General features: G+C 39.8%; 2 protein-coding genes across 3 annotated transcripts; one reads left to right on the top strand and one right to left on the bottom strand.

The window, feature by feature from the left end:
* Positions 1-8,064: 8,064 nt before the first annotated feature.
* On the bottom strand, positions 8,065-11,650 carry lrrtm4l2 (leucine rich repeat transmembrane neuronal 4 like 2). Its single transcript, XM_063490536.1, has 2 exons — positions 11,373-11,650; positions 8,065-10,869 (listed from the first exon to the last, which is right to left on the bottom strand). The coding sequence occupies exons 1-2, from the start codon at positions 11,374-11,376 to the stop codon at positions 9,266-9,268; spliced, it is 1,608 nt and encodes a 535-aa protein (XP_063346606.1). The 5' UTR covers positions 11,377-11,650; the 3' UTR covers positions 8,065-9,265.
* Positions 11,651-19,795: 8,145 nt separating this feature from the next.
* On the top strand, positions 19,796-76,429 carry LOC134639379 (leucine-rich repeat transmembrane neuronal protein 4). Of its 2 annotated transcripts, none has more exons than XM_063490541.1 (3): positions 19,796-20,340; positions 20,869-22,409; positions 72,842-76,429. In XM_063490541.1, the coding sequence occupies exons 1-3, from the start codon at positions 20,289-20,291 to the stop codon at positions 73,058-73,060; spliced, it is 1,812 nt and encodes a 603-aa protein (XP_063346611.1). In that variant the 5' UTR covers positions 19,796-20,288; the 3' UTR covers positions 73,061-76,429. The 2 variants fall into 2 exon arrangements, with proteins under 2 accessions (XP_063346611.1, XP_063346612.1); XM_063490542.1 differs by having other exon boundaries at positions 20,869-22,458; positions 72,842-72,951.
* The last annotated feature ends 43,011 nt before the right edge of the window (positions 76,430-119,440 follow it).

Here is a 119,440-nt window from a genome sequence, read left to right as displayed (position 1 = left end):
ACATTTTGTTCACTTTCCAGCGCTCACGAGGATTTTCACCACAAAACACTTGAATTGTTTGCCCTTGTTTGCCTAGCAAATTAGCTCACTTTGAGGTCTTCAAATGGAATACACAATAAAGAAATAAAGAAATAAAAATCACCTTAGAAAAAAACAGACCCACATAGACAGCAAATAGGAAATATTCAAACCTCATAGAAGATAATACGGAAGAAACCATCCAGAGTCTTAAGAGCTGGGCTGTGCACATATTTCAAGGTACTGCATATAGCTTGTCAGCTTTGATCAATGACACAGATATCAAATATGAAATGGTTAAACTAGATCAAAAGTAAACGCTGTAATTTGAAAGTCATTTTGGATGACTGTAGCTTATGTATGTATTTATGTATCTCCTTCATAAGAAGTGGACCAATCCCAGTGCAACTTTCCATGAACATCCTGACACATACAGCAGTTATTAACATCTCTATATTTAAAAACAACAACAACAAAAAAAACCCCCATTTATTATACATCCCAGTTCTTTTGATTTTAGTATATTATATTACTGGTCTATAATTGCGAAGGAATTTTGTTCGACTCACCACTAAATATGGAATGAAGAATCAGAAATACAGTCCTTAAATATCAGAGACATTGTAGCTTAACAATTAATTCTGCTTAAGACGCTTTTTATCGACTGTTAGGACGGCCAAAACTTTTATATAAAACTTTATAAAACTTTTTCCAAATTAAATTATTTTTTGAGTGTTGTTCATCATTTCTATATTATATACAGTGTATACAGATATATAGATCGAGCGATTAATTGAATTTATAGATATATTACTATTAAAGCTGTAATTTGAGGTTAAATGATCAGCCTGTAGGTAAATTTAGGCAACGAAGATGAGAATCCAGTAGGGTACAATCTGTATTACAATTAAGATCTTAAATTAATGACCTTAGAAATCAGCGCATGTACTATGTCCCATTAATGTCTCTCTTAAAATAACAAGTTAAAGACATATATAAGTGTATATATTTAAGAGTTTATAAACAAGGATGTTTTTTTTCATCTGGCTACACACAGTGGCAAAAAAAATCTTAAGAATAACAAGATAAATTAACCTTATATGTCTGTGCTACACATGAGTGAAGTGCAAAAGTGCTGCTGTTTTATAATAATAACCTTTCATAACATTTTATTAAGAGTGACCTGACCAGAAGAACTAGTTATCTCTGGGTTTGGTTTTCAGGCTTTAGCTCCTTTAAAACCTAATTAGTTGAGTGTATAAAGTAGTAAGGAAAGCACGAAACTCCACATAGGTTAGTGGTTTAATAAGGGGACTGTATAGAAGCCTCAGCAGGTCTGGTGGGAGGGGCCTAGTACAAAAGGGGGAGGTGGGGGGAGTTATTTCTGCCTACTGCAGCTTTAAAGTTCAAGTTGTTAAAGGCAGTCAAACTTCATAAGGACAATCCGCTGCCCATTCATTTCTATGTAACTTGTTTCTTTCCTCCCTTTAACAGCCTTCACTGTGAAGCCTCTGTGGAGATAAAGATGGGCTCGGTAGCTACTTTTTTATCTTTATTAGGATGTTTTAAAGTGTCATGGCACTGTAGTATGCCTCTGCTGCACTAATGCTGCCATCATTCATGCAGTAGCAGAGAAGCCCACGGCACTGAGCTTGAGGGTAAGAGCTAAATACGAACCTTTCCATCAAACACAGAGACTAATTTAGTCGACAGGTGTATAGGTGTAGGCCGAAGGTCAGGCCTCACTTTTCCGTATCCCTGCGTCTGTATTAAGCATTCTGTGCTCTAGATTATCCTCATGAGACAATGTTCCCCACACTAAATTGCACTGTACTACAGCGCTGGGGTACAGCTTACACCGTACATATGCAGGAGGCCATAAAGCTCAGCCTAGTTCTGTCTGTAACATGCACAAACATGACTCTGATTATGTTTTTCCCCTAAAAGAGAAGACTGATGATACTGAGGTTGTGCCAACAATAAGGCAGTACTGTATGACTCTATACTATGAGGACTTTATCATCCATCCATCCATCTATTGTCTTGTGCTTATCCACTTCAGGGTCTTGGAGGGCCTGGAGCCTATCTCAGCTACCATAGGGCGAAGGGCAGGGTACACCCTGGACAGGACTTTATCATTTAAAAAAAATAAAATAAATAATGAGTTAGGCGCTGGCCTTTTTACATAGACCTGTCAGCTTAACTAGTCACAGCATTTGCTGAAAATGTGCATTTGGTGTTTGGAATTCTTCAGGGACTTTGGCCAAAATTACTTCCTGCACAGAAAAAAAAAATTTATTAGAAGCAAAATTTTACAGCCGCTAGGCATTGTTTGCAGCTCTGCTGTCATACTCAGTATGCTGGATTCAGTGAACTTGGAAATTTGAATATGACCTGTTTTCGCACAGTTTAATACCTAACCTGCTTCCACATAACCAGTCAGACTGCATTTACTTTCAGCTCATCTCCTTTCCAGTAACAGTAGCAATGACAGTGAAGGGAAGATGGACAGGATGTGTATGTATGTCACATATTTTATTTATGATTGTCATTTTTTGTTTTTGTTTGAGTTTTGTTAAGTCAGCTTGTCTGTCAGTCACACAAGCAGCTGCCGTATCACCACTGACTTGAAAAGGAGGGTTTGAATCATGGGTACGGTGTGTGTGTGTGTGTGTGTGTGTGTGTGCGCTCCCATGCAAGGCTACCTGAAAGTGAAAATTTCTTTCACAATTCTAAATGACATTTTTTTTAGCCCCAAAATGAATCCTCTGTGGCCACGGCTTCTTTATTAGAGTTTCCATGGTGATGTTGTATTTCTCAGGAAACAATAATATGACTAGGCCCAGCGCTTATAAATCTTATACATTTAATTGTTGTTGGCTTTTGGTTGATTTCCCCCGGTGTGGGAGGAAGAACTGGTGGAGAATCAGGGGAAATAAATCAGTGAAACAATGAGGTGACACCTCAAAAGAATGCACTATATTACTGTTATATCATACAGTCTGTATGTACAGCATGTTAGATACAAAATAATTGAATCTGAGTTCTAAGTATGCGGCTACAAGATGTATAAATACTGCTTCAGACTCTAAATGAAGCAGACGTGTTGTCAAAGGGAAGTGGAAATGCAGCTATAAAGGTCAGGCTGTTAATTGGGTTTCTGCCTGAAATGATTTCCTAATGTTATGTAAACTAAAGCTCCTCTGGGATCACTTTCCATGGATAAGAAAGTAACTCGTAAAACGTAATATACTATACTCCGTGCCTGGAACAACATTTTCACTTCAAGCGTCTCTAATATCAAAACTCACTGCTGGAAAGATTTTACTGTACTGACAAACTGTTTCATTGCGAACCACAATGTATGAGTATACATGGGAATGATTAGGAGCACAGATCAGTACTCATATACAAGTACACTTACCAGTCACTTTATTAGGTACCCTTTGCTAGAACTGGGTTAATTCTTTATACTCCGGTAGGCTGCAATGTTTAAACAATGAGGCTTCCAGGAAAAAATTCCCGCAGCAGCCCGAGCTGTTGTTATGAGGCAGGATGGAACTATTTTTTCAGGTCGTTTACACCAAATTGTTAACCCACAATCTGAATGTAACATCAGAAATCAAGACACCACCATCGCATCAGGGAACATTTTTCCAGTCTTCTTTCATCTGATTTTGTTGAGCTGCTTGCAGCGTGGTCTTCTGCTACTGCTTCTTCAGACCCTGGTTGTAACAAATAGCGGTCTGAGTTACTATTGCCTTCCTATCAGCTTAAAGCAGTCTGACCATTCTTCTCTGAACTCTAACATCAACAAGGTATTTTCCTCCAGAGAACTGCCACTGACTGGATATTTGCTCTTTTTTAGACCATGCTAGAGATGGTTGTGTGAGGAATTCCTGTTAGATCAGCAGTTTGTGAATTACTCAGACCAGCCCATCTACCAACAAGAACCATCCCACATTTAATGTCACTTAAATCACCTTCCTTCCCCATTCAGATGCTCGGTTTGAACTTCAGCAGGTTGTACTGACCATGTCTACATGCCTAAATGAGTTGAGTTGCTATTTATATTTATAATTCTGAACAAAATTATAATCTGTACTTAATAAAGAGGCCGTAAGTCTACATACACTGTCCAGAGAAGATCACACAATGAATATATCTGTGTCTATATCTGCGAAGAAAGTTTCCACGTCCTACTGCTTCAGGACAAACGGCAGAGAAAATCAAAGTTTTGTGATTTTTTTTCATTAAACTTCCAGTATATGTTTAAGTTTCCACTGAGTGATGAAGCGGAAAGATGAAAGTCAGGGAATAAATTATGGCAAAAAGTAATTTTCTCTGAAGTTATCTTAAAATTCTTTGCAGCAATTCGCTCAGTAATGTCGTCTTGTTTGAACGAAAAACAGCGTGCTTTTACTGAACGCTGAAAGGTCTCTCTGACTATCACCACTTTCACATGATCACATAAAAAATAAAAAGCAGCAGCGAGAGAAATTTTTTATTTTTTTTTTGGCTCAAAGGGCCTACTGGGACATGTGACAAAAGCTGTCAGGCATTAGTATTGAAATGAATTTTACAGGTGACATACAGTGCACAAAAGGTGAAGTAAAAAAGAAATCCAGTTGTGGCACACTAGAGACAGGGCAATTCTGTCTCCCCAGAGTGTGACAACTGCCTTTGAAGCCTTTCATACTTCAGTGACTCTATTTTTGACTGATTGTAATCATTGAATATATTAGTGTAAAAGTCTCGACATGCTAGCTTAAAGGTCCTGAGCGTTGGTCCTAAATTGCGTGTAGGAGTGGATGTGATGCTCGCTGTTTTAAAGGAGAAAGAAAGAAAGGAAATTCCCTGTCTGCTGAGCACATTTGTCCAATAAAAGACTTGGATGACTCAATCATCCTTGAAGAAATCCTTTCCACTGGATGGAAGCCTGGCACAAATGCAATAGAAAACACAATATTGAATGAAAGACCCTTTTGCAATGGGACCCTACAGCTGTGGCACCCATTGACATGTTAATATTCTAAACTGCGTGCACTCAGCAGTCATTACTGCATTATTATATGAGTAGCCAAGAGTTTCACTGCACTCATCTTTGGACTTGACCTTGATTTTGAAGTCAAATACACACATTTGAAGCCTCACGACCGCATTTAGCTGACAAAATATGTCTGCAGAAATCCAAAATGCATTTGTGGTTGTTCCCATTAGAAAATCACCACGACACACACAAACACACAAGGTGAAAGCAGAACCAGCCATGCTATTAAAGCTGGTAAATATGCTTAAGGAAAAGAGAAAGAATTTATCAGTCATTTGCATATATAAATAGCTTGTAGTCGTTTTTTCATGTCTTTGATTTAATTGAGAAATTCACTTGGTTGCCGAGAGCTGGATTAAAAGATGTCACTTTTTTTCTGTCTGTACCCTCAATATCAAGATCATGCCTGTTTTTAAATACTGGAATCTCCCACCCCCATCCATTTTTATGGTAGTGCTACTGCAATACCGTGGGCCCAACGTAAAAACCTCCCACTGCTTTGTCAAAAGGAAAACAAAGTCGACAAACCAGCAAATATTACTATCAGTACTTTCAGACACTCCTTTACTTCCTATAAGAGGTCACCACAGCAGATGATTCCACACCTTTGGTTTAGTCACAGATTTTCAATTTCAGTTCATTTCAGTTTATATAGCACAACATAATCATGACCACAGCCATCATATGGTGCTTTGTATTGTAAGGTAAAGACCCTGCAGTAATACAGAGACGACCCCCTGTGAGCAAGCACTTGGCAACAGTGGGAAGGAAAAAAATCCCTTTAACAAGAACAAACCTCTGGCAGAACCCGGCTCAGGAGGGCTGCACTGTAATTTTACACTGGATTCCCTTCCTGACACAACAACACCATTTATCTAGGCTTTGGACCAGCACTGGGAGTACACTAGCTTGTGACTTCTCTTAGACTGGGTTGGTATTTCCTCCTGGTCTTGAACCAGGGAGTTTTTATATGTTCGGCAACCTCTACACCATGTAGCTAACGGTAAACAGGTTGATAATGTAGCCACTATCAGTAAAAACACACATCATGTATCTTAGATATGCACAAAACAACAACAATTAAAAACAATGAGATGAAGCCTTAACTATACGAGGTGTCGGCTAACCCCCTGATCCTTCAGGAAGTTACATCAGCGATATAACCCACTACATATGACAGTCTTAATCCTTTGGCTTGTTTAAGGATTAAACAAATGGGATGTTAACTACCGAGCTTTAGAGACGACGTTGGGTGGCGATTGTTACCTTTGGACAAACCAAGGCTAGTTTCCTCATTTTCATTCTTCATGCAACGTTGAGGTAACTGGCTGCTGGCTGTTGCCTTATATTTACCAGACAAACACAGGAGTGTTATCAATTTTCTCATCAAACTCTTGGCACGAATGCTAATATGCTATTCCCCAAATTTTGAGTGATTACTTTAAATTACCTCCCTCGAAAATAGAAATCAGGCAGCCAGATAAAAAGAAAATTATGTGTTTGAAGGGATAAAATACCATCACTGCTGTGTTAGGATTAGCGTGCTTACCTTTCAAATAACCAGCAAACACCTTGTGCAAAGAGTTACATGCGTTACCTTGGAAAAATCCCTAGTGACTGCTGTAAATCAAAACTTCATGACCACCAGGGAGGGGCGAGCAAGTGAGCATTTCTGGCCTTGCTGAGCTGAACTTCACAGAGGTATTAGATACTTTAGTATGTAAAGGTTTAACTTTTTACAGAGTTCGCCAGCGAAATGTGATTCTACTTATGCATTGTTGCTTGAAGCCGATGCAGCGCATTCCTAGCATCTTTCATCCGCACAGATATCCTTCAATAGCGATCTGAAGGATGGAGCCTCTCTAATCAGTATTCCTTTCTTAGCCGCACAACACCAAAACATTTCAAAACACAAAGAATTGCTTTTCATCAATCACAACACGACAAATCAAACACTAATTACAATAGCTGCCAAAATTAGATCAACAAATCGTTTGTCCTGTTCATATTATGTTTTTTTTCTTTGTACGGCCTTGCAGATTTTCCCACAGGCCCACAAGAAGAAATTCATCATATATGCAAGCTAGAAACCGGATTTATGGATATAAATTCTGCTGGCAGCGTGCCTCGACGCCTGCCTGGAGGATAAGGAAAGTGGATTTTGAGCGATCATAAATCCCCATCTAAACAACCTTTGACCTGTCAGAAAGTTTCCACGTATAGCACACGAGACGTGCGAACGGGCTAATAGCAGATAATAAGAGGGATTCAAGCGTGCATTTACTTCAAAACACAACAGGTGGAGAGAAAAAAAGCAGACAGCAAAAAAAACGTGACAGCTGCGAGGGAGAGACTGTAGGATGCCGTTTTTCAGCAAAATCTCTCGCGTTGGGACGAATACCCCTTTTTATTGCTCTTATAAGCTAACACTAGTGCTGCCTGTGTGTCTTGCTCAACGTGTGAACATTTGCATGTCTCCTGGCACGGGTTCATTTTTCTGTCATCACAGTAAACAAACCACACACACACACACACACACACACACACACACACACACAAAGAGAATGCGTAAGGGAGGAGATGGGAAAAAAAACCAGACCAGTGCAGCTGATAGCTTCATAATAGCATAACTGCCTTGACCTGTAACACCCACTGTCCCTCAGTGGCCTGCCTCTATTCTGTCCTTCCTTTCACTGCACCAGAGCTGTATTTTCAAACTGACAGTGAATACATGGTTATATAAAGCAGAGATTCTTAATCTCTTTCTGGTTTCAGGGACCAAAAATGTCTCTTTGTCTCAAAGAATGGCATCGCCTTCTTGGGCTCCACTTAAAGCAAACCAGTAAAACTGAGAGTATAATACTCCTCTCCTCTTTTTTTTTTTTTTAAACAAGATCAGCTATGTCCCAGGGACTGACACCGTCCCCCTACCCTCTGTTTGAGGTGTGTAACCCAGATACAATCAATACTGTAGTGCCGGGAGAGGGTGTAAGAGAAGACAGCAGGAAAACGAGACACGTGGAAATATGTCAGCTCCCCCTCGCGTGCAGCTGCAAATCCAATGAGATGTGAAACATCCACATCACGATGCATGGATTTCAAGAGATATTTTTTCACCATGCGCCGCGTCAGATGTCAGCGTTCTCATCACACACACATTTTCTTCTCTCTTTTTTTCATCAGTTGTCAGTGTTTCTTTTAATTATACAGTCACATAGAATTCCTAGTATCCACATTATTACGTCTTTACACAAACAGTCCATACAATGACAGCGGTAATCAATACAAAATATGTTGAAAGTCAACATTGTTACTTCTTAACACACACACAAGGCCTTCTGTTGGACCTGACAGATTTGTACAGCTTGAAAAACGTCAGTCCTGAGATTCAGACTCATGGGTATTTAAATACTGTTCATCTGTGTGGCTTTTCTCACAGCAAATCAAATTGCACACATATTTTTTCTCTTTTTTTCTGTAGTCAGGACGGATCCTTTTACAGGAGAAAGAAGCATCTAAAGTAAAGAGAATGGCCTCATGCATATGATCTCAGGACAAGATTGTTCTCTGTGATTGCCCCCCTCCCTCGTCCATTTTTATGGTAGTGCTACTGCTATACTGTGGGGTCCAATGCAAAAATAATTTAACTGGACAAAAACTATCTGTGAGAATAAGGTGCAGTCCTATTAGTTCATCCCCACAGCACACTCATATACACACATACACTCAAAGGTACTGACATTTATCCAAAATGCTTTACAAGCTATATAATAGTAATAAATAAAAAAAAACCAAAACAGTTGCAAGTAAAAAGTGGCTTTGTTGGCTCATATGTTCTATGGCAATATACTCTGACTAAGAATAAGGTCAGTCTCTCTGTGGAGCTGAGTTTCGTGTTAGCAAAGATCCAGTCTTTTTGTAAGGTCAGACACAGCTAACCCGACTGACCCTGCCACTGTTCTTGTGTCAGTCAGGGCGATAATTAGCTCTCCAAATATATCTCTCCATTCCAATCTTCTTTTCTCTGCATATAATTATATTGTACTATGCCCCCCAGTATTTTATTCACTGCTGCAGAATCTATCATCTCATATTAGAGATAAAAACCACTTAATCTTTTTTTTTTTGGAGGGGAAACAAACCCTATCTACCTCTGCTTAGCAATTGCACTTTATATCTCATGTTTTAGTGGGCAGCTCAGACCTCGCATTCTATTGATCCTGATATAGTGCACGTGCACGGCCTTGGCTCGTTCACCAAGGAGTCCATTGTCTCAGAGTTTGAGTGGTAGCTCAGATAGTACTCTTGCAACTGAGAGTTAAGGTCCTGTTCCTGCTTGCGGGCCTTTTTTCTGCGCTTATGGTTGACTGAGTGCTGCTGCAGCTGCCTCATGGTGTTGGGGTAGCGCCTCCACGAGACATAAATAACCAGCAGAATCAATGACACTGACAAGAACAGGGCTACGCTGCCTGCAATGATTTTATGGAAAGCCATATGTTCAAACTGTAGCTCAGGGATAAATGATGTAGGGGTTTCGGGGGAGTTGTGGGCTGTAGAGCTCATAGTTGTGGACTCTGTTGTCTCTCTGTCTGTCCTGCCAGGCTGGTCAGGCGAAGCGGTGGACGTCTGTGCAGCCAGGTCTGTAACATCAGAGGGAGACGGGGGAGCTGTGATGTTCACAATTTCAGCTGAACCCCTAATGATGAAAGTGGTCGAGAACACATTTAACATGTCTATGCATACTGAGTGGTTTCTCACTACGTCCACCACTCTTTCGCCCTGCACAGACTTGGGACTGCTGCATATCATGCTGATGTCTTTGGAGTCTTTGAAGGTTCTCAGCCACGTCATGAGGGGGCAGATGCTGGGGCTGCAGTCCCAGGCGTTACCTGCCAGGCTGATGGTGGTCAGCGAAGTCCATGCTGCCACAGCCTCCACAGGCACGCTACTCAGCTTGTTTGATTCGAGGTTCAGTATCTGTAAGTTTGGCATGCACTGGAAAACAGCGGGATCCAAGATTTGGATTTCATTCCCCGAGAGGTCCAGTTTCTGAAGTTTCTGCCAAGTCCACGGCACACCTTGATTGATGAATCGTATGCGGTTCCACTGCAAATAAAGAGCCTGGAGGTTGCTGAGGCGTGGGAAAATAAAGAAATTAATCCTGGTAAATTGATTGTGCTCTAAATGAAGCTCCCTCAACTTGAACAGCCCCAAAAACGCGGTGCGGGTGAGGCTCCGCAAGCGGTTATAACCCAGGTCGAGGAACTCCAGGCTGCGGCATTCCAAAAAAGTACGAACGAGGATCTGTTTCAGTCCATTGGACCTGAAGTGGAGATTCTGTAGCTTGCGCAGCCCGTAGAAATGTCCAGGATGGAGAGACTGCAGCTGATTATAGGATAAGTCCAGATTCCTCAGGTTTGGTATGGCACTGAATGTGTTGTTGTGCAGATGGGATATTTTGTTTGAGCTCAGGATCAGTTCTTTCAGCCTGCGCACCCCGTGGAAAGCTAAAGCATCTATGGCATTGATTGAGTTGTGGTCCAAGTAAAGCCACACAAGCTGACCGAGATGAGCGAAGTGGTACGGCAGCAGAACCTGCAGGTTGTTGTAACGCAGAGACAGACCTTGGCATCCCGTGGTGATGTTTTCTGGAACGTCGTGGAAGATGCCCGACTCACAATAAACAATCTTTCCTTCGCAGCGACAACTCACGGGGCACATCCTCTCCCCCTTGCTGAGCAGCAGCAAAACAGCTGCCTGCAGAAGAAGACATGATAACCGCCAGTCCAACATCACAGAACCTGTTGGGGGTAGAGTGGAGCACAAACAATCAAAGAGATGACATGGTTTAAGAAAATGCGTGCTCAAGGACGCTCAAATAAGTAAAGGTAATGAATTCATCCTTCAAACAGGAGATCATGGAGAGAGGAGCAGCTTGAGGTCTGATGTCTCAGACTCCAGACCTGCTTCATGAAGAATTGATAACAGTCTGACGTCAGCTATTTTTAAGGTATGCATATGTGATCATATTCACATAAAGAGAAAAGCAAATAACAGTAATTATTATTAGCTTTTCAAAGACCAGACACGTAAAATGAAAATCCTCCTTGCTTATCCTTAGGTAAAAAATAAATAAATAAATAAATAAATAAATAAAAGCAAAATTCAGTTTAGGAACTAAACAGAAATAATAATAATAATAATGATCTGCCATTAAAAACTGATCACTGCTGTCGTCTTGGCTACGAGGAGCCTCAGGAGGGAGAAACTGTGTCACTAAATTGTGAGGAACATAATGACTTACCCATGGTTACCGAGGGAAGGAGTAATCCTCTAGGGGGGGTTAAAAAAAAAAGAACGATAAGAGACGCGTTAAACTGCTCTCAGTCGCAGTTTATGCGGCTTCAGAGTTGCACATTGAGCATGACTTGAGCAGCAGAAGCAAGTTTTCCGCAGCGGTCCAAACCCCCTGATCCCTGCATGCCGCTCAGAAATAGGACGCCTTCACACCTGGGTCGTACTTGGAGTCGCCACTATAGTCCAGTCGGCTGTGTGCGCAATTACCCATTTGAGCGCCAACAGACTGATGCACAATCCTCCACTCTGTGCTCTCTCTCTCTCCCTCTCTCTCTCTCCCCTCAGAGGCGTAGGCGTCTCCAAACACACATACAGTATATAAGCTCACCTCCAGCCACGCATGCCTAAACCAGCTATTAATGAATGAATTAATTAAAGCAAAGTATTAGTATTTTTATCTATTAATTGCTCGTATTTTTTTTTTTAAAACCTGGGATGAATTAAAAGCTACCTAAAATTAATTCTAAAAATTAGCTTTGAAACCAAGCTTTGCATTTATTTTATTTTATGTATTTTATTTGTATTTATTTATAGTAAGATTTCACCTCGTTTACTTGCACCGGTGTCCCGATGAGTGCCGAACATGATGATGACAGAGACGACAAACGGGGGCGGGGGTGCGGGTAATCAAAACAACAAACTGTGGGCTGGTGGTGGAGGTGGGGGGCTGTGATCCACATCCACCATTCATTCAGCACTTGCAATCATTCATTCAGGAAAACAGAAAAAAACCCAAGTAGTGACAGAAAACGGGTGATCAGTAGCTTGTCAAAAATGCTAATTATTCTAACAGCTTAAGTGTGATGTTGACACTTTAACGCAGATAAACAGTCAGCACCTCTTGCTGGCTAGAAATGTTCCAGACAGCGGGATTATGAATGGCCTTTATGAAGTGAGCACTCAACAGACGGCAGAGGAACAAAAGGGGAAACAAAACATACTGGAAGTGGGAGGAGATGAGGGTACCTCTAATTTTGTGGTTGTTTCACGCTCATCTTTCATACTCTGCTAAATCTGCTTAGAGCACGCACTCACCTCATTGGACACAACGGCGTGGAAAATGCACAGCCGTCGGAGAGTCTTGAGTTGTAAGGTGTGGTAACAGCAACCCCTTGTGCACGCGGAGGGAAGCGTCTGGCTTGCAGAGACCTGGAAATTCACCAGTTCAGCGAAGACTGGAGAGAGATCGGTAACCAACCAGATCACTTGTGGGTAACGAGAGCAAGCTGATGAATTCATATTCATATTTGTAATATTACTGGGAAAGCAATATTTCCTGCCATCCCTGTGGAGCGCATTAAAGGGAAATGTATTTCTGCTCTTTAAAGAGAGGGTTGATTATGTCTATAGTGGCACACTTTGTAATTAAATGTCATTTAAATGCATTTATTCAACTCATAGATTACTTTTCGTTTAGGGGGATTGCTTGACAATTTGTAACATTAAGGTGGAAGAAGTGCCAGTTTCTACATAAATACTATAGAGAAAATGAAACCTGCTCTCAGCTAAGGGTGTGAGTTGTGCTGTTTGTCAGTGATGGTGTCAGCTTCCACAAACAGGTTATCAGCTGGATCTCACTTTGTATATGGCAAATGACTCCGTATGCACGCCGACTCCATCTTCTGTATTGACAGTATAATTGTGAATGTCATCAGATGTGACAACCGTGATCTCTTAACTGCCAGTGACAGCAGACGTATCCTCCTCTGGGCCATTTTCAAACCCGTTCTCAAAGATCAAAAATGCGAGCCCGCCATTTCAAAAAGATGCTAATAAACAGGATGTTACAGCGTGGAAGATGAAGAAAAGTTGGGCTTTACAGGCATACGTTTGTGTCTAAACTGACTTGTTAAGAGCCTGCACTGTGCCACATGTGGACTGCACAGCGAGTTGCATGCAGTCACATATTGTTGTCAATATAACGCACATCTGGTGCTCACAGGTGGATGGATTTAATCACCCACTCAGTCAACTTTCTCTGACATTTTACTCTTCTCACTAGGCCACAAATTATCAACCATGTTTATATTCTCAAAATTGCCTCTCATGGTAATTTTGTGCCCTTCTGCAGATTGGCGACCTGTCCAGGGTGCGCCCCTCATAACTCGTCCTATGACAGATGGGAGGAATTCCACCCCCCCTCCAAGACCTGGAACTGGATAAGCAGAAGATGGGTAAATGTTTGAATGTAGTTGCCTTCTGTTACAGCGTCACATGCATCACAGAGATAACTTGATGGCTAATTTGCCTTTACGTGACTGCTGCTGCACATATTGAAAACCACAGGAGGGAAACTCTGCAGAAAGAAACTGAGTTTCTGTTGCACTTTGCAGGCCTTCTTTTAGTATTTGACAGCTTTTTACTGCTATATCTCAAACTGCATTGAAATTAATTTGATGCCCAGGTATTCAGCAGTTGCGCAAGGAGGTTGGCCAGAACGTCTCATTGCTCATGCAAACAAATGACTCTCAGTCACTCTAAAGCAGCAGGTTCATTAAAATTTTATTTGCACATAAGGTTTAAACAACTGTATAGCACTTTTATCGCAATTGGGAACAAAATGAAAAAGGTACACAGTACACAGTGGAAAAACAAACATCTAAGTGACTGGGATCCTCAACTGCTCATTATTTACAGACATTTTCTCATTTTATCTTTTTTATTTGTTTAGAGAATACATACTCGAAATAGAATCTGGTCCTGCCAACCCTGACAAATACAGATATTGAGCATATTGTCATTTGAGGCATGCCTGAAAGTAAAGCTCAGCCGCAATCCCGCCAGATCGGCCTGGCCACATCTGGTGATGGCTTAGCTGATGCCCTTCAGCACATCCAGCCGGAAAATTGGAATAGCTTTTAAACTGCTTTAGCCTGTCCACGTATGCAAGCTGCTTTGCAACCCGTCTCCACCATTCATACCAGTCATATTGCCAAATATAGACCATATATTGAAATATAAAGCTTCTTCTACTGAAATATCTTGTTTTAAAATGGTCACCCTGGTTTTACTCTATTATTAAGTATATGAGGAAGAATTGCTGTTGTAGGGAGATCAGCTGTTCAGCTGGTCTCTACAGGTCCCTGATAAGATGATAAACAGGAACAGAGTCACTGTTTCTCCTCACTGACTGGATTTGCTTTGTCGCATCACCTACAATAACACAAATCATTTGTGAGCTAGAGCACAGCCCTTTGTTTTCTTTTATATTTATATCAATACTTTATAAAACAGCGAAGCCTGTTGCCTACTCAAGTTGTCTTTTCAGTCCCCAGTTGGAAGTAGGACCGTTACATTGTCAGCTTTTTTTGTTGTGGTTGTTGATGATAGGGAATCCTTGTTGCCCAGCTGTCTCGTGTGTGCAGAGCTTTTCTATGTACGCTGCATTATGTATGAGGAAATACACAAATGAAAGCAACATAAACCATTTTTAAAAGCAGCACCTTGATATTTGCGGTGCAAGGAAAGGCTCATTTGGAACATTATGGTTGTTTTAACTCAGGATTCGAATGCACAAGCCCATTACCATCATCTCTATAATGCATTACCAACCGATCCTCACAGGCCTCCTCGCAGAAGGAGAAGTTTATCTTATGCATGAGAGCAGAGTTTGAAAAGGTAGACTTAGAATATAGAGAGATGCTTTAATGATCTTTTGCTGGAGAAAAGAAGCCGAAGAGTTTTGTTTTAAGCATTTTAACGGCTGTTTAACCAGCTTCCCCCCCCTCGTTAAATGCATCAGTGTTGCAGCTGCTGACGTTTCGGCTTGAGAAAGATGTAAAAGTGAGTATAAACCCAGGTGAGACGAATGACTTTGCAACTTCAAATCAGCACGTAACTTCAAAACTGTTAATGAAAAGTGGCTGCACGATGGTGCGACCAGTGAGCTGTGTTAGGATGAGGATCGGTTTTGGAGGAATCAGCTTTCGTATACAGCAATCAGTCGGCACACGCTCTCTCTGGTGTATTAAATGGCAGAAACAAGCGTGCTGTTTGAGTCACAGGAGCAGCAGGGGGTAGAGTGGCAGATGTTTTGGGACCAGGCTTCTTTCTCAGAAATATTTGCTTGCTGCTAGGATGTTTTTTTAATGTTCGGGAGGTAATTAAAACTTCAAATTTAGAAGTCAGGGTCAGCGCAAATTAAATCTGTTTGAATCTGCTTTGTGCTAATTATTTTACTATACATTTCTAAATCCCGTTTCAGTGGGATTCATTATGCTGCAAAAAAGCAGTTCCGCCCTTGCTCTATTATTCAGGGTTCAGTCAGTCACAGACAGTCATTAAAGTTTCATAGTAAGCAGTTTGGTGGCTGAGGTATTTGCAAAGTGAGGTGAGTGCATATACCTTTTTGTTGTTTATGCCCCAGCTCTCTGTGCTTTTTAAAGTCAAAAGAAAGCCATTCTTCTGGTCTCTTATGGCGTTAACTTGTTCCCGATGACTCTTGAGGTGCCATTATCAAGCAGCAGAGAAACCCACGTGATTGTCTCAGTTTGGCAAGCAGATAGATTTCAGCTTGAAAGCAAGAATAAGCACAAAGCAAACATGCAAGTGAGAAAGGCTTAAAGGAGTTGAGGTAGACACGTTCCTTTCAGTGTAAAAGTTGCCTATAAATGTACTGTGAAACTCAATTATTGCTTGCATATGCCAGTTCTCGCAGATTCCAGAAAAAGCTGAATGAAATGTGAAAGTGGGTCATGTTAGATTTGTTCAACAACATAAATAAGAAGTGATGCACAGACCACAGGGGATTTAAAGGAACCCGGCTTGGGATGATTGTACAGCAGGGACGTGCTGTGATTTAAAAAAAAAAAATTAGGGATAGGAATACAGGATATAACAGCTTTTTCCACCATAAACATCAAAATTTCTTCCTATTCCATACATCCATATGTGGAAAAAACTTTTGAGATGTTTTTGCACGAGGACAAAAGAGACCCCAAGGGGATCGACCTCACAGACCGACTAGAACGGTGCACTACGTTTCACCTCAGACACGTGCAGTTTTACTCTGGATTTAAATTACTCGACACAGAAGTGGGCCACCAACAATGGGGAGAGATCTTGTGATATTATATTGCTAATATTACTCTTCTCCATTTTATTTCCATCCACCATAAAATAGATATTAAAAATCAATGTGTCTTTTAATTTTGTCCTTATAATGTATAGAAGTGAATAAATGGATGACAGGGAATCACTCTTTTCATGTCCTTACTGCTTCTTTTAGCAGACTTTCATGGCCAATCTCAAGGGATAGACGTAGTTCCACATTCTTATTCATGCACTGCAGTCTGCTAACAAAACAACGTTCCTAATCTTAAAGTTACTGTACACTCATTGGCCACTTTTTTAGCTAACAACTGCTTGTTAATACAAATATCTAATAAACCAATTGCATGGCAACAACACGATGCATTTAGGCATGCAGACATGGGGAAGATGACCTGCTAACTGCAAACTGAGTGGGGATGATGATGGTTGTTGGTGCCTGGCTGTTGGCTGGTTGGAGTTTTCCAGAAAGTGCTGATATGCTGGGATTTTCCCTCACAACCATCCCTAGAGTTTACAGAGGATGGTCTGAGAAGAGAAGATATCCAGTGAGCGGCAGTTCTCTGGGAAAAAATGTCTTATTGATGACTGAGGTCAGAGGAGAATGACTGCTTCGAGCTGATAGGAAGGCAACAGTAACTCAAATAACCACTTGTTACAACCAACAGATGCAGAAGAGAATCTCTGAACACACAAAATGTCTCAATTTCTGCTGTGACATTTGGATGGTAGGGTCAGAATTAGGCATAAACAACATAAAAACATGCATCCGTCCTGCCTTATATCAACTTTTCTGGCTGCTAGTGGTGGTGTAATACTGTTTGGGGTATTTTTCTGGCATACTTTGGTGCCAAATATGCATTGTTAAAACATACAACCTATCTGAGTATTGTTGCCGACCGTGTCCATCCCTTTATGACCACAGTCATCTTCTGATGGTTGCTTCCAGCAGAACAACATGTCACAAAGCTCAGATCATCTCAAACTGGTATTTTGAACACTGTACTCAAATGGCCTCCAGATCTCAATCCAATAGAGAACAGTTGAGATGCGGTGCAACGGGAGATTCACATCATGTATGTGCAGCTGGCAAATCTGCAGCAACTGTGTGATGCTGTCATGGCAATATGGACTAAAATCTCAGAAGCAGCACCTTATTGAATCTATGCCATGAAGACTTAAAGCAGTTCTGAAGGTAAAAAATTGCAACTGTAAAAAAGATGTAACAAATACAGTGACCAGTTAGAGTACGTCTAAAGCCTCCAAGAAGCAGACTTCATATAAGCTGAAAGGATATATTTGCTCTTAATATTCACAATATATATTCAAGATGAATACATTTAAGTAAATCCAAGAGCATAAAAAGTAGATAACAGAAAAAGTTGGTAACCCATAAAAAAAGCCCCAAGTCTGAACATTACTGGTGTGTAAAAAATGCATACACACAAACGTTTTTGATTTAAGTTTATTTCCATCCTTTTAAATTCAAATTACTGCAAAACTGGGTCAGTGCTGCTGCACTAATCAAATAAATAGAACCACTGCTGTCACAAATCATTCCCCAGATAACAAACCCCACGTATAACCCTGCTTTACACGTGTACACGTTTGAGAGCCGTCTGCTCATATTACTGTTTTGCACCACACGGTGTCACACGTCTGCTTAAGAACACATAAACATTTCAGAAATGAAAGTTTGGAAGCACCATCAGATGGTTCTAAACACACAGATGATTGTGAGGTGACTGCACAGCACACTGAAGGATAAAAGCTGTGCTACCGTCACTGCCACTTCTTCAGTTACATATGTGCCCATGCCAGAGAAAGTGATTATGTATGTGAGTGTGTGTGTGTGTCTGTAGATTAATGCCCTGCCCTTCACCTCCAGTTAGCTTATCGATCTAACACTGGAAATTAAATCAGTGACTGATGGCGAAGTGCTACATGCATCCGTTTTATTTTAGTTTAAGCAATTTCTTTGTCACAAACTATTTGTGATTTGAGCTCAAATATTCATTAATGTCCATTACTGGTAATTACGCTGCTCATTAAGTGCAGGGGCAGAGGGACCCATTAGAAATGATGACTTTGACCCGGACTCAAAGTCCCATTATGAAGCCTTGAGAGCATCCTTTGTTTACGCATGATGTATTTCAGTATCACTACCAATAAAGAGTTCCTACTGAGCTCCTACTTAATTTTTACACTTTTTCTTGCTCATAAATGTATTATAAGACCAAAAGAGAGCATTTGGAATGCTAATGTAGCAGTCTGACTAAAAATGTCAACAAAACCTTCATTGCAAAATACATTAATTCAGAAAATAAATAACAAAAGCGATATGGAGATTGAGAAATGTTTAACAGATATGATCTAAAACCTGCATCCTACCTGTATAAGCCAGACTGCAGGCTGCATGTGTGATTTATTTTACCACCAACTCCTTAACAACTTCTTAACAAGCTGACCTTTTTGTTACAGGCCCACCTGCCGAAGTCCTAATTAAAAACCCACATTAACAGATTTTGCCAATAGACCCTTCGATGCAGGCTCAGATAGAGTAAAACTCACTGCATAATTCCACTTAATTACCGGTGAGGGAAACAATCTGTGCGTGGACTTCGCCAAAATAATGAAGTTTACGTTTGAGGTCCTCGCATTTTCCTTGGATATTTATCCCAGAACCCCTCCTGCTCCTCCGTCCTCTGTTTCTTAATCATCTTCTTGAAAGAAACACACGTGGTGAACCTCAAAATATGTGCAGACTTACAAAGAAAACTAAGTAGTATAAAGGCGCAAATTAACTACCTCCAGCGGCCAAATGGTTCTTAAATAGCAATAATATTCAAGCAAAAGATAATGGAATATTAAACAGGACTGTGCTGTATAATGACTGCCTCTGCCTGTGACTCTTAAGATTCATATGTGCCCGAAAAAAAGAGAAAGAAAATCAGGGCATTAAAGTTACATAACATTTCTTCGCTCATTAATCTTAAATTTGGTGGGGTTTAATTCTAATGAGCGCACATCTTGCGGCACATCTTCACAAATATCCACACAAAAAGCTAACAGGCTTCCCATTCCCTCGCCTATAATTGATATGCAGGCTGCGTTTGTGATAACAATGAAGTCTACTTTAGGTTTTTCCGGTTGCGGAGTGCCACTCTGCGACCAGAAGAGGGCATATCAAGTCCTGAAACCGAGCACCGGCGAGCTCCGTAATAATCTAACACCAACATCATTCCTGTTGCTGTACAATTGATTTATTTTTAATGCCACGGTTAACGGCTCTAATCCACAGCAGCCTGCTCCTTTCCCCCCTCTCTCTCCACTGTCCACGCCTGAAGCGGGATATAACCAACTTATCGGCTTTGGACCACAGTTTATCCCTCTCAGATTTCTTCACTTGGTCGTTTTCCAGTGTTTTTTCTCCCTGTCTCTCTCGCTCTGCCACTTAACCTAGATTCAACAATTGGCGACTCGGTGTTTAGACTGTTTTTTTAATAGCCTCCCACGACAGGCGCTAAACTGTCACTCTCATGAGGATACGAGCTTGAGCGCATCCATCGGAGGGCTTTCGGGAGAAAAAAAAATACGCGTTATCGAGCTGATGTTGTGCGGTAATGTAGGAAACTACAGACAGGGAGGCTGATGCACACCTTTTGGAGCTGCTCTCATCTCCGACAGGTGTGCGATTGCGAGCAGAGCTTCGGCGCAAAGTGCCCGTTTTATCCGCGCAGACGGGCGTCCTGGTTAAGTGTCCAACTATTTGGGCAAAACGCCGAGTGCGTCTAAACATGTGCACCGGAGACGCATGCAACAGAGATCCCTGAGCAAGAGGAAGAGCCGACACCGAGCAAATATGGGTATGTATAGCCAAAATCTGTTCCGCAGGGTGCTTAAAGGGTTCATTCCTGCGCAGTCTTTTTTGTATTTTGCCTAACTACAATTCACTTAGAGCTGGTATCGCTGGCGTCTGTGCCCCCCTGCGGTTTATGACTGATGACTGCAGGCAGGGGAATCCGAAAGGAGGCTTTTCTCTCAGCAACTGTTTGTCACATTGTGCATCATGCGTGTGGTTTATCAATCACCTTTCCAAGAGCATGACTTTGGCTGAACATAAGTGTGTGTGTGTGTGTGTGTGTGTGTGTGTGTGTGTAGGTGTGCCATGAATGCTCCAGTGCAAATTAAGTAGGCAGGAAATTCCCCCCCCCCCCCCCCCCCCCCCCAGCAAATGTCTCAGAACATAGTGATAATATTTAGTTGCTCGACTCAAAGATTTTGCACATTCTATTTTCACCTCTTTTATTCCCTTCTAGTCCGTGTAGTCTACATGGTTCTGTGTGATACATGTTCTGTGCTCATAAACCTCTCACTTTCCTGTGTGTCTGCAGGACTTTTTGTGCTTTTCAGATGGCTTGTGTTCACAGTGGTGGTGCCCTCCTGGCTGCTTGCTGTTCCAAGCGGCATCCGTGAGCGTCCCTGCCCCCAGAGCTGTCGATGTGATGGGAAAATAATATACTGCGAGTCCAATGCCTTCCGTGACGTGCCAAACAACGTGTCTGTCGGCACACAGGGCCTGTCTCTGCGTTATAACAGCCTGGTGAGCCTTAGAGCCCACCAGTTTGCGGGTCTCAGTCAACTAGTTTGGCTCTATCTCGACCACAACTACATCAATGCCGTGGACGGCCAGGCTTTCCACGGGATAAGGAGGCTCAAAGAACTGATTCTCAGCTCCAATAAGATCACGCAGCTGAAAAACAACACTTTCCACGACGTCCCGAATTTGCGTAACCTCGACCTTTCCTACAACAAACTGCAGGTCCTCCAGCCTAATCAGTTCTGGGGTTTACGGAAGCTACTCAGTTTACACTTGAGGTCAAACTCCCTAAAAACAGTCCCGATGCGCGTTTTCCTCGACTGCCGTAACCTGGAGTTCCTTGATATTGGCTACAACAGGTTGAGAAGCCTCACACGTAATGCCTTTGCAGGACTCCTGAAGCTCATCGAGCTCCATTTGGAGCACAACCAGTTTTCTAAGATAAATTTCGCTCATTTCCCTCGCCTGACTAACCTGCGGGCTCTCTATCTGCAGTGGAACCGCATCAAACTGCTAACGCAGGGCCTGCCATGGATGTGGACTTCCTTGCAAAAGTTGGACCTCTCAGGAAATGAGCTCCAAGTGTTGGATCCGAGCACATTTCAATGCCTGCCTAACCTTCAGACTCTCAACCTGGACTCCAACAAGCTCACTAATGTCTCTCAGCAGACAGTGGATGCTTGGATCTCCCTCACAACCATCAGTTTGGCCGGTAATTTGTGGTACTGTAACCCCAACGTTTGCCCTCTGGTGTCCTGGCTCAAAGCCTTCAAGGGTAACAAGGAGTTTACAATGATATGTACCAGCCCTAAGGAGGCACAAGGAGAGAAAGTTACAGATGTGGTGGAGACCTACAACATCTGTACCGCAACTCCGACCCCTATCCCCTCAACGACATTGCCCCTTACAACGGCGTTTCAGCCTGAGCTGAAACCTCTCCCCACGCAGTCTGCGGTGGATAAAAAGCTAACCTGGAACAGGACAGCCTCTCCAACTCCTTCCGAGGCCTCCCCCACCATCCCATTACCAGACACCGAGTACGTGTCCTTCCACAAGATCATAGCCGGTAGCGTGGCCCTCTTCTTATCTGTGGCTATAATTCTGCTGGTTATCTACGTGTCGTGGAAGCGCTATCCCAGCAGCATCAAACAGCTTCAGCAGCGCTCGGCGGTTAAGAAGCGCCAGAAAAAGGCACGGGAGACCGAGCGCTCCTTTAATTCACCACTGCAAGAGTACTATGTGGACTACAAGCCTTCACACTCAGAGACTATGGATGTGCTGGTTAATGGGACAGGACCTTACACATACACCATCTCAGGCTCCAGGGAATGTGAGGTATGACCGTTGCCCTCCAAAAATCCATTTCCACTGCGAGGCATAAGAGGTAAATTTTCTAATGATCTGCAGGGTGAAAAAAAATTGTTTTCTCCTCTGCTTCTGTCTGTAATAGGATAAGGACGCAAAGGGCAGTGCATGGTGACTTGTTTTGCATTATGCTGGGTTTGTTCGGTTCCATTCGATTACCCAGCTGTTGTTTTGAGTCATGCAATATTATTGCTAAAATATGATACCCATTAGCCGCGAGTGCAGCGGCAGCTCCTCCTCATGGGTAACTTACAGTAAGATGCATTACACGCAAAGTGGCTCCATCTTTCACTCCTGACACAAAACATCTCATTGATGAATCTGTGTATTCTCAGACTTTTTATTTATCCAAAACGGCTCGCCGTCCTGAACGAACTGGTGTAAACCGATTGGATCAAGTCACTGTGCAGATGGTCCTCTCCTATCCTGTGTGCTTGCTGCCACAGCTGTAGCGGCAAACGTGCAAATCGTGTGAGTCTTGATGTTTGTTTGCGACTGTCTGAAGTGTGCCAATATTTACAATCACACCAGCTGATTGTAAATCTCATTTTCTTTGCTTTTTTCCCCCCCTAGCCTTTAGCAATTGTGTGCTTAGGTTTTTTTTTCCTCATTAGTTTAACTTACAAAGTTCAAACAGTTGCCACAGGCTGGGGAACACTATGAAGGCCTGCAGCCAAATAAAAGATAAATTATGCATTTGGGCTTACATTTTCCCCCGGTTTTTGTGCAACACTGCAGGAGGGGACTGCATTATGCTACTTTTGTTTAATCTCAGCACTATAAAGAAACTGTTTACTCCTGTGAAACTTTTACTCATGGAATTGGCTTTAAAATCCTTGCACTAAAACCAGACTTCCTCCACGTGACAGATTGTGAGCCCCCTGCGTGGCACTAAGGGATCGAGACAGAAAGGCTAATCAATTTGCTCGTGTTTAATTAGGCACTTTTTTGCCCATGTATTCTTTGTTTTCTCTCCGAATGCTCTGTATCTGTCTTCTTTTGTCCAGCAGCTTTTCTTTTTTCTTTTTTCTTCTTTTTCATTTGGCAGTGTGGTTAAGTGTGATTAACAGAACATGTTGTGCTGGGAAAGATGTGGAGTCGCTGGAATCTTTGCAAGCACCTTTTTGTCAGAATAACCAGACATGCTGTTTAGTACGGGAGACATCTTTCTTCTCCGTTGTCTGTGTCAGTGCAGCTCAGAGACAAAGTTTTATCTCGCTGCAGCACAGCTCATTTTCTATACTCTACATGCACCATGTAAAGCATTTTATAAGATGTTTCACGTCAGTGGATTGTGCTGTAGCACCAGTTAGGTTCTTGCTGTGCCCTTTACTCAAGTCACTGTAAAAAGGCCTGCACAAATATGTTTCATTGTTTTCAGAAATGTCACTTGGTACAAGGTGCGCGGGTAGCTAAATCAGCTCTTTGTCAGATTATCTGTGGCAGAGCATTTCTCAAGCGCAAGGGAAGCTGGAGGTGAGATGGTCGGCTTATCAATCTTGTAGCTTTCATGTGCGAATGTGGCGTGGGAGCATTAAATGGCAGACCTAATGGGGCTTCTGCTAGCTGGAATAACTAATAGCCCATCAGAGGTAAGGAGCCGAGACTTCCCTCAGCTTTGTTATTCCTTGCCCTCTACAGCTCAAGGGAGCAGCATGAGTTGTTAAAAATGTAATGGGATTTTTTTTCTTTTCCATTTTTTTTGTTTCCTCTGTGCGTGTTACATTTCATGCCAAACACTGCAATGCAATGTAAGCACACATGCTAGAGCCGGACACCTGTGAATCCACCTGCAGGTTTGTCGTGCTTTTTTAAGTTGCTGTAAAAATGTGCCCACTAGATCGTCGTGTGTGTTAGCTATGAACGTTGCTGCCATCGTGCTCATCAATAGTGTCTTGGGCTATTTGCATCACAATTCAGGCAAAGTCTCTTCTGACACACGAGAATTCATTTTTCAGTTTATATTGAGAGCCACAGAGTGCAAAGTGGCAAGCGAGATGAAGGTGGGAGAGATGCTGTAAAAGGCTGCCCGAGGGCTCAAACCTTCTTCTCAGGAGCGTATTGTAAACGCCAGAATCCGCTGCACTCCCTGCACATTATTTTAGCTATTCCAGATAGCAAGCACTTAAGCTATTAGCTGCATTTTCAATTAGGAGAAAGAGCTTTGTAATTGAAGCCTGTTATCTTCTGCACATGCCCAGACCAACAGACGTGGAGTTAATTTGTTTCTATAGATTTACTCCAGCACAGCTCAGCAGGTTGGCTTCGACACTGCGAACTGAACTCGCAGGCTGTGAATTTTGATGAACACTTTGAACCGTGCGATTCTGTGGTCTTCCTGTGGCACATTATTTAAAATTAAAAAAATAAAAACCTTCTCTCTTCCTTGTATGCTATCCACTTCTGAGCTCATAGAGCAGCTGCAGTGGTAGCTGTCCACCCACAGATAATCCCCTGCAAAGTTATTTCAGAAAATATTATGGTGAGAATCCCACCGTCTCAGCCAAAGGCAATTCTTGTACTAGGGTGGAATCTGCAAGCATTAATAAGGTAAGGAGATCCTGCTCAGAGATAATTAAGGTGGCCTGTGAAAAAGGCGAGTGAAGTGAGGAGAAAGAACTTGCCCGTGCGACGGACTGACACCGCTGTTGTCCAAAAGACAAGCCTAAATAATTACTTTTAAAAATCAACTCATTTTCCAGCTGGCAGGGTTTGTCAACATTCTGATGCATTCGAGGCCAGCTCAAGCTTCATTCATGCATGAAGTTGTTCTTTTTTCCTTTCCTCGCATTTGCAGTTAGAGTGTCCCCCTCCTGGTTATATTAAAAACTAATGGCTCCTGTGGACCTAATCAGTGTTTTCCTGGGACGAACTCTGTATCTGGGGGCGCATTTTGTTCAGCAAACATTTGTTTAATTTGTGGGCGCCATAATACGAGCCCGGCCTTCGAAATGTCAGAAATAAGTATCAAGCATGATGGATGATAAACATACACTGTCTCTACTTGCCAAGATGGCAGCTTGCACTTCATCTCTGCGTAAATGCACAGAAGGCTGGCTGCCGTCAAGTGAAGAGAGTTTTGACAGTCTTTGGTATTTGTTTCCAAATAAAGGCTAGAGACATCAGTAAAATGGACCAGTAAAAAAAAAAGTGTGTGTCATTTTTTTAACACATCACTTAGCAAACTACAGGTGCAAGAAATCCTTTGGATCCCTGCATTGATTAGTCATGAAATATGGTGTTCACTTCATCTAAGTCACAGTTACAGACAAACAAAATTTGACTACTTAACTAATATGACTGGAATGCTTTTCCTGTCTTTATTGAACACACTGAAAAATCCTCTACAGTGTTGGGTGAAAAAGTGAGCGTGCAGAGGTTTATTTAGCAATAACAACAAGCTGCATCAGACCTTTGCGACTGATGCTGATGAGAGTTGCTCCACAGTGAGGACAACGTTGGGTGGTTCCACCTGTTTTAAAAACTGTTTCAGTTCATCTGATTACACGGCCCTATTCAAGTCATGCGTACTTGGGGACACAGCGTCTTAATTTTACAGAGTCTTCTTTAAAAATCCTTAATTTTGTTGATCCTTTAATGATTTAATAGCCCCAAACCATGATGCTCCCTCCACCGTGCTTCACAGTTCATACAATCACACATGCAGCCAAATTATTTGTCCAGACAACAAAAAGTGTGTAACAAACTACAGCTTTGTAGATCAGTGGTTTCATTCTGTGGTGTGTTTCATTCTTATTCGGTGTTTTTCCTATCGTGGACACATGAATAAAGACCTTGCCACTTGTAAACAATTCTGCAGGTGCTTTGCTTTTAACCTTAGATCCCTTTTCACATCTTTCAGGATTGCATGTTGTGCTCTTGCTGTGATCTTTGCAGGACCCTTAGCGAGAGCCGAAAAAGTCCTGACTTTCCTCCATTATCTAGACAATTTGTCTGTCTGTGGATTGATGACCACCCAGGTCTTTAGAATTGGTTTTGTAACCTTTTAACGGCTTCATGCATCTTTATAATTCTTCTTCTAAGATCCGCTGAAAGTTGTTGTGATCGAGGAACGGCTCACACCAACCAGTTTGTCTTCAGTGCAGACTTTGTCAGTAAGCATTCTTAGTATGGCCATATTTTTAGAGATAGGAACCTCCACAACCCACACTTCAAATCCAGTCTCCTTAATAGAAGTGGAGGAGTCATTAATACCGAGGTTACTTATTGTTTCCAGCGAATTATTCCCGAATGTGTTCCTTAAAGACTTTGATTTTGTGCGTTATTAGTTTAGTCAAATTGTGTTTGTTTATAATTGTGATTTAGATGAAGATCAGGCCATATTTAATGAGTAATCAATGCATACATTATTATAATCCTAAAGGATAAAGAACTTTGAGGGTTTACATCAGTGAGTGCACACCCGACTGTGCACACTGATCTAAACCTCTCACACGATAGACAACACAACACAACACAACGCTATGAAAAATAAGGCACGTGCAGTATAGCAAATGAACTGTCTTTGGGGTTTTTTTCTTTTCCTTAAAAAAAAAGGCTCTTTATGCCATTAATTTTTATTTTGCTCAGTTGTCTTCTTGTTTGGTAGAATTGAAAATTACTGTACCTGCAAGACTGGGTGGCAATGATCCATGGACACACAGAAGTACACTACTTCGCTTTTATCATACCTGATGATTTTGTGAAAAATGGACTCCAGTCAACTCCATTAAAACTCAACTGCAGCAAAATGCAGGAAGAAACAGACTATTAAGTGAATTGGCTGTAATGGCTATTATACAACATCATTTTTCAGTGGCCTGTGGTGATGTTAAAAAAAGAAAGAAAGAAAGACTTCTGTGTATGATCAAGAATATTAAGCAGATTTGAGGTGTTACATTTTAATACTGTATACATATACACATTGCATGTTTATCTCCTGTGCATATAAGGAATATAATTACATATAATTCTATAGAAATACATAGGGTTTTTAAAAATTTTTTAAAAATATTTTTATTGCTAAGATAAGGCAAATTAATTGCATTGAAACACAACAGAATACAAATATTTTCATGTTTAAAGGATGCTTGACATCAGGGAGCTTCATAATATGGATGGTACCACTGCATACACTTTCATTTTCATATTTCAGAATGATCTCCGAACATTGTTTCTGTCATAGTCTGAGTCACTTGTAGTTTCGCTGTGCTTAAAGCAATAAGGTTAGCAAGCAGATGCAGACTTTCTCTATCATGCTTCTACCCTTTCAGGCTGCGTACAGGCAGCCCTACTTTATTATTGAAGGCTGTTAGGACTGTGCAGCGTGAGCTCAGGATGAAAAAGGGTACAGTGGCTTTTAATCTTTGTTACATTTAATAGTCTCCTAAAATCAAGCTGGAACTGAACACCAGTGTTTTTTCTTAAAAAGTAATGCTTTACCTTACTTAATTACTCCCCGGCGAAAGTAATGTGTTACACTTCTCATTACTTTACTTTCATGTTACTCCATAAGATGGTCTGAAATACACTGTCACATAATCACTAGTTAACAATATAACCCTTAGGCTACAGTCCCACACACTGACACAAATCTCTTTCCTAATGAGGACATACATACGACCTTTCTTTTAATGTTTCAGCGTTTGAGCACAAAGCCGACAACACAAAGAAAAGTTGAAAACCAGCTCAAAGAGAGACTTTAAAGAAAGCTCCACTGACATTCTGCTATAGGAACATGCACAGGTAGAAACGGAGGCTCCAATCCTACAAGCTCGACTGCCCCTCACTGCCTTTGTTACCTGCTGAAGGTCAAGCTCTGGCTGCTGTGCAATGCATGACATTACTGTGTTACGAAAAATATAATGTGATTACAGTAACAGTAATCAGTAAACAATAAAAGTTACAGTAATATAAAGTACTAGTCAGAGCTATTCCAGATCAACCAAACCTTCTCATTTAATGTTTTTTCTTTATTTTCGTGACTATTTACATTGTAGATTCTAACTGAAGGCATCACAACTATGAATGAGCACATATGGAATTATATTGGAAACAAAAAAGTGTGAACTAACTGAAAACATGTTTTATATTTTTATTCTTCAAAATAGCCACCCTTTGCTTTGATTACGGTTTGCTCACTCTTGCCATTCTCTCGATGAGCTTCATGAGGTAGTGACTTGAAATGGTTTTCCAACAGTGTTGAAGGAGTTCCCAGAGATGCTGAGCACTTGTTGGCCCTTTTGCCTTCCCTCTGCCGTCCATCTCATCCCAAACCATCTCGATTGGGTGTTTCTTGGCCCAAACAAATCTCTTCTGCTTTTTGCTTTTCCTTAGTTGTGGTTTCTTAGCAGCTATTTGACCATTAAGGCCTGATTCGCGCAGTCTCCTCTGAACAGTTGATGTAGAGATGTGTCTGCTACTGGAACTCTGTGTGGCATTTATCTGGGCTTTAATCTGAGGTGCTGTTAACTTGTGATTTCTGAGGCTGGTGACTCTGATGAATTTATCCTCGGCAGCAGAGGTGACTCTTGGGCTTCCTTTCCTGGGGCGGTTCTCATGTGAGACAGTTTCGTCGTAGTGCTTGATGGTTTTTGCAACTGCACTTGGGAACACATTCAAAGTTTTAGACTGACTGACCTTCAGTCCTTAAAGTAATGATGGACTCTCGTTTCTCTTTACTTAGCTGATTGGTTCTTGCCATAATAGGAAATCTAACAGTTGTCAAATAGGGCTGTCAGCTGTGTACCAACCTGACTTCTGCACAACACAACTGATGGTCCCAACCATTAAGAAGGTAAGAAAGTCCACAAATGAACCCTGACAAGGCACAGCTGTGAATCTACAATATAAAAAATATTTAGAGTTATTTATCAATTTTTTCTTTGTGACATAATTCCATATATCTCGCTTCATGTATTTGATGTTTTCTGTGTGTTTCTACAATGTAGATATCTAAAAAAAACAACAAGAATTTATAATATAGATGAAAATGTAGATGTTAATAGTGGTAAATAATCTATGTATATGTTTGTGCAAACTTTTTTTCAGATTGGCCCACCTGTTAAGGAGAGAGTACATACAGACTTATATAGATACACTACAATCATTATAGCAAAGAAGATAAGGTGTCAAATATCTATAAATGAAACAGAGTAAATACAGATTATTTTTAATTTTTCTTTTGCTAAAAAGACTATACCAGACTACATATTTACATATATATATTTCCAAACTCTGGTTGCTTGACAAACGTAGAGTCCCAACAAATAATACTCAGTGTTTATGCTAAACCAAGCCATTATCAAAACAAACGTCTGCCTAAAACGTTAAAAGCATTTCTCAAATGAACCCGTTCTTACTTCACTGTTAGCTGCAAACATACCTCATTCTGCATTTACTTAGAGACTTCATACCAGCCTCAAATATGCAGCGTATCCCACCTCGTTCCAGTCAAGGTTGTGATTTCAAGCCGAGTTAAAATGTTGCAGTGGGATTCATTAGCAAAAATGCACATAATCAGACCTCAGACTTATCTTTAGTAAAGCACCTCTCAGGCTGCTGTGTGTGGGGGGTGAGATCTCCTCCAAATAAACATACTCTGCGATATGTATGATTCAGACTTTTGACAGATGTTCTTCTTGGAGGTGTGATGTCTGCTCGGGTGAGGAGGTGGAATACATTACAAAAAAAAAGAAAGAAGAATACTTAGCAGCAAGCCGAGGCAACGTGAGATCTGTGTAATAATAGCTTGTAGTCTAACATGGACTGTTAAAATGAATACGGCAGTTGTGTTGTTTCATAATTAATCTTAGCATCTCTTCTTTCATCCGATTGATGTTTTCGTGATTTTATTACTCTCATTATGATGTGCTAATAGCACATGTCTCAGCCAGCTAATAGCTTAATCTGGCACAAGCGGAAAATATGATGTTCCTCCTCCACGCTCCAACACAGACAATATTGAATTTCACTCTGGGTTAGATGTACTTATTTACAGAACACATGCGACGAACTGCTGTTTGTGTCTCTGGCTAATCATTAAAGATTCCTGCAAAAGCTTTAAAGCCAGAGAAGTGGGAGTCTCCTCTGAGCCCGCATCGTTCTACCGAGGAAAACTAAATGAAAGCCATCGTTTTGTTGACCTTCACACCTTCATTTTTAATTGAGGCCAGCGCTGATTGACAACATCATTAATTGTGATATGCACTTGATATTACACGATAACCTAGTCCTTCATTTAACCCCAAGATCAAATGTCTGTTGTGAGCAAATGAGTTGATTCGGTACTACTTTGGCATGACTGAGCTGTATGTGGTAATGAAACAAAGAACGGGAAGTTTTGAAATGGAATTAGAAGCCCCCTTTTTTGCACAAACTAATTTGGGAGTAAATGAAAAGACCACAGAGATAAGTCAGACTAATTCATCCCTCCCCATCACACAATCTCCAGTGGTCCTCCCCTCCTGGAGCCACACACAAACCACGATGAATATTTAATGCGATATTAAACTTCTCCGCTGTTTTTTTTTTTTTTTTTCTTCAAGGCCATTTTTTTCATTCAGTAGTGATTAATTAGAAGTATGTTTTGATCAGAGAAGTCTCTTTCCATGGAGGCAGAGGATCTTGCGCCTCCTCCCCTGCTTTTGAGATTCAAGGGGGAGCCCAAAATATAAACGAGTAATTGGTTGGAAAAAGAATACTACTAAATCTTAACATCATTTCTAACATATTTCCCCTCTCTTCTCTGGAAAGAAAAAATCCATTATTGCAACTCTGATTAAAATTCTTCAACAGCAAAACCTGCAGGGCAGGAAAAAGGTGAAAGATCAGTCTATGTGAAGAGTTGGTGGGTGGCGGAGGAGGAAACAGGCTCCTGTTGATGCTCCCTAAGGCCGCGCCTCTTATATCAATTTAATGTACTTTGTCTTTTTTTAACGCTCACACTGTTGTTGACCAAATGAATGTTTCAAATAAACAATTTCACATTCTTTTTTTTAATTATTCATGATTTTTGTGTTAAATTCATGCTGTTGCATATTGGATGCTGCCATACATGTTCTAATATACAGCCTACTGTGTGTTTTTGTGTGTGTTTCTCTAAGATACAGTATCTTGTACGCCACTGTGTTGCTACCTTACCCACACAAAATAACAAATCCCTGTAATAAAATAACAGCAGAGTCAATTTCTTGGGAGCAAAGCTCTTTCTCAGCTAAAGTCTTACTGACAGAATAACATAATTTGTCATTTCCTTTGTTTTTTGTGTTGCTTTTTTTGTACTTCACTTGTGCCCCACGCATAAAGCCCGAGCTGTGTCCTTCTGTCGTTGAGTGTTGTGTGCTGGGTTATTCTTTACGCTTCCTTGCTGGCTACAGCTGAGGCATTGCATTTGTGGCTCATCCGTCTGTGTCATTCTCTTGAACACCTTGAGGGTTTCTTTGAATTTGGAACAAACGTCCTGTTGGACTCGAGGGTGATCTGTTTAGAATTGGGTGGTGAAAGGTCACTGTGACCCAACAAAGCAATGTTTTTGTCTACAAAATATGCTAATTGTGAAATCATTTTTCATCAAATATCAAACAGGATTAAAAAAAAAAAGGCATTTTCTGTCCACAAGATCAAAGGTCACCTTTGCTGTGACAACATGATGTTGATTAAAATGGCGAAGCTCTGGATTAGACGGCTTGCCTCACTGTACAGCCATTCCAGACTTTCATCCTGGGGAGGCTGTGGCTCAGGAGGTAGAGCGGGTCAAGTTGCTCTCTCCAATGGTTTGAATGTTACATAGAAAGCACTTACATAGAAAAAAAAAGTGCTAGTATGAACGGGTGAATGAGGCAAGTTGTATAAAAGCGCTTTGAGTGCTCAGTTGGAGTAAAAAAAGCACTTTATAACAACCAGTCCATTTACAGATACCAAGAAGGATTCACACTGTGCATTTCTGTCATTGTAAGAGTGCTAACTGGCTGCTGTCTGTTGATTCGTATTCAGTACAGGTGTAGCAGATAAATCCTCCTCAAAAACATCTTTGTGTCTGAAAAATTACTTAATCAGGTGCTCCGTCCGAGTGTTTTTGTTCTGACACAGTCAATTTCATCTGCATGTGGTCAACATAGTTCAGCTAGCTGGGTTTATTATGAGGTGTAGCATTAGCTGATTTAGTTAAAATTGATTTCTTAGTCAATTTGAGTCTAACTGTGCGTTAAAGTGTTTACTATGCTCGTCATCTTAGCTTAGCTTGTTAGCTGTCAGCTTTTGCTAGCAAAACGAAGCTAAAGCATTTCTGTAATTTACTAGTATTTGTTTCTTCCAGTGTTATCAGTCCCATCCACTAGCTGCTTACATGCTTCATGATCCAGCAAACCTCTTTGCACACCATTTGCACATTTGCTCTCAGCGTAAACCAGTCGTAATCCTGTATTTATTAACAGCACCGATCACTAGCGCAATGTTGTTTTGGTGCCTCGACTGTAGTCATGCTCCGGTGTTTCATCAGAGGACAATCATTTTTCTTGCAAGGCCAGCCTAATAAACCGAAGGCTGTGTCTCTTTTCAGCCTTATCTGAGCAATTAATACAAACGCCTTGAAGGATTTACTTCCTAAAGTAGGTGTAATACTCTGGTATTGAGGAATGTACTTTTCTTTTCAGGACTCATTTTGTTTGAACTCTTTCATGTGCTTCAACGTTTCCACATTGCTATAACTCCAGGGGGGTACATCTAGTTTTGGTGTCAGACACTGTGAAAGATTGGCCCACAATTTTACACAGGCATTCAACAATCCATCATAAAAGAGAAATTCATTTTAGAAGAAGCAGAGAAACCAATTTCTCCAGTTGACAGCCGCCTCAATAGACCACAATGCAATGCAGCCTCATGACAAGTCATGTCTTGTTTTTTTATTATTTTATTTTTACTCTCCACCTACCTACTGCAGCTGAATCAAGCAACCTGACCCTCAACTCCCTGGCGCTCGTCAAAAGGCATACAGGGAAATGCAGGAGATCACTAGCTGATGTCAAAGCAGATGTGGCAATTTGAGGGAAGTTCAGTACCCGAAAGACAATTTACATCAGATCTGCGCTTCTGGCATCCACAAAACATTACAGATTGATGATACATATCAGTGTAAGTCTGTCCAAGGGTGGATTTTTCCATTAAGTCTTCAGTCTGAGTCAGAGTTGAGGAACAAAAGAACTACTTGAATTCCCAAGGAGTCCAGATCAATGTCTCTTTTCAAAGGAAAAAAAAAGTATTTGCACATATCAGTAAACTTCTAATAACTTCTCAAAAAATCTGAATCCCATATCGAGTGTCCTATTATCATGGCGTATCTATCAATCAGCAATCACACACCCTGGATTCCCTCAGTTTAAGCTTCTCCTCACTCAGCCAGCGACACTTCTGCTTTAATAGGATTTGACAGCTTATCTAGCACTTTATGAAAAGTCGGGCACCGCAGACAGAATGAATAATATAACATGAAAATATTAGACATAACATTTTATGCCGTTTTATGGTCACAGCAGCCACGTTAATTTTTCATCGCAGCTTGAAGCAGTTACTGCGTGTTTAGCCCTTCATTTTATTATGATTCATTTAATTAGAGCTATTAAGACAGTTTGACGGAGACGCTGTAGTTCTGCCTACTGTGTCACTTTGATTCCCTTGAAAAGAATTTGAAAGTGATATTTAAAAGAGAATGAAATGATGAAATGTTGACTAGGCACATTAGTGCTTGCCCTTGTAAGTTGTTGGACTGCAATTTGTATCTCCACGCTTCTCTGTAGAGTGACACTACAGTTTCTTTTATCATTTTCTGCTCAGAAGAAATTTGATGTAACGTTCACGTCTACCTCAAAAATAGTGTTTTCCCAGAAACTAAAACCTCTTCATCGTGTAGCTACAGCATACCAGTATGTTCTCACTCTGTCTGATGGGACACGGTGTGTCAGTCAGCACAAACTGAAAATGATGCAACACTTTTGCCATCTTCCTCACTTATAGTGAAATATAAATATCAGAACACTCACAGTGGCTGCGCTGATGTTCAGCAGGTAGGTTTGTCGTGTTTACCGCCTGAGTTACTGATGCGTTTAATGCATATATGTACGCAGTTTTTAGCCAAAGCTAGTTAGTGAAAACAAAAAAAAAAGATCCAGATCCAAGAGTCATTAAAATTAATTAGCAGGGTTAAGGTATGAAGACACGCTCCCTAGCAAGCAAGTCAAACTTTATTTATACAACACATTTCAGTGTGCTGTGCAAAGCATGAGTTGCCACACACTACATACTAAGTAATATCTAAGTACAAATAAGTAAGATAGATTCTATTAGATAGAAATTGTTAAATAATTAGGACTACAATAAGATCATACAACCTGTAGGTCCAAAAGATAAACAAAATAATTAAAATAAATTTCTCCTGAAGCGCCAAATCACAACAGCAGTTGCCTCAAGGTGCTTTATATTGTAAATTAAAGAACCCAGTTTGAGCAAGCACTTGGTAACAGTGGGAAGGAAAAATGTCCTTTTTACAGGAAGAAACCTCCAGCAGAACCAGGCTGTCTGCTGCCACTGGCTGTGGATGAGGGAAGGACAGCAGGGTAAAAGACACACTGTGGAGGTGAACCAGAGATTAATAATAAGTATTGATTAAATGCAGAGTGGTGTTCAAGCATAAGGAAAAGTTACCGTATCTGGACTTAATGCAAGTCATCATGAGGAGGGATATCTGCATTTTATTTACATTTTAATTGCAACCCAACATAAAAGTTTCTCTAAAAAAACAGGAATGTCATTTGACCTATTAGGGGCCGTTCTAAAGCTGGAAATTAAGCACTTTTAACCATTGGTTGTTTTGGTTCTTTGAAACGTGACTTCACAAGCAAGGGGTGGACCTACCCAAGGATAAAAAGACAGAGCAAGCTAACTTGTCAGTCACAGGTTAGCCACAGACTAAAGAACAATCTCATTTATTATCTATTTCTCTCCAAATGGAAGAAACAAAAGTAACATCACACTGGATTCAGTAAGACTTTAAAACCCATTGAAAAAGTGTTTACTGAGGTCATGAATGAAATGGAACAATTTTCTCATAGACTGCTACCTCCTGCTGGCCATGGGAAAGAATGCTAGTTTAAAGCACCTCTGCTTTACTTCACTTTTCAGACCCACACATATATAAACGCACACAGATACATCTCTTACATAAGGTGTATGAGCACGCTGCTAGAGTGGGCGTAGCATGTCTGTAGAGAGCAGGGGAGCAAGAACCAGCCTTATTAAACAAATCTATCAAATTTTTTATCAAACTCATATGAAATTTTGCCGAAGCGCACAGCTGTTGCAGCACGTGGAACAAATTGACTCAAGGAATGAAATGTTGCAAGTGTCAGATTTCATTTCGGTGTAATATTGATGTTAAATGCTATGGAGATGTTTAAATATTTGCTGCCGTATAATCTGCTTTGACATGTATTGTGAACAGGTGGAGGGAGCGGAGGGATTCATCTCTCCGTTTTCACTCTGGCTGCCAATGCTTCTTTTCAAATCAAACAAATGGGTCAGCCCTTTGTTCCGGCAGAATATTTTTACTTGCCTTATCTAAAAGGGATATAATACACTCTGATCAGCGGGCTGTTTCAGCACTCTAAATTTAAAACGCTTTCTGGATTTGTGTAGGCAGACAGCAGTCAAACATTAACCAAAAAATAAAAATTTACTCCATGCTGGGCAAAATTATAGTTAATTTTGGTCATTCACAGAAAAGAAAAACAACGCTGTCTACACAATGCAGGATGTGGGGCAGATATTCCTGTTGGGATTACGTGTGCTCTGAGTGAACAGAATTTAAACAGACCTCAGCTGATTTCTGGATCTCTTTTCTTTCAATTCGACGTTCCCCAGGTACCTTACTCCATGTTTTAGTACCGTGTTTTTTCACCAACATCCTTTCCCAGCTATGTTTCTCCATACAGCAAAAAGTAAACAAGCCAAACTTAAAGTAGGAAGACAAACTGACAGAAAGAACTTATACTTTTATAAAATTATATAGGGTGAAACTGCATGGCCATGTGCTGGAAAACAAAATAAAGGCAATAAACTGGGAAAAAGCATAGTTAGCCAGTTTCCTTGGAGATGAGCCAGTTTTTCCATGCCAATATATTCAGCAATCAAATTAACTTGAGAATGACACATTGACATAAAAATTCAATTCTGTTGTAACGTTGGTAGATGGGAGAGATTATGAGAAGAATATTGAGAGCCAGTGGAACTTGGTTTCTAAAGTGAAGCCATCATTTATGCCAATCATCCAACGAACTGAATGCAATTAATAGAACTAATTCAGTTTTGTCAAATGAGCCAATTTAAAGAAGGAGAGCTGAACAATGTTATCTCCTTGTCCACTTTCTGAAAATGTTGAGCTGATTCTGTACAGCCAGTTTGTGTCCATGCACAGAAAACCTGTTTGCTTGTTCATTTAAACTCATCTACTTTGGTAGACGGCTAAAAATGTTGTATTATGACAAAAAAGTTTGAAAGATCGCCAGATGTCCATTGTTTGTGCCTTTGACGGAGTGTGTTTTAAGCCCAAACCACAATCCTTTCCTAAATACAAGTTTAAAGTGACAGCAATGGAAAACAGTTGAGGCCATCATGTAGCATCCCCTACATGTTACCCTATTCTTGTCTGATGTAGGATTTTAGGTACTCAACAGTCCTGGATGTTGCTTGCTGTTTTTCTTATTTCATCATGTGCTAAATGTTTACAGTTGGTGAAAGGTCTGGACTGCAGGTAGGTGAGTTCCTGGACTCTTCTCCTACAAAGCCATGCTGCTGTAATAGCTGCAGTATGAGCTTTAGCATTGTCTTGGTGAAATATGCAAGGTCTTCCCTGAAAAAGACGCCATCTGGTTTGTAAATCTGTTGCTCTAAAGCTCCATAGGCACTAGTGCACTTTCATACCTTTAGCGATGCAGGCATTTGTAGTGAGGGCTGATAAAAAGTCGGATGCTCCCTCTCCTCTTTAATGCAGGGGAAGTGGTGTTCATCTTATGCAAAAAAAAAAAGAAAAAAAAAAGAGTCAAATTTCTATTTGTCTGACCACAGGACAGGTTTCCACTTTACCTCAGTCCACTTTAAATGAGCTTTGGCCCAGAGAAGACATTTCTGGATCATGTTCACACACGGCTTCTTCTTTGCACGAAAGAGCTTTAACCTGCTGCCTTGTAGATGACACAGTGAACTATGTTCACAGACTGTGATCTCTGGAAGTGTTCCTGAGCCCATGCAGTGATTTCCATGCCAGGATCATGCTGTTTTTAATGCAGTGCCCCCAAGGGCCCGAAGATCACAGGCATCCAATATTGAATTTTAGCCTTGTCTCTTGCACAGAGTTTTCTCCAGATTCCCTGGATTTTTTTGGGATGATATTATGCACTGTAAATGATGAGATATTCAAAATCTTCACAATTTTGTAGACACAATTTTGGGGGAATTGATGAACGTCTTCTCATCTTTACTTTTGACTCTAACTCTCTAAATTCTCTAATCACATTACTGACCTGTTGCCAATTATCCTAATTAGTTCAAAACGTCCCTCCAGCTGATTCTTTTTAGTACTACTTACTCTTCCAGACTTTTTTGCACTGGCCCATTTCTTTTTAGAGATTTGTTGCTTCCATCAAATTCAAACTAAGCTACTATTTTCCTTGAAACAGTACATATTCCCATTTGATATGTTTTCAATGCTCGATTGTGAATAAAGTCATTGCATGTAATTGGCTTTACATTCTAGCAAAAGAATGAATAATAACAGAAGTAAACAGCAACATAAGACACAGCTATGTCTAAAATTGTGATCTAAATGTGTGAAAGTCCTGTCCTACTGAGGTTTGTTTCTGATCCGATATCACGCAGGCCATCGACATGATTTTATGACAGCAGCTATGTGGCATTACCATAAATTCAATAGCTGCTGATTATAAACTGCTCAGGAAGTGTCCTTAACCTCTTTTATAAATGATACATATATTAATACAAATCATTCGGTGACCATGGTAACACATATGGCTGTCAGCATGTGAGCACGTGGATTCACTCAGATCAATCAAGACAGTCAAAGGTTGTTAAAATGGTCGTGAGCGTGCATCCTACTCTGTTCACTTTGATACTTCATCAGCTCCAGTCAGCGAAGCAGCCGCATGGAGATCCTCTGTGCATGGAAATCCTCTATGTGCTCACCTCATTTTCTTCTAATTATTTTGTTTTATCAGTTCAATTGTTGCTCACAATGAGTTACTCATGAGCTCCTAGTGTCACCATGGAACACAAATTAGAGCCTCCCAGTGCTGCATGATCCGCTTTCAAACCATTTTATTACCGGTCAGCATTACAGCAGCTGTTATAATGTTATGATGGTTATAATGTCATTTTGAAATGTTTCGGAACGCCTTGGAAATATTTTGCTGGCCTCTCTCCCCTGCTGGAGCCAGCGTTCTTTGTTCTCTGGAAAATACCAGCACTGAGAAAGCACTCCGATTTCTAGGCTATTGTACCGGAGTGAACCCCAAACATGTTTGTGGCTACACTTTGTTTGGATTCTCCATTCAGTAGCAGCTGCTGTCTCATGTCCAGCATTGTACATGTCCTCCAGTTAGAGAGAGATCATTGTTTGGGTTCACCATACGAAAACAGAAGCTTCTCCATCAAGGCTAAATTGAGGCCCACCGTAGTTAAAAGTAGATTTTGGGCAGTCGTTGCTTCTGACAGATTTACTTCTCCTCATGTAGCAAATAGATTCAAACTCCAGAGTAAAGAACAAAGCGCAGGGCTATGTGTTCTGCAGAGCATCCTTAGTACAGATAGATCTGTAGAGTTTAACCCCGGAGGAGGGGCGTTTTCATCAATTTGAGATCAGGACTTTGTATTGATCCTGCATGCCCATACATGCTTGACATTACTGAAGACTCCCTGTTTTTGGTGACTCTTGTATCTTAGTCAATCCCTATTTCCATAAAGCACAGAGGTGCGAGCTCACAGCTGTGGCAGAATGGAGAGGTCATTCGCTTCTCTTGCTCCTGAGGCTTTTCGTTTCCCCCCCCCCTTTCTTTCCACCCACCTGTCAAACAGCTTTTCTCCTCTGTAATAGTCTGACTGTATTGCACAGACACTGCCCTCAGTTGCAGTGGATTTCCAGCATTTTTCATTTGTCTTTTTTTTCCCTTTTTACCCAAACCTGATTTGACGGTGTACGGCCAAAATCTAATGAAACAAAAATGACCACGTTTAAATGACAAATGTAGCCCTCCATATTAAAGCGGCTTAATTTAATCTCAAATGTTTTGCTAACGATATCATGGAGTGATGGAAACTATTTTCCTGCATAGCATTTTTCTTTGCCCACAGTACAATTTAGTGGTAATGGGTTTTTTTTCTTTTCTCCAGTGTGCCCATACAGCACTACGTTTTGTAAAATAGCTCTTTATGTTCTAACTTGACATTTCAGTGCCACAACATGCTTGAGAAAGTTGAGAAATAGACTCCATGAATTTAGATGTCTCGAGTGAGCCGAAAACAAGGCTGCTGATATGAATCGTTATGAGCGGCAGCATTTAGTCCAATCTGCTTCACGTCGACCCACATGTCAGAGAGATGCACAATTCGCATTCATGCTGCCTTCACCTCTCTCCAGAGCACAGTCACACACACACATCCACTGACAATGTATAACTCATCAAGAGCTGCGGAGATGGCAGCAGTCACATCTGACTGCAAAGTCAAGAAACGGTTTTTTTTTTTTCATTTCATTGTGGAAATTCTGAACAAACCCTTTATTATGTACTGTCTGTCAGCAGTTTCCGAGTCAGGCGACTGGTGTGTTTTTTTAAAGAACAAAAACATTTAGTGCAAACCCAAGGTCCTTGGAGCAGCCCCTAAAGCTTGTTTGTTGGCAGAAGGACAAAATGACAACCCATCAAGTTTCAGTTTGTTTGCTAAATGGAAAGATTTTTCCAGGCCCTTGAATTTCTCTCTTGTTTAAGAATGTATTTCATTTTTATAACTGGCTGCACTCAAGGAGAGGCTTCATCGACCAGTTATGAATTACCTGGTAACGTTAAAATGCTGAGCAAAAGTCTTGAGGTACTCCTCATTTCTTCATATTTTGCTTCCAAGCACCCAGATTTTCTTGTTATTCTTTAAAATAGCCTTGAGCAACAGTTCTCCAGGCTTTTTGAAGGTCTTTCAAAGTTTTACTTTGGATATTTTCTCCTTTTTCACTCATTTTCAGTCCATTTATTGCACCTGAACATTTTCACATGAATGTTTACTTTGTTTTCTATTGTTTGTTAAGCCACTCTCCTATTAGTCATTTAGGCATACTAAAGACACCAAACTCAAGCAGATAACTTTAAGAGCCAAGTTTAAATCAAATCTTTAAGCACTTTGTTACTTTCCAGTGAGTGTCTACAGCCATCTGTAAAACACGGTGGAGGCTCTGTCATGGTTTGGGTCTGCATTTCAACTGGTGGTGTGGGAGATCTTGTCAAAGCTAATGGAATATGAACCCAGAAAAGTACCATCAGATTTTGATCCACCATGCAATACCATTTGGAAAGCATCTAATTGGCAACAGTTTCATTTGTCAGCATGACAATTATTTCAAACACTGCCAATGCAGTAAAAGCAAATCTGGATAGAAAAACATACAGTGGAATAATGTCAGTGATTGATCAGCCTCTTCAGAGCCTGGATCTCAGCATTATTGAAGCAGTGTGGGATCGTCTTGATGGAGAACGGAACAAAAAGAAGTCGACATCCAAAGAAGAGCTTTGCAATGTCCTGAAGATGTGTCATTTTTTAAGCACAAGCTGCCAAAGAGAATTCAGGCTGTGTTGAATAATACACGCGGTCATACCAAATATTGACTTCCAAGCTCTTTAAAATTGCACAAACTCTGATTTTATATATTGCAGTGTGTGCAATATTTCATTAAATTGCTATGTCTGCTTCCCATTTTTCTGGTAAAACATAAAGAAGTGAGGGCTGGCTCAAGACTTTTGTACAGTACTGTACAGCTGCAGCAAGGGCCACTTTAAAGCCCATACATACAAATTATCTTTCAGCCTTTCTGCTGTCTCAGGACTTGGCTTAGTGTACATTTTGTGGTGATGGTTCTAATATTACATTATTTAAAGTGGACTACTTAATAGCGTCCTGAATTTTTGAGCAATTGTACAGACAAGAACACTCTGACTGTAGTGGTTTGAGTGAGAAACTGCAGAAAAGAATATCCTAAAGTTGAACTTCATGATATTTCAAAATTACTTCCATTAATCATAAGCCAACAACCATGGGCTCTATTTACAAGAATCAATGGTGCAGTTTATAAGGTCTTTAAAAAAACCTCAGCTGGTCCATGCAACATGGTGGAGCAGGAGCAGAACACTGAGCTCTGCTCACATCATTGAACTTCTCACCCTATTATGGAAAGCAGGCTGAGCCGTTCTGCAAAGGAATGCCATTGGGCTACTTATATTGGTAATGGTGAGGTTTAAGTCCCTGATAGCTGAGAGTGAGGCTTGAGCTTTATTTGTAGCTCTGCAATTTCTATAAGTCAGCGGTGACTCAACATTTTTTGACCACAGTCATTAACCTAACCAGCTGCTCTTAATGATGATAATATCACCAGACATTTAGAAGACTCGTTTCAAAGAGGAACTAAAATGTGGATTTATTTTATTTATTTTTTTGGCTTTTTATACTCTTGGTGAATGAGCTCCAATTCTTCGTGGATCAATAAGTTATTAGCAATAAATAGAACGAAAGATACAAAAAAAGACAAGACGCATTTTTCACCCTCATGCCTCGACATATTTCTGCTGGTGAGGTGAAGTGCGTTATTTCTTTTGTAAAACGAAAAAACTAAGGCGCTCTTTGAGGTCAGCTGGGCTCACCATGCTGGTTTATGCAATTACACATCTTTAATTTGCTTAGCGTAGCAACTTGTTTGCATTTAATTTGCTGTTTCATATTACAGCATAGTTGTTGTGCCTAAACACATGCCTACTCACACATTTAGCAGAAATGAGGCTGCACGAGAATCCAATTAGGGCACCTTTTCCCCTCGTCCAGTTGCGCTTTTGCTTGAGTGTGTAATGACAGAATTACTGAACCTTCTAGGCACATTGTTGGATAGATTTTTAATAGGGCTCTATGAAGGGGGTAGAAAACACTGTGTATCTTTGTGGTTTTGGTAAAACTAACCCAGTGTCACAATTTGGTGCTGTGGCGAGCTGGATGAGGAATCAAAAGCAGGACTCATAAACATGGAGAAGATGGACTCAAAAAGGCAGCGTTATTGCGCTGCTGACACTTGAAACATAAACTCATGAACTACAAACTAAGAACTTAAACACTAGGGAAACTAGAAAACTAGGTGCCAAGTAATTTGGAAACACACAGCACATGGAGTGGTACGACACAACAAAGGGCAAAGGAAAACACAGGGCTTAAATGCACAGGCAAGACAACGAGAGGATGGGGAACAGGTGGGAACACCGCTGGGACAAATCTGACATAACGTGACAAAGGAAGCAAAGCAGAATACACTGACATAAGGCAACGACTATCAAAATAAAACTGGAGGCATGATGTCATGTAGACGCAGACTTCACACGGAAACACGACAGACTCTGGGACAGAGAAAATACAAAAGCAGTAAGGGAGAGAGGACTAAGATTACCGAGAACTAAAGAAACCCAAAAACATGAAAAAATATTCAAAGAATCTAATTCCAGAAGCTGAAACACAAATATGGGTGTCACCAAGTACCGTGACACCCATCTTCATTTGCCTACTTAATGCAATTTGTTTGGGATGTTGTCATGTGTCCATCAATGACCTCAGTGGACATACCCTATCAGAGCAGAGAATAAACTACTGCAAATGTTCACATTTTGTAAAGTTAATTTAGGTTTATCCAGCTGTCAGCTCTCACAGGCCAAACCCTGGAGAGATCACCAGTCCATCGCAGGGCTAACACAGAGAGATAGACCTGTGTTAGCACTGGTTCACACCAGTGAACCAGTTAGATTTTTTTTAGATTCACCAGTTACATTAACATTCATGTCTTTGAGGTGAATAAAGAAGCTCGAGTACCCAGCGATACTGCACGTAGGCACAGGGAGAACATGCAGACTCCACACAGAAAAGCCCCAGCGGGTTCCTACTGTGAGGTGATAGTGCTAATTACTTAACCACTGTGCCTGTATAGATGGATGGATGGATTCTAGTACATTTTGTCTATATAGTGATAAAATCAGAACACACTAGAGCTTTACACAGACTCTTATTCCTTTTATTCATTTCCTTTTATGCCTTCACCAGGCAACTCTAACTATATAATTAGTCTGGAGAGACATGGATGCACACTACAACTTGACCAGGTGGCTGACACATCCTCACAACTGTTAGGTGATAACTGTCATTTCCAATAACTGAATGAAGATTTTAGTAGCAGCTTGTAATGATGCTGTAATAGGTGTAATAAGATGGAAACAAGAAGGTAATAATATGCAAATAGCAATTTATTATCACCTGATTAGCAAAGTAATTTCTAAAAATATAATGTCCAAATAATGATCTTCTGAGTAATATAACATTGAAATATATGTAATTACGTGATAACAGGGGATAATAATGCGGAAACAAATATATGTCTGTGAGGTAAAACAATTACTAATAGTATCAAAATATTATAGTAATAATATTAACCTCTTGACCATTAAATTGTAATATCTGTGCATTTTTATATACAGACTTGTGGTAGTAACCTCATAATAATAAGTTAATGTTGTTTGCTTTAACCGTGGCTCCATAGTAGAGTGGTTTACACTGTTGCCTTACACATGAAAGCTCCCCAGTTTGATGCTGGAAGGAGACTTAGATCCCATTGGGGGCTGCGTCAGGAAAGGCATCTGGTGTAAAACTCTGACAAATCACATATAATGAGCCATCTGCTGTGGTGACCCCATGTGAATAAGGGAGCAGCCAAAAGAAGCTTCATTGATTGATGCTTTGACATATTAGGATACTGTTATCATATTATAATGCTGGAGTTATTCCTGCATTATGTCCTTAGTATTCTTCTTTGTTTGAAGGTAACTGGGTAAACATTATATGTAATGTGTGACTTATTTCCTGGAACAACCTGAACATGTAGTAGTTTCATACCAGGAATCAGGGCTGCAACATACAAAAATCCCTGTTTTTGTCTAATTCCATATCATTGACATATTAAAGCAAACTCAATTACAAGACGTGTAATTAAGAGATGATAACTTGCTATTTCCATACAGAAATCGTTGGAATATTCACAGAGTAATATGGAGCGCTGTCTTTTGTCCCGTCTTCCTCCCCTCACCTTGAACTGGTCATGGCAGATGGCTGCCCCTCACTGAGCCTTGTTCTGCTTGAGGTTTCTTCCTGGTAAAAGGGAGTTTTTCATTCCCACTGTCACCAAGTGCTTGCTCATAGGGGGTTGTCTGATTGTTGGGGTTTTTTTCTGTGTTACTGTAGGGTCTTTAGCTTGCAATATAGTCCATTGAGGTGACTGCTGTTGTGATTTGGCGCCATATAAATAAGATTTAATTGAAATTATTGTTATCTCCTTGTTTCCATATTATTACTACATTATTCCTAGGCTGTAATAGGAAGTGCTGCCAACATTTTAATCCAATACAGGTCAGGTCATTAGCGACAGGTTGCCAGAGACCGCAGAGGTACCTTAAAATAACTTGAACCCAAAAAATGCTTACGAGTCAGTTTTGTTACTAATCTATTCATAGATAATCCACTATTCAAAATATTCAGAAAGCAATTTTTCAGTTAGAAGCTTTGCAATAAATATATTCATACCAATATGTATTTTGTTGGAATATATTTTTATATTCGATTATTAATAACATAATTTTAGCACAATGAAGGGACATTGGGAATTTAATGTCTTGCTAACCACTGTACGCATCATAATTGACATTAACAGGGTTTGTGTGGGTACAGTATTAATCATCCGCACCTACATTTGCCTCAGTGTCTGATCTTTATGATAAGAGCACTGTATGGAATAAACAAGGCATCTACAGTACATTCACATTGCTAGCACTATTCTTTTTGCCTTTAACCTCTGACATCGTGCTGTTTAACAGCGCAACATGTGGCATGCCTCATTATGTAAATTGTTTCCACGGTCACTAATAGTGTCTTTTCTTCGCAACAATAAACTTAGTGCACGTACACATACATGTAAATGCTTGGCTGAAATTATACGCTTCCTACGCTACACACATGAATGTCATTGCATACACATCTTTGTCACACATACACAGAACCCAGGCTAGACACATTGATGACTCTCACACTGTAGGTGTGAGTGAGCATGACTAAGTGTGTCTGCAGTGGGCTGGTGTTTGTCCACACTTTTTTTCAGCCTTCCGCCCAAAGCACACTGGGACAGGCTCCAGCCACTGGACACGGATGAGACTTACAATGCAGCACAATGAAAACAGATGTTTACTGTCGCTGTGAAATGGTAGTGATGTCCAAGCTAGGTACAATGGCATGTTGAGGAGTAAAACACGGACGGGGGAGAGCAGTGTGGCACAGATATAAATTAATGTTGATAAATCACTGAGTATAACCTTGATTGATGCACGGTGGAATGCAGCTAAAAAGGTAACCGGGCAGATTCACTAAATGGTTGAAATACATAAAAAGAGATTTCAGTGTGCACCACTGTGTGCTGCTCAGTGCTTTGTACATGAAATTGGCTTTATAAGGTTGGTAGTGATCGATCTGAAGATGAATAGAAACCGAAATGGAAGCCAAATGTCTGCTCTGTCTGAGAAAGCGAAGATGAAAACATTTGTGTACTGTGTCCATCATCTCCTGCCGTGCCCACGCTTCTTCACACAGCTCAGTCATGAAAGTGAAGCGCGGCCAGCAGAAAAAAAGAAACTGTACCTCTTTGTTAATGGGGCTTTTCTTTGAACTGAGCTAGCAGAATTTACTTATTGTAAGCAAGTGTGAGATCGTCGGAATGGTGTATCTGAGGATATAGCCTTAAGTTCCATTTGAATAATATACAGTGGCTTGCAAAAGTATTCGGCCCCCTTGAACTTATCCACATTTTGTCACATTACAGCCACAAACATGAATCAATGTTATTGGAATTCCACGTGAAAGACCAATACAAAGTGGTGTACACGTGAGAAGTGTAACGAAAATCATACATGATTCCAAACATTTTTTACAAATAAATAACTGCAAAGTGGGGTGTGCGTAATTATTCAGCCCCCTGAGTCAATACTTTGTAGAACCACCTTTTGCTGCAATTCCAGCTGCCAGTCTTTTAGGGTATGTCTCTACCAGCTTTGCACATCTACAGACTGAAATCCTTGCCCATTCTTCTTTGCAAAACAGCTCCAGCTCAGTCAGATTAGATGGACAGCGTTTGTGAACAGCAGTTTTCAGATCTTGCCACAGATTCTGGATTGGATTTAGATCTGGACTTTGACTGGGCCATTCTAACACATGTATATGTTTTGTTTTAAACCATTCCATTGTTGCCCTGGCTTTATGTTTAGGGTCGTTGTCCTGCTGGAAGGTGAACCTCCGCCCCAGTCTCAAGTCTTTTGCAGACTCCAAGAGGTTTTCTTCCAAGATTGTCCTGTATTTGGCTCCATCCATCTTCCCATCAACTCTGACCAGCTTCGCTGTCCCTGCTGAAGAGAAGCACCCCCAGAGCATGATGCTGCCACCACCATATTTGACAGTGGGGATGGTGTGTTCAGAGTGATGTGCAGGGTTAGTTTTCCACCACACATAGCGTTTTGCATTTTGGCCAAAAAGTTCCATTTTGGTCTCATCTGACCAGAGCACCTTCTTCCACATGTTTGCTGTGTCCCCCACATGGCTTGTGGCAAACTGCAAACGGGACTTCTTATGGTTTTCTGTTAACAATGGCTTTCTTCTTGCCACTCTTCCATAAAGGCCAACTTTGTGCAGTGCACGACTAATAGTTGTCCTATGGACAGATTCCCCCACCTGAGCTGTAGATCTCTGCAGCTCGTCCAGAGTCACCATGGGCCTCTTGGCTGCATTTCTGATCAGCGCTCTCCTTGTTCAGCCTGTGAGTTTAGGTGGACGGCCTTGTCTTGGTAGGTTTACAGTTGTGCCATACTCCTTCCATTTCTGAATGATGGCTTGAACAGTGCTCCGTGGGATGTTCAAGGCTTGGGAAATCTTTTTGTAGCCTAGGTCTGCTTTAAATTTCTCAGTAACTTTATCCCTGACCTGTCTGGTGTGTTCTTTGGACTTCATGGTGTTGTTGCTCCCAATATTCTCTTAGACAACCTCTGAGGCCGTCACAGAGCAGTTGTGGGGCTGTTTTGAAAAGAAGAATGGGCAAGGATTTCAGTCTGTAGATGTGCAAAGCTGGTAGAGACATACCCTAAAAGACTGGCAGCTGTAATTGCAGCAAAAGGTGGTTCTACAAAGTATTGACTCAGGGGGCTGAATAATTACGCACACCCCACTTTTCAGTTATTTATTTGTAAAAAATGTTTGGAATCATGTATGATTTTCGTTCCATTTCTCACGTGTACACCACTTTGTATTGGTCTTTCACGTGGAATTCCAATAAAATTGATTCATGTTTGTGGCTGTAATGTGACAAAATGTGGAAAAGTTCAAGGGGGCCGAATACTTTTGCAAGCCACTGTATAAGCCATATAAAAGGTTGATGACAATGTCAGGTGTAAATGGGGTACTTCTGTCTGCACAGCTGAGGAAAAAGAAATCTGTTGCTGACACCAAAATATTCATCAGAGATGCAACTGATGGTGATAAAGCTTTAGGCTTGGCTTTTATACAACAGGACTCGAGAAAAGATGAGTCAGTCCACTTCTTTTGTATTTTTCACCTTTGCTAAACATACTGGAGCTCATGAAGAGCCAAGAGCGCTGGGCTAATTAGTCTTTCTGAAATGATTGATATGAAGGTTGTGGACACATGCCAAATGAGTAAAGCCTAGGATGACTCATGAGCTTGGATTTTGCCTTTAAGTTTTATGCATTGTTGCACAGTACAAAGACGTTAGATACTCAAACAAACTGTTTTTGACTTCACAGAGTCCTTGATGGCATGCAGGGTTTACTTTATTATGGTGGCTCATGCAGAGATAAACAGAGTGTGAAATTTTATCTATATCTATCTATCTATATATATATATATATATATAGATAGATATAGATATAGATATATATACAGTGATTCTCCCTTAAGACAGTCTGGGGGAGTTTGTTAAATAAAAATGTTTATACATTTATTATATTAAGGCAAGTTAGCCCAGAAATAAAGCCAGTTGCATTCTGTTATTTTTCACATATAAATGAATAAATTCATTTTGCGGACCTATGTGCCCTCTGCAAGATGGCACTAAATACAAAATCGACCTTGAGAAATGAAAATGTCAAGCTTGGAATGACATTTTTTACAGTACGGTGTGAAAATTTTCATACAAAAAAGAAAATAGGCGCAGTGAGTTACTGAAATATGCAAACATAAATGGAAAAACAGAGTTTGTTCAATTCTAATGAGCTTGGAAGTCAATGTTTGGTATGACCACCTTTATTTTTCAACCTCTCTTAGACAAGGTTACTTGTAATTTCTTTAAGCAGTCTTCAGGAATAGTTCTGCTGGCTACTTGAAGGACATTCAAAGCTTTTCTTTAGATTTTTGACTGCCTTCTGTTTCATTCTCTGCCAAGATGATCCCACACTGCCTCAATAATGTTGAGGACTGGGCTCCGGGGAGACCAATCCATGACTGCATTCAGAATTCCATCAGTTTTGACAAGATTCCCAACAATGCAGCCCCAAACCATGATACCTGTCCTGACCTCCTCTGTACACACTGATGACAATTTCAACTACATCCGACCTGTTGATATTTATTTTTAGTCCAGTTCTTGTGTGATGTGTCCTACCTCAGCTTGACCATTTCTGGTCTCAAGTGAACTGTAGATCAGCCAGATGCATCTCTCAGATCCTGTATCAGGTTTCTTCTGGATTCCTTCCAATTTCTAAGGACAAGACTGTCAAATATTTTTCATCTGCTCTAGATAGTTTTCAGCCCTGTCACTTTTACTTTTATCTACCAAGTGTCCAGTTTCCTCAACATTTTTTAAAGGGCACACTCCACACCATGCTGATATATTCCAAGCTTTTGATTAATTTTCAAAGAAAAACTTTGAGAGACATTCAGAAAACCTGGAGAACTACTCCTCAGGACCACTTTTTAAAAAAATTATAAAACAGTCTGACTCCTCGGAAGCCAAATATAAAGAAATGAAGGGGGGATGAACTTTTGCACAGTACTGTGGAGTATATAACAGTTTTCTGTGCAGTCTGGTATTAAATATAACAAATGATTTTAAAATGAAATTTGAAAAAAACACTGGAAAAACTTGGACACAGTAGTTTTAATAAGCCTTCATTGACCATTGAGTGTTATTGGTTTAATGAGCTGGTCAGTGGTAAAGTGACTGCTGTAGACATCAGTATGAACAGAGATTGTGAAATGATCTTGGTTTAGATGAAGTCTAGCATAGCAATTTAGATAGCATGTAGTGACATACAGTAGCAAAAACATCCGGGACTCAAACCTTTTTGAGTTAAATTTGGCCACTGTCATCTTCGACCAGTAGCTGCTCTGCTACAAACACTCCTGCTACTGGGAATTTCTGTTGTAACCACCTGGGCATGCACATTTGCACTTGATCACTGGAAGTCTCAAATGTGTCATGTCTCCATCATAATTTGTGAAAAAACTGCTAGGAGACAAATTTGGCAAGTGGGGTGTGTAGTGAGCGACAGTCATGCTCCTGCTGGTGCTGCTGACCTGATTCTTCACCTTCAGCTTTAGGCATGGTAAACTCTTAACTAAAGCCTGCTGCTTAGTCCGTGGTTTGTATCCAGAGACCCAGCTTTCATCAGCAGTGGTCGTGGGCAACAAGTCAGTTGGGTTGGTCTGATACAGAAGTACATGTTTAATGTCTGGACTAGTTTGAGAGCCATTTGTCACATCTTAAATGCACATACAGATGATATTGTGGAGAAATCAGCCAAAGATACATCTGTTAAGGTTTTTGTCTCTGAGGTCCGAGAATTTCTCCAGTGCACGTTGTGGTCTAAAGCAACATCTCCCTCTCCTCATATCCAACCGCTTGTGGTGGATGGCCGCCCCTCCCTGGTTCTACCAGATGTTTCTTCCTATTAAAAGGGAGTTTTTCCTTGTCATCGTTGCCAAGTGCTAGCTCACAGGGGTCGTCTGATTGTTGGGTTTTCTCTCTATTATTGTTGGGTCTTTAGCTTTGATGCTAGATAAATAAAAAATGAAATTACACCTAACAATGTTTTAGGTTGTAACCTGGAGAAGCTGGGGTATGAACTTTTTTTTACACATATTGTATTTCCTTGTCAGTGAGGCAGTTTGACACTTAAAGTGAATAATTCCAATGCAAAAGCAAAGTTTGGCCAAGGTAGTTGGAGTGCTGTGCTGGGAATTCTCTAGAAGCTGTCTCCTTCAGTTGTCATTGTTCTGTTGCTATATTTATTCCAGCACTGAGTCTGAATGGAGCCAGTTATAGGGTTTGCCACCTCTGTGTGATTACTTAAACACAACATTCAGCTTAGTCCGCTCTCCATTCTGCAGTTTTCCTCAGTGCTGTAGAGCATTTTATCGTCTTTACGCTCTGTTCTTTTGGGGAATTTGAAGCTTGCAGCTGGCTTTAATGTTTCGGTCCATGCTCTGCCTCTTGCATGAACCTGATTTGCTACTCTGTACATATATAGTACTCCCAAAGTTACAGCTGGAAATATTTTAAAAGGAAAGTATTTCCTTACATGTAGTAAAATACTCCCTCGCTTTAGATACTAATAATATGCACGTGATGTTATGTACATGAAGGAGTGTAGCTTTTCGTGTGTGGCTTAGTATAAGCACTTGCACTACTACTCGTGTAACATCTGGGCAGCTTGTTTCTCAAACCAATAATCTCTTCTTAGTGCTTCTTGAGCATCTTTACATGTGCTCTGCTCCGTGTTAATCACTGTGCACATATCATTTGTTTACACCAACATACATACATACACGCAGACTGTATTGAGCTGGCTCGATGACCAAACAAGTGTTCTGTATGGTCAATATAAGTTTGACAGTCGACACTGTGCAGAGGAGATGACAGGATAATTACAGGTATGTACGGTTTGCTGATAGCACAGTGGGAAAGGTCAAAGGGTCAGCAGATCAATAGATTTCTTTCTGTCAGCCATGTGAATATTCATAACAAGGTCCGAGGTGATCATTTGTTCACACAGTGAAAGCAGTAAATCAGTGGATCAAAGATTCATCTTTAATTCATTGTTTCGTTATCTGATTCACAATTCCCTTCATTTCCCTCGCGGATGATGCTTCAGATAAACATGCAAATGGTCACTAGTTTGCATGCACGTATTTAGGTAATTTTTCTGTCCAGTATCGGACATCCTAAAATCTTTTATTTCAATAAAACATTTAACCTTATCCCATTAGGCTGTACTCATTCCTTTTGTTAGCTATTTACTGTATACGCTACGATTCTCTGATTTTATTTGGTGTATCTGGTTAGCCTTTCTAAGGTACACAGGAAAAAGAAAACATTTCAGAGAGGCCTTTGTGCCCAGGGTAAGGACTAACAATCTCACTGCCCTATAAAATGAGATCTGTGCCCTTATTTGCACCAAGGCCCCACAGCACAATCTCACCACGAGGAGGGAAAACGCCACAAGGCTGGCAGATCGCATCCATGGGCAAGAGGTTCAATTACTTCAGTTGTCATGGAGCAATAAATGACAAATTAAGTGGCTGGCACTGAACACTGCTTGAAGGAGGCTGTGTCAGAATTCTAATGTCAGCTGTGTCTGACAGTGGGTAAAGAGATAGACAGCGAGAAAGAAAATAAACCTTAAAGTTTGGTGAAGGAGAAAAACAGACAACTGTTTTTCAGCAGGATAGATTCTCCTTGACCTTGATTCGTGATATTAGGCGTGTTGGCTGCTTGAAAGATGGTTCATGGATGTTTTAATTGCTTTTTAAAAGACCTTCATGTTATTTATAGGTCCAGTAAACAGCAGGGTGTATTGTTTGGCTGTGTTCATTTAGTCTAACATCTTTGTCTGATTATATCCTTTTCAGATGCCCGTGATCTTTACTACGACAGACTGGAACAGGCATTGTAATCCTGTAATTAATAGAGTCTGCATAGAGAATTTAGACACCAGCCTAATGCAAGTTCTCTGTAGTGCCAGTTTTCATCACGCTGCAAATCTCAATAACTCTAAAGCCACACTAGCAGCATTGTGAAGCTTTAATGAACCTACACACTGAGAAACAAAATCTGTGGATATTAAATGGAGACATTGTGCCACTCTCCGTGTGTTACTACTGTGAGGTGATACATGTAAAGACTGGCCTGATGGCAGTGTTGCATGAAGCAGACATGAAAGCAGCACACATGCATGTCAATGCAAAACAGAAGACGTTGTCTTCATAGTGTATTAATGGATGACAGAGAGTATATATATGTATATATATATATATATGGGGATGTAGGTGACCCACACCTACCCCACATTTGCCTTATTGGTTCAAGAGAAGGAAAAGAAACACCCCCCTTTGTGATATTCTACTGCTAGCTATGAACTACAAGCCAAGTGTGTGTTTATATGAGTTATCGCAAATTACCTTCAACTGATTAATTGCATTTATAGAGTAAATTCAAAAAATAATTTTGGAATACACTTAGCAGCAAGCACCTGACCAAATAGCAAATGTGAGATCATGATTTACTTTCTTTGAAGCTGCTGAACCTTCAACCTTTGGCAACCACTTTTGATCACAAGGCAACTGCACAGGTCAACATGGGTTGATTGGAATCGCTCTCAGATTAGCAAAGGCTTGCCATCCAATTTATAAATGCAGATAGACTGCCAACTCACTGCAATGAGTCTGAGTCATTTTGCTGCAATGGGGGCAACTTGTCTGCTATGTGTCTCTTTGCAGTAGAGGAACTGACTCAACTTGTAGCCAACTGGTTGCATTCTGGTTATTTTCCTTTGTAAAAGCAAGGCTGCCTGCAAAGCGCTTGTGTCAATTTGAAGCAACAACTACGTGACGATTCGTGGTGGAATTTCAAATGAAGTTGTATCTGGACTCTGAGTCCAAGTAGGTAATGTGAATTTCCATTCAATGTGATGTAGATGGCAATGGCTTTGCAATGGATTTTCAACAGATGGCAGCAGATTTGCAAGTTAACTGAACTGTATCATAAACAGATTACATGCAAACCAATGTGACCTAATTCAGTCAGAAACTGGTGGCAACCTGACTTTGTTTTATCGGGATTTAATTGGTGTTTTATCACACCAAAGTTGCGTAGACCTGGTGCCCTTTTTTGAAGCAACCATTTCAAAGCCAACAAGCCGGCCGGTTCAGTGCACACAGCTGCAATAAATTTTGTTTGCACTGCAGCCTCCAACCACTGTTTCTCCAGTGTGACTGTAGCATTAGCTGTTAAATGCTAAAGACTTAACATTTCTATTGCCTTCCATCAGGTAACATTGGGTTAAATTTGGTTAGTCAATGTTCTACTTGAGTAGAACTTGATCTTTCTACTCGAAATGTCATTTGCATTTAGACAAACAGAAACGGCTAAAATCTGGTTTATAAATATTGGCTGAAGGATTTAACTGAAGTGGCCATCTAAAAAGTTCATTCAATAATACAATGAAGTGAATGTAATAATTTAACAGATTAGTCTAAATATAGGCTTTAGTCAGTTAGACAGACTGGACAGATTATTTTAGGACAATATCTACAGAGGTGTGAAAAAATGTCTGCCCCCTTTCAGAATTCCTATTTTTTTTCTTTGTATGTTTGTCAATATTAGACAAAGATAACACATGTAAACAAAATGCAGTTTCTAAATTAAGGTGTTTATGATTAAGGGAAAAGAAATCCAAACCTATATGGCCCTGTCTAAAAAAAGTGATTGCCCCCTAAACCTAATAACTGGTCGGGCCACCCTTAGCAGCAAAAACTGCAAACAAGTGTTTGTGATAACTGGCAATGAGTCTTTTACTGTGCAGGAATTTTGGCCCACTCATCTTTGCAGAATTGTTGTAATTCAGCCACATTGGAGGGTTTTCAAGCATGAACCGCCTTTTTGTTTTGGTAGACAGCAGAATTCATGGTTCCATTTACCACACAGAATTTCTTTTTTCAGTTTACAGACTTATTTGAATCACCTTCAATATAAGACATTGTTCACAGCGGCTTTAATACTCGGCCGAACCGACAGGTCTGCCATCCGCACTGCCGAGCCACTGGCTTGCCTGAATATAAGGATTTTTATACTGAAGTACCATCGGAAGTTTTGAAATTAATGTGATTGCTAAACACAGCGGATTAATGGTCAACCTTTAATCTGCTTAGTTTTTATTCCCCATTTTGAGCAGAGGTAAATAATCAAATGACTGAGACCAAACTGAACCACTAGGTCTTGTAATCAATTACATTTTCTGTCTTCAATCCAGCTGGGCTTAAAGGAGGGGGGTGGGGCAAAACAAAAAAGCATAAAATCATTTTAGATCACTGCAGGATACAGACAGACCCTGCTGGCATCCTTTACACCCACCTTTCCTTCATCTTATCGCTGAATTTAAATGTATGTTGTTCGGAAAACATTGAGGTTGCTGACCTCTACTCCCTCGCTCCCTTCATTCTCTCCCCTCGCTTTTCTTATGTGATTTATTACTGGCCGTCCTGCTGGGTACATTGCATCCTGCTCAGCAGATAGACAGTGTAACTGAGTCATGCTGCAGCAGTTTTGTCAGGGTAACAAAACATTTGCACTGGGACTGTGAACTTACATCCCCAAGGTGACCTCCAGGGACATCCTGTTGGGCTACTCAAGGTGACAGCTGAGCACTTGAAGCACACTGAGCAGAAAGGGAATGCGCTGCAGTAAAATGAAGGAGGGCATCATGCGGATGAGATTCATTCATCTTAATAAAGAGGACCATCAAAGTGATGTGGCTGCAGAGCTCCTAGTTAGACAGAGGAAGAAAGGCAGGGAGACAGAGAGAGGAGGGAAGAGAAGCAGACAGGGCTATGGGTAAGGCTTTCCAGCTGTAAACACAATGTTCTTTCCCCGGCATCATTCCCCTGAATAGAACAGTACCTACCTGTTGGCAGCATACTGGCAGAAAAGCTCGTTTTGCTGAAGTGCTGCAAAGCACATTTTAATTTGACACCCCAAATGCTTGGTAGCACAATTATTCTTTTAAGTGAAAATCTGTCACACTTTCATAAAAATAAACGTGTTTTGCTACTCCACATCAGTGGCTGACATACAGTAGCACAGCAGCGATTCAAAGAAGAGTCGAATCACAAAGGCTGTTACATTCCTGTTTTAAACACCCACGTCTGTGGGGTCTTTCCCATAAGATATCTTCTGGCATACAGGGAATGATGCATTTCATGCTGCCAGCAGTGTGTCTGTAATAAATACCGGGTATTTATCTCAAGCAGGGAACAAACTGGGAAAATTGCATCGCCTACAGATGCTATGGCTACACTCAAGTTCATCATAAAATAGAAAGGCAAAGACGTCACTTATTGATTGACAAGTAATCTCCTGTAAAAACAAAAGCAGAGTGACAGCTTGAGTGGTTTTCCTTACAAGAGTGATAGCATGCAGAGAAAAGTGTACCGCATCACCTCCTACCTCTTCATGCAACCAGCTGCTTCCCCCTCCTGCAATATTTAAGACTGATCTGCTGACAAAAAAGCTCCAAATATCTCTATATTTCCATGTAGACGGGCTCTTTTTTCGTAGGCTTGTTTGTGTTTTGACAGAAATCTGGTCGTTTAGCCCCGTAGAGGATTATGCCTAATATTCCAAAAGCTGTCTTGTGTGTCTACATGACCAATTTAAAACCAAATTAATTTTGGTTGATGGCCCTTTTTTAGGGGCTTTTATTTGATGGGGCAATGTAGAGTAGACGGGAAAGTGGGGAGAGGGGGTGATTTACATTTGAGCCCAGACTACTGCAGTAAGGACCACAGCGTTCAGTGCAGGGGAAAAGAGTGTGAAGTAGATTAAAAAATTAAATTTGACATCTTTCATTTTGAATGTGTTCTATTTACACTGTAATAACAGCGTTCAGGTCTGGCTTGGAAACGGGTGATCTACAACATTCATATTGTGCATATTACTTTGTGCACGTGGGGTTGTGTTAAAATCATTGTGCATGCATGTCACGGTAAGTAGAGTTAGTACAGTTGGTCTTACACTGGGATTTTTTACACAGGTTTTATTGCATTTTCTAATACACACTTAAAGGTCACTAATGAGGTTACACTGTCTTTACAAGAGAAGCCCACCGACTGTGACTAACATTTTCAGAACCACTTTACTGTACACAATAAAAAGAAAAACTTGGTGGCAGCAGGATATTATCTTTTTTATTTCATGCAGCCTTCATGATAAAATCTTGTGCTTCTGCTGTCATGGTTAAAAACAAAGTACACAGGACTTAAGTATGCAGGCATTTATAAAAAAGTAAATCCTACAAAGTCCTAAAATTAAATGAATACAACTTCAGATGAACAACAATGCATGACACATTACAGTGTGTCATTATTTAATATTATTTATCAAATACACCCTATGCATCATCTGGTAGAACTACGTTTTGCAGCAATATCTTGAAGTGATCATTTTCTGTATGACTTTATCAGTAGCTCATATTGGTGTGAAGAAATCTAGGTGCACTCTTCTTTACTTTATTGGTTCAGTTCATTGAGGTTTGCAGGGATTCACTTATATACATCTCCACTTTGTCTGTTCAAAGGACATTGTTCCAGAAGCCTTGTGGTTTTGTTCAGTTTCAACTTTGCAAATCTAAGTCACTCTCTCATGTTCTTTTTTAGAGGGAAGAGGCTTGTTCCAAGTAAGCCGTACTTATTTAGTCTTTTTTATAATTGTCTAACTGTCATGAGCTTTAATGTTTAACATGCTAACTGAGGCCTATAGAGTCTGAGATGTAGCTCTTGGGTTACACAGTCTTGGGTTTTCTCTTTACATCTTTACAATACAAAGTGTCTTGTACAGCGTGACTTACATTGTGATTTGGTGATATATAAAAAACAAATGTAAATGAACTGGATGCTATTTGAACCTTAAGCCTCAGGCTGCGTAGTCAGATGGCTGATTGCATGTTTCCTGCTGTTGATTGATCTCCCTTTATAGAACCATTTATAACCATTCAATACAGTTTGTAGCTGGGGAAGTGAAAGAATGGATGGATATTTTTGGTAGACCCTAAACTTTACCATTTTTTCTGAGTCATGTTTCATTTGCGTAAACATATGCATAAATTCTTTAGCTGGCACATGGAGAAAATATCAAATGTTTATAGCTGTACAACAATAGTCGCTCCTGTTTCTGTTGTAATTTGGACAAAACAGGCACAAAGTTCTCTGAAGTGGATGAATCATGATACCAAAAAAGAAAATCATAATAAATCCAGATTTCAGAAGAGCTGTAGAGAAACCTTACTCAAATGACACCCACATTCCAGATGTGCCAGTTTGTGTTGTTTACTATCTTGCATGATACATGCAGTATGCCAACAAAAAGAAATATTGAAAAAGGAGAGAAAAGATGGTTCAGGGGGGTTGAAGTTATGTGAAGAAGCTTGCCTGATCATTTTATGAAACCTTTATTCTTATAAAAAGAGACAGCAAACAAACAGAAACCTGTTTAGAAACAAACTGTTTTGTTTATATGTGGAATAAAAGGAACTCTGTTACAGAGGATTGACTGTTATGGAAGCAGATAACAGTCAGCCCATCGGCCGGCTAAGATGAGGTGCAGGCTGCAGAGGTCACACTTCTGTCTTGCTCTGCACTTACAGATTTATTTTTATTTATTTATTTTTTATTTTTCAAACTCTTCAGTCTTCAGCCTTAAGTGACAGCAGTGCTCCCTCTGGAGCCACAAAGGGCTTTCGAAAGTTTTTATTTCCACATAATGCAGTAGTGCTTTCAAAGACCTGTAACCAGACTTTGATGTGTAAAATCAGCGGCTATCTCCTCCAAGCTTACGGCACTTTCATCTGCCGTACAGAAATAGAAGAGTTAAATAAAACAAACTACAAACACCATGTGTCACTAGAGCCATAAAGACTGATGCTCATCACAGGGAGCGCTATATATTATGGTATTTTATCTCTACCGCAGTCAACAATCACATGTTTATCAGGTGAAGACAGTTTAATGAGAGTGCAGTTATCGCTGCTGTGTGCAGCTGCATGCATGGACAGCATTTGTAATATCCCGGGCTTTTAGGGAAGTGGCATGAGCAGCACCAGAGACACGGCATTAAAACAAAAACCAATCTTTGGGATCATTGCCGTGGAAAAGACAGTTTGAGACTTCTGAAAGTGGGGCAGAACAGTCCGTTTGTTTGACAGGAAGAAGAAAGACGCTGTAATGCGATTCCATGCAACAGCTATTCTATCACAGAGCTGGCCCCGTGCCTCTTTGCTTCACTTGTATCCTTTAGCAATTTTCACTTCTCATCGACGCAGATGAATCTCTGCTGGGCCTTCAACCCGATCGTCCTAGTGCAGATTGTTCCTCTGTGGAAATATCACAGGAGGCCAACAGCTGGCTGTAGTTCATTTTTTGTCACCTCACTTTTTCAGCCACATCATTATTGAACAAGTCTGTTCAAGTTCAGAGGAGATTTCAGACTGTAGCACTTAAACAGATGGCAGTCCTCTAGGCCTTTTCTGCAGAAACAAAAGACTGACAGAGATAAATCTAAATGTAATATCTTTTTCCTGCAGTTTTCTTTTCGCAATCAGTTGTTTCCCTGTGCATAAGTTGGTTCTCCAGCCAAGAATGAGGCATATTTAGAGCAGTGGAAATCTGTGTGTTTTTGTGTGTCTCCTTCGATATATTCTTCCTTAAAGATTTGATATTAGTGTGAAACTTAAGCGGATATTCACACAATGACCCTGCACATAAACTATCATGTGTGGCATACAGAGACCCGCATGCAATGGCACATAATCTTCCACAGCATTAAGAGTTAGACATACAGCCTATCCTGTAGAGTTATCACCATGGAAACTGGACAGAAGTGAAAAGCCTATACTACGGTGGATGGAGCAATGGCATAACAACATCCTAGGCCCTACTCTGTGACATACACAATATGGAAAAACTTTATCTGCCAGCCTCTCAGAAATGCAAATCACTGGCCATCTTTCCACTTTAGCATCCTTTATTTTACTTCAACCTCAGCTCTACAGAGTCTATGCAGATCAACCTGAGCTCTCAGAAAGGGTCAGTCAGGTATTTAAAAAGGGTGAGAGCGGTAAGAGTAATAAAAATTCATAAAAGATTCTTCAGAAATCCTGTTAAGCTCTATATATCAAAAGCTAATGATTATTACCTTGTTCAGACTTTGAGCTCTCATGGTTGAATGCTTCAAGAAAATCAGCTTTCACAGTATATGCTTGAATCGCCGCAGCAACATTTTCTTGGTAACAACTGACTAACAAAAAAATCCATGTCTTATCAAACCAGCTGTCTATTTTGTGCTACTGTACTGGCTGCCCAAAATCTAGGAGCTTCTTTTCCCCTGCCCTTCTGTACTTTCGAAAAAATATATATACTAAAGCCACTACAGGGATTTAGATTGGCAATGGATGAAATGACTGTGGAGGCCCATTGTTTTGGTTACAGCCCTCAACTTGACTTTGCCACCTTTGGTGGTTTATGTGTGCAGCAAACATTTTGTCAAACATCCAAATAACAGTTTAGGCTCTAAGTGAAGCTAAAGCATTTTGACAGCGTGCCACCAGTAATATAGTGGAATGTGCATAATTTAGAAACCTATGAGTAATAACGCTATGTTTACAAGAGCCTCCTTCACAGAGGCCTAGACACAGGTAGGAGACAGCAAGGCAACCATCCGTTGCTAGGGAAAAATGAGCATTCCCCACCTGGCTGCGAGTAGTTACTGGAAGTTAGCTGTGCAATCAATTGCTAAAGCAGGCCTAAAGACTGGTCAGTGACACCTCTCCACCCATTCACCCCGCTAATACCAGTCGCTGGTGAAAAGATGCACTTTTTCAAGTTTCACTGTGGTTAGTTAGCAAGTTTTTGCAGAAAGGCCGGTGTCTTCCGTGCAAAATTCAAGCAACCAGGGGAACTTGCAAGCGATCAAAGCAATCACAAGGAGGTGTTTGGTGCAGTACCCTCTTTGCTACTGATTGCACACACAGCCAGTAACCTCCAGGAGCCTGACTGGCGTTCTTCCGAGCTCCTTATAATACCATGACCTGGATGCCTAAGAACCTACACAGACCGTTTTGAGAATACATATTTTTCTCTAGAGACCGGAGGTAGCAGGGGGTCCCCAGCCATTCTCCAGCCCTGTGTGATTGATTTAAAGCGTGCCACCTGTAATATAGTAAAATGTGGATTATTTAGAAGCCTAGCCTGTTGATACTAGCTAACATAAATATACAATTTTATATAACATTTTAGCTAGCTAGAGGCATCTTGTTAAAATTTAGGACCTCAGTTTCATGTTGTGATACGTTCGGCTGACAGTTTTTGCATGCAGTTAATGGGGTGTTCATAGCATTTCTTTCTTTTTTTTGCTGTTTCCACTGACTCCTGGCCAGGAAATGTCATGTAATTGAATTTGGCAGCATGTTTCCTTGATTGACAGGCGTTCATGCCTCCTGCTTAGCCATGGTGGTTGCTAGCTGTATTCCTCCCATATCCCACAATAATTTTCCAAATTCTGGCAATCTGAAAACCAGCCTGAAAAAGGATCCCTCTATCATATAGTGATTTCTGGCAAATATAAAATGTGCCTATGGTCATTTGTTTAAACAATCAGAATCTTCAAATGCAGAACTTCCAGCGTACGGCTCATTTTCTAAATATAGTCCAGGAGAAAAATGTAACAGGAACAGTTTGCTTGAGACTAATTACTTGCCTTATGGTATTTGTCAGTATTTTCCATAATTAGCGGCTAGCTTGTTAGCTCGTCTGCTTCATGCTGTTGTGTCTCCCTGACGATTCCAACATAAACTGGAAAGAAGAGTCAAGGAGAACAGAGTATCATTGCAGAGGAAAAAAAGCCACCAGGAGGATTATAGAAGTGATGATTTTTTTGCTTTTAGTTAGTCTGATGCAGGCCCCAAACCAAGGCTGAGTTTAGGTCTATACCGATCCCCCTTTTTAATCCTTAACCCCAACCCCTATCCTCTCTGTATGCGTTTAACTCTAATCCCCAAATTAACCTCAAGCCCAAACCTTCACTTATCCTTTTTACAGAAGTTACGGCTGAACTCTGTGGCTTGTTACTAAATGCAGTCGCTTAATTGGACTATCGGTATAAGATGTGAGCAAATTACCATATCTCTTATGTCCTGCAGTTCTTGCATATCAGCAGATTCCCATAGAGTTAAGATGTTTTAAATAAGTGGAAGGCAGGACTTAACTGTACACACTGTATCTGTGCAATCTTTCAATCAAACAAAATTTGGCCCAGCTTCTCTGCAGCAGCCATCCGCACAGTCAGTGTGCATTCAGTCTGAACCAAGGTGACTGTAATATTGCCATTGAATACACTAGTCTTTTATATCTTTCTTTAACTTACTAAATTATCTGTGCTTTGCAGCATTAGCTCTGCTTTTCACCTGGCCAAGGCAAGGCTGATAAACTATAGATCCATCAGACAATGAAATAGCTCGGCCGTGCAGCACTGAATCCTCTTTCTTTAAGAATTACTGACTGTATGCATCTCCTGACAAACTTCTTTTTCTTTTGTTGATATAGAGCTTTTTCTAATTTTAGTTACCTCCCTCCCTTGTTTTGTTATTTCTCCAGGATATATCTTATATATGAAGATGGACTTTCCTTAGAAAACTGGCATCACGTTTTAAGCGGATATTTGCAAATGTTATTTTTTGATACAGAGTAACGTTAGCAGTGTCCACCATGCACTCTTGATTGCACTAGCTGATGGAACAGCAGCTCCTATAAATCAGGGGTTCTGTTTTCACCCAGTCCGGACATGACCACAGCGTCCTGATGCTTTACTTTGTTAACCAGCTACGCTGCTACAGTAGGTGCTAAATTCCTCTGTCTGCACTTTGATGTCGGGAAGAACTTATAGAGATTTATGACAAAAACATATGAAAGTAGACCAAATCAATCAAATTCCCACCATCAAGACCAACTTCCCCATGCATCCATTCTCCAGAAAAAAGAAAAATAATTATTGAAAGTAATCATAGATGTTTTACGTTCATTTTAACTGATGAGAAAGCCTATTGCATTTGCTTTAATTATCACCAGACTGCATTAAAATTTTAAAGACCTGTCTAGCTGAATTAAGTCCAAAGCAATTAAAAGAAATTAGTATATATACCCCAGCAAAGCCAACGTGGTCTCTATATTATTTCAATTTAAATAATACCAGCTCTGACTTGTGGCAATTATACATACAAAAACCCCCCCCCAAAAAAACAGCAGTTGGAGTTTCTTGTTGCAAATGATATCCATTAGAGGGTCTGGCATGCTAACAAGAAGGTTTACTTTAGGCCTTTGTTCAAATGGTGAGAAAACCCTCTGCTGTGATTTTTCTTTCCCTCTCACAGCAGTGTATAGCCTTTAATACATGTTACAGGATAAAAGCAGAGTTTATCCTTACTGCATGTGTGATATCAGCTACATAAATTAAATACGAATCTTTAGCAATATCTTATTACACTATATATTGCATCGCAGTTTCAAGTAAAGAGGTGTGACCTTAGAAGTGAAATTATTATTTTTTTTATTATTATCATTTTAGAACTGGGGTTTTTTAATGGCTGTTTTGACAAGCAGCATCAGTACATACTGAATGTGTGTGCTTGAAAGAGTGTGTGTGTGGTTGTGTGCGAATGTGCACTTAGGAAAGTGTGTGGGAGTGTAAAGAGAGAGAAAAACAGTCAACGGGGGAGAATGAACCAAACAGTGTAGCACACATCTCTGCTTAGTGCATGCCTCTCGATGAATATGGATTCATCTATGCATCTACATTTTCTTGGCTTCCATATTCAGGTTACTTATATCTACATATATCAGAAAAGACTATGTAGTGACTCATAAATTGTCCCTCCAGTAAATAACAGTAAATCTCAGCAGGCATTGCCAACATTGATGAGCAGAAAATGGGATGAGCAGCATTAGGAGGAGATAAATCCCCACATCTGAAGGATTATGGTTATTTTGACAAATGCAAAATGCTTTTCAAATAGAAATGTAATTACATGGTCAATATTAAAGTCAGCAGAAGATGATCTTTCTGGAATTCTAGCACACGCAGTATCAAATTGTAAAACTATTAGTTGCCTTTCAGATGGAGGTCAGCGTCTGGTCTCCTTATTGCTACTAAAGCCCTATATGGAGGGTGCTAACCGCCTGCTATCTTGTTCAATATATGTTACATGATTTATGAAATGAAACGTTCTCCAAGGACAATTTAGCCTCTGTCTCTTGTATGCACATTTCTGACCTTCATAACAACGCATTTCCTCTGCTGTACCGTATGTCCCGCTTAATTAAGCTTACTGACTACTTGTTATCAGCTTCATGTCGGCAATGCTCATCCCGAAATTATTTTTCAGTTCATCCACGGTAAGCAACAATCAGGGAAGGGGAGTCTTATGGCCATTAGGATGCCATTCAGCAGCCTTGGGTGTGCAGCCTAATAGACAGCAATGATAATAGAGGCTTGTCTGTGCTCTCTCACCGCAGCGTTGACCACTGAGTGAATTATCCAGCTGACAGAGAGCAGCAGCACAGCTCGGGCGGCGGATGTTGTTAATATGCCAATGAGAGCTCATGCCTCCCGTGCCAGTCTGAGGCATGCTGGCATGGTGCAGCTGCCTATCACGCAAATGGGAATTATTTAGCTGCAGCTTGACCTACATTCAGAGCAGTGCAAAAGGGGGACCACCTATGCGAATGTTTTCATTAGCATCACAAAGCTAATCGCTCGGGAATTAGAATTAATTGCTGTGTACTGTTCAGATCACTGGCCTCTTTAGCATCTGCTGCAAAGTGTTTTCCAGTGGGTCAGCAGAGCGCTCTACTGGAGAACTGTGACATTTGTAATGCAGCCCCAAAATCACGAGAAAGTCTGAAGTTACACTGAAAGTTTATGATGCTAGGAGGCTGCTTAGAGTCAGGACCATGCTTTGAGAAAATGAAGCTCCTGGCTACAGCTAGCTTAGATGAGCAGGAAGACTTGCATAAGGGGGAAGTCTTTAAAGCCCACTGATTAGCATGTTATAGCTTGTTTCGTCCATACAAAAATCAAATGTTACACACTGTTTCCAGTCTTGGGATTAACTTTAATCAGAAATTTAGTAGACAAAATCCTCTGAATCTTCTTAAATAGTTTTTTTTTGCATTTACTAGTTTGAATTTTTTTACTAGCTATTATTATTCTTATTATCATTATTATCATTATTATTATTTTTACCATCTTGTGGCACTTGTTCACTTCGCGCCTGTATTAAAAGCCCAGACATGTATGTTAATTTTGTTTTGTTCATTTTTCCTGTTTTCACTGCCTCGAGGCATTGTAAAACCTACACAGGTTTTTGTGTTTTTATTTTCTCTTTTGAGCACATTGAGTTGACTTACAATGAAATGCGCTATATAAATAAAGTTATCATTGCCATTATCGATTTATTACATTTATTTTCATCATATCACGAAAGTAGTCAGAGGGCAAAAAAAAACAAAGAAATGAATATTAGATAAATATATTTATTCTTCTTTGCAAGACACATATTCATTGCACGAGACAAAATAAGCAGTTACCGGCATTATTAGTCTCGCTGTTTGAGCACAGATTTACAGGAGTGTAAGTATCACGGCATAAAACAAGCAATCAGCAAAATTTTGTTACAAACAACAACATCCATATAACATAACAATAGACATGTAATGGCAACAATGTACGTGTAACACAAGTTCAATGTTCATTTTGAGAGCAATTACTACACAAAACTTATATAATTAGTAAGAAGACAATTCACAGACACATGGGAATGTACTGATAATGTTTGAGATCAGCTACTATATATAATACATTTAATTTGTAAGGACTAGAGTGGCAAAAAAATTCTAAAAGCTTTTTAGATTTTGACAATTCTGGTACTCTAGATTAAACTGACCATGTAGGAGGAGTTGTGGAACAGACATACACACACTCCGATTATCATAGTAATATTATTATTATCATTGTATATTTTGCTGTCCAACATATAGTAGATTTGACCTTAAACACCATCGATTATAGCGAGGAGCAGAAAGTCTTCTATCTGAATTGAAGCAGGAAAGCAAAAAGGGCTTTTTTAAATCAACTACATTCATAATACTGTATTTCCAAGAACCATATTCCTGATGTTTCTTTGAAAACTGTAGCTATTCCAAATATTGTGGCATCTGTGTAATCCACTCTACATTTCATTAGCAAGACAGTGCTAACTTTACAAAAGCACTAGATGTCACAGAGACAACTTAATACCACACACAGAGCAGTCTTGGGAGAAAACGACTGCAGGAGCTGGTAGTGAATAATTTTTCATATTGCTTGAGGTGAGGATTTTAGTACTCATGTTTTGCTGAGGGCACACACAGACTGTGGAAAAACCACACCCTGTAGTCATTTATTTTCCCCAACTTTTCGTTTAGGTAATTTCTCCGTGTTTTGATTTGTTACTTTGTCGTTTATTTTTTTTCTCGTTTCCGTCTCATCCAACAATTTCATTTTCTCTCTTATCTGAAGCGTTAACCACTGCTCTTTTTTGTGTTATCAACACTCAATACCCAGTACACAACGCCACACAACTAAACAGAAAGAAAAGAAAATAACCTAAGAAAAAAAGGCATTATTGTTTATTCTAATAGCTGTCACCACTTCAAGCCCAGAGCAATTCCCACAACAGTTGAGAAGATAATTTCTTAACACTTTAAACTCTAGAGGTTTTCAGTGATAAACAATGAATCATAGCTGAGAGGAAGATGTGGGGGAAAAAATAGAAAATAAATATGGGATGTAATAACCCGAGGTATAAATGTACCTCCGTACAATATAAACAGCAAAGAGTACCTGAATTAAAGGTGTAGTTGAGGTAACGGCCTCTGTGGAGGACACTTGTCGTGTTCGCTTCTCCTGAAATTCACTTCAGGGTAAATAGGTCAAGCTGCAGTTTAAACAGTTAACATAAAGTGAAGACAAGATCAGGCTGATGCCAGATGTCCGCTCTATTACCTTGGCCGGTAGCCAGTGACTCACTGAATAACGGCGTACACTTGTCAGGAGGAAACAGAGCTATTCTTAGATGGCTATTGTAATCAAGAGATTTGAATTCATTTTATATTTTTCTGCTTTTGTAGCGCACAGCTAGATTGGAAGGGACTTTAGGAGCCATTAAAGTTGAGGAAAGGTGACGATCATTCCTCAGGCGAAATCCAGCTATATGCAGCGTTCAGCTCTGTTGGCAAATATCCAAGCAGAGGTAGCCAATGACTCACCTCTCTAAGAGCTCCAACTATAACAGCCAGCGTTTCCCCAATATTCCTGATTAAACCTGAATGCTAAGTCAGCTTAGATGGCCAAAAAGGGTTTTACTCTTTTCCTCTGTGTAAAGACATGAAACTGATCCTGTTTTAGATCAGCACTTCAGAGATGCAGATATTAAAGATTGCCAGTGAAGAGCAGGGAGAGGGCTCTGTGCTCTGTGGAAATGGAGCCCGATGTTCCGCTGACCTCAGAAATGTTCTGTTTAAACACAAAACAGCATTTATCCCAATCTTAATGACCGCCAGCTGCAGCAGCTTCATCAGACCTATGAAGGGAGATGACATTAAGTTAAGTGACTTTGTTTTGACATTTTGTATTTTAGTTATTATTGGACGCTATTATCCACAGAAGCTGACAATGGGTGAAAGAAAAGCTGTTGTCTTTAACAAAAACAGCGGAAGAGAAAAAAAAAATCAGCTGGTTAATTTAAAGTGGTGTTAGACAACTTCCCCCGCACTGCTCCCCCACGCGCCGCTGTCATAAAGTGACTGAAAACAGAGGCAGGTTTTTTTGTTTTTTCCTTTGATGTAGTAAAAGTTATGTCAACTGAATATCAAGTCTTCTAGCTTCCTCTATTGAATGAATGGCTGTATGAGATTCACATTTTCAGGTTTTGCCACTTTCCCTCTCTGTCTTATTTGCCTTCCTTTTTTCGTTGCATGTTAAATTCAAATGTTACTGCAGTTGGTCTGATGCCTACCATTTTAGCAACATGGAGAAAGCTATTGTTAGCTACTGGGGAACAAAGCAGTACCTCTTCTGCTTTGGCAATTAAACCTTCTTGTTTCTGGGAGACTTTTTACCAAGCAGCAGAAACAATTCCTCAGTGAAAATTCTGTTTAGGCCTCAGTTACACCAGCCTAGAGCCTGGTTGACATCCCCCTGGAACCGTGATTGCCACAGTCACCCATAGTTTGCATGACTTTGACGTGACTGCAAGCATTTGCTAATTAACCACGGAGCAGTAGTAAAACTTAAAAGTGCAACACAAATCAAAAAAGGAAAATATTTTCTTCCAAAGTAAAACTCTTACTGCTGAAACCAACAGGCTTTTTAGTTTCACTATAGCTTTGTGAGCAGGTAAGTATTTGCAGACAGGCCTTTTTCTTTTAGTGTTGCATGATATAACTCTTTGGGACTACAGTAAGCAACTTAATGTAACCGCTTGCCAATCAGTTGGGGAATACATATTTCACCAGCTGATGAAGGTGTCACTGCACCACTGTGGCTTTAACAGCTGATTTCACAGTGCCTGCCAGTAGCCTCCAACAACCACTCACAGTCAGGGAAAACTAACATTTTCCTAGCAAATGGTGGTTTCTGAAGCAGTTGCCAAATGGTCTCCATGCTTGTGTGACTGAAGCCTTCTGTAGCCCGTTAAAACCCAGATTGCATTACGCTGTAGCCATTCACTCTGCAGTCAACATTTATTTCATAACGACAAGTTAAAGCCAAACTGCCCATTTAGACGTCAGTATATTGTACACAGATAGTGACCTTTGAGTTAGAGGACAGCTGTTTGTGTGGCTCACAGCATGGTTAGTCATTTCACCTGTTTTGTTCAGACTGAAATATCTCAGGAGCATTTCCTGATTTCTTTATGGTTTTGAACAGTCTGTACGATACTGGATAGTTTGTCATGATATGTGGTATAGACATTAATTTTCCCAAAATACAGATTGGAAAATCTTTGGTGACCCCTCTAAACTTTAATTGCACCATTAGGTCAGATTACCAGTTTGCCATTTCATTGCTTCATGGCCAGATACATGTAATAGTACTCCAATAACCTCTGTGTTTACTGCCAAGTAATACATGTTAACTAACATGATAAACTAAACAGATAAACAGTGAGTTTTAATCCTGCAAAGCCCCAGAGAGGGTAATCAAATACATACATGCCGAGCAGGTTTGTAGCGTTAATGTAGCATTTTTTCATTTTAGCTCACAAACATGAGCACAAATGATTAGATATTTGTCACTTTGATCACTAACAATGGTTAGTGATAAGCTTTCAGTTTCACAGATTTTGTTCAAAGTGGACATCCTGCATTGAATTTCTCTTGCTTCACCACTGCCTGAAGCATATGCCCTAATGTTTTGCATTGTTTTAACACATGGCGCTTTATGGGCTCGTGCAGCCGCTTAGTCTTGTTGAAGAGTTCATATGAGAGGGTGCCAAAATATAGGGTAGAGTGAAAGATATTCAGTAAAAATCATTAGGGTGATTCATACTGTAAGTGCGAAATCCAAGCTTCCACTACTTGACGTGTCACATCTCACTACTTCACTCACTGTTTCAGTGAAAACTATTCTCAATGATGAGTGTTTAACAGTTACAAACGGTTCTGCTGAGCTTAACTCTGCAGTGTCTGTAGAACGCCCACTATAAGGATTCATAGATGAACTATATAGCATGGTAATGTGTGGCTTTATTTCTACTTTTTACAAGACAAAAGCCATAGCTATTCCTGATGGTCATTGAAAAAATACTGTGGAGGGCTTTAATAGAAAAAAACGGAGCCCATGAAATGGAAATCATAGCCGGATTTCTTGGCATTTCATCCCACGAATAGAAACTTAGTGAGTGCTCTTTATATAAGCTATAGTAGGTGACAGTGTGAGTGAAGTGCTGGAAAAGGCTGCAAATGATTAAAGTGTTTGAGGAGGTGGCAATAAACAACAGGGAAAAGGTTCAAATGCAGCGTGGTTGTTTTGAAATTGTTGTGGGTTTGTTGTAATGTATGTGTTTATTGTAATATGCCTATGTGTTTTGTGATGGGTGGCATATAATTACCCATGTCTATGGTTTTCACTGAGGCATCTCCACACTTGCTGTACCACGCTGCACCCTCTGGTCAAGCAGAAAAATGAATCTGACTTTGGCACCATTTGAATGATCAGTACATTTTATATCCTGCCCACAAAGATGCAACTTTAAACCTCTGTATAAAGATTGACTTGCAAACACATACCAAAAATTAGACTGTAGACAGTGAATCAACAATTCTATCTGTATGACAAAAGGGGAGTCTCTCTCAATGCTTAGGTTTGCATTTTTCTTTTAACTATGTGCATTTCCCATTGAATGTCACAAATCCTTCACAAGCCCCAAACTGTTTAAGAGGTCATAAGAAGCTTTTGGGGTGGCTGTGGCACCTCGAAGGAGATAGAGCGGGCCCTCCGCTAATCAAAAGATCCCGAGGTCCTCAGTGTGCATGTCGAAGTGTCATTGGGCAAGATACTCAGCAGCCCTCAGAGTCTCATAGGTGTCTGTGAGAGAGCAGTGCATGAATGTGTGTGGAAATGGCTGAGTGTGGCTTGTAGTGTAAAGCACCGCGTAGTGAGAAAGACTGAAGAAGCACTGTGTAAATGGTGCCCATTTACCATTTCTCTTTCAGGTCTTTTTGTGATGTCTGAACTACTGATGCTGTTAACAATGATGAGACCTATATGATTATAGCACTATTCCTTTCTAAAGGTGTATTTATTTTGTAATTACAGATCTGTACAGGTCCCTGGTGGATAGGCGCGAAGGCCAAGAAAGCCCTTTATAGTCTCTGCAACTGCAGCTCAGTTTGTTTTATAGTACCTTTGGATTTCATGTGGAATTAACTGGTGAAGTTAAACACAGGAGGCAAGAAAGTGTTGTAGAGGCAAAGGTTGTGGGTGCTCTGCCAATTACTTCTGCAAAGAAGGAAAGGGCTATTGGTTTGACCAGCTAACCAGGAAAAATTTATATCCACTTCACTGCTTACGTGTTTGACTTTTACTATTGTAATAATTGGAGAAACAAGTTCACGGTGTAGCCTTTCCCCTTTGGCAGTCTGTACCGAGAACTCACAGATCCGGTTCCCCCCGCATTTACCTCATTTTGCATTCAGAGCATTGTTGTTCATGAATTTTTTATCGAGTCCTCCGTGTAGTGTGCAAAGTTCAGCTGTTGAATTAGACAATGGAGTGTTTTCAACTAATCTTCCCATTAGAGTGGAGAACAAACCGAGTCGTATCGTTTCCGAAAAGGAAAACATAACCTTTAGAAAGCCGTTATTTGAAATTTAAGGGTCTGAATGGTGATGGCACTCTGAATCTTGACCCAACGAGATAAAGAGAAACCTATCTGAAAGCCATTTCTGCATCAAATCAGCTTTCAGCAAATCCTTTTGTGATCCAATAAAATAATCCAAGACAGCATATTTTACAATAGATGTGCTGCCCACAACTAAGATTACAGCGAATTGGGATTTTTCTCACAAGCACTTTGAATATATTCTCCATTCTTTATCCTACACATGAGGAAAGATTACATTGTAATGATTGATAATGGGATTTTATTCCTGAGGATATTGTGAAAGTAAATGAAAAAAAAAAATGGTGTTATGTATGTTTACATGACTCTAGGTTTAGAGGAAGTATTAAAGCTGAAAAGTTGTTCTGCACGTGTTCTTTCTGTTGTTATGTGAATGTTTCTGTAGACTGCACAATCACATACAGTGGGGGAAATAATTATTGATTATTATAAATACATACTGAATTATAATAGCACCAAACAGTTGTCACCTTCTTAAGAAACGTCTCGCTGATGGTGTTGTGTAGGTCTATAATCCTTGACAGCTCTTTGGTCTTACCCATAATAGTGGAGCTGTTGGTGACACTGTGTACAGCCATGCTGTATATAAACGATGTAAATAAAATGAGTTGAGATCAAGAGTATCTGTAATTTATTGATTGATTGATTGTAATTGAAGTGTCATATGGGCCAATCTGTCAGAGAGATTTGGTTGGATTGTCAGGAATCAAATACTTATTTCACTCATTGACATGATCGTTAAAATGAAAGTACCATAAAAATTATTTCTTTTGATCTTTTTTACAATTACAAATTCAGCAGGGGATCAAATAATTATTCCTCCCCACTGTGTGTGTGTGTGTGTATATCTATATATATATCTATATATATATATATCTATATATCTATATCTATATATATATATATATATATATATATATATATATGTATATATATATATATATGTGTGTGTGTATATATATATATATATATATACACACACACATATATATATATATATATATATATATATATATGAATATACATTAGGATATTAATATCAGTATTGCACAGGCTGTGATGCAGCTTTATCTCGTTTAATTGACAGAATTCAGACCGTGGTAGCACGTAAAACGAAGAGGGGTCTTTGAATCAGCAAAGTGCTTGTAATGTAATAAGCACTCTCTTCTAAATGGAGCCTTGACTCCATTTAAAAGAGGGCAGAAAATATGTGTGCACTCTTGCTTAAGGCTTTCATCTTGCATATAAATCACTCCTGAAAGTGGGTGTTTGAGCGCCACAGATTTCAGGTCTTGGGGCGCATGCTGTATTACCGGCCAAGGCTGCATTAATGACAGAGCTGTGCCATGGCAGCATGAAGTAAATTAAGCCAATTCCAAATATTCTAAGGATTTTTTTTCTTGCTGTTTTAAAAGCCTTACCCTTACGTGTGTTTCTTCTTTCCCTCTACTTTCTGTTTCTGTCTAGGTACCGCGGCAGCTGAGTGCTCTGACATTGTACAGGTGTGAGCAGTCAGTTCTGGATTACTGCCATACCCACCTGTCGCTGCACCTCAATGTGGGCATGGAGCCCTCCACTCAGGCGCAGGGAGGTCCAGGGCCAGCATTGTACCAACCCAGCCTAATGGCTGCCCTCCCCTCAAAGCCTGTGCTGCCTTGCCCCCAGACCCACTCCCACCACCACTGAGCTGTGCACACAACGAGGCTCTGTCTCCAAACTACTGTACGTCAGCTGCACATAATCACAGAACTGCTCATACGAAATAAAAGGCTGTGTGGGAGGAAGCTGGGACTGGTAAAGAAGCAAAGGAGACAATTAATTTACTGCAGAGCATCCTGGAACCAGGGTAATGAAAATGAAAATATTTCTCAGTGGAAATAAAGGGGTGCAGCAGTTTTGATTAGTGAGCTTCTGACCTACCTGACCCTCAATGTCCTCAATTAGCAAAGGAGGCTGAACTTCAGCATGACTTTCTGCATTCTGCTTTGCCTCTTGAGGAGTATTAAAGATAATAATTTCATGATTTGTTAATCTTATTAAACATATTTCCTTGACTTCTCATAACGTGGACACCCCTCTGCTGTGCAGGTAAAGTAATCAAAATGCAAAACGTTGTAAACAGAGCAGGGGGAAACAGCATGATAAGCAACTGAGTAGCTGAACAAACGAAAGCTCGGCCAAGCTGAAAGGGTTTCTACTGTTTTGTTTTCTTTTTTTCTTTTTTCTGATCATGCTGTCAGTCAGAGGTCTCTCTCAAACTCAAGTCCCTGTAGCGTTTTTCATTTCGAGAAATGAGCCTCTCCAATGAAATTACCCAAGACAAGAGAAACAAGTCCGAAAATAGCGGACAGTAATTGTTTTATAAAATGTACAGCCCACACATCTTGCTGGCAGTCAGTATAGTTTACATGGTGACTTTTGAATTGCTTAATGATTTGTGATGTTGATCACGTTCTTATTCATTTGAGAAATAAACAGAGGAAAAATAAACACCAAGTACAGAGCTCGGTGCACTGGGACGTTCAGATGTTTACTTTTCATCCTTCATTTAAATCACTTATGTGGCTAATGGTTTTTGGTTTTTATAATGTGTTATTCAGCCAATTATCTGATTGTACACTTGCATATCTACACGTGTGCTTTTTACAAAATGCTACAATATAATATATGGCAAATAAACTGTGGTAAACGACCGGAAACAGTGTCATTCATCAAGTTCAGCGGTATCAACCCAAACAACTGTCTGCTGTACTTAGCCAGCTGTGTAGGTGGTTTAAACTGCAGAGCACAGTGCACAGCACAGGCAGGACTGTCTGATAATGATGTGTGTTTGGTTTTTGCCTTATTGATCAAGACCCTGATGGTAACTTCTCTTGCTTTTCTTCTTCTGTGACTGTGTGGTATCTGATGTGATACAGTAAACTCGACTCGCTGAACTCATACACTTCTAGGCTATATTGCTTTCAGGGAAGGAAAACGTGTACAGATCACCCAATTAATATCCTGAATATTGTTCAACGCAGCAGTTCTATGTTCTTAACATAGACACAGTTTACGATGAAATTGGTAAAAGGTTATTGTGATATAAAAGTATACATAAGGTTTTTCTGCTGGGAATTGACCGTTAGCTAAACCTGTCCAGTAAACAGCAATCGTCAAATAATAGTTTATCTACAATAACTATGTGCAGCAGACCTGCTGAGCTTTGGTTTTCTGCACAAAGTGAACTGCTAACCTGCAAAATCAACACTCACCATTTAAGGAGATTATTAAGTATATGATGTGAATGATAGCATGCCCAGCTTACGGCAATAAGCAGTTATAATACAGTTGTAATAGTAACACAGTTTTACCTTTGAGGCCAATGAAAATTAGTTAACTAAACTGTTTGGGGTTTAGCGTCCCACAACTAGGCAAGCTCACTACACAAGTCCCCAGAAGTTGGTCCTGAGTACTGATTCAGCATATTGTAGAGTAATATTAGGAGCTCAGTCCTGCTACACGTCTGATTGATTTAATTAAATCTACGTAAATATACACGCCTAGCTAGCTATGCCAACAGGCAAAAGAAGTAAGACTAAAGATTTAAATAAACACAGGAGGGGGCGCTTAATCACATGTACAGTATATGGACAAAAGTTTTGGGGAGACATGCTTCAATTTATTAATTCAGGTGTTTCCAGAATTTTATACAGGCGTATAAAGCGCCTAGCTATGCAAATCATAGCTAGATGCAAATCATTTGTGAAACAATAGATTTTTCTGAAATTCTCACTGATCTCAAGCATGGAGCTGTAATTGGATGCTGCCATTGCAAAAAGTCAGAGTGTCCAAATATTTCTGGCACAACTTCACCTGCTTCCAGTGTGCATTGAGAAGGTCAAAGATCTGGTGGCGTGAAGACTCCAGCGACACTTGAAGCACTATGGAACAACTTTATTAGCTGACCAACGCGTTTCGGCTTGTGGCCTTCATCAGGGTCATTACAAAATACCAAACAGTTTGTGTTTAAATAAATAAAGAAATCCAAGTGAACCAATCACACATAAACAAGCTGACCAATCAGCATTTAAGGGGGTGGTACTAGCCAAGGCATTCTTATTACCGACACATAACATACTGACGATTTGTCACGTCCCTATGATACGTGCCGGATTGCGGATGAAATCCCATAGAATGAAGCTCCCGGCATTCCAGCCGTGTATTCCAGCCCTAAACCTAACCTTAATCCTAACCATAACCATAACCTTAATTGTGTTAGATAGTGTTTTCCAAAGCGATTCATGATGAGAAAGTAAAATAAATGTACATGTGCAGATTGAGTCCAAACGATTCTCATGTTTCCTCCTGTTTCCGAACACGTAACATAGGAATGTGTTGTGTGACCGAACGCGTAACATACCGATGATTTGTCACATAGCGTAATATGTTACACTTTGGGAACAAGAACGTGTTGTACTGGCTGCCTGGTTGGCTCTGGTTCAACTCTCAAAAAATGATTTTAAAAAAATTATTAACTCCATAATAAAAAATTTGAACTAGTTAACAGCAATTATCATTACAATAAAAGGTTTTTGTTTTTTGGTTTTTTTTTTAAAGGTCTTTGAAAATCTAATTAAGAACATAAAAGCAAAATAGTGTAACTCGCAGAAACTCATTAATAGACCTGCATTCATACCTGTAGGAAATAAACTCTTTAAACAAAATATCCAGAACGCTTCATGGTGAGCTTTATTTTTTATTGGCATTGACGCCATGAAGCCCAGTCAAAGAGGTGATAAAATTAATTTTATCAGGAAAAAGAGAGATCTAGTTCAACTTTTTATTATGGAATTAATAATTTTTAAAACAAATTTTTTTTTTTAAGTTCTTGTGATTGCTATGTGTAACTTTAACTTTTTCTGTGGACCTTTAAGAATGAGCTACTTTTGGATATGTGGGGTGATTTTCAGTCCAGAGTCAGCCAGTACCACCCCCTTAAATGCTGGTTGGTCAGCTTGTTTATGTGTGATTGGTTCACTTGGATTTATTTAAACACAAACTGTATTTTGTAATGACCCTGATGAAGGCCACAAGCTGAAACACGTTGGTCAGCTAATAAAGTTGTTCCATAGTGCTTCAAGTTTCACTGGAGCCACCAAAAAGTCACTTGTGTGAAATTCTTTCCCTCCTACAGATTTCATAAGTGGTATTATTGCAGAGTTACAAAGTGGGGTTGCCAAGTGCTGAGCTGCATACTGTGTAAAGGTCTCCAACACTATGCTAACTCCAGAGTTACAACCCTCCTCTGACATTAACATCAGCATAAAAGCTGTGTACCAGGAGCTTCATGATATGGCTGTTCATGTTCATAGCTGTGTAGCTCTGTGCATTTGTCCACATAGTGTATATGTAAATTTTGGTCTCCTTTATTTAGTATAATTATTTTATTACTTTATTTATACTTTATTTAGTATAATGTTGACTATGTTTGAACTGCATCTAAACTATCTTTTAAGAAACTCATCAAAATAATATATAGCTATTAAATTTTTACTAAAGTAGTTAGCTAGCAGCAGCTATTTAAATCTGTTTATTTTAGCTGGCCAAGCCATTGCTTGCAGGGGCGTCTTGTGTGCATCCATGTGAAATTAAGAACCCAGTGAATGAAAAATAACACCGATGATTTAACAGTAGATTAGCCCCTAAACTCTAATGCAACAGTAATGGATGGGGATAGGGCTTAGCAAACGGTCAATTGTTGAGAGGCTTTTTGCAATATTGATTTAAAAAAAAAATGTTTTTGAACATGTGACATCACAGATTAAATTGTACTGAGAAAATTATATTTATTATACATTTTGTTTTCTATGTGTTTGAATAGAAATGTCCAGGGATGTACAATATTCTGTCATTATCAATACTGTATCCATCTCCAGTCATGCATAAGCTGTACTCTGAATATTTTAACGCTGATTGTATAAAACAAGTCATCTGGCATCATGCAGAACAAATGAATGACGCATTGATTGTGTACGGCGGCACACGTGTATGTCTGATTTTCAACAGTTCCTCAATAACAGACATTTTGACCATGCTCCGCCTGGTGTTCCTCTTTTTAAAAACAGAAAGAAAGAAAGAAAAATAAAACAGGCAGTGCAGAAGATATATCTGCTTATGACAACACGCTCTGACACACGACAGATTCATGCTGCTTGAGGATTTATTGCTCTGTAGCCGCGCGCACGGAACAGTTTAATGACACTGATAGACTGCGTATACTGCACTCGCTTCAAGTGTTCAGAAGAGCGTTGAGAGAATCAGGACAGTGAGGAGCAGTAGATGCAACACAATAGCATCAGACCTAAGCGTTTGCATGGATTTACACTAACAGGCTGATGACTCATCATACTTCAACCACCACTGACAAACACCTCTGGAGCAGCTCTGTCTCTACAACTTTACCCGCAAACTAGGAAGATAATTATCACACACATCACATCTTAAATCAACTGTGTGACTCACAGAAAGGGAAAAGAGCAATACACAAAATTTTAAAGTTTGGAGTGTGTAGAACTAGGAGGGTTGATAGATGATTTTTACAGGTCACAAGAAGATTTAGGCATGTGGAAAAAAAACCAATACAAAAATCTTTTTCTAATATAGAAATGTTGTCATCTGAAACCTTGAAATGATTAAACTTATAATAAAGTATTGACTGAAATAGGCTGAAAACAGAAACACTCAACTGTTCCCAATTTTGTGCATGCACACCGAAGCCAGAAGGCCACTAGAGAAAATCATTCTTTTTTAAAAGGACAATGCCGATGCTTTCACTGTACAGGAACAACAACCACGCGCTCCTTGCAGATGCTGACTGGCTTAATTTCTTGGAAATGAAAAGTGCCAAGGCGATGGTAACGTTTTTGTTTTTGTTACTTACTTTTATCGGTTTGGACAACACGTGCGTCCTTCTGACAATCTGTTGGCACTTTCTTGAAAAGCAGGCACAAGCTATTTTCTCACCCCCTCTGAGCTGTCAGAGTGTGAGGTAGACAATGCAACACTTTATAGTATATGGGCTTAAAATCCCTTCATCCCTCATCCCGTTCCATTGATTTCATCCAGCGATCATATTTCCGGGGGGTTCAGGATATCGTCGAGGGAGATTTCCACATTTACAATTCTCATAAAAGCACACTAAAGTAAAGGGTAGAGAGAGTGTAAAAAGTTACGATAGCTTCTTCATTCAATCTATTTTTTATACTGGTTTTTAAAATCGCCCCAAATAGCTCTGTCGACTTGTTTACTCAGATGTTCTGAAATCAAATAAAATTGGGCCAGATGTTTTTGCTTTTGGCATATTCTAACCTAAATTCCTCTCATGGATTCCGAGTTGTTGCTGCAACACAACAGATTAGAGAAAAATTTACCTTTTCAAACTGTGACAGATGCACGGATCATCTCAAAGTTGCACAGTCAAAAGGTATACATGCTTTTGTTTGTGGCTGTTCTCCAGGTGTATTTCTCTTCCAAAAGGGCTTTGTCTCACCCGCCAGTTTAGGATATGTTTGAAGTATTGAAGGATTTGAGGTCAAACTGAAGTTTCTGTTTGTGTTCAGCCGCTTTGCACGTTGCCCCGTCATTCAAGAATTGTGTTGCAACTGCTGGCGGGCAATGCAGCTGTGAAAGCTCTTGATTTCCCCGGGGAGTTACATTGCTGCTACGCTCACAGTTTGAGGTTACCTTTACCATTTCAGAAGCCCAATATGACACTGGTATTTTTTTTAACAAAATGCCAAATCACAAGGTAATTGACTACATTCCTGATACATTTTATAGTCAAAAGGCGTAGCCACTAATGCTTCCAAGAACCAGCAGCATTGTTTGTCACATTGTTTGTTTAAGTTGCCTAAATACTAATTAAAAATCTTGGAGTTGGACATAATTATGCCTTGTAAAGGTAGCTGCCTTTTACCTTCGCTACTCCTGAACTCATTTTCCACTGCACAAATATAAGGTGTTAAACTAGTACAGCATATTTGTTTTAGTTTAAGTCTTACTAAGTCATGACTCTGGATTCAAATTGGATGCAAGGTTTTTATTAGCTTTTAGCATCTGGACAGTTCAATTGGACACCTGCGACCTAAGTGTTTGTTTGTTGTTCTCAGTGAATGCACCAGTGTTAAACGGGAGTTGAAAACAGCAACAGCTGAGCCTCAGCTAAAGAGCTTGAAGGTATCAGGTTATGCGTATAAACAACAAGAGCCAGAAGATGGGATAAATAGCTTATGAGTGAGAACACTGCAGATGTCATTTTAAATATGAATCGTCTTTGAATGAATAGGAAAAAACAGACAAAATAGAATTTAGTGATAGGCTGGTGGCCTGTGTGTGGAGGATCAATGCAAGGACAGCAGAGGAAAACCACAATATAATGCAGCTAAAGCTGCCCACAATGCAAAATGTAAAAGTGAGAGAAAGATGAAGACAGAGGCAGCTTGTGGGAATATGAAAGTGATGTATGTATGTATCGAAATGGTAAAACTCCTGATCCAGCACTTCTGTTAGCTAAATGTAATGTACAAATACTATTATGATGTATAAATAGGAAAACTATACCAAAATTAGATGTGCAAATTAACATATTTTAATTTATATACACATAACATATGATATTTTCTTGGTGAGTGGCCATGGTACGAACCACACTTAACAGAACTTCTAATAAACCTACACTATATGGACAAAAGTATTGGGCTACCTACACAATGTAGGTACCTGTACATGCATCTAAACCCATGCCATGAAGCTCCCGGTGTACAATGTTAATGTCAGAGGAGGTTTCAAACAGTAGAGCGTTGGAGATATAACAGGGTTCAATACTTCAGTGGCTGATTTGCTGGGTTCCTAAATGCTTCCACTTTGCACAGTCCAATTACTTGTTGCAATGGCAGCATCCTTTGAAAGCAGCACAGTCAAATTCAGTGAACTCTTTAGAATGAGTTATTTTTCCAAAAATGTTTGCAAAGACAGACCGTGGGGATACATACATGATTTTATACATCTGTAGAATGGTCCAGAAAATTCCTGAATTTAAAGATTAAGAGATATGACCCAATACTTTTGTCCATCTAGTATGCTTGTAATGTGCACAACTATTGGCTATGATAATAAAACAGATATTGTGTGAGCAGCAGTAATTTTTCAAAGTGTCTTTCAACCCTCTGCTACTTTTTGATGAAACTTAAAACTACAACTCCTTCCTCCTGTTCTCCCCAGCCTAAATCCTCCACCCACTCAAATCTTTTCTGCATTGTCCCTTACCCACTCTGGCCTTGTTATGCAGAGAGAAGAGACCAAATCCTAATAAAAAATGCATTTTCATCACTCGAAATAATGCTACGCAATTCACATGAGGATGTCGGCATTATTGGTCGAGGCTTTAATATCTAAATCCAATATGCAACATAGGCTTTTCCTTGATTCGACAGATTTCCTGCACAGAACAGGGCTTCAGCCGAAGCCCAAGTGGGAAAAAGACACACTGATGCACTAAAGACGGGGTTAATGCAGGAGGATGCCTGAGTGGAAGCGCATTTGGTGACACTGGTGATTGAAATGCACGACTTCCTTAAAAAATGTCAGTAAACAATGAAATTAAATTTAAAAATCTCAAGCTGTAGCCACAGCTGTTCTAGTCACTGAAAGCCAGGATAATACATAGTCAATTGCTCCTATTTAAATAGTTTCAGACTCGGTCTCCCTCAATGCCACATTCAGCAGTGAAAATACGAATCAATTATGGTAAATAGAGCCATAGTTAAGCTGGTATTGTGCTGTGTGCTTTGTATTAAAGGCTGACTGCCACTCACTTTACCAGACACATGCTCTCCTTAGGATTATACTGGCAGTATGTGAATGTGAGAAATCTCCATCAAGTTCATAAATGTGTGTAATCTAGTTTCACATTTAGCTGTAGTTCAGATGAAAGACAATTAGGCCAGCTTTTTCTCTACATTCTGCATACTAGTGAAATCTACACTCGCTCAAAATTACCGGTTCAATGCAGGCAAGTGACTACTGGGACAAAGTTATACTCTTATTCCTAAACTTGCACTTACCCCTTTTGCTGATCAGGGCTTTTAAAGAATTGGCAGCGTGCTACAAGCCTGCCTCATTTTGCTAGAGAAGTACTAAATAATGTGGGAACACAGCCTGCCTTAGCAGGTTAATGTCATCGCATGCTGCTGCCTTTTACCTACTGGAAGGACTGATGAAGTGGCTTGTAGAAGTACTTGAAAATCCAACTTGACCGCACAAATCAAACATAAACCAAGTTAGTTTCGCTTGTAATCTTAACCTTGAACTACTGCTGTGAGGCAGCTTCTTTGTTCTCAATCTACGTTTTTGTAAATGGCTACAATATCTTTAAGTGTGACAGATTGTGTCACCAGAAAATGAAATGATTCTGTCAACGTATAATATTCCTGTTAGTGAAACGGTGGTTTGTGATCAGAGTATGGACCTCTCAATCTGCCGCAACCAGGCAGTGGCCAGGCTCACTGTCTCCTTCACTCTCTCATTCACCGACTCCCATTCACTCCTTGTCGGTGGCGCGTCTCAGCTCCCAGTCCAACTGCCGTGTCACGCAGTCAGGCACAGAGAGACCAGCAGGCTACCAAACTAATCTTTGCAGGGAGCAGAGTGAACCTGACTGAACAGTTCGTGTAAGGGAACAAAACGTTCATGAAGGAAGACGTCAGTTTAGTGGAAGGAATTCCCAAGAGTACTGGATGGAAGCTGGAGGCATTCGTTTAGCTACAGTAAATGGAAAGAAACCATTATGAAGCATTTTGTATTAATTATTTAGAGCTTTAATGGCGCATCTCTGTGACCATATTGTGTCTTAATATGTTGCATTTCTGGTTAGTCTCCCTTGCATAATAATTACACTGGTCACCATGCTCTGCTTGGTGCACAGATTGGTATTTGTACAGAGGAAAAAGGTTGCTAGGCAATCCACTGAGATCTAAGAAAAGGTCTGTATGAGATGTGGCGAAGACAGAGAGCTGGCAGTTGCTGGGTAAATTGCAAGTAGACAATCAAAGTCATATCACACTGAGCTCAGGAGCAGAATGAGAGGAGCAAGCCGCTGAATGAAGCTGTTTACCTCCTGTCCTCGCGCACAGCAGCAACTGGTTGATATAATCAGGTAACCTGAGCAATTAAGTACACTCCATAAGACTATCAGTGACGGTCTTCTTTATTTAGGAAAAAAAATAGAGTTTTATCACACCGCTTTCAGGATATTGTCTGATTACTTCCATGACGGACATAGTTAGAAAGGGCTTAGGATGTGACTTTGAGCAAACAGCTTTGATTTTTGAGTGAGACAAGAGAAGGAAGTGGCATAATTGGGTTCACACTCTGTGGAGACTGGCTGACTCCCAGACCCCCCCACCCCGTCTCCCAAGCATCTGAAAAACACCCAGAATAAATAATGGCCTGTTGATGAAACAGTGCAAAAGTCTTATACCTGACCAAGTTCGCCCCACTGACATGGCACAAAAAGGGCCAGATTGAATTCAGCCTGTCTTTCAACTTAATACACAGGTGTAGCTGGGTGCCCTGTGGGGGACGGCGGGATTTATGGCTGGGAAGACTGTAGCTGTCATGTCCCTGCAGCAGCAGCAGCACCACCACCACCACTGCTCAGCATCTCTGCCAAGGCGCAGTTTACTCTGCCAGCACTAGCCTTGCATCCCAATGAGCTGCATGCAGGAAATGGCTAATGTTACAGCCTCTCATCATGTATCCTGGGATATGAGCTCAATTAACTCAACATAAGCACTGTCAATGGGGATCAAAACAGATACAGGCCTCGTATTCAGCCGCATCCATAATTACAGTTTATGTAACAAACTAGGAGCCAAAAAAAGAAAGAAAGCGGCACAGGACCTGTGTGATTGATAGCTTTGATGTACAATTTCTTTGTTTCACACCTCTCCTTTTTGCCTGTAATCCATCTTTAAGTGACTATACATAGGGGCCGGGGCATTCAGGGTGATCTCGAGGAGCTGGGAATAAAACCAGAGGACGCTCCATCAATTTTAGCTTGCTACACTGATTTACATCTCACTGGCAGAAGGCAATTCATGACTTGTGGAAAATCCGGTGTTTTCCTCCCATTTTTCCACATGACCGGGAATCTATCATGACAGATCTAATCAGGAACTTCAAGAACGGTTATGGAAGGTTCTCTTCTGATCACGTTCAATCGGAAGTTTGTGTATTTAATCACAATTAGGGAGGGACGAAGAAGAAGAAGTAAAAGGGAATATCTGTTGCTGTAAAAGCTGTATTGACAATTTTAGGTCATATGAGATTTGGCACTGGAAGGCCTTTGTAACCAGGCAGGATTTCACTCATGACTTATCTCTTCCACCTGACAGGAGGAAAATCCATCAGAAAGTGTCTGCGATCAGCACCGTTTTAAGCTGTTCTGTATTTAAGCTTTTGTCCCTTTGAAACCAGAACCATGTCTTTGTGTATTCAACAAGCTAACAACACATTTTCCAACTCATTTAGAAATGAATGATGAATTTTTAACAATTGAATATAAACTTCCTTCTACTTTAATATGGCTTTATTGCCATGTGCTGACATTATCTGACTGGCTCTGTAACACAGTTCAGAATAAAAGCTTTTGGAAGAGAGAAGTTGCAGATGTATAGAGCAAATTAAATGCAACACATTTACAATATTGTTCTTGGAGTACAAAGAGTACCGAAGCTGCTACTCAGTACTATTATCCATTTATAAATGTGTCATTAGACTCGAACGAATAAGAGACACGCTTTATTTGTAGCCAGAATTCCAGTGTAAAGCATTTATTTATTTCAGGATATGAGGCCGTTGCCCGCCATTCTCCTGTTCTTATTACATTTACTCATTAAATTAATCTACAGCTTATCTCCTGTTTATTATGTCGAAGAGAGCTGCACAATTAATCTAGAACCGCCTGGATATATAAAAAAGAACTGCCAACGAGCCAGCGCGGCTGGAGATTATTCTTTTAATTGCTGTTAAGTCCGGCCGTTCCAGCTATTGGTTTGTCTTCAGCGCCGTCCCGAGAACACGAATGTTGCATCGCTGAGTAGAAATTAGCTCTCCTTAAAGAGAGACTGTTTAAACGTTGTTTTCTCATCTGTCTTTAGACGCCGGAGCATGTTGTTTGCTTGTAAAGCCCAGGGGCATTGTGTGTACTGCAATGAACTGATTTATTAAATTGTTTGCCTCGGAGCAGCCACAAATATCCCCCATATTACAGGGGAGCTGGAGACTGTTGACTGGTGCATCGGTGCCACAAAATGATAAATTGCATCAAGAGCAGCCAAGAAAGATCCCTCACACATACACACTAGCTGCCCCACCCCCCTCCACGACACAGGAGCCCAGACACTTTTGATTCTGCATGACCGTACATACAGGGCTTAAAGAGTTTCTTGTCAGTTGAAGAGATAAAAAAATGATAAAGGGACAGAAAGCGTCATGAGAATGGTTCATTTTTAACCGTCATTCCTGTCACATGTGCTTACTGTAGACTATATAGGGGATTCTCTGTCTCTCTCTCTCTCTCTCAGACACTCACACACACAAACAGAAGATGTAAATTATCTTTCAAATGTCTGGGAAAATTTCACATTTTCACAAAGACAGCCTATTAAATCTTACATGTCGTCTGTTTTCTGTAAGTAGTCGTTTCATATAACACAGGTTCTCCTGATGCTACCAGAGGAAATCTGCAGCTGTCCTGGGGTGTCTGCTACTGAGCAGTTGTTTTTATTTATTTATTTTTGCAGTGTAGTGGGCCATATTGTCCTGCCGGCGGAGGCAACTGCCTTGGGAGAGTGTTGTTGCCACAGGGGAGGGAGATGAGGGGGCGTCAGTGTGCATCAATCTTTAGGCAGGTGGTACATGTCAAAGTGCCATCCATTTGAATGTCAGGACATGGGGCTTTTCAGCAGAACACTACATTGTAATGAGATGATCATTATTATTGATATTGTCTAATTTTTTTAGGTGTTGCAATCAGTGTATGTGTAAGTAAAGTGTAAGGTTCTTTTTTTCTATTTCACTACAACACAGAGGGAAATGTTGCATTTGTGCGCTCCACTTTTCACTTGCACTATTATAGCACCAGTATGCACTGGTAGAGAAAAACTACATAATACATATTGTAGTATATCCACCACACATGCAGATTCTTGTACAATTAGTACATTTTACTAACAATACACACTTTTACTTGGGAACTATTTTTTTAAAGCAGGACATGAAACAGTGTTTCTATTTCTGTAACAGCTGTTAAATTACAGAGGATGTCAATGCATCAGCTAACACTTTTAATTTGACTTTTTAATTGCAAGATATTGATTTAGTTAATAAGAGCAAATTTAATGATCTATTTTTTAATAAAGTGACTGTATCATTTAATTGAAAAAAAGGTGCTTTATAACAATGTGGTGAGAAGAATTATGGTGGAGCCATATGTTGGTCTTCTCCAGTGAGAAGGAGGGAGAGAACATGTTCGTTTTACTTGACAGGTTTCTGTGCTGCTGTGTGTAAAATGCAGAAAATATGGATGCTGTCAGTGTGTCCTAGTTCTATAGTGCATGGTTTTTGTGTACAGTGTACACAGCACAGCTACCACACTGCGGCTAGTCGACTGTTTATGTAGCTGGCTTACAAAAAATATCAACGTGCTCATTTCACATGAACAGAAAATGGTGCATTGCATGCATTGATTGATGTCGAACTGGAACTTTAGAAAGCCACCATAAATTTATAGGATTTTTATTATAACTTATTATAACTTCGAGTCTGGCATTTTGGCCGTCGCCATGTTGTTTACTTGGTGCCAGAAGGGATCATCTAGGAGGAGGGGGTGGATTGCAAAGTTATCGGCTACCTTGGTGAGCAAGATGTATTCATAGATGACACATACCTGATAATTAATGTCTCTTCTTCTTGTTTCAACTGCTCCCTTTAGGGGTCGCCACAGTGGATTATCTGCCACTATCTAACTAATCTCCAGCTTTCTCCTCTGTCAAACCAACTACTCCTACTCTCCTTCACTACATTCAATCAGTCTTCTCTGTAGTCTTCCATCTTCAGCATCCTTTGCCCAATACATGCACTATTCCTCCACTATCTTTACTATGTAAAGAATCCCTTTCACTCTTGCTGCTGCCCTACCCTGTCACTAGTCTCCACCTTACCTGCACTCTCTTGTGCACTGTCTGTTGATTTGGATGGTTGACCCCAGGTATTTAAACTCATCCACTTTCATAACCCCTACTACTTGCAGCATCACAGTTATGCCTGCCCCCTTCTCATTCACACACTTGTATTCTGTCTGGCTTCTACTGACCTCATTCCTCTTCTCTCCTGAGCAAACCTCCACCTCTCCAGGCTCACTCCACCTGCTCCCCACTCTCACTACAGAACCTGCTAATTAGTGTCTACATATAAGAACTATTTTATAGAATTTCACTAAAATGAAAAAAAAATAAAAAACTGAAAGTATAGACTTCTTGGACGGTCTGGATGGATACAATTACCACATAGCAAGTAATCCTGTGTGTCTGAGTTCCAAGTTAGTGACTCAAATTAGCTGAGGTGACAGGTAACAGACAGCTGGCAGCTACAGCCACCTTCATCAGCACCGGCCTGACACTCAAAGTGGCCACACCCTTAATAAGTCATAACTTTAAGCAGTGATGCAGTTTAAACGGATCAGATCTCCCTGATATAAGGCAGTAAATATGTTTATATCTGCTCTAAAGTTGGGCATTTGAACACTGGACTTTATAGTGAATAACTACAAATAAGATTTCTTGTTTCCAGCTACTTTGTGAAGCTCCTTTATTGCTTCCATTTATTTCAATTTTGGGACAATGTCCCATATTCTGGCACTTTTTACTTATTTACAGATTAGGGCAACATTTTAGCCCCATGTGAAATGATTTGTTAACAGTGCAAGTGACATAGCATTCAACATAGCATTTCCAAATATACTAGTTTGGATATATTATTTCTATTCATACAATAACAGAATTATAATGATTATTTTTATTATTATTTTTTTTACCAGGATCAGTATTATCAGCCCCCTAAAAAACAGACTTTTTATTGAGACATAGCACAAACCAGTGCTGTGCAAGGATGCACTTTAACTTTATGATGCTCAAAGCTTGTATAATCAAGTTAAACTGAGGGTTACCGTCCAATTTACACACAATATAAACGCTTCAGCAAAGGTTTGAGCTGTCACTTGAGAAAGCATCATGCCCAAAACAAAAGAAATCAGTTTAGACTGATTGAATTGTTTAGACTGAAGAAGAATTGTTGATGCTCACAAAGCAAGAAATGGACTGTGATAACAAACAAAGTAACAAAGTTATCCCAGCATTTCCAAGTGTCATGATGGGAGGGAGAAGTATCGTCAAGAAAGAGAGCCACACAGAACAGAACAAGTGTGGCAGAGGTAGGAAGCATTTCAAGCATTTCTGTGAAGAAAATAAGTTAGAGATGTGTCTAAAGACCCAGAGCAACTTGCCAAGACTCTGGTGATTCACTTAGCCAAGCTGGGAATTGTAGTCTCAAAGAAGACAATCACTAGAATTCTGCACAGGAATGGACTGCAAGGGTGCAGACCAAGAAAAACACCACGCCTGCAAGTCAGACTGAAGTATGCTAAGGACAAGCTGGCCACACAGGCGCTGCTTGTGTTTGGAGAAAGACTGGGAGAGGCATACAACCCAAAGAACACCGTCCCCACTGTGAAACATGGTGGTGGGAGTATTATGCAGAGATGTGATGATGCTTCAGTGTATCTGGAGGAAGGAACCATGAAGAAAAAAAGATATGTGAAGACTGAAAGAAAAACCAGCCAGCAGCAACACTGAGTCTGGTTCATCATGTTGTCTTCCAGCACGAAAAAACCCCACTGAAAACATCCTGATGAAGAATGCTGACTGGCCTCCACAAAGCTTCCATTGAAGACTTCATTGAAAATATGTGGGGTGAATTGAAGAACTAGATCCATGCCTGAAGACCTTCAGAGAGGGTGTTTATCCAGCAAAAAGAAGACACAGCATTAAGGGTGCTAATAATTTGCTGTGCTAGTTTTTTATACAAAAACTGTATTTTTCTGTGCAAGTAAAATAATGTAAGCATCCAAAAAAAAGCTAGGATTTTTGGGAAAGCTGTGTTAACAATTCCTTGCTCTTTTTAGCAGCACTTGAGAAACATTTTTTTATGAGGTGGGCTAATAATTCTGTTTGTTTTCTACGCTGGACAGTTTATAAATTTAAAGTTGCGACTTCTCAATTATTCAAAACCTGTTTAGACTCAGCACATGGTTCGGATTTGGATTTGAAAACAGCTTGTTCCTGGGTTTTGGTTTAGACTTGCGATCAATTAAAAATAACACAGAATTAAATCAAAATTATGTGTGCATGTATATGTATTGTCAGCATGAGCCTTTTGTAGTGCCTGAAGAAGAGATCTGTGGATGTGCAGTTCATAAACACTGCACGAATCAGCATCAAAGATGTCAGAAAATCTCAAGGATTACCAATGTGTGTCCATAACAAACCCAGTAACTGTGAAATGCTATGATGTTTGCTCAGGTGGCCGTTAAACCAATGTGTTCCTCTCACATTGTTTTTTTTCCCCTCCAAGCATACACTTAAAAAAAGCATCCTGGGTAACACTACATATTTTTTTATTTGAAATATGAAATGAACTCTTTTTAAACAATGGAAACCTGCATTCTTTGCTATCAGAGGAAGAAAATCAAGGCTGTCAGTCCTTCTCAAGTCCTGTTACATTGTATCATCTATTAAAATGTTCCTACACACCACAGAACCTCTCACACCTGTCAGCTCCAGAGATCACCCACACAATCTCTGCGTTTGTCGGTTTACCCTGAGTAACAGCTCATCAGCTACCAGGATACGCGGACAACTACTACTCCTCAAACACGCACAGATTCACTGCCTCCGCCTCCACCGCCACCCAGACCTATGCACATCCATCATAATTATGCACAGCAGGAATTCAAATAGCTTGCCTTACTTCAGAGGAGGAACACTGGACCAATTTCCCTCTACTTTATGCGGCACAAACAAGACATGGAAATCTATTTTGGTTATGTTTGTTTATTGGAAATGCTTTAGTTAATTTGAAAAATATGAAAGAAAATGTATTTGTGCTTCCCGCGGTTCCTTTATCCATTTTCTCAAGCATCAAATGTAAAAATAAAATGAAATTTGAATTACTTGGAGCCTATATTCAGATACCATGCAAACCCATCTCCACTATGTTTCTGTCATAACCTATGTGCGATAAGTCACCTTTTCTGTGACATTTTTCACTCATCTAAAGAACGGCTTCAAGCTGTGCCTCCCTGCCAGCATCATATCCACTTTCTCAATTGCATCCGAGACTCAGTTGACCTATGGGCAATATACATTAATCTCCAACTGGTGCCACGCAGGCTTGTGTGGCCTCTCCCTGGGTGTACGTTATAGGGGTTGGAAGTAAGGAAAGCAGAATAAAGAGAAAGACGGATGCAGAGTAAAGGAAGAATCAGCATTGCTGTGCAGAAAATAGGTCACGCTCTCTGCTCCGGTCTGTGTTTGCTTAACAGTTTCATTTCTTTTAGAATCCATTTACTTAATTACAGCCCATTTGGACTGAAAATGAACAAATGATTTGATTTACAGGCTTCATAGACCACCCTCTTCAGCTGGTTAAAGGGCCCTATGTTTTCCCAGTCGGGCTGAGTGTGTTTATGTTTCATGTGTTTTGCACATGGCCTTGAATATACAGCTCTGTTTTAGTGCAGGGGATAACAGGATCAGCCTAGTGTAGACTAAATGCAGCTCTGTAAAATTAAATCCGTTTGGACTGTGCAGTTTATGCGTTTGGCTACTCTGACTACAGTTCTGCGTTCAAGCCTTAGGGTGACAAATTTGGCCACAGTGCATCACAGAAAACAGCCAGTAATGAAAAAACAGATTATTGCGTTTTTCTTCAAGATGGGATTATTCTCAATCTAAATTACTGCTAATCCACGTTGATGACGTGATGCACGAGATGCAAATTTCAGTAAATGAGAATGCTTTAGATAAGGTCATGTACTTCTACGCCACAACAGACATATATAAAATAAAGGAAAATGCACACTTGATGTAACCTTAGGGACAAGGAGGGAACAGAGAAGGAAGGAAAGTGGGGAATCGTAAACGTGAATCACAAATCATAAAGTTTTAACTCCTTGAAAGTGGAAGGTTGGATGAAACTCGGGGGAGATTAAGTGAGATTAAAAATGCTTAATACCTGGCAGCTCATCATCGGGCAGCTTTCCATGAAGCTGTGACACGAAAGGTGACATTGACACAAAGAGCAGAGCTGTGGATGACACTCATGGAGTGTCATGGAGGAGCAGGGCTTTTTTTTTTTTTCTTTTAAGTCGCTGCAAAAGTGGCTATTAAAAAGCAAATATGTTGATTATTCGACTGCTTTCATTCAAAAATACACTTCTAAGTCTTAGCTGATGTATTTGGTTCGAGCTAGTGTTTTTACACAATTGTGGAGTGTTCTCACTTAAAACTGTGTTTAGTTGTTTTATGAATGCTCGGTGAAACCTGTAATACCAACTATACTTCAAATGTGTCACTGATCTCAGTGGGTTGCACAGTACCTTCACACAGTGTAAATGCAGCCTCTATATCTTACGGTTTCATTGAATTGGCCGCAGCAAGCCCATGTTCAATTTCCTCTCGCAGTAATGTTCCCTTGAATTAAATGGGTTGGTGAAATTGCGAATATAGGAAACCATTTTGGAGAGATAAAATTATTTTGGTACAGTGAGAGCAAAGTGAGTATCCTCTTCTAAGTGATTTCAGGGGTACAAAAATCAATAGCTCTCTAGTTGCATTTCTGCCAAGTTGATGGAGGTGGTTCAGTGCAGGTGCAAAGATAGATCAAGTTGGAAATCAATCAAATCCGAAACATTCCATTTGAAAGGTGAGAAATGTAGGGCACTGAAGTGAGCAAGAGTCAATTTTTGAAACTCTAAAGGTTGAGTCGTGTTGGAAAAGCGTGTGCCACCTTGTCTAGCAGGGTAGGGAGGTTACATTTTAAGTCACAGGTTAAGTTCAGTATCATTCATTGTATCCAGGAGAATTCTTCAACAAAATTAAATATTTGTTTGTGTGTTAATGTGATACCGAGGCATTTTTAGGACTATAATGGGTTTTTGGAGATGTGTTTAAGTGCTTAAAGAGTATGTAAATCAACCAGTCGCTAAACTGCCACACATAGAAATGTAATTTTTTTTCTCCCAGAAGTCGCAAAAAAGATTGCTTTTTCTCCTCTTCTTTTTTTCTGTTTGTTTTGATGTATTTCATCCCAGAATATTGCCTTACACTGTGCTGATTTCCTTTATCACTAGACGTGACCTTTCAGTGGGTTGAGAAAAACACCAGCACTTACCTGTGAAATGTCACAGTACTATCCTGGATGTCTTTGTAATTGTATTTTGGGGAGGAAAACAAACAAAAAAAAAGTAAAAGTATGGTAAGCTCAGAAGTGAAGTAACTTGCAGGGTAGTAGTAAGTTTGGTTATGCGTGTTCACACGTACCACACTGTTCAAAAGACTTGAGCGACCTCTAGTTTCTTTGTTTTGTTTTTTTTTGCTTCAACGAGCCAGACTTTTCAGTAATTTTTTCTAAATTGTCTTTAAAAACTAATTCTGGAAATCGGTTGCTTTTTCCGAGGAATGTTTTTTCTTTGTTAAGCCACTTAAAACTGAATCTTACTTCAAGCATAAAAAAGGCACAGTACCTGACTCAAAGCATGAACCAATATTGTGCCTACACATAACAGACAACTTAGCAAAGAACCAATTTTAAACTGTATCTTTAGGTACTTTGATTCTAGCAGCTGGTCATCAAAAACATGCATAGAAAAATAGTCTGACAGGTGGAGAAGTGGATGACAAAAGAAGAAGTGACAGGCCTAAATATGATGTACAGGTGAACACTATCTGAAAATCATGTTCTTAAGAAATAGGAGGGGAAAAACCCAGCAAAGACCTGACACAGGACCTGGGAGACTCTGAACCCTAAGTTAGCCCATTTACTGTTTGCCAAAGCCTCATCAGAAGTGGTCTCAGTGTAAGTGTGGCTGAGGGGAAACAGGGAGAAAATGCTGAGATATGCTAAATTACACATAATTACACAATTGCACTGAATCAGTGGAAACAGGAGTTATGGGGGGATTAATCCAATTTAGAAATTTCTGGCTCAAATAATTGTAAATATATATAAGGAGTAGGTCTCGTGCAGTTTTGGGGAAACAATGACTTAAAAATAAGTAATATAATAACTCGCTTTTTGAGCTCCAGTAGATTTTTCTTTGTGTACAGGCTGTGATCAGCTGACCTGTGATGCTACTTCAATATACACTGCTATTTCTGGATTTAGCGAGCTGAATTCAACAAGATCTAAGCAGGTGTCTAAAAGTCTAAAAGGTGAGTGAATCTAATCAGCATCACTACCTTAAATATAAACTACTGTGTGAAAAAAAAAACTCTCCCTCTTCTTCTGTAGATGCTAGATGCTTAAGTACTATGGCTGCAGCTTTATTTAGATCTGCACCATGAACACATCACAAAGAGGAGAAGGGAGAAAAGGATGTGCTGAAGGTGTAATTTTAAACTGTATCTTACAGTTTAAAATTAAAGTGGGCTGTGAGATGTCAGTGACGGCATGAAAGCTGCAACATACAAAAATTGTACTCATTTGACAAGAAACTATCAGATTTAATTGCTCAATAACTGAAAGTGCTGGATCATGCCAACTTTAACACCTGTTTGTAGCCATTCTTGTCCATGTGGGATACACAAAAATATGAAAATTGTGTCCATAAATCAATAGAAAAAATGGGTTGAGAAAAAAAATTCAGAAGAACAAAATATAAATTCACTTTGATATGTTGCTCTTCTAGCCAAATCTACATGTTGAACATTTGAAAACCATCAAAAATGCACTTTCAGTTCTGGTACTGCAGGCCTGTACGTGTCTGTTTACGTCCCTCTGTGACAGTACACCAGCAGTTTCTAAAATACTCAGACTAGCCCATCTGGCACCATTAACCATGCCACATTCAGAGTCACTTAAATCACCTTCCTTCCCCATTCTGATGCTCAGTTTGAACCTCAGCAGGTTGTCTTCATTGCCTAAATGGGCAGAGTTGCTTCCATGTGATTGGCTGATTAGATATTAGCACTAATGAGCAGCTGAACAGGTGTACCTAATAAGGTGGCCAATGGGATATAAATGAGACTCTTGCTGTCATGATGAGATACTTTGACGCTGAACAGAGGGGAATTTACACTAATGAATAAAAACATAATTACATTTATGGATTTTGTAACATCACAAACCGACCTATTACAATGTTCAGAAATCAGAAATACAGAAATTGTAACATTTAAAAAGATCAGTCAGCATCAGACACAATGTGTCTATAAGTGCTGTTTAAATACATGTTTGAATCAATCAGTTTAAATGACATGATTCAATGTTATGCGGCCAGTTTGTTTTTAGTCCTAACAAAGGTCTGTGCCTGATGTCGGGCATCACCACTTACTTCCTGAGGTCAGAGATACTGAACCGGTATGTACATGACAGCAACGAATAGCTGTTTGTGGGGGTAGCCATAATTGCACCGATAGGAATCATTACCTGTCCTTCCCAGGTGAGATTATCAAGTCAATGGTCTTGAACTAATGACCAGAACATTGAGCACAGACCTCTCCGAGCTGCTCATTGCCTGTGCGGCACAGAGACTATCAGCCTCAGATGGAGCACCAATGAGCCTTTTCTGCAGCTTACGGCTGCAAAGGTATGGTCACATTAATAGCATCTCTAACAACAGAAAGTGAAAAATAATGACTCACAGTTAAATTTTTAATCATGAAGACGCATTCTTTTTTATCATTTGTTTTATAAAAGGTTAGGCATGTATATGGATTAGAAATTTTTTAGAGAAAGAAATAAAGTGAAATGTTTCCTTTACTCATAGGAGAGTAAAGACTCTGCAGTCCCACTCAGCTCTGCAAAACACTTTAACATGTGACCTAATGGGCAAAGTTAGGAAACAGGTGGTGAAACATATTGAGAATTTCCTACCTAAGAGCCACACACTGACTTAAAGACTAAAGTGACAAAGTGAATATTGGACCTATATTTGCCGTATATGGAAGCCTGTAGGCGCCATTTAAAAAAATGAAGTATATGTCATAATAACTGGATTCTTATAATTCTGACCTGGCATCTTATCAGTGTTACTATTGCATAGTTAACAACATAAATAACATTAAGCATACACTAAATCTCAAAATTATGGTTCTCTGTCTTCCAACAATTATGCGTGCATCTTATAATAATGACTTACTGCCTCATAATTACAACTTAGACTCTATTTATGAGATACTATATCATATTTATGAGAAGCTTTTTAATAAGTCTGGCACAATATCTCATAATTAAGATTTAATTACAATTTACAATTTTTAAATGCAGATTTCGACTAGATGACAAGTGGACAAACAATTAAAAGCACATTAGCTAATCTATAATAATCTAATCTATAATCTATCGATATATCTATCAGACGCATGGATGGATGGATAGGTAAAACAGTTCAATTCAATTCAGTTTTATTTATACAGCCCGAAATCACAACAATAGTCGTCTCATGGCATTTTATATTCTAAGGTTGACCCTACAATAATACATACAGAGAAAAACCCCTAATCATATGCCCCCCTATGAGCAAGCACTTGGGCAACAGTGGGAAGGAAAAAAACCCTTTTAACAGGAAGAAATCTCCGGCAGAACCAGGCTCAGAGAGGGGCGGCCATCTGCTGCAACCAGTTGGGGTGAGAGAAGGAAGACAGGATAAAAGATTAAAAACAATATGATTCAGTGCAGAGAGGTCTATTAACACATAGTGAGTGAGAAAGGTGACTGAAGAAGAGATACTCAGTGCATCATGGGAGTCCCCCGGCAGCCTACACCTATTGCAGCATAATTTAGGGAGGATTCAGGGTCACCTGATCCAGCCCTAACTATATGCTTTAGCAGAAAAGAAAGTTTTAAGCCTAATCTTAAAAGTAGAGATAGTGTCTGTCTCCTGAATCCAAACTGGAAGCTGGTTCCACAGAAGAGGGGCCTGAAAACTGAAGCACTCTCCCTCCCATTCTACTTTTAAATCCTCTAGGAACAGCAAGTAAGTGCGAGAGCGAAGTGCTCTAATGGGGTGATATGGTACTATAAGGCCATTAAGATAAGATGGGGCCTGATTATTCAAGACCTTCTGGGTGAAAAGCAGGATTTTGAATTCAGTTCTGGATTTAACAGGGAGCCAATGAAGGGAAGCCTTCATAGGAGAAATCTGCTCTCTCTTTCTAGTCCCTGTCAGTACTCTTGCTGCAGCATTTTGAATTAACTGAAGGCTTTTCAGGGAGTTTTTAGGACATCCTGATATTAATGAATTACAGTAGTCCAGCCTAGAAGTAATAAATGCATGAACTAGTTTTTCAGCATCACTCTGAGACAGGATATTTCTAATTTTAGAGATAGTGCACAAATGGAAGAAAGCAGAGGGGTTTTTTTGCCTGCTAAAAGTTGTTAACAGATAGGTAAAAGTTTTTCTTTCCCACTGTAGCTTGCTCATAATGAGGCGACTGATTGTAGGGGTCTTGTTTGTAATTTAGCATGGTCCTTACCTAACAATATAAAGCATCTTGAGGAAAATCTGATTTGGTGCCATCTAATTTGAATTGAATTAAATATGTAAAACAGGCTCTGATAGGTAGAGGCTCTGTCATGGTTTGGGACTCCATTTCAGCGAACGGTGTTGGGGATCTTGTCAACATTGGTGGAATTATGAACTAGATTTTTCATCATGATAGTGATCCCAAAAACACCACCATTGCTGTAAAAGCATACCTATACAGAAAAACACACAGTGAAACACTATCAATCAAGGATTGGCAGTGTGGGATCATCTTGACAGAGAACAGAACAAAAGGCAGCCAACATCCAAAGAAGAGCTTTGAAATGTCCTCGAAAAAACCTGGAGAACTACTTCTCAAGACTACTCAAAGAAATGACAAGAACTCTTGCCTAAGAGAGTTCAGGCTGTGCTGAAGAATAAAGGTGGTCATACCAAATATTGACTTTCAAGCTCTGTAAAACTGTGTAAACTCTGTTTTCACCTCCAATACTGTAATTACATGTATATTTGCACATGTTTCAATAAATCTCTGCACTTAATTCCTAGCAGGGTGCAACTGGAGATCTTTGCAGAGTGCTTTATATATCACTTCACATTTTAAACCTTGAGTTTTATTGTGATGCTATATAAAAGCTTGCTGTACAGGGGGAAAAAAACCCAAAGTAAGTAAATTCATAATACAAAATTCCCAGTGGAAAGTTCTCTCCCTTTTAGACATCAGAAAATCTAATAAAAACTGTCAGTGTTAGTACTGCACCTAAACAACTTTTGTACTTACTTTGAAGGCACTGAAGGCACTGCATTAGCTTTAAAAAGAAAAAGGGAGGATTCAAGTTTATTCAGTCTTGCACATCTATGTGCTGTCTACCAGTGACTTAATGCTTTTAAGCACATTTGCTAATGGACTGTTGTTTAAATTAGACATTGCTCTTTCCTTTAGATATGCTTTAAGATGCTTTATAAAAAAATTTTTTCCTTAAATATCATCTTACATGTTAGACTATCCAAAGCCCTCACCCATGGTGCCTGGTTTCATGAAGGAGTCCGATGTATGATGGATGATATGAAAGATACAAAAGAGCAGCTTTTGTATCTGGTAAGGCTTTAATAGCGCCACATCTGCTCACCTCAAAATAAGAGCAAACCATAATCTCACACCTGCTGTTTGCCTTTGCTCAACTGCACTGGCAGATAAGTCTCATGGACTGGCGCACAAAATCCACACATCTAGGCATTCACGCATACACACAAACTGTCAGTGTGAATCCAGACATCTGAGGAAAAACATCTGGAACTAACACTGAAGGAGAGTTTCTCTGATTTGATTGAATTATTTCTGCTTCCGAGAAGAACTCGGTAGACATGTTAGAGAGGGGGGGAGAGAAGGGAGTCGACTCGGCATCTGCAATACATCACCCTGAAGCAGCAGTACATGAAGTGTAGCTGTCCTGCTTTTGAGGGCTAAAATAAATATCGTGTTTCCAAAGCAATCCTGTTAGCACTGCCGAACTCCACTCAAGATTGGCAGACGTGCAGACTGGTCTCAAAAGCAGTTTGAGGATTACCCAGCTCGAGCCTTATAGGGACCGCACTTGCCTGGCTGCTGCATTTTGGCCAAGGCCGAGGATTTCATATTCAGAGAGGGAAAACATGTCAGTCTGTTCACAACAGCGAAACAACTGTGGCCTGTGACATTCTCAAACTAAAATCTTTGTGGCGCTTGCCACACACATTAAACGCCGATATGATGAAAGACCGAAGAATAGCAGCAACTCAATACAGCACGAGCAACATGTGCCATCCAATTGTAGTCAACACTCTGGGGGCTCGCAGTCTCACATGGCTTCTGAAGGCTGTCAGTGTTTGATATTTACCAGTATGTTTACATCTGTTCCTCTTGTCTGTGTGGGTATTAGAAGTTTGTGTGTGTGTGTGAGCAGCTTGAGTCCCACTTTTCATTTAACCGCCTTTGCCCACATGTTGTTCAATCTAGCTTGGTGTTGCCCAGAGAGGGGCAATAAGTGGTTCAGAAAGCAGTCAATATCGCATCCAAGGCTTAGGTTGACTCATAATTCTCTCCCTCTCTTTTTTTTAAAGTTCTTCCAGCACTGCTGAACATCGCAACTTTAAGTCATTAAAGGTAAAATGCGGCTGATGAATTATTTCCCCCTCATCGGCTTGCACGGCATTCATCAGAAAGCAGAATACATTAAAGCTAATTGAGCATTTTTGCCATTTGGGCTGTATTAATTGAAAAGCCATCACTGCCAGCCATGCACCAAATGACCACATTAACTGTCAACATTATGTTTGACATCCTCCTAGATGAAGTAGTGCTTGGGGAGCTCTCAGTGGGCTCTTAGAAACACCACGCGAGGGAGAGGAGCCACGCTTAGCTTGTGTGTAGGTGTTCGGGTCCAAAGTCCAAGAACAAATTGCAGCTTCTTTGCGTCACTGGCGCTAATCGCCGATGGATTGATTTGCCGTGTCATCCAGGATCTGTCTCTGTGCTTGCGATGAAGCAGCACAAACCTTCGTGATGGGTTGTTTGTTCAAATGGCATCAAAACAGAAAATAGAAAACAAGCCCTCTAGTCTATTTAAAGACGAGCGCTTACAAGCCAGTTTTCTCTGTTTGCACCTCATTTCTGTTTGCGTTCTATCTATCGTGTCATATCTCACGCCCGCAGGATGTTTTCACCTTTGTTGTTCCTCGGGTCTTACCCTGCTCGAGCATTTCAGCTTGTGTTTCAGATACGGTAGCCTGGGGAATAAAATGCAGATCCCTGTCTCCTCTGGAACTCTGTGCACTCAGTCATGCACAGCTTGTGCAGTGTGACACATGACGACAGGAGTACTTAATTTTAACATAAAGGTATATGCCAGATCCTTCCAGATACTCTTTGACTTGAGTATTTGTTCAAGGATTCTTTGGCATTCTGCTTTGTTGTGTGCACTGGAGGCAGAATAGCTGAAACGCTCTATTTAGAATTGCTTACTTTCTTTTCTTTCTTTCTTTTTTTAATGTTTGAAAATGAAATCAAGATGAATAAGCATCCAGACAAGAATTTCTTGACAAACAGCAAAAAGCAAGTAAATCTTTAAGAATAAAATGCAATTGTTATTATAAGTCATAGCACATTAAACATCAGTCTTACCCCAGTGATGCAGTCAGAGCAGTACAATACTAAATAAATACAGTACAAAATAAATAAATAAATCAAATGTTAAATCTTACAGAGTTAGGGGGAGTGGGGGCTGTATAATATTAGAATATACCACACTCTGCTTTTTATCCTGGCAGTAATACACTATGCACAATATACTAAAATCCAGTGTCTGAAACAGTTGAATGGATTTGAACATAATATATTTAGCGACCAAGGCTCATAGTCATTCTGTAGTGTGTGATGTCTTGTGTAGGTGTGTCTCTGGTGTTCACTTAATCTCACCTCCTGGAGCTGCCAAATATCCCCAGAGAACCCTTCATCTGAATAGGCCTCAGAGACCCGAGTTCGTGCCTCTGATTAGGCTTTCTCTGCTGAACCTAATTTCCAAGTCAGCTTCGCTGGTAATGGTGAACAGTAACAGGAAGAAATGGTGCTAATACTGTACATCGAGGTAGAGAACGTGAAGGAGGAAACATTGCCCTAAATTATCAGCAAGTGAAAGGCTTTAAAGATTAAACAAACAATTGCCACTCCTTGCTTTCCTTTTAAAAGCAGCAGTTCAATTCAGTTTTATTTATAAGACATCAAATCACAACAGTCGCCTGAAGGCACTTTATATTGTAAGACAAAGACCCTAGAGTAATACAAAGAAAACACCAACAATTGGATGACGGTCAGGCGCTCGGTGACAAGGGGAAGGAAAAACTCCCTTATTACAGGAAGAAACGTACAGCAGAACAACCTGATCTGAGGAAGCCCTGACTATAAGCTTGATCAAAAAGGAAAGTTTTAAGCCTAATCTTAATATTAGAGATGGCGTCTGTCTCCTGAATCCAAACTGAAGGCTGGTTCCACAGGAGAGGGCCTGAAAGCTGAAGGCTCTGTCCCCTCATCTACTTTTAAGTACGCTACCTACCGCAGGTAAGCCAGTAGTCTGAGACTGAAGTGGTCTATTGGGGTGATATGATACTATGAGGTCTTTAAATCAAGATGGGGCATACACTTGGAACACTTGGTATTCCCAGATGGTCTCCAGTGCAAGTACTAACCAAGCCCGACCCTTCTTGGCTTCAGAGAAAGGATTAATATTTCCTTCTTAACTCTCTGTTTCTATTTATGCTAAAGATCCAGCATGTTTTGTGCTTGCAGGCATCAGTTACACTAGAGTTCAACTGATTTAAAAAGGAAAAAATTGTGAATGTAGTCTTTACTTTCTTACACATCCAGTATTTAGTATTTGATATTGATTACGTGTCAGTTGACTGTGCAGAATGTGAATGAGGCTGTGTATAATAAGAAAAGTTTTTAAGGTCGCCACTTGGGCTTATGGTCCTGCAAATGTACTGTTTTCAGTTTTATTAGCTTCATTAGTCTAATTTCCTGACACAGCAGTCAGCTGCTTTTTTCTGACCTATGCCAACTGGCCGGCTCCAAACAGCAGGCGCTGATCAGGATCATCCCTGACCTTACACTCGCCCGTGACTCATACTAATAGCTTAACTTGCATGATTTATTGTGTTCTTTAATGCCAGATAAAGCTGATGAATAAATAAATAAAAAACCAAAAAACAGGAGGACGGCATCATGGGCTAATAGACTTGCTTAAAACTTCAGAAACATAGAGGTCCACAGACAATTTTCCAACAGCCAGATTGTAATCCTATTATATCAGGCACTCTGCTCAGACAAATGAAATCATCTGCTGCAACTGGAGGGAGGCCAAGTTTACATAAATAAATTAGGAAACAGATTCACTTCCACCCCCTTCAGTGATTGCACCTGGATTCCCTAAACAGAAAACAGCATAATTTAACTGATAAGGGCCTCTAAATAAATTGCACCCAAATTATATTTGAATCAGAAGGGTCTTTATGTTTTGTCCCTTTAAACTTTGCAACGTTCTATTTATTGTATGCAGAAAGTAATTCAGAGAAAGATGTTCTTTAAAATTAATCATGCAAATTTATACATTTTGAGCTGCAATTACTCCAAGTAGCCTCGGGATTTGCTGCAACATTACTTGAACATACACAAGCGACAGACAGCTCTGAGCGGAGCACTTAACTTTGTTTGAAGCACTAATTATTGAAAAGGGGTATTTTGCTCCAGAACAAATACCCTTGAGGCCAAAATCCACAGACTGTACATGAAACATCAGTCAGTGGGTTGTGAAGTCCTGTTCTAAAGCTTTGACTTGAGTTTCTAAGTTTGTCTGTTGCTGTCTTAGTTTATTGAAACCAGATGTGATGTATAGTGTGAGGCTGGAGCTGACTGAGAAACAGATGGACACAGCACACTCATACTGTAGACGCTATATGTTGCCAGTCACAGTTAAAAAAAAAACAAAAAAAAAAAACTAACCCTCTTTTATTCTTGATTTTATTCTAAATGGAAGCAAAGTTGACCAAATGAACACAACACAGCATTTGATATGTATGAAACGAGCACACCATAAACTCTTTAGGAAAATATTATTTATTCAGTCATAAATCAAATGAGCTGTGGAGTTATTTTCTTCTACACAATCTGAGTTCCTTTTGCCATCAGTGGAGTTAAGAACCCCACTGGCATGTCTGCATTTTCAGATTTAGAGGCTATGCATCACTTAAATCTAACCTATACTGAGCGAGTTCTTCTAATCTAACTGATTTAGAAGAATTTTAAAACACACCAGACGGTACATAAAACATGTATGCTGCCACAGCACCGTCACCCATTGGTTTGTGACTTTACCTCTTTGGCTGTTGCCATCTAGATTTTCAGTAGCCAGAAGCGACCATATTTAAACTTAAAGGTAGCCTTCTAAACTACCAGCTGCTTACCAAGCTGCATTTGTAACCTTTCTGGTTGAAATGCACAGACGCAGAAACCTGCTACTGTCACAGTCTGGCTGAAGCAGACTGTGTGGAGTGAGGAGGTGGACCCAAGTGCAGACAAACAAAGCGTGGAAGGAAACTTCATATTAACTGAAAGCGAGCAGTTTATTAAAGGCTGGTTTTAAACATGCCAAACAAGGGGCAAAGGCCAAACTAAATACTAATCTAAACTGGGTGAACTAAGGATAAACATAAGAAACTCTGAACACGAACATAAAGACCTGGCATGAAAAACATTAAACGTGACAACTTGGGAACATGACATGGCAGGATAGCAGATGATTGGACGAGGAATGAATGAAAACACACAGACTAAATGGACACAGGAGGCGATCAGGGCAAGTGGAAACACATGGGGAAACAGCTGACTGGAATGAACATAATGACACCATAGAGGAAGTGAAACTAAACACAATGAATATCGGACGCCAGACCTTTTCAAAATAAAACAGGAAACATAATGAGATGCAGAAACACCACAAGCTTGACAACATAGGACACGCAGACATGAAACACATGAAGGGCGAGGGAGACTTAAACACAGGGGTTGCAGACAGAAGGGAAAACAAACTATAACAGCAACCTAGGCATAATAAAAATGAACTTAGATCACCTAATGAACTTCAACATAAACCATAAACATCAAAATATATTCAAACTCAAAATGCTGGGTGGGTCAGACTTCTCAGACAGTCTGTGCACATTATTTGTCAGAAGCATATCCGCAAAAACACCTCATACCAACTGTCAAGCACGGTGATGGAGGGGTGACGACTTGGGACCTGGGCACCTTGCAGTCACTGGGTTGACCATGAACTGCTCTGCATGCAAAAAATATTTGTGTCAAATATGAAATGTGATTTGTCTGTCAGCCAAAGTCATGTAACAGGCCAATGATCCCAAGCACAGCAGCAAATCTACAGCAGAATAGCTGAAAAAGAAAAGAATCAAGGTGTTTCAATCAGGCCTGCTGAGTCTTGATGTCATCCAGCGTGCAATGTTGTTCAGCAAATCTCAATCCAGTTAAGTAACTTCGTAAGAGTAAAGAAGAGTGGGCCAAAATTCCTCCACAATGATGTGAGAGAGAGTCTTGCAGAAACTGTATTTTTAACATAACTGTTTGTACCACCACATCTGTTAATCAAAGGGGCCACACAGCACTAAACCTTACAAAATACAGATGAATATCCCCCACCCCCAAAATAAAATGTGCAAATGTTGAAACACTAAGCTTTAAAGAACAAATAATTGGATCTAGATGATTTAGTAAAAAAACAAAACAAAAAAGATCCCAGCAAAGATAATGGACAAATTAGTGAAATAGTCAAATTAATAGAATCCCTGGATAAATGGTTGAAACAAATACATAAAGATTCAGACAACTAAAAAAGTATTGAAAAACTGATAATGAATAAAGTGCTGAATGCTCAGGATAGCTGAGCTGAGCTCTGTTAAAAATCTGTAATTCTATCCACTTTAAATCCAAAATGTTAGAAAACCTCACCTCACAGTAACATTACGTATGTGAACGGGGTCCAATCTTGCAAAATAGATCCACGTTGATGTGCGCGCATTAATCGGCGCGCACACTCTTGCAAAGTGTCAAAGAGGGAGTACATAACAATGTCTGAAAGAGTTAATTAGCTTGAGCTTCAAGGTAGCTGCCTGTTTCAACGGCGAGCTGTCGCAGCTGAGGCTCTTTAAGTGAGGATGGAGGGCTCGGGCTGTTTGATCACTTGTTATCCAGGTGCACTGCTCCAAGGTTGGTGCGTTATTGCATCTCGCCTAATTATGTAAAGTCAAAACCAAAGTCTTTTCACTTCTGAATTCATTAGGGTTGACAAGAACCCTTCCCCATTGCTATTGTCGGTAAAGTGACACTATAAAAATTCCGGGACTGTATAACAACTACAATCCCTGTAGTCTTGTCTTGCTGAGCTTTGTTCAAAGACCTTGGAAGTCAGTGAATGCCCTTGATGGCAGGATATCAGGCCAGCTTTGGAAAGAAAATAAAGTTTGCTCAGTTATTTTTGCTGAGTTCCTCTTTCATTTTTCAACTTTTACAGAATGGTTACCAGTTAGCCACGTTAACACATTTACTTGTCTCTAGCTGTATAAGCATATGTACTTGGAGAGATGAGTAAGTGTGCAATGATAGGCTCTGCTAGCCAAAATAGCCAGTTATATATACAGAACAAGCAAAATCGATGAGTGCAAATTTAAATTAAGATAAAAAGGGAAACATTTCATTATTCTGGGCCTGAACAGATGAAATGTTGAATCAAAAAACAGGAATTAAAAAGAGGGCTTCACTGACACTGAGAATTCCCATTAGAAGACAAGAAAATTAAAGATCTTTCATCAAAGCCTGAGATGACAGCGCTGTATCATTCACTTCTGGGTGTGCCTTTTTTCCCTGCAGGAACCCCAGACTAATGCTTATCTGCAGGTCTACACTGAAATGCTTGAGTTTTCTCCATTTATTTAATCTCATTATTTAGAGCGCCCATGGAGAACAATTTTTAACAATGAAGGAAGAAAAACGCAGCTCCCTTTATAGTCCCTCGTTGCACTGGCAGTTTTCCTAAATTCAGAAGTGGATTTCATCTGCAGCGTAAACACTGTTGTAACTGAAGCACTTGTTTTGTTCCATTGTCCTGCAACAGCCAACTATATCAAATGTGAAGTAATGATCCCAAGTGTATTACATTTTAATGGTGTTATTACAGAATAAGAGTACAATTAGTTCATCAGCAGAAGGAGGAGATAATTTCCAGCAGCTCAGCTCCATTTAATGGCAGTCTCAGGGATGCTGGCACAGCAGAAAAAGACCTTGCACCGGAGGACTGCAACCGTGGATGGCATTTCGAAGTATAAACAGCTGCTTTACATATATGTTGTGACTGAGTAGGCAATTTACCTAAGGAGTCGCAGAAAAAACTGATGTAGGAAAAAACTGAACCATAGTGATTATCTAAAAGGACAATGTATCTGGTTCTTAATTCATAAAAAGTGTGGTAATATGCCATGTAAAAATGACTCCTAATCTTTAAGTGTATTTAAGAACATCGATTACAAATACAGTAAGCATTTCTGCAGACAGTCTTAATTCGTGTGCTGCTGCTTAACAGCCCATTATGCACTGTAATAAAAAAGGGAAGTTGGTTGAGATCAGATGATATATGGCTTCAGTAACCCCCATCCCATGACATCAATTATTCGTTGACACTTTCACGGTTGTTGGACGATCCTTAATGAAATCCAGCGGGTCATCCTGGAGACTGGACAGGTGAGACAGTATGTTATCTTGACATAAGTCATTTCACAGATGAACACGATGATGTCGGAAGACTCAAGCTGGGAAATACTCCAAAGTTTTTATCTGTAGCACACGACACTTTTCACCGCTGGAAATAATCTGTTTGGTTTAGTGTGCCGCCTGGGTGGAGTGTGCAGGTGGCAGCGCAAATAATGCCCGTTCGCGTGCTGTGAATACACTGAAAAATTACCTGTGCTATTCATACTTGGGTGCTGTTGAGCATAACAAAAACTTGCATTGGGAAGCTGGCAGTTTGAAGATCATTTAATGTTTGATTCAGCTGCGTGGACATCTGCATTCTTACAAAATCAGACAGTGTTAGTCTAGGATGGCAGTAATGTGTGAAAATGTGTATAAAGACGAGATAAACATTGTTGATAGCTACAGTTTTTCCATCATGGTTTTTTTCACCAGCAAGGAGATCATCCTTACAAAATTTCATACAGCATTACTCTGTGTTTTTATTTATTTATTTATTTTTCTTCTGACAGCCTGACCTTACAGAAACTACTGTCTTGCCAGTCACACATACAAACACACAGATAAACAGCTTTTTATGTTTTTTTATTATGCTTTATATAACCCTGCCTTACCTTTTATGGTTTTCTTATTGACAGAAAGACTTTTTTATCAAAGACGTGTTATACCCAGAGGTGCCACTTGCCACCAGGCAATTGCTTGGGGCCCCAGACCAGTGGGGAGCCCCAGAGGGTTGACAGACTTCAAAAAGCAGCAGTGGAAATGGGCAAAGTTTGCAGTGACAGTAGAAGAGGCCTGATCTCCCTAAAGGGGCCCAACCTGACTCCACTTGCTCCCATTGCATGTGGTGTACACAATCCTGTTTAAGTAAACCTAATGCCAACAAGGAAAGACACTTTGAAATAATGAGGAGTTATCCTTTTGGGAGTGAAAAAGAAAGAAGACAAAAGAGGAAGAGGAGGAAAAAAAGAGCCAGACAGTCTGTTTTTATATTTTTTATTTAGGGGTTTTTTATTATCAAAATTTTCGTCATATTTATTTTTAAGGACATTTATATTCAGATTATCTGAACTTTTGATTTTTAATTTTTTTCCATTAAACATTTTGCAATTTTTATCATATTGTTATAACATAATGGTGATGAACTGGTCAGAGAGGCCCCTTGTGAATTGAATTGAACCATGAATTGAACAGGATGTGGTGTTGCTCTTTTTTAGAGCATTTTTATTAAAGTTATCTTGCAAATAATAAAAGTCGCTTTGCAGTTAACTGTATTAAAAGCCCACTCAAGATCATAATTTAGTATATGTTTCTTATGATTTACTGATGTAGGCTGTTTTTTTTATTTGTCCGTTTCTGTTTTTTTTAGATGCTTCAGTGGAGTACAGTGTTTATCTGGTTAAATGCTTGTTTAGCAAGAAAAGCTTCAATTTTAAATGTAAAACAAAGTGCATGAATGCTATGAGTGTCATTCTGTCATTTCAAATCAAAATAAAGACTGAGCTGAAGTCCAGCTGTGAGAATCTCGACAAAGCTCGAATCGCTTTGACTTTCACATTCCTGGAAGAGATTAGCATCAGTGCCTGAGCTGCTATGGTTGCATATAAGAATGCCTCGTGTTTACTTCTCCTACTGCTTTTAAAATTGCAAGACAGGAGATACTAATCTGACTCAAAGTTCTTTTATTACCACGAAGCATCTTGTAGCCCTTTGATGTTGCTGCCTTGTTCCTGTCTCCTCTTAAAAATGATAAATGGTTTTGCAATGTATTATATAAATTACCTTGAGTATTGTGAGACAGGGAGAGAGCAGATCTGTGGGTGGGAGCTGGATAAAGGTGTCCTTGAGGTATTTCATGCAAGAAAGATTCACAGTGAATTAAAACAAAGTAGACTACTCCAAATAGCAGTTATGCTTCCAATGATTTTCCCGCACTTTGTCTCATGACTCATTTCCAGAAACTTCTATGAATACATGAAATGTAGAAATAGGCTGTTTTGTAGGCTTTTATCCTTTGAAAGAGCAGATAAATATGAAAAAGGTCTTGCCTTGGTCTTTAACCATCATTAGAAGTTAAGAACAATCAAAACTCAACATCTTCGTATGCTATGAACTTTATGAAAGAAAGTCCCTGGAAAATATTTGGCTTTGGGCTATGATAAAAATGTGTTAGCATCGGGGGTTAAAGGGGGCCAGAATCCTCCTGGAGCAGCGATCTGGCACTTTCAGTTAATGTGTAATTAAATTTGATAAGCAGGTTAAGGCATATTATAATATGTTACTGCTGAATGAGTTAATTTTTCCTGTGTTGAGCCTGGTATTGCTTCCAGTATCTCCACACGGAGACACTTGTTCAAAAATAAGAAAGCAGCCTGCTTACGCCATCATTACATACTTTTTTCCTCACACCTGTGATGTGTTCATGGTGCAGATGTAAATCTCAAATGCTATTTAAATAAGTATTTAACAAATGTCCGGAAATTTGTACAATTTGTCACAAAATGTGTATGTCAGCTAAATGTACAGTCGTTATATTTACCAGGAAAAAAATGTTAATGTGTGACACAGATAGATGGAGGAAAATGTAAGAAAGAGAGGACAGGAGATTAAGGAGAAAGGTTATTTTTAAAGGCAAGGAGCGCTCAGCATGTGAAATTTTATAGACAGGAAATTTAACTCTCATGTGCAACGTCCTCATTTATTTTAAAGTTTCAAAATCAGATATTGGATCTCTTCATGATGTTTTGCTGGATTATATTTTAGTGACAAGTCTTGAAAACAAATTCTAGTTTTCTTTAGTTTGCAGTATTGTGGCAAAGTTTACAGTGACGCACTGTGCTTGACTGAATACATCTAGGGACTGTTACTATGTTACATCAAGGGTAGAAGACATCGGTTTATTTATAAGGTGATGCTGATTAGATTCACTCACAGATTAACATGTTTGGCAGTAATCAGGCCTGGGCGAAATTGAACTCAGCTTTTTTCCCCCTTAATAATAAACACCTTCATTTAGAAACTGAATTTTTGTTTACTTGTGTTATCTTTGTCTGATATTTAAAATTTGTTTAATGATCTGAAACATTTAAGTGTGACAAACATACAAAAGAATAAAAAAAAAAAAAAATCAGGAAGGGGCAAACACTTCTTCACACCACTGTATTTCTAATTTCCACACCCTGGATATTATAAAGCTCGTATAAAAGGTAGACTTGTATGAGTGAATCTAATCAGCATGAATGAAGCCCTGAATATAAATTGATGTCTACTACCCTTGATGTAACCTAGTAACAGTACCGTAGTACACAAACACTTTTTCACACCAATGTATATCTCGCCTAACATCTGCTCATTCGTTTTAATCATTCTTTTCCCCACACTACACCAGTATGCCCAGTCGTTACCCCACCTACCCAGTCCCCACTCTGGTCATTAGTCCATTTATCTAAATCCAGTTACTTGGTAACCTTCAGAAAACACACACACACACACACACACACATATATATATATAGTAGGCAACTGTGACAAGTCATGAATTCCAACTCAAACTGAATCAGAACCACGGTTTAAACTGTGGTTCTGATTATTTTTAATGGGTAGGGATAACTCTCTCGTTTCTACATACTACATATCAACCAGCTACCACACTTTTTAACTCGTCCTTGATAAACTTTTTTTTCTTTTGTCTTTGTAACTTCTTAAATGGTAAATGGTGAAAGAAAGTAAAACAAATGATATAGGCTGTAAATTTATAGAAAGTCGTTAAAAGGCTATTTTAAATGTCTATTTATTTACCCTACCTGATGTATTATGATTTACTATAATATGCTCATGTTTATCATTAATACCCTCTTGGTCTTGTTTACCTTTGTTGTGTCTGTTCTACCTTTGTTATAAACTAACTACGTGATTCAGTAAAAGAACTAGATGTTACAGTCCCTGATAATGCATTGCTTCAAATGTCTGTGAAGGTTCTCAGTCATCCAGGTCATAGTAGTCTAAGGAGCCTGGAAAGAAAAGTGTCTGGACTTCTTTAAGTAGCTTGAAGACGTTTCACCTCTTATCCAAGAAAACCCTAGCACTGAAGAAACATCCTAGATGAGAGGTGAAACGTCTTTGAGCTACTTAAAGAAGTCCAGACGCTTTTCTTTCCAAGCTCCTTAGACCATTGCTTCAAATTTAGAAAGTCTTGAGGGATGGCTGTAATGAGGAAAGGCAGCCCAGAAACTTTACCAGCGGGACACATCATTGTGTGCCTCAACTTTCGGTCTTTTCCCCAAGCTAATGCGCCATTTTTTTCCTTCCTTGGTCAGGTTTAGGGATTAGAGATCTGATCTAGATTATCATATTAAAATTTAGAACACATCGTCAGTAGTTGACCTTGGATTCATCGGGTGTTTCGGCCATTATCACTAGACACCCTCAACCAAGGAGGCCCTGCCAGGGTTGATCAGGCCCCGGAGTGTGTCTCTGGATGAGATTTCCTTTTCATTCATTTTTCTTTTGCACTTAGAGAACTTTAATTAGTATATTTTATGCTATGTGAAAAGACAGTATTTGCAGTTCATATTCCTTGTGTTATATTTTTGTCAATCAGAGTTTCTAGTATTGCGTTGAAAACAGGAAAAACCTCATCAACTGTCATTTTTCCAGTATAATCGGTGCCAAATTGCATATGCTGTGGTTTACACGTTTGCCTAACAAGTGAAACATCCCCAGTTCGATGCTAGGAGGAGACACAAATCCCTTTGGGGTTGCATCCTGTGTAAAAATCTGCCAAATCAGACATGCAGAGCTACCCGCTGTGGCAACCCCATGTGAATAAAGGAGCAGCCAAAAATCGCTTTTTTGTTCTTTCAAGGTAACTGTGAGAAACTGATAGAATTTATAAAGATTTAGCGAACACCAGTGACAAACAAAATGACATCATGTCATCAGGCATCTGTCATAGTCCCCCGTGTCCTTTCCAGTGTGAATCCACCATCTCTGTTTCTCTCCTCTACTTGCTCTATTTTCCTCTCTCTATCATGAGCAGTGTTGGGCAAGTTACTTTGAAAAAGTAATTCAATTATAGTTACTAGTTACTTCTTCAAAAAAGTAACTGAGTTAGTAACTGAGTTACAATATTCTAAAAGTAATTAATTACTTGAAAAGTAACTATTGCGTTACTTTAAAAAAAACCAAAAAAAAACGTTTAACCCTCTGGGGTCCAGGGTATAATTGGCCATTTTTTACTACTTTTGATTTTCCCTCCACATTTTACCTTTAAAAACTATTTGCTTTGCCTTGTTTGGTATCATTCTTTTCAGCACAACCTCATGTGTCTGAATTTACAGTCATGTTTTCATTTTGACATACTGTATTAACACAATTGATCTAAAAATCAGACAAAAACCATAAAATCAGAGTAGAAAAAGTTATATTTTTTACTGTAACAACCACAAACATGTTTAATGAATCATATTTCATAACTTTAAATGCAAATATTAATTGTCAATTTTAAAATCCTATGCACAAGTTTTGCAAACAAATTTATTTGCATCTATTTACCTTTTACCCTTTTTTAAAATAACCATTTCAAACTATTTACAGAACAATCAGCTGTTCTGCATCAATAAGATGCCACACAAATTATTTGTGCCACTCCAAAAAAAATAATTTCTGTCCACTATAAAGGAGAACATCACAGCCTGATACCTGCAGGTCTGACAGCAGCAGGTGTATCACTCCTGTTTCTACCTGGAGACAGCAGTCGCCTCATTGCTCTGACACACAACACAAAACACAACACTACACACTAACTACACAAGACAACACATTAACTACACACTCCAAACACGCTAAATGTCACAAATCTCTCACATCTCAAAACTCGCTCTCTCTTTTTCTGCTCTCTCTCTCTCTCTCTCTCTCCGTCACTCCTAAAACGTCCTTTGTGGGGGGGGGGGGGGGGGGGGGGGGGGGGGGGGGTTGTGCTCATAAGCAGAGAGTGCTTGCTAGCGCTAACGTGACGAAACTATTGAGGAAAAACACACGTATATATTCTTTATCATGACTCTGGTTTTACGTGGCCTATCAACACAATTTAAAACTGGTATATATCACCTTGTTGCTTTGTCTTTAAGTGGTCGTGTGATTGACTTACCACGACTACTTTATTCTTCCTCAGTCAAACAGCAGCACTCATGCGATTGTTTTGCCCCCTTAGCTCCAGGTGTTGTGCTAGACAGTGATCGTGATTACCGTCCGCGGGAGCGCGCGCAGCTGCTTAAAGCTGTACTTACATAGTCAGCTACTTCCGTGCAACTGATATAAGATGCGGTAAGCTGAACACAGCTTCAACGGTCTGTCTGTTGAAAAATAGTAACGGACCACGTTTCCTTGTTAGTAACTGTAACGGCGTTGTAACGATAGGAATAGTAATTAGTTAGATTACTCGTTACTGAAAAAAGTAACGCCGTTACTTGTAACGCCGTTATTCCCATCACTGATCATGAGTGTGGTTGACTGAGCTTACCTCCTCCCAGAAGTGGGCGTCGCTGTCCATGACGCCTGTGTCTCATTTATCATTCACCTGCAGTATTTAAACCTCGCTCTCCTCTCCACTCATTGCTAGACTGTTGAACTACACAGTGCAGTAGTATTGCACAAGCCTCTTAGCTCATAAATGGTTTGCAGCACGTCTGCTAACCTTACCTGCCTACTTACCTCCTCTGTCCTCATTTGATGCAAATTCCCTCTCAATGTGTGAGCTTGCTAAAGAAAGCTCACTTGTGCTCAAGCCTGTGGAAGTCGCATTCAAACATACAGGAAGGTGGATTTGAAGAAATCTTGACTTCACTTTATTGGAATTTTTGAATTTAACATTCCCTAAACTGAATACCTGAACTAACTGCAAATACTTACCTGTTGTGTAATCATGCAGATCTTCACTGAAAGCGTTTTTTGAACTTTTCTCCAGCTCATCCAACTGAGTCTTCTAAGTAAACCACAACAGAATCCCTGTAAAAATGAGAGCATCCGAGCTGTAAATAGGTTTATATATTTATGCTTCAAAAGCCAATACTAAGAACCCCGCTGTCCTGATCAAATAGAGTTTAACGATGTGTGGATGTTTTATCTTGATTTGAAAGGTCTGAAAAAAAAAATCAAGTCACAACTAACTGGTCAATGCAAAGCAATTAGTTTTTTTTTTCCTGCTTAAAAATGTCTGTGAACTTTCAGTAGATTTCAGTCAGCCATCTAGGTTTATAGCTCAGTCACGAACAGTGGCAACTGTTACAAGATATTTTCGTGGTATGAAAGCACCCACTCACACACACACACACACACACACACACACACAAACACACACAGATACACAAACGAGGACAAACAAAACAGGCTCAGCAAACCAAACACATTTTCCGGAGAAGGAAATCCACAAACACACACAAACAACTGACATGTCTCTCCCTGTGGATACCTGACGTGATGAAACAGGACCAAATGCACTGCTGCAGACTTCACTCTGCCTTTCAAGCCTATATTTCAGCACTATGGACAGTACTTTAGTACCACGGACAAAGGAAGTCAAGGAAGCGCTCAAGGTCCATTCAAAGAAAGTAAATCCCTGCAAAGAGGCTGAAATAGGTGGTTATTGCATACATGGAGAGCTGGGTGTCACTTACGGTCCAGTGAGCCGAGTGCCCTCTCACTGTAGGTCAGTAAGCTTCAGGTAAGTTTTTTGTCTCTTCCCAGATCCATTAAACCATCAAGTTTCTACCATAGTTTTTCTTTCATTCATATCAGATTTTTTGTGTGTGGAAATGACACAATCCAATGGAAATCTGCAAAGGTGTAAAAATGATGAAAGAAAGTAATAAATACACCAATGGTTTTAATTTTTGAGCTTCCCATATGCTATAAGTAGAAGTGATAAAACCTAATATTCACTGAGTGTTCGTGGAATATATTTTTATTCAGTCTCCTCAGTGTGTTATTAATGTACAAGTCAAACACCCTCAAGAAATCATAGAGGGCATGACCACGTCTTAGATGAGAAAAGGGAGAGAGAAAAACTTGCAATAAAATCGAAGTAAATCCCTCTGATGCCATTTGGCAGACGGTTGCTTGATATACCTCAGGCTGGATATTAAAAATCTCAGATGGGCTGTCCAACTGACAACTTAATCCATTTAGAGACACTGAGTAAGCAGCAGGAAGCTGAGTCAGGGTCAGTGTACACAGAGGTCTGTCATTTCTCACACGAGGCACAATAAGTTTAGCTTGCTAATCTATTCCACACGCTTACCAATTGCACAAAAGCAGCGGCTTGTTTTGATAGCAAAGCGATTTAAAGGTGTTATGGCATGAAAGCCTGCTAATGCTCGAGGTTACACAGGTTCTTACAAGGAGGAAAAGCCACAGCATGCCATCAAAAAAAAACAAAAAAAAACAGAGACAACGAGCAACTTCATGTGAGAATATGTTATGCAAAATCCTTGAATGGTGAAGAGCAGACACGATATGACCTTTTGAAAACAGAGCAGTTCAATATGTTAATTAAGGCCATGTTCAAAGCTAGCACCAGATTGCCCGGGGGGCACGGCAGTCTTGGTGACTTTCTTTTTAGCATCCTGAGGAAAATGGAGGAAGGTGAAAATGGAATACAGTGCAGTGGCTCTGTTATAGATGACATGTCATCAGAAATGACTTGCATTAACGAAGAGGGGGGGAAAAATGACAGCCAAAGTAACATCCTGCTCTGTGTTGTTGTGATTTAAATGATGTTTTTCAGCCACGAGAGATAGCATAAAACTAACTGTATACTCAAAGCTTCTCAGTATAGCTTCTGCCATAGAATTTCTACATAAAGGCAACGAATGGCTCAGCGCATAGCTGCATGCAGTTTAACATTAAAGAGATCTTTTGTCTGATAGTATTTGCGAGCTAATATCAAGTTTTTCATCAGATTAGCTTTGCATGCTGCCGAGCTTGTCTATAATACTGACGCCGGGCTGTCGATTAATGGCTTTCTTTCATGAGGTTAAATAAAGATTTTGGTGGTATAGTTTGACATTCTGGGAAGATTGTTTACTGTGAAACCTTAATACCACTCTCACAGCAGACTGAAGAAACACAGCTGCAATCACCAGCATCCCACCCTTCTGATAAGGGTTTATACAATGAAATGAAACGAACGGTTATCTGATCATCAAGATTCTTCTATAAATTACATTTGCATACCAGTTTAGTGACATAAACCAAATTCTAATGAAAAAGTGTAATGTAATCTGTCTGAGTTCCAGGATTTTTTGTTAATAAAGCCACGCCATGTTGATTCCACCCCAATTGAATCTCTGTCTAGTATTGCTACATTTTAATCACTTGCTGTTATGTAAGGCTTTTAAATCTATTCAGCATGCCATAAAGATTTGAGGAACTCTATAACAACGCTGAATGTGCTCCGGCTGAATAAATCCAGCCTAATGCAAGCATTTAAGTTCAGTACCCAACATGGAAAAGGTAAGAGCTGTTTTTAAAGCTGGGGAGAAGGAATCATTTCGTCGCAATAAAAAGGAAGCTCTGTTAGGGAAAAAAAACACACCCTCTTAGTACAGCTAAAAGAACTGCAGGAAGTTCTTAGAATTGTTATTCCTGGAAAACATCTGAAGCGACATGTGCTTAGTGTCTGCTTAATGGCCTAACAAAGAAACTACAACTCTCATGACTCACGGACTAGTGAGCCTAGAAAATGGACCAACTCCACAGGTATCTCGGATTCTTTGACTATTTTGGCTATTTTGAAAAAGAAATTGAAGGTTGGTTATCTTTGATTTTTCTAGTGAGGCATCCCAAGCATATGGACCAGTGAGCCAAAGCTTGGCTCAGGAGTTATGCCTATAATTTTCTGGATTGGTGTTGTTTACATCGTAATATCTCACAAACTAGTTAGAAACTGGCTGCGAAGACACCGGTTGCTCTGCTGTAATGTGTACTCAGCACATGTAGCTGCGAATGCCACTTGATGAGAGAACATGATGTTCTTGAAAATGAATAGAATTTCTACCTTATTAAACTTTCTCTCAAGGCTTCAGTTTTAGTCAAATGACTCGTGTGTGTTGTGTGCAGAGACAGTAGCCAGTTAGCAAAGCTTAGCTTAGCCTGTTTATGCTAATTAAGCCTATAGATACCGCTAAAACTGAATTTGTAAGCATTTACTCTTTTTTCATGTACTAAAGCAATGAGATGAGTATGTTAATTTGTGAGTCTTGAAGACAGAATTTTATTTACTGTTTTTTTTTTTTTTGTATTTGCGCTAACTGGCTACTTAGCTTTAGATTTATCATATGAAGAAAGTTTTGGCACTTTAAAAAGGTGTTTTAATTAGATCTGTTGGTTTCCTAAGGTTAGTACAACAAACTTTATAGATAAACTTTCAAATGAACTACCATGAATTCAGATCAATAATACTCACTGACAGGAGGCGAGTTTTGCTCCAGGTAATTGTTCTGACTGTATTGCTCTTTTAATATGAGCTTTTCCAATACCTCACAGATTTTTCAGCTATTGCTCAGAAAACCCAAAAGTTAATGGCGGATTCTCCAGCCCAGAAGAGAGAAGACACGACACAAGTTTGTTTGCGCTCTTCCTGAATATCAAATCCCACAAAATGTGCAGTCATGCAGTTGGTGAGGTTTGCTTACAATGACTCATGTATTGACACAGGCATTCAGAGCCAATTTATTTAAGCTTTTCAATAATATCAACTCTGACAGGTGTTATTGTCTGTCTCCTGACTTCGTCTCAACGGGATCGTGACACTGAGACATGGGAGGGTGGGGTGGAGTGTAAAAAAAAGGGGGCACATTCCCTCTACTGTCTTTCTCCCCTTCTCATGGCAGTTCCTGATGAAAAGAAATTTTGAACCAGTCTGCACAAACTGGTAGACCATTAGTGCCCTCTTCTGGAAGAGGTAGCCCAATATATAAATATGTGTCTTTTTTTTCTCTTGTATTTTCATTATTCATGTTAATCTTCTTCCCCCCCCCCAGTTTTCTTTTCTCACACAGCCTGTTCACAGCTCTAACAAATGTGCTTCCTTTGCCCTAAATTAAACAAATAAAACAGATTTAACAGCAGTGTTTCTGCTGCAGGTCTGGATATGTACAGCTTCCATTCAGTCAGCGGTGCCTGTCATATTAATCTTTCATTAGCTAGACAGTGACAAAGATACTATTTCTTTTACTGCTGATCAATGTAAATTATAAATGCTTAAATCTCTCGACTAAAATACACAGTTAGCAAAAGAACTGGATTTTCATAGCCAGTAAGAACTCCAGAGTTTGACGCATAATGTTAAAAACAGCAAAGTTAAATGGCACTTTGGGATTTACTGACGTAAACGTGGTCCAGTAACAAAATTAGGAAAGTTATTTTTTAAACTTTCACTCACCAGTTAGCTGAAAAACTGGTTATATTCCAGCTAAGGTTCACTCCAAAACCAGATGACCAACATATTGCTGGAGGATGTGTGAAGAAACAGACAAAGCCCTCTTTAGCACAGCTCTGGGGCCAAGAGCCTGCTCCAGTGTTCCCAGGACTGTCATAGCCATCTGCCAAATAAGACATGTAATGTAATCATTTGAGAACAGGCTACTCTGCTGCATTTTAAATCCGCTTACATTAGGCGCTGTAATAGTTATAGTGAATTTTAGATACACATATGCTACTATCTACAAATAATGACATTGTACCACCACCAACACCAAATGGTTAAATGTGCTGACAAGTGCCACCTGCTGCTTTTCAGCTAATCAGGACCAAATTGTGCTGCATGTGGCGTACATATCAGGACAGCTGTGTTATCTGATTTTGTCCTATTTCATAAATGCAAAGAGTTATAAATCTGACATATAGTACTATGTAAAAGACAGCACTCATTGTTTTTATATTTTGGAAGGAAAATGGTAAATACAATTGATTTGCAACATGTAAATACAAATACAGTATACGAGGCAAACACAAAGTTTAATTCTAACAAGACTGAAAGTCAGTATCACCTTTGTTCTTCAACACAGTCTGGACTCTCTAAGGAAAGCTTTCTTACCATTTCTTTAAGTAGTCTTCAAGAATAGTTCTCCAGACTTCTTGAAGGACATTCAAAGCTCTTCTTTGAATGTTGGCTGCCCTTCTGTTCAGTTCCCTGTCAAGATGATCTCACATAGTTGAGCTTTGGGCCCTGGAGAGGCCAATCCATGACTCACAGTGTTTCATTCTGTGTTTTTCTATATAAACCTTTTTTACTGTGCTAGCAGTGTGTCCAATTTTTGTGCAGCTTGGTTCCTGTGTCGGGTCTTTGCTGGATTTTTTTCCTATTTCTTAAGGACATGACTTTAAGATATTGTTCTTCTGTTGTATAGGTATTTAAGCCTGCCACTTTTTTCCTCCACTTACAAGAACACACTGCAAAGCACGCTGAGATATGCCTAGTTCTCAGCTAATAGAACATTGGAAATCACCTAGTTGGTGCAAAAATTCTCTTTTGTGCAAACTTTGGCATTTTTCATAAACTAAAGAAATGGAAACAATGATGTGTTTTTGCGACAGGCTGTGAGTAACAAAATGCTTAAAGATACAATTTAAAATTTGTTATTTGCTAAGATGTCTGTTAAGTGTAGACTAGGGCAACCAACTGTCCTCTTTTTATGCACTTGTTGACTTGTAAAAGCCTATATGACATTTTTTATTTCACCATTCATTAACCGCACAAAGAAGGCATTGTTTAAATATGTTAAAGTTTTCTTTAGGCAAACAGTATTATTAAAGTTCTTCATGACTGGGCCAAGTGTCCTCTTTTTTGGAAATCAAATATTGTCACCCCAGTGTAGACACAACACAGGTTCATCCCTTAACTTAGATGCCATTTTTATGCTTGAATGCTTTATAGTTCAATGGCTTAACAAGCAAACAAAACAAACATAGAAAAACAAACACATATTCCTCTGAAAATGGTCACTGAACTGAACTGAAAATGAGTGAAAAATCAACCAATGTCCAAAGAAAAAGCTTTAAAGAATTACACGAAAGTCTGGCTCCTTGCTAGCCAAATATAAACAAACGAGGGCTGACTCATTTTTGCACAGTACTATAGTCAGAATGGAAATCAGTGACAAAGTTTAATATGTTTTTTTTTTTTTAATGTACAGAGAAAGTATCTGACATAATGTATCCTCTTTAACGGTAAAGCAGTATATGTCACACACTTCCCCTATTTTAATTTGACTTCTTTGTGTTTTTGTGTGTAGTCACTCGTGTCGCCTTTGGCAGAATTCCCAAGACTTATTAAAATTTAAAATACTATAATATTCCATATTTCACTTTGAAAAGTTTTTCTTGGCCCCGGGGATCCGAATTCAACTACCAAGACCCTATAGAGATTGACAGACCACGTGACTTTCGCGCATTGCATGCCGGGAGGTGATGGCAAAACATTCAAAGTACCGCATTAAATGCAAGCATTTGCAGCACCGCAAAACGTTTATTCTCCGGATCCAATACCGTCTTGCTTTTTCTTTCCTCACCAAAAAGGGAATGTACAAAACGAAGGAGAACAATGCCGGTCCGTACAAAGACAGACTCGATGAAAAGGCAAAGAAAAGATACGAGGAAAAAAATCAAAGGAGTGAAAGGGTCAGACCCTTACGAGCACACAGAGTGGACAAAAGACGTTAGCGTGCTGCCCAACTTTCACCACGCTCAGATTTATAATTATACGGTTCTTGGAGTGAGTGCATACACTCATGAAGTTTTTAGTAACTTCAGGTCACTGCAACAAGCCCAGGTACAGTTTACCGACGGATGGGTACAGGACC

Source organism: Pelmatolapia mariae, linkage group LG12 (assembly GCF_036321145.2).
Source record: "Pelmatolapia mariae isolate MD_Pm_ZW linkage group LG12, Pm_UMD_F_2, whole genome shotgun sequence".
NCBI classification, from domain to species: Eukaryota; Metazoa; Chordata; class Actinopteri; order Cichliformes; family Cichlidae; genus Pelmatolapia; species Pelmatolapia mariae.
This window is presented reverse-complemented; position numbering and strand designations above follow the sequence as displayed.

Excerpts from the sequence above, each read along its gene's own strand:
- LOC134639379 (XM_063490541.1), top strand. The coding sequence starts at position 20,289 with ATGCAACAGAGATCCCTGAGCAAGAGGAAGAGCCGACACCGAGCAAAT. Across the intron at positions 20,341-20,868 it reads CCGACACCGAGCAAATATGG|GACTTTTTGTGCTTTTCAGA; the intron begins GTATGTATAGCC and ends GTGTGTCTGCAG. Across the intron at positions 22,410-72,841 it reads CAGGCTCCAGGGAATGTGAG|GTACCGCGGCAGCTGAGTGC; the intron begins GTATGACCGTTG and ends GTTTCTGTCTAG.